General features: G+C 39.6%; 1 long non-coding RNA gene across 1 annotated transcript; it reads right to left on the reverse strand.

The window, feature by feature from the left end:
- Positions 1 to 30,482: 30,482 nt before the first annotated feature.
- Positions 30,483 to 94,420, reverse strand: LOC138990210 (uncharacterized). The gene is made up of 3 exons (XR_011466329.1): positions 94,220 to 94,420; positions 31,343 to 31,475; positions 30,483 to 30,715 (listed from the first exon to the last, which is right to left on the reverse strand). It is a non-coding gene; the product is annotated as an uncharacterized lncRNA (long non-coding RNA).
- Positions 94,421 to 144,179: the final 49,759 nt, after the last annotated feature.

Raw genomic sequence — 144,179 nt, forward strand, 5'->3', positions numbered from 1 at the left:
AGTGGTTATCTTCTACTAAACATCTTGTCATTTTTTTCCTGTAGATCTCTAGCTCAACAATCATTTGGCCATAATTTAACTAAGTATTAGAACTAAAATCCTCTTAGAAATAATCCTCCTCCATACTCATCTTTTTGCCTTTCAGTAATTACTGTACTAGTGGGCAGGTGGTATAAAGGCTACGAAGTATTTTAATACATTTTTTGATTTCATGATTAACTGATACAAACCTGAAGTGTTACCACTCTTAAATGTAATCAAGTAAAGATTACGGTTTTGATTAGCCATTCAATAGGTCCAGTAACATAATCAGATACTTGCCTATTTTGTCAACCTATGATTTAGAGTCTTTATTGCAATTGAATGGCCTTAATCTACTAACAAATAAGATATCTGATTTAAGCAGACAAGGAAGAAAATGGCTTTGCTATGAAAAATTTCCTTCTCTCTTGTAAAGAGATTGGCTAAAATCCTCATAATAGTCTATTAAAAGAATATAAGGATTTGATATGAAAGGTAAGATGACTTTCAGTATTCTGATATAAGTTAGAATCTTTATTTTATTATCTCTTTTCTCAAATCAATCAAAAATACTTATTGGACTGTTACAATATAAAGCACCAGGGGAAGAAGAATCATAATCTCTACCCAGAAATGTTCACCTTATTAGACAAATAAGATACAACTAGGTAAGAAAGAGTAGAAAATTAAACTTTCTATTGAAGTATATGATTGCACCATACAGATAATAAATCTTCATTTTCTTTCTATTTTTGTCACTCACAAATTAAAAAAAAATAGTTCCTCTACTTTCTAATACTGGAATATCTTTGGCTCATTTTTCCACCTACCAGATCACCTGACCTGCCTCCTGAGAAATCTGTATGCAGGTCAGGAAGCAACAGTTAGAACTGGACATGGAACAAAAGACTGGTTCCAAATAGGAAAAGGAGTATGTCAAGGCTGTCACCCTGCTTATTTAACTTATGTGCAGAGTACATCATGAGAAATGCTGGGCTGGATAAAGTACAAGCTGGAATCAAGATTGCCAGGAGAAATATCATTAACCTCAGATATGCAGATGACACCACCCTTATGGCAGAAAGTGAAGAGGAACTAAAAAGCCTCTTGATGAAAGTGAAAGAGGGGAGTGAAAAAGTTGGCTTAAAACTCAACATTCAGAAAACGAAGATCATGGCATCAGGTCCCATCACTTCATGGCAAATAGATGGGGAAACAGTGGAAACAGTGTCAGACTTTATTTTTGGGGGCTCCAAAATCACTGCAGATGGTGACTGCAGCCATGAAATTAAAAGATGCTTACTCCTTGAAAGGAAAGTTATGACCAACCTAGACAGCATATTAAAGAGTGAGACATTACTTAGTCAACAAAGGTCTGTCTAGTCAAGGCTATGGTTTTTCCAGTAGTCATGTATGGATGTGAGAGTTGGACTACAAAGAAGGCTGAGCGCTGAAGAATTGATGCTTTTGAACTGTGGTATTGGAGAAGACGCTTGAGAGTCCCTTGGACTGCAAGGAGATCCAACCAGTCCATCCTAAAGGAAATCAGTCCTGAATATTCATTGGAAGGACTGATGTTGAAGCTAAAACTCCAATACTTTGGCCACCTGATGCAAAGAACTGACTCATTTGAAAAGACCCTGATACTGGGAAAGGTTGAAGGCAGGAGGAAAAGGGGATGACAGAGGATGAGATGGTTTGATGGCATCACCGACTCAATGGACATGAGCTTAGTAAACTGGGAGTTGGTGATGGACAGGGAGGCCTGGAGTGCTGCAGTCCATGGAGTTGCAAAGAGTCAGACACAACTGAGTGACTGAACTGAACTGAACTTTCTAATATTGGATTATCTTTAGGCTTTTTCCACCTACTTCCCTTATATGCACCTTCTCACATCTTTTCTCTTGGCTTTGAAACCATATATACAATTCTGGTGCTTCCTGAATGTATATGTTCAGTACAGACTTCAGACACGATAGTATATTGCCTTTTCTATATGCGTGCTTAAATATCTCAAATGTTCCTAAAATTCAATAGCTCCAAACCTGAACTCTTGATCACCTTCCTCCCACACCAAATCTGCTTCATCACTAGACTTTCCAACCTCAATTGCTATAGCCAGAAATCTAAGAGCTATCCTTAGTATTTTACCACCCATCCTTAACTCTTGTATCTAATCCATTATGAAACGTGATCAATCCAGCCTCCAAAATATTACTTGAATTCACTACATCTCTCTTTTCATTCAAATTACTTACCTGGCCTCCCTGCTTTTGCCTGATTTTGCCCTCCTCCCTCCATCCATCTTCTACACAGTAGCCAAAATGATCAATTCAAAGTGAAAATTACATGACACTCTTTTTCTTAAAAGCCTTCGAAGAATTGCCATTGTACTTGAGATAAAATAGGAAAACAATTAGAATTATATCCCTTGCCACCTTTCCATATCAAATCAAATCATTATTTTTTCAACAAACCATTGTAATGTGTTGATATATTTTAAATGTGTGGCTTTCATTTCTGCTTTAGTTTTGTTGGTTTGCTGTATATCCACCTCCACTAGACTCAGAGCTGTATAAAGCAGGAACCATGTCTTCTTATATACCTGATCTTGTTTAATACTCAAAGTATCAACTTACTATCCCCATTTTACAGATGAAGAAAATATGACTTAGAGAAGATGAATCTTTCCTGAGGATACAAACCTGATATGATAAAAAACTAGATTTAAACCAAGATCTATTAATATTAGAAGCAGATGGCTATATAGTCATTTATGATGCTGTATCATCCCCTCAACAAACATTCCCCACTGGAGATGCCCAAAATCATAGCCATACAAGAGAAATTCCTCTTAATAATTATTAATGAGTTAAAATCAACATGAAATAAACTCTCAAAAGTGTCAAATGCCAAGCAAATTTTTAATTGCATGATTATGAGGGGGGTAGACTGCACAGAGTCGGACACGACTGAAGTGACTTAGCAGCAGTAGCAGCAGAGTAAGAAACGGTTTCCCTATTTTTCAGGGGGTTGCACAGGGTATTTATATATATAGAAATCTCAAGTGCTAAGGGCCTTCAAGAAAGACCCAAATCTCAGTTCTTGTATTTCAGTTTCCTAATGGTTTTGTGTGTGTGTGTGCTCAGTCGTATACAACTCTATGCAACCCCATGGACTGTAGCTCACCGGGCTCCTCTAACCAGGGATTTTCCAGGCAGGAATACTGGAGTGGGTTGCCATTTCCTACTCCAGGGTATCTTCCCAACCCAGGGATCGAACCCATGTCTCCTACATTGCAGGCAGATACTTTACCACTAATGCCACCTGGGAAGCTCTCAAACAATTTTAGGATTTAAGAATTAAATGAAAAACACACCAATACAGTATACTAACGCATATATATGGAATTTAGAAAGATGGTAACAATAACCCTGTATACGAGACAGCAAAAGAGACACTGATGTATAGAACAGTCTTTTGGACTCTGTGGGAGAGGGAGAGGGTGGGATGATTTGGGAGAATGGCATTGAAATACGTATAATATCATATATGGAACGAGTCACCAGTCCAGGTTCGATGCACGATACTGGATGCTTGGGGCTGGTGCACTGGGACGACCCAGAGGGATGGTATGGGGAGGGAGGAGGGAGGTGGGTTCAGGATGGGGAATACATGTATACCTGTGGTGGATTCATTTCGATATTTGGCAAAACCAATACAATAGTGTAAAGTTTAAAAATAAAATAACAAAAAAAGAATTAAATGAGGCAATATATCTTAAACATTTAGCATAGTCTTGCATTCAAATATTATTATACTAATTCATCTTTTTTTTTTTCATTACAGCTGCACAATCATGTAGTGAGAGAAGAGACACAAAGGTGTGTGTTCTCTGTCTTCAGTCTGAAGGTACCAAGTAGTCAAGTAGCAGTGACTGCAGTCCTGCAAAGTGGAATTCCCCAAGGCTTAGGATTTGGAATGCACTCTAGTTTCCCTGTACTTGATGGTGAGTCCTCTAAAATTGATGGAGAGCTTTACAGATGAGTTGAGTTCATGGTTCTTTCAAGCCCTGACCTTATCATTCAGTTGTAACTATCAAGATTCTTTTCACTTTATGTTATGCACTGAATCTCTCCTTTGGTATCCTTCAAGGCCTGGCTCATGCCTTGCTCTTAGCAGCCATTCTCAGGGACTGTGGTTCTGATGTTTGTATCCCTAGTTCCCTTCTTAGAGCCAGCTCTTCCCTTCTCCACCTGCCTGGACCAAGACATACCATGTAAGAAAATATTGGATTCCCTGTTGCTGTGCCCTGCAGACCTGATGAGAAACTCTCCCGTGAGTGGTAGTGATCTTAACAGTTGTTTGCAGTTATGTTTTGGGGCACCTTGTTCTGCTAATACTCTATTCCTCCTCCCTTCTCCCTGTCCACAACACAAATGGGTAGGTTCCGAAGTCCACTCTTTTACCAAGTGTGGATGTAGTAACGAAATCAGATTCAATCCCTTTATTCCAGAATCTGATGTAATTAATTTCTTTGCTAATCAACCCCTAGCAAAAAATTAAAATTCTAAAGACCCAAGACAAACACAATGTACACTTACAGACGAAAATACTTGGGTGTGGGATAAATTTCTAACATCCCTTCAGAATTCAGTTAATATATTCAAACATAGCTGATTAATAGCATAGTTTTTTTTAAAAACCACAGGGAAACTGCCATTTCTTTAAAACTTATTTTTAAATGTAGCTAATTATGAATTATAATCATTAAAACTACTTAAGGAAATAGTTTCAAAATGTTCATATATTATTACTGACCTTGGGGAAAACCAGGAAGGAAATCACTGAGGAGCCCTCCTAGTTTTCCTATCAGTCTTATCCTCTTATTTCAGGTGATCCTTCGTGCATTCGTGAATGCTGTCCACTTCTCTTACGATGGATAATCACCACCCAGCAGAGATACTTCTCCAGTCTGTTGTCTGTATCCATCACATCTCATCATCCTGGTCACAGACCCTTCCTTCCCAGGCCACACCACTTCCTGCTGACTGTTCTTTCCAAGTCCCTTGCTCTCTTCTCTTTCTACCTCTAGTGTCATAGGGCACAGACCACACTCCAGGCTCAGACTCCACTCACCCATGAAGCTTTATCATCCCCTTCCCAATAGACTCACAAGCATTCACTTCATAGTTGGGTGCTGCCAGGTTAGCAACTTGCCACGTTCTTTGTAACAATTTGTTGAAAACAAATGAATAAAGAACAAGTAAGGCTTATGAGAAAAGGGGGGCTGAATCCATGAGTCCATGACTCCTTTCCATTGACAATCAAAGATATTCAAGTAAGCCACTGAGCTAAGGGCAGGGTCCAAGTCAGGCTCTCTGTGTGTTTGTGCTCAGTCGCGTCCACCTCTTTGCCATCCCATGGACTGTAGCCTGCCAGGCTTCTCTGTCCATGGGATTTTCCAGGCAAGAATAGTGGATTGGATTGCCATTTCCTACGCCAAGGGATCTTCCCAACCAGGGATCAACCTTGCGTCTCTTGCACTGGAAGGCAGATTCTGTACCACTGCACCAACTGCAGATTCTAACTAAGAGCAACAGGAAGCCTAGCAGGGAACTTAACAGAGAAGACAGAAGGAGTTTGGAAGCACGAGTATGTTTGTTTATCAAAGCTATGGGTGAGGTGAGAGTACTAGTTCTCCCCACATATACCATTGAAAATTCAATTACTACTAGCACAGTTAATTTTGGTCATATGAGTGTATTTCATGGGCCATGGCAGAGTGAGGGGCTCTGAGCTGAAAGAGACTTTACCACCTGTGAAGCTATTGCTTCTGGAATAAATTAACTGGCATCCATGGAAGGAATGAATACAGAGCTTCAGTGGAAGGTGTCTGGATCCACTGACGGTAGCAGTGGAGGACCAGAAAGAGTGGTCATTATGGTGTTCATCCTCAAGGAGAGCATCAGTTTCTGCTTCCCTAGTAGGAAAATCATGAGAGAGTAAGAAATGGTTCATGAACATACTCCTGGGGACCCTCAGAGATATTTAGGGAAAACTCCTGGGAATATTAGGAAGCTTTACAGCAAAGTGGATAGGGAACACAAATTCTTAAAATTTGGGATAATATAACTGTACTTTTTTGTCTTTTATTTATAAAATGCTAAAATTTCTTTATACCCTTACTCTTTTCTACAAATGCTTGAACTTCAGTGAAATCCTGATTTCCCCAATATCATTTTCTGGATATGAGAGAGACCACCGCCTATCTTTAATAGCAATTTAACTTTTTACTGGATACATGGTTTCTCTGAGTACATATTACATTTCTCAATCTCTGTTCTCACCTAACCTCCCGAGACTGTTGAGTGACCAAGAGCTGCCTCAAATGACATTAAAGACTTTGGCAACATGCCTTCAAGACTGTCACTCTCCACACCTTGAAAACTCCCACCTTTTACCCAGGCTTTTTTCCCACCACTCAAATAACCTCCTTTTAATCAAGTGCAATAATGTGTGCCTAGGATCAAGACCATCAGCCACAATAAATATTAGTTTCAAAACAGAAACAAAATTCATATGTCATTTTCTTCTGAGATCACAGGCAATATCCCTAGGAAGAACTAACCATTGCATCTTCCCTGCTTCCCCAGAAGTTCATCTTATTATGCTTACATTTACTATAACACATACCACATTTTATCGAAGTTGTCTGCTTGACCATTCAGCCCATGCCCCTCTGTCAAAGGTTGCAAATGGGATAAAAAATCATGTCACTGACTGGTTGGTTTGGCCAGCACATTATTGGTGAACAAACGAATTTGAAGGGTTGGCAAGCATCCTTCACTTTCTCAAGTGCCAACTCTCCCTGGGGTCTTATTCCTGCTTTACACACATTACAGATGATTTTCTGCACCTCCCTTCCTTGGAAGATTAGAGATCAAGTCTTAGTAATCTCAGTTCCTAACATATCACACTACACCCTATTCATTACAGATACTCAACACATGCTAATAAGAAGTGAGAGAAAACCTTCTTTGTTATTTTGGCCCTACCCAGAGTCTAGGATAAAAAAAAAAGACTTATAAAGTGTTCCTGAATGTTTGCATGGTCACAGGAGATTTCAACACTATAAACCCTTCAGTGTTTCCTCTAAAGTTATCTTTAAGGGCAGGTTATAAGGCTGTTGCTGTTGTTCAGTCTCTAAGCCACACCCAACTCTTTGTGATCCTATGGACTGCAGCATGCCAGGTCTCCCTATCCTTCACTATCCCCCAAAGTTTGCTCAAACACATGTCCACTGAGTTAGTGATGCCATCCACGATCTTGTCCTCTGTTGCCCCCTTTTCCTCCTGCCCTAATCTTTCTCAGCATCAGGGTCTTTTCCAATGAGTCAGTTCTTCACATCAGGTGGCCAAAGTATTAGAGCTTCAGCTTCAGCATCAGTCCTTCCAATGAGTATTCAGGGTTGTTTCCTTTAGGACTGACCTATTTGATCTTGCCATCCAAGGTACAGGATACTGGATACTGAGATAGTTCAAGTGCTTTCCTGAGTTCCGCATTCCACCCTGGGAATGAGCAGGTCAGGGAACAATGAACAGGATGTCTGACAAAGGAGTAATGGTTGTGTCTGCTTCCCCAGCAAGCTAGGGCAAGCACCAGTCAAATCATTGCCTTCATCCTCCTCCTCTTCTTTAAACCGGTCACAGCGGTGCCGAGAGCTTTCTCAAAATACAGAATTGTTTTTACTTGCTTTTTTAACATTAACATAGAAGATGAGCTTCCTTCTCGCATACATTTGAAAGTGGAGAGTCTTACTTAACCCAAATAAACTCAGTGCATCTCATTATAGAGAGGGAAAAAAAAAGGAGAAAGAAAGAAAAATGCACCACCTAGGAATATGAATACATTTTTACAATTGCTTCGAGATTCAGGGCGTGAATTTTTTAATACTTAATATCCTAAGTTGTTTTCTTCATTTCCACAGAAATAACTCTGCAAGTTCAGAGTTTATTTTTTTAAGTTACCTTTTTTTTTCCAAATCAGTGGGAAAAAAATTACCATATCTTTCAGCTATATAAAATAGTTTTACAGTTTAGCACTTGAAGAACAACCCCCATCAATCACCTGCAGTAACTGAGGCACTTTATGTATCAAACAACTTAAGCTGAAATTGAAACAGCACTGATTGGCAAAACAATTTTGCCTTTCTAGTTTGTGGCCCGTCTTCTCATCAGTAGGTGTTATGTCTAAAGGCAAGTCCATCTTGTGGGCTTCCTTAAAAGATTTCTAGTCTTGGGAGTGGGAGAAGGAAAATTCTATCCCATTATTAAAAAGTATGATGCAACTACATGTGTTTTCCTGCAAATACTTACTGCCTGAGGAAAATTCCTTAAGGACATTATTATCTTTCGAATGCCTTATAAGAAATATTTAATGATCTGATTAAATATATATTGAATTTGCCAAGTAATGAAAGCACATTTTGGAAGGAAATAAAGTTGTTTATTCTTCACGAATTGTACTATATTAATATCTAAACCAGCTACCCTCTATGCCCTCCCCTTCCCCCACAAAGAAAAAAGTCTTGCTTTTCTCTTGTGTACCGTTTTCTGCCAGAAAGTTTCATTTCTGCCCAGTAGTTAGGGGGAAAGTTATTTTTGTGGGAAGGCATGCTAGAATAGCATTCTAGAACTTTACTGTGAACACATGAGCAGTCTGCAGTGTACTAAAAGATTAACTCTACATTAAGAAGTTTAATTTTCAATCTAAGTTACAGTATGCATATTACGTATTTATTAACACACATTTTAGATCTTCCCATATGATAAAAGGAATTATATTTAAGGTACTTTTCTAAAGTCTCCCACTTTTCCTTATGGGAGGGCAGCCAATTTCATAGCCAACAACACTGGAGAAATAACAGGATAGAGAAATAAGAGGGTTAGGTAGTAGATCTGCAATCTGTTTATTTGTTCATTCACCACCTATTTGTTACTCGTCTCTTCTGGGCCAGGCAGTGTGTTAGCTACTGACGCACTGTGCTGTAGAAAACTTACAGTCTAAGGAATAGCTTGTGACTTTTAGAAGCTAAGTGGTAACTAAGGAAGACTGTCCCCACCCCCAACTCTTCCTAGATCTGAAGAGAAAGATTCTCCAACATGTGAAATAAGTTCTACTTCCACTCTCTCTGTGATTTGTTCAATATAATATACTTACCAGTCCCTTTGCAGCAAAAGTGAACTAGGGATATAGACTACAATTAACCACGATCCAAGGGTGGAGTTTCTTGTAAGTAGCATTTTTTTCATTAGATTCTGTAATAAATTATAGAGATGGTATTTAAAAAATGAATACTTTATAAATGTGAGTCCTCATTAGAATGTATTAAATATTATTTATTAGAACATTAATGATTTATTAGTTTTTTTTAATTAATCATCAAACTGCTTTACACAATTAAGTCTAATTAATGCAGAGGGATTTCAGAGGGAGGGTGTTCTAAAATCTCTCTTTATTTTTATTAAGGAAACAGCACAATTTGAAGTTGCTACACAACCCTTAGCCACAGCTCAATTACTGGACAAGGAGGGAGTTTTGCAAAACAGCATACTTTATGGTTTGGGCACTAGGATCAGTTGGGGCTGAGAAAATGAAGTACTTTTGGGGGGTTATAAATTGTAGAGTGAGAAATTTAAGGGTTCCTAGAGTGGCTATCTGTTCGTTTGGGAGAAGCTCCACAGGTAACTCTGATAGTTCTTTCTTCTTTCTTCCACCTGCTGCACTAGGCCCTAAGTTCTTAAGGACAGGATGATGTCTAATTCATCTCTGCATGCCATTATCTATCACAGTACCTGACGCCTAGTATTATAAACTCGATGTTTGCGTTGCCTCCAAAACTCACATGTGGAAGCTCTATTCCCCAGTGTTGCTGTATTTGAAGTAAAGAAGTAACTGAAGTAAAGAAGTTAAATAAGATTTTAAAGGTGGGGACCTGATGCAACAGTAGTAGTGTCCTTATAAGAAGAGATACCTTGTTCTTTCTCCATGCGGGCACCCAGGAAAGGCCATAGGAGGACATGGAGAGAAGCCAAGAAGAGAGCTCTCGCCAGAAACTGAACTAACCAGCACTTTGACCTTGGACTTCCAGTTTCCAGACTAGAAGTAAGGGCATCTCTTGCTATTTAAGTCGCCCAGTCTATGGTTTTGTTATAGCAGCCCGAGTGGACAAGCACACAAACTAACTATTCTGACTAACAAATGATCTCTTCAAAAGAATCCAGGCCTTCTGAGGGCTCATGCCAAGGGGCACCTCCCAGGATGCTGCTGCCAGTGTCCCGTCCCTTCAGTGAGCCAAGCCTCCACAGGAGACCCTCCAACACCAGCCAGCCTTGACTACCGACATCTCTGAAGGCTCATCATTGCACCTGGAAAAGCTTTTGGCATCACTCTGACTTTGAAGTGAACTTTAACTCCTAAAAGAAATCTGTGATGACACAAAAGGCCTCAACTGGAAATCAGGAGGGAATATGTACATGAGTTTCAGCAACAAGTCACTCTGAGTTATGAGTGTGTGGATGAAGTTACAACAGAAGAACTCATCACCTGCTGTGTACTCAGGAAGTCCTGTGTTACACTGTCATGGAGAAAATTTAAAATATGCCCAAGAAAAAAAAAAATTCCAGGCTTTCTGGTTCAAACATTTGTTGAACATCTGCTGTGGCAGGAACCATGGCAGTCAAAGTGTCATGAGATGGAAGAGGATTGCAGTTATCTGTTTCTGGCATCTATAGAATGGGAACAACATTAATACTTGCTTAGATGTATGAGGAATGAATGAGATAAAGAGATCTTAACTCAGTCAGTGCTGAGGAACTACTTCACCATTTGTTATATTGTGTCTCAGGGTACAGTGCCACAGAAGAAAACTATAGGTGTTTTTTTCTCTTTCTGTTGACAGAGATGCCAGGAATGTTGCTCATCTCATCCGCCATTTTCATGGGTACAGTCCTTGTATTGTCTTGGGCACAGGGCTGAAACTTGGGTGAGGGAAGAAGAGAGACAGATACCCAAAATTTAAGGAGGCACCTGCTCTCAGGGTCATATAAGTAAAACCCTGTACTAGAAAGACACAGAGAATGAACACCGCCTACATTTTGCACTCTGGTTACCTTTCTACCTCCCAGCTCTGTTGGGGAATCTTTTTTATGAGAATGAGTCACCTAATAACTATTAGCAGTATCCTTCTTAGGAGTGTTGGAAGCTATCCCCATTGTGTGAGGGAAGAGATAGCCTAAGATTGTCTGGATTTTGAACATTTAAGAAAAAACTGCTTTTACTGAGTTGAGTAGTGTTCCCCCAGATTCACGTCCACTAAGAACCTGCAAATGTGACCTTATGTGGAAATAAGGTTATTGCAGATGTAATCAAGTTAAGATGAGGTCATAATGGATTAAGATATGCCCTAAAATCCAGATGACTAGCATCTTCATAAGAAGAAGGAAATTTGGACACAGACACACAGGGCAGAAAGCAATGTGTAGATGGAGACAGGGATGAATAAAGCATCCATAAGCCAAGGAATGCTGAGGATTGCTAGCAACAACCAGAAGCTACCAAAGGCAAGGAAGGATTCTTCTCCAGAGCCCTAACAGAGTTTCAGACTTCCATCTTTCACAACTGTGCAACATTTCTCTTTTAAAAGCCATTCATTTTGTGCTTATTTATTTTAGCAGCCTTGGGAAACTAATATATAGCTCAACTGTTAGATATGAATCTCTGGAAAAGAAGAGAAAGGGTGGCCTGGATCTGTGGGGTGCAGGACAGAATCAGTCAGGACCCAGTGTTTGTGCGGCCTCCTGTTTCTTTGGGAGGAAACTATCCATGCGAACTGAAAGGCTGAGCACTAAGATCTGAAACCCTGGGAGCCGAGAATAGGGCTTAGCTGTGACTAAGCTTAGCACTGGTGCTGGTGGTGTCATCTTCTTCAAAGACACATGGAAGTCCCTGGAGGAATCTCACCATCATTGTCAGGAGAGTAGAAGAGCATCTTCTCACATCCCTTGAGGGCCAGTGCTCATCAGAGACAAGTACCAGCAAGAGCCAATGGGAACAGCATTTGCCTTTCTATGTGAGTATGGAAGTTTCACTGGCCATCTTCTCTTCTTTGGGCTCCCTATACTCTCAGAAATCCTGGGCAGTTTGAATATGGGTAGGCTTAAGACAAACTGAAACGCGAGAAGGAGGAACCCTTGCAGAGGTGACACACACAGTGAAGGACAAAGGGGAGTCAGTAGAGATGAGAATGAAGGGGCAGTTTTAAGAAGAGAGGCTAGCAAAAATCAGGGCTTTGACTTGATAGAAAGATGGCACACTGAACCTGTGAAAGAACTGAGAAAGACTAAATGAAGGAGTTCTGAGGCATGAGATGGAGAAGTAAATGTCTCTATGTGGTAAGCTGAAAGTGATGGAGGTGGTGGGGTGGAGGAAAAAATATTAGACACTAAAACCAGGGCCACAGTAGAGGTAACTGAAACCCCAAACACATTTCCAAATGGGTATTGGTTTCATCAGTCCAATTATATCACACAGTTGCATTGTAAGTTCAATAGATATTAGTGGGCTAGCCTAGGAATTATATTAGTATTCTTAATAATGCTTTGTATAGATTATGATCTTCCTGAATTTCAAACAACCAACCTACAAAGAAGCCCAATTCATTTCTAAAAGGCAAATTAGCTATGCTAGTGAATTACATACAGTTACAGTTGCAACAGTTAGAACTGGACATGGAACAACAGACTGGTTCCAAATAGGAAAAGGAGTATGTCAAGGCTGTATAATGTCACCCTGCTAATTTAACTTCTATGCAGAGTACATCATGAGAAACGCTGCGCTGGAAGAAGCACAAGCTGGAATCAAGATTGCCGGGAGAAACATAACCTCAGATATGCAGATGACACCACCCTTATGGCAGAAAGTGAAGAACTAAACAGCCTCTTGATGAAAGTGAAAGAAGAGAGTGAAAAAGTTGGCTTAAAACTCAACATTCAGAAAACTAAGATCATGGCATCCAGTCCCATCACTTCATGGTAGATAGATGGGGAAACAGTGGAAACAGTGGCTGACTTTATTTTTCTGGGCTCCAAAATCACTGCAGAGGTGATTTCAGCCATGAAATTAAAAGACCCTTACTCCTTGGAAGGAAAATTATGACCAACCTAGACAGCATATTAAAAAGCAAAGACATTACTTTGCCAATAAAGGTCCATCTAGTCAAGGCTATGGTTTTTCCTGTGGTCATGTATGGATGTGAGAGTTGGACTGTGAAGAAGGCTGAGCACTGAAGAATTGATGCTTTTGAACTGTGGTGTTGGAGAAGACACTTGAGAGTCCCTTGGACTGCAAGGAGATCCAACCAGTCCATCCTAAAGGAGATCAGTCCTGGGTGTTCTGGAAGGACTGATGTTGAAGCTGAAACTCCAATACTTTGGCCACATGATGCAAAGAGCTGACTCATTGGAAAAGACCCTGATTCTGGGAAAGATTGAGGGCAGGAGGAGAAGGGGACGACAGAGGATGAGATGGTTGGATGGCATCACCGACTCAATGGACATGGGTTTGGGTGGACTCTGGGAGTTGGTGATGGACAGGGAGGCCTGGTGTGCTGTGGTTCATGGGGTCACAAAGAGTTGGACATGACTGAGTGACTGAACTGAACTGAACTGAACTGAGTGACTTACCACACCCTGAAAAGGCCTTGAAACTTGGGAGCAGATACAATTCAGCATAAATTATCCTCTGCTACCAATATGCTCCAAATTGTTGATAAGCAAAATCATCACTTCTCTTCAATATTCACATGCTCTTTTTAGAAAAACTGAAATAGCCAGAAGTGCCACAATAGATCCGGATAAAACTAAGCCAAAAAAACAGAACCAAAGTACAGTTTGAAACATACCATTCCCTTCATGCTTACCACTGAGCCATTAGTAGCGTTGCCCGGGAACTACCCAGAGAGCCTGTTCTACCTGCCCTGATCTCAATCCAGCCATCCTTGAATGAACTCCAGAGACAGCTGTATTTTCATAGGAAAACCTACTCTTTTGATTTTAGTGCAAGAGAAGCTGTAAGTCCAAACTCCTAGACTTACATAAAATACAATGGAGATTAAATAAGGGTGACAGTGGCTTCCTTGAATCCCCTTCCTGTCCAAGAATTAAATCCTCTTAGAGGTGAGACTCGCATCACCACAGAGCCTGGGGAAAGGACATGACTGATTGAGTTCATATTGTAATACCTGGTACCTCTCCTGCCTTGGGGAAGGAAACATAAAAGAAAGATGCCTATACCATGAAATACTCAAATATGTTCTTCAGAATTCAAGGACTTAAATTATTCATTGACTGGGGCATTTCTTTTTTATTTTATTTTTTTGAAGGAGAATAAAAGAGGTAAAAAATACTCTAATCTTTCTGTCACAAAATAAAATATCACTCCTAATATACAAATTCACCCTCAGAACACAGCATAATCTCACATTATAACCAATTTTGTAAAAAAAGTGAAAGTGTATGCAAAATAAGATAAACAAAAGGAAAAGAAAGCAACTGAGTACAAGAAAATAGCTCACAGCAAATGACATTTGGAATGAAAGATAGAAAACCCACACTATTTTGTTCTTTACCTAAATAGACAGAGAGCAGAAATGCACTGGAGACATTTGATAATCAATAAAACATTACCCTGAGGGTGCTATATACAGCTATAATCTTTAAAACAAAACTCAAGGAAATGGAACATTTAAATTAGAAGGACTTTTAACAACAACATGGCAAAAAAGAAAAAAAGGCTTAATGTCCTTTTCTATCAGGGAATTCTTAACGGTTATTTTTCACAGCCAGTTTTTAATCAAGCTATATGAGGAGAGAAAAAAAACCTTATGTCTTTCCTGTCACTGTAGCCTTCATAATCACCACAATTCAACATGACACCATGGCTTGTAAGAAATTCTCCCCGGCATCCATTTAAGTGGACACTAATTGGAAAGTTCAGTGAACAGAAAAAGGCTGTGAACAATATATATTTCACAAGCTGTATCCAATCCTGACCTTAAATGACAAGGAGGAAAAAAAATGGATCAACACAACCTCTGCACTCAGCACTGTATTGTGAAACCTGTATGTGAGGTAGCCCTGGGATAAACCACAGGCTTGTGCTAAGGCTGCAATCAAACCTGGAGACTCCAGGAGCGTCAATCTGCTCCAGACAGCTGGCTCTGTAAGGGAGCATCTGGGTGCCCAGCGCTGAAGGCGGGAACTCCACAGGCAAGCAAGTAACCATAAGATGTCACTGAAAACGGGAGCTCTCAACAGATGAACAAGGATTCCAACCTTTGATCCATCGTATTCTAGATGTATGTATCACCTTGGGCAGAGAGCTCCACCTCTCACATATGTCATCTATAAAATACTCCAGTGTTCTTGCCTGGAGAATCCCATGGACAGAGGAGCCTGGTGGGCTACAGTACAAGGGGATGAAAAAGAGTCAGACATGATTCAGCAATTAAACAACAATTCAGATGATGTAAATATAATATGTATGGACGTGAGAGTTGGACTGTGAAGAAAGCTGAGTGCCGGAGAATTGATGCTTTTGAACTGTGGTGTTGGAGAAGACTCTTGAAAGTCCCTTGGACTGCAAGGAGATCCAACCAGTCCATTCTGAAGGAGATCAGCCCTGGGATTTCTTTGGAAGGAATGATACTAAAGCTGAAACTCCAGTACTTTGGCCACCTCATGTGAAGAGTTGACTCATTGGAAAAGACTCTGATGCTGGGAGGGATTGGGGGCAGGAGGAGAAGGGGACGACAGAGGATGAGATGGCTGGATGGCATCACTGACTCGATGGACGTGAGTCTGAGTGAACTCCAGGAGTTGGTAATGGAACAGGGAGGCCTGGCATGCTGCGATTCATGGGGTCGCAAGGAGTCAGACACGACTGAGTGACTGAACTGAACTGAACTGAAATATAGCATAGCACCTGTCACATCATAAGTGCTGCTGTGTTAATAGCTATTAATAGTATCCATCCAGGGCTTACTACACACTATTAAAAAAACTTTTGTCTCTTGAAATAACCCTGTGAACTAGATATTATAATTCTTCCCATTTTATAGAGGAAAAAATTAAGGCACAGAAAGAATAAGTAACTTGCCTTGGTCACACAGGTGTTTAGCAGTAAACTAACACTTAACTCTGGAATTCTGGTTCCAGTCTACACATGCTGTTTCTAATTTAGTTTCATTAAATGAATGGTAATTATATTTTTATTCTTGAAGACTTGTAATCGTATTGAAAAGTGATAGCAACACTGTAATCATAAAATAAGATCCTATATAATCAATAGTTCTCTTTAAACCTCCAGAGAACCAAGTCCTACAAACAAGAAATGGGGACAGAAAGGGTTTAAGAATCATTATGAGAGTTTCTTCAGTGTCAGGGAAGGAACTACCTGACTGCCTACAGAAGATCCTAGGCAACCTAGGGTTTAGGGAAGCTGCCCCCATCCTGACTTTTGGTAGTTTCTTTTTTTTTTATTGTTTGTTTTTTTGTTTTTAATTTTATTATTATTATTATTATTATTTACTTTACAATATTGTATTGGTTTTGCCAAACATCAACATGCATCTGCCACGGGTGTACATGTGTTCCCCATCCTAAACCCCCTTTCCACCTCCCTCCCCATACCATCCCTCTGGGTCATCCCAGTGCACCAGGCCCAAGCTTCCTGTATCCTGCATCGAACCTGGACTAACAATTCATTTCTTATATGATATTGTACATGTTCTAATGCCATTCTCCCAAATCATCCCCTCCGACACAGAGTCCAAAAGACACTGTTCTATACATCTGTGTCTCTTTTGCTGTCTCGCATACAGGGTTGTCGTTACCATCTTTCTAAATTCCATATATATATGTTAGTATACTGTATTGATGTTTTTCTTTCTGGCTTACTTCACTCTGTATAATAGGCTCCAATTTCATCCACCTCATTAGAACTGATTAAAATGTATTCTTTTTAATGGCTGAGTAATACTCCATTGTGTATATGTACCACAGCTTTCTTATCCATTCTTCTGCTGATGGACATCTAGGTTGCTTCCATGTCCTGGCTATTATAAACAGTGCTGTGATGAACATTGGGGTACACGTGTCTTTTTCCCTTCTGGTTTCCTCAGTGTGTATGCCCAGCACTGGGATTGCTGGGTCGTTGCTCTGCTAATCCATCTCTTTCCCGGCAGCAATGAGGGAACTCACCTTTATTTTACACTCTGGATCCCAAGATTCCCAACTAACCAGTTTTCTGTGTCTAGATCTACACTTAGCATCTAAACTTAACCTTGGGAGTTGCAGTTCCATGATCCTAGAGACACTGAAAGGCTATGCCTCAGAACGGTTAAGCCTTGGTGATTGGGGACCAAGGGTAAAAACTTCATATATTATATTTGCATGATCTTTTTTTATAACTCACATTTCTTGATCCATGCAAAAATCCTTCACAACTGAAAGGGCTCAGGTCCAAAGATATAAAAAACTTGCACAAGGTCACAGAGTATAAAACACCGATCTAAACCTGGGTCTTTCTAGCTCTGCTCAGCATCCTCTTTGTCCTGATCCTTTACAACTACATAACGTGCAAATTCATCCCCAAGTTGCAATTATGCCTTAAGGTTAATTCTAAGAATTCCTAGAATTTTAGAAGGCCATTGATAAGATAACTGCTTGGTCTTCTGTCCTATTAATACTCTGGTTGCTAGATATTCTGACCCAGCAAAGAGGACTCTGGGAGACTATGAAATCTATGGTTTGATTACCTTTTGTGAGTCCTGCCTTCTGTTAACAGATTCTACCTCATAGTCCTTGGGTCCAGTCTATGGTCCAGATGGATCAATTACAAAATCCATTTCCCACAACACAGTGATTAACTCAGAGATGAGCACATAACCCAAGGGAAGCTGATCAGAATCCTTTCCTGGATTTGCTGCACACACACTAAGAGAAAGAAGTTCTCTATCACGTGATGAGAAGATGTGAATCTGGCATCTTTGATCAGTCTTCCAGGTTTTCAGCATCTACATTTCATGCCATGGGTCAAAGCCTGTTTTCACAATGCTGAGACTCTCTACCTCGCCTTGTATACAACCCCTGTACCAGAACATGGTGAACAATCCTCCTTTCTCCCCAAACCTACAAGTGCTTCACAAATCATGCAGACTTTACTGACGGTTTCTGAGAAGGGAGAGCTTCCCTCAGACAGCAGAGGCCTCCAAAACCCACTCTAAACATACTTCTCTTTCCTCAGAAAACAAAACAAAACAATTTCTCTCTAGAACAAGCATATCTCCTCTCCATTTTTCCAATGACCACCTTGAGCTCTGGTTTCCTGCCACACATACCTCTTAATATCCCCTCACCTAAATCAAACCCTGCTGGCTGACTGAGGAGTATCACTGGGAAAAAATAAATAAGTAACAAAGCCAAAATCAACCAGGGAATAAGAGTTTCCAATCACCCTTCCAAAAGCAAGTAATACATTTAAGCATGTACTATGTGACAGGCATTGTTCTTGGACCTGGGGATACAACCATGAAAAAGATAGCTTAGAGCTTATGTTCTAGAGAGAAGATCCAGACATTCAACAGCAAATACATATGTCAGTCTGGTGCTATGGTAACGATGACCAAGACTGGTGGGAGAAAGCTACTTTATATTTCACAATAAGCAAATGCTTCTCAGAGGAAGTCTGAGATCTGAATCCTAAAAGAAAGGGAATGGCCATGAAAAGATGTGCTTTCTAGAAGAGAAATCACCAAATATAAAAGTCACGAATCAATCCTAAGAGGGTCAGGAAAGCTGGGGCTAAATGAGGGAGGAGGAGAGAGAGAAGACAGAGAAGTATGTGGGAAGGCATTTATGAAGTCTGGAATTCATCCTCCATAGAGTGGGAAACCTGTGCAGGAACTGAGACAGTGATGGACATTTTGTAAAGTATGATCTGACTGCTGCTTGGAGAATGACTGTGGAGGCTCAGGGAGGAAGAGTGAATGGAAGCTCCCCACCCGCTGCACCCCAGGCTGTTTGGCGCTGGCTTTCTCTGGGCTCACGGTATCGTGTGGGTTCTAAAATGTTAGCCATCCTGGTGGATGTGTAGTGGTATGTCACTGAGGGTTCAGTTTTCTGTTCTTAGTGTCTAGTAAGATTTAGCATCTCCTCATGTGTTTACTGGCCATTTATAGATCCTCTTTTATCAAGTACTAGTTAAAGTCCTTTGCTCACTTTTCTATTAGGTTACTTGCTTTTTCCTATTATTTTGTAGAAGTTTCTTAATTATTTTATACCTCTCCTGAGTCAGTAAGTTGTTGTTCAGTCACTCAGTTGTGTCCGACACTTTGAGACCCGATGGACTGATGCACTGCAAAAATCTTTCACTCTGTGGCAAGCACTTCCACTTTTTATATTTCTTAATTTTAACGCAGTCTGGCTAACTAGTACTTTTCTTTTTAGTTAATGATTCTGTGTATGTGTCCCTTAGCTTGTTTTAGCTTCCACATTTAGCTCCATGCACCAGTTTTTTTTTTTTTTTTTACATATATGAGAGAAAGGTTAACATTTCATTTTTTCTATATGAATATCCAATTAACTCAGCAACATTTATTGAAAAGATCATCCTTTCCCACTGCACAGCAGCATTATCTTTCTCATTAATCAAGGGACTATAAACGTGTGAGTTCATTTCTGGAATCTCTCTTATATTTACACTTATTAAAAAGGTTTCTGTCATATCAGAATCTCATTGCTTTGAAGTTTTTCTCATCTATTCCAAGTCTATTTGTCTATTCTTGCTCACGTATCACATTGTCTGAATTAGATTTGATATCTTGTAGTATAAATCACTTCTAGATCCCACATGCCACGGAGCTACTAGGCACCACAACTACTGAGCCTGCATGTTCTAGAGCCTTCGGGCCACAACTAGAGAGAGGCCCACGTGGGGAAGTGAAGAGCCCTCAGGCTGCAACTAAGACCTGATGAAGCCAAAAATAGATACATTAGTAAACAGAAAAAAATCACTTCTCTTAGTGACAGCTTGTATTATATGTAGTCACCTTTGTTTTCATCTCTCTGATTGGCTTACTATACCAGAAGCAGAAGATATTAAGAAGAGGTGGCAAGAATACAGAGAAGAACTATATAAAAAAGATCTTAATGACCCAGATAACCAATATGGTATGATCACGCACCTAGAGCCAGACATCTTGGAGTGTGAAGTCAAGTGGGCCTTAGGAAGCATCACTACAAACAAAGCTAGTGGAGGTGATGGAATGCCAATTGGGCTATTTCAAATCCTAAAAGATGATGCTATTAAAGTGTTGTACTCAGTAGGCTGGCAAATTTGGAAAACTCAGCAGTGGCCACAGGTCACTTTTCATTCCAGGAAAATGTCAGTTTTCATTCCAATCCCAAAGAAGGGCAATGCCAAAGAATGTTCAAGCTACCACACAGTTGCAGTACATGCTAGCAGGGTAATGCTTAAAATCCTTCAAGCCAAGCTTCAACAGTATATGAACTGGGAACCTTCCAGAGTTACAAGTGGGATTTAGAAAATTCACAGGAACCACAGATCAAATTGTCAACATCCACCGGATCATAGAAAGAGCAAGGGAATTCCAGAACAACATCTACTTCCATTTCATTGACAACATTAAAGCCTTTGACTCTGTGGGTGAAAAATTCTTAAAGAGATGGGAATACCTTACCTGCCTCCTGAGAAACCTGTATTCAGGTCAAGAAGCAACAGTTAGAACAAGACACAGAACAATGGACTGGCTCAAAATTTGTAAAGGAGTACATCAACGTTGTACATTGTAACCCTGCTTACTTAACTTGTATGCAGAGTAGATCATGTGAAATGCTGGACTGGATGAAGCACAAGCCAGAATCAAGATTGCCAGCAGAAATATCAATAACCTGAAATATGCAAATGACACCACCCTTATGGCAGAAATCAAAGAGGAACTAGAGACTTGATGAAAGAGAAAGACAGTGAAAAAGTTGGCTTAAGATGCAACATTCAAAAAACAAAGATCATGGCATCTAGTCGCATCACTTCATGGCAAATAGATGGGGAAACAATGGAAACAGTGACAGACTTTATTTTCTTGGGCTCCAAATTCACTCCAAATGGTGACTGCAGCCACAAAATTAAGATGCTTGCTTGCTGGGAGCCAGCGTGAGGAACTCTGCCCATGGGAAAGGTCATGAGGAAGGAGGCTCGGCATACGCAAAGCGGGATCGAGCCTCAGGAGTCCCCCTGGAAATTCTTGAGCATCTACCCCCAAAACCAGAGTCTGCCTACTTTCTGCTTTGTGCTCTCACCTACACCTCTGACTCTAGTGGGGGCTGTCCCCCACCACCATCTCTCTCCTGAACAGGTTCTTCCGGCCACATGTGATTGTTCAGAGCCTTCCAACCGTGAGAGGCATGAGATGTTCTAAACTGTCTGAATACAGATTCCTTTGAGCAGTTAAAAGATTGATTAGAAATTGTATTGGTGAAGGGTTTTTCCCTTTTTGGGCCAATGTTTGCTGCTAAGTTTTCATATCCCTTACCTGCTGTGTCCCTGGCAGTGTATTGATTAATATGATTGGTGTAAGTAGTAGCTTTAATGTTTGTAACCTTGGACCCTTGAGTTAATTCTTTTTCTTGTTATAGCCCACCACACCTTTGCCCTATAGGAATTTAACTTTATCTAATGCTTTTGGAGGGTGGTGCCTGACTAATCACCTTTAGAGAAAAATAAGTTTTCTGAAGAAAGGGTCTTAAAATGTTAACAGGCCTCCAGGCCAGAAGATGATGCAAATCACCTAAACTTTTGCATATGATAAGTTTGCAGGAAGAAAGCCTGGCTTACTGCATGACTCTACCCCTTCCCCCATTATCTTCTATGCATAATTTAAGGTATAAAAACTACTTTGGAAAACAAAGTGTGGGCCTTGTTCACCGAAGCTTGGTCTCCCCATGTGGTTCTTTCTCTCACCTTCTGGCTGAATTATTCAGCCTCTTTTCTCTACTGAATTTTCTCACTGAGCTATCCTTATTTAACCACTCTTTATATCCTTAATTAACGTTTAATTAAGCAATTGTTTCCTGATCCTTGCCGACACCGTCCCTGCTTCGAATTCCCTGGATCCACCAGGGCTGGACCCCAGCATTTGCTCCTTGGAAGAAAAGCCATGACAAACCTAGATAGCATATTAAAAAGCAGAGACATTACTTTGTCGACAAAGGCCATACAGTCAAAGCTATGGTTTCTCTAGTAGTCATGTATTGATGTGAGAGTTGGACCACACAGAAGGCTGAGCACTGAAGAAGTGATGCGTTTGAACTACGATGTTGGAGAAGACTCTTAAGAGTCCCCTGGACTGCAAGGAGATCAAACCAGTCAATCCTAAGGGAAATCAACCATGAATATTCATTGGAAGGACTGATGCTGAAGCTGAAGCTCCAATACTTTGGCCACCTGATGTGAAGAACTGACTCACTGGAAAAGACCCTGATGCTGGGAAGGATTGAAGGCTGGGAGGAGAAGGGAACAACAGAGGATGAGATGGTTGGATGGCATCACCAACCCAGTGGACATGAGTTTGGGCAAACTCCAGGAGATGGTGAAGGACAGGGAAGCTTGGTGTGCTGCAGTCCATGGGATCCCAGAGTTGGACATGACTGAGACTGAACAATAACAACACCAGGTTGTCATTTAAGGTTTTTGATGAGAAGATGAAATGCTCATTGTAGTATGTTAGGAATCTTGTGATACCATGGGTATCTTGACATGGTGTGAAGGATGATCAGTAAGGACAAGAGAAAGGAAGTGAAAATGAATTTAGATAAATTATGATAGGGGTCTACACTTAATATTAGAAAGAGAAATGAAAAGACAGATTTAAGGATGTAACAAAAGTAGTCAGGAGGGTTCATGCTTGACCGGATGGCTGTAGGAAGAAAAGGCAAGGGAGTCATCAAAGATTATAGAAAGGATTGAGGCATAGATATCTGAAAGACTGGTGAGACTACTCACTGAAATAAGAAAGAAAGGATCAAGAGCTGGTTTGAGGAATGAGGGGAAGATGAGTTCAACAGACAAGAAATGGAATCCACAGGATTTAAAGAACCATATAGCTAAAAGTGTCCTGCAGGCAGCAGTGAACAGTGGATTGGATGTGAAAAGAGATCAGGGATGGAGAAGGAGAACTGGGATGATATATACACAGTGTGCTCTCAAAGGGAGAGTGCACGGAGAGAGGACAAGGGAAGAGGGATAGTAGAGGACCCAGACAGAAAAGGAGACCAAAATCAGAAAGAGACAGATGAGGAATGAACAGAAGAAGGAGAGAAAGAGGAAGAAGGGGAAAAGTGAGGAGGGAGGAAAAGAAAAAGATTTTTTTTGTCAGTTAATAGAAAAGCAAACTGGAAGTGTCCAACTCTTTGCAACCCATGGACAGGAGCCCACCAGGCTCCTCTGTCCATGGAATTCTCCAGGCAAGAATATGGAATTGGTAGCCATTCCCTTCTCCAGGAGATCTTCCTGACCCAGGGATCGAACCCAATTCTCCTATACTGCAGGCAGATTTTTTACTGTCTAAGCCACCAGAGAAGTTAATAGACAGAGCTAATGTCAAATCCATGTATTGCTCAAGCATTCTACTAGAAAATTACCTTGGTGGGACATCACCACAGAGCTTTTAAGACTCCATCTCCCTTCCTGATGTGCTCTTCTGTGTCCACAGCTTTCTCCTTGCCAGCAGAAGACCTGTGGGCTGATGGGGGAATATTTGGGAGCCCCTGGATTTCCTATTGTTGGGTATGCATTTGAAGTGATGGTAGGTGGGTGGGTACTGATTCCTTATATTATTAGAGTGGTCTTCCAAAGAGGAATTAATGCAGAAATTCATTGACTTGGGGATCAGGGGAAATTATGTTGCATATTATAATAAAATCATAAAAATAATGCCTTGTTTCCTAATTGCATTCAAGAATTTTTATTGCATTGCTTATCTTTTATTACACTTAGTCAAATTTTGGAATGTTGATGATTCACAAATAAAAGATCATTAAGTATTCCTAATGGCCTGTATACAAGGTTAATTTATACCTGGAAGCCATATGAGGTGTTAACTATATTCAGGTTGCACTTGAGTGGTTTGAAAGGTAATTGTTTTATATTCTCAGAGCTTAAAAGGACTTCCTAAAACAGAGTTGACTATCAAACACAAAGAGACAGTAAAACACTTGAATTGTTTTCTTAAAATTCTCTTCCATTCTCTGATCTATCTAACACCAAAGTATTTCATAACACATATTTAATAGTGAGACATTTTGGAGAAAGTTCTACCATCATTGATTAGAGTTTTGGGCCTTGAACAATTTTTTTGCTTAAACAAAATACTGAAAAATTAGAAAATGAAAAAAAAAAATCTTTTGCCTTAATCAATCTGATAAATTCAAAGAACTAAAGCATACTCAGCAGTCATGTCCATTCCTCTTTCACCTATCTGACCCCTTGGGGAAAACAAGCTGAACGTGAAAAGTGGAAAATTCATCTTATGTATGATGTCACTTAAAAAAAAAGCACTCCTTACTTGGACATGGAGAAGTAAATTTAAGCCAGCAAAGAGGTCTCACAGCAGCATTTTTCTCCCCTCTCCCCCACTTTTTTAAAGGATAATTTTGTTAAAAATATTAATAAGTGAACACACCAAGTTAACCTGCAGTCACACACATGAAAGCCCACGTGTCCAGAGGCACAGTACCGTGATTGGGAACTTGACTACTTGACTGCTAGAGCAACTATCTCATGACACAGTTATTATGATACTCAATAACCAAAATATTTCTGGATGGTTTTCAGAGCCAAAAAAGAAACTGGAGTGTAGCAATCAAAATTATGATGCAAAAAGAAGACAAAATAATTTGGCCATGTGAATAAACCCAGAATTATTTTTGAACTGAATTTCAATAATTCCCCTGGCCATCTGAGAGATTCTCACTCCTAAGACCTCAAATATCATGTGTTATCATCTTTACATTTTTGAAATAATAAAAGTTGTAAAGATCAAGTACATATAATCTTTGCTTGTCTTTCAAAAAAGTAACTTAAAAATGTGAGAGAGAGAAGGTTGGTGTATATGTACTTAATCCATTTTTCTATATTTAGTTATCTTGATTAATAAAAGTCAAATAAATAAAATAGATATTTCAGACTTCAGAAGTTAATCTGTTTTAAAAAATAAGCATTAACTTTTAATAAAGACTCCTGAACACAATCTAAGAGACATTTGGAAAAAAGTCCCTCAAAATGTTGATTTCTAACCAGGAAGTGGATCTGAAAAAAAATCATAGCCCAATTAGCGTCACTCATGACTTTATAGTCTTCCTTTTATGTTTTGAAGAATGCAAGAATTTGAATCAGATGAAAATTACAATTCAGAGGTTGAATTCAGTTGTGTACTTGAACATTGTGTAAATTCACTGAGCTGAGGCCCACATTTGTTTACCTGAGAACATTTCAATAAAGTCTTTATAATGTGCTTGCAGCTCCAAAGTGCTGCTAAACTCAAAAATTCTAAAGCTATGAATAATTTTTGTGTGAAATGGTACACTGAAATTAACACTACACTTTTTGAATAAAAAACCAAGGTGGTACATAGAAATGTCTTCAATTTTCTTGGCTCGGGAAACACAGCTGAAGCCGTGTCTATCAGGAGGCTAGGTAGCAATTTCTTAAGGTAGTACTGGAGCAACCTCCAGTCAAAGACAAAAAAAAAAAAAAAAAAAAAAAAAAACATCCCACATTGGACATGCTGTGAAGTCTTCTGCTTCACTCATCCCCTGACTTGTGAAGCACCTGGCAGGATTCCTAACATCGCCTATTAAACTTTCCCCTCCAGCTCTCCTGGAGATCACAAAACCACATTTTATTTTCAAATGGAATGTATCCCACTTAAATTGTTTTCAATCCCCATTAATCTCCAACAGAACAGTATGAAAATGGGAGACCTTTGTCATTTGATGATGCTAATAAAATGGCCAATGTGTATTATACACTTATTGTGCATTAATCACAGCAATAACCCTTTACCTATGTTATTTCACTGAGTTCTCACACAGTCTATGAGATAGATTCTGTATTTCATCATCTCATGGAGACCATCAGCACATTATGCTTTTTTAAATATACAAATAAAAAAGAGGGAAAACATTGCCAAGTAAACTATGACATAATGTTTTCTGTTACTTCGAATTTATATTTTACATTTGTTGAAAGCACTCTTGTACCATACCACCAAAAACTCCTTTGCAATTTTTTCCTCAATATATGAAGGGATTTGGAATTTTTCCTGTGTGCAGTTCAGTTGCATGACTTGGTGTATGATAAGTAATCCTTTTGGTATACCTCAGCAACAAAATAAACACAGTTTCAGCTACATGTGGGTATCTTCCTCTTTGGGATATCATTAAGCACTTGATTTTCCTTTGCAAGAAAGTCTGTCAAGATGATCATTCTTCTAATGATGAATGTTTGCTTCACAAATATCAAATTTAAGCCCCCTGTTCTGTTTCTGTGTATACAGTAACTTTTTGTCTTAAAGCCAGTGCGTTGTGTGATCTTTCTGAAAACAACTTAAATGAAAATTAACTTAGCATGTGCAGTAACATCAGTGCCCATAAACTCCGGTAAAGTGATAAGAGGAACAGCAATGACCAAGTATGGTTCTGTGCACTGACAATGCCAGCTGTGTCTCAGCTGCCACGAGGCCAATAGTGACCGTAAAATACTGTTCTTTGTATGAGTCATCTCAATTTCTGAGATATGAAAACGTATAAATAAAATACGTTTATTTTATATCTATAAAATATAGTGAGTTCAAAACAGTATATAATTGTTAAGATGTCAATCCAGAAACTGTTACCCAGGAAATCGGACTCTGGACCACATTCTCTTAATTGCTACAATATACTAGTCATAGGAAAATTAAGGAAATAAGTCCATATCCTTATCTTAACTTTGCCATAATGAACTAAAGTTGGAACTCAATATAACTTTCACCTTAGGTCTGTGGATTTAATTTTAAAACTTTGCTGCTGCTTCTTGGGTTTTTATTAAATAGTGACACCAGCCTTAGTACTCTGTACAAAGAGGTGATGGTTTTTGACTGGAGAGTTTATGATCTAAATTAGACTGGACAAAACCTGGGAAATGAGATGACAAAAGATCATGAAAAGTTGGTGTTGGTTTCGATTTGCTTAATTTTCATGGCGCCGATTTTCTTAGTGCTTCCTCAATTTACACTTTCTGTCTCTTTTCTCCCATTATTTTTGAGGTATGTCAAGCAGCTAGTATGTTCCCTTTGTTGAAAGTGAAGAATCTGTGTGTACCAGTATTCACACAGCCAGTAAGTAGATAAGATGGTTCTAGCCTCATACTATCCCTGTATTAAGAGCACATCTATGTTCAAAAAATTATAATCTTGTTGCTGTGTTTAACAAATGGCTGAATACAATGATCCTATATGATGACACAAAAACGCTCCTTCAAGAGGAGAATTTGACGATGCACCAGATGTAAACATTTACCTTGAATTTAGTGAAAACAGCAAAGTGGAACGGTGAACAGCATGTGCTCTGGAGCCAGCCTGTCTTGGTCCATATTCTGGCTCAACCACTAAGGAGCTTTGCAAGCTTGGTCAAGTTACTTAAACTTTCTGTGAATTGGCTTCCTTATGTTGTATATGGCAGGGATCATATTAGCAACAAAAATTCTGGATGTAAAGAAAATGAAAGACTAAAACTCTATCAATAAATAAGATTGCATATATACTAGAAAGAATGGTCTTTAAAATAGACAGGAACCTAGAAAGGATGAGTAAAGAAATTTGAGGGAAAAAAGGAGGCACTCTGTTGTTATATTAAACTTGAATTGACTGTCAGTTCACCTCACCTTTGGTTTTTATATATGTTATTATTCATCCATACACATCTAATCTTTGTAGTGACCCTCAAAGGGTTATCAACTCCCAGTGCAACTCTTTTGCTCACTGAATAATACTTCCTGTTTAAATTTCCAGAAACATATCCACATATCATATCATAGTCCCAGTTCTATTTGTTTATACGTCTGGGCAAGAACATCTGATAAACACATGCTGTTGTCCCGAAGCCACTCTGACTTCTTGGTATTCGTGAGCACACTCAAGAGACTTACTAAGTGAATGAACGCCTGCGGAATCCATACTTTCACCTACTGCCCTTATAGTACCAGAGATAGTTACCAGCTCTTCTCAGGACTGTTAAGAAGCATGTTTACACGAAGATAGTATGGAAAATAATTTCTCATTCACAGCGGTATTAAAGTGCTCCAAAAGGGTCATGGTGAAGAAGCATAGTACAGCTGTGGTGAAATTTCTTAATTCATCAAGAAGTCTGTTTTCCCAATACGAAAATCTAGGCTTAATATGTGTCCCATAGGCATATAACTACTACTTCTGCTTAACACACTCTTCATATTATTGCAGGATGGAAGGGTGGGGAATAACCTCAAACATCAGGAAATCATAATGCTTTTGTTCATGGTAGACAGTGGTAACTCTAGCTGGCCTTTCATATTTCTCTTCTTTGAGCCTTCAATCACCAACATTCCCTCCACACATCCCACCCGCCCCTGCCCCCCATGCATACTTAGGAGAGGACCACATGACCCCGGCTCTCCTATAGTCACAAGACTCCATCCTCAAGGCCTCAGTGGCTCAGGAATAGGCACGTGACCAAGACCAGGTCAATCAAGAGTCCTTCTTGGGAAACTTTTCACTTAAACTGAAAGGAAAGATTTTGTTTTCTTTCTGTTACAGTGTTGGAAGAGTAGCAGGTTCCCAGCCTGTGGTGTTGGAGAAGACTCTTGAGAGTCCCTTGGACTGCAAGGAGATCCAACCAGTCCATCCTAAAGGAGATCAGCCCTGGGTATTCTTTGGAAGGAATGATGCTAAAGCTGAACCTCCAGTACTTTGGCCATCTCATGTAAAGAGTTAACTCATTGGAAAAGACTCTGATGCTGGGAGGGATTGGGGGCAGGAGGAGAAGGGGACGACAGAGGATGAGATGGCTGGATGGCATCACCGACTCGATGGACGTGAGTTTGAGTGAACTCCAGGAGTTGGTGGTGGACAGGGAGCCCTGGTGTGCTGAGGTTCATGGGGTTGCAAAGAGTCGGACACGACTGAGTGACTGAACTGAACTAAAACACTTTTAAGGTAGGTGTTACAGTTGTCCTTACTTTATGCATCAAGAAACAGAGGCAGAGAGAGATGACAGGTTACATAACTTTCCTGGGTCACAACACTAATACAGATTCAAATGGAGGAAATGGCACTCCAGCATCTGTCTTTGCCCAGAGTCAATACACGGTGCTCGGATGCTCTGCCCCAGACCCTAGAGTACATTTTTTAATAGCCTGTGCACCTGGGTGCCTGCCCTTTTTAATTTCCACTCTCATATCTTGAGTCTGTGTTTCCTGTTGCATGAGCTCCACAACCTATGTGCCTATGGGGCCTGACTGCCCCTCCTGTTCTGTCTACCTTGGCTCTATCTTCGTACATGTGACCCATGTGACCAAAGGTAAACTAATGCTCACTGAAACTGCCCAGATAATATTTGCAGTACTTGATCCCATACGCTGACAACAGAAGGATGGCCAAACATGAGGCAGCCCTGAATGAACTAACATTACCAGCAGGGAAGACCCAGAGGACCCACAAGTAACAAAAACTGCCTCTAATATTTACCTCCTTTTTTTTTTTAACCTGTTGACATTTGATAATATGAAATATTGCCTAAGATAAATTATTCTCTTCCTGAGAATTCTGGGGCTAGTTATCTGGTTTTACTCACTGTGTTTACTAAAAGAATTTGCACTATATTTGCAGAGAGTTCAAATATCAAAGATTAATTTTTATAAAAATATAAGTTACTAAAGGGATACTAGGTGTTGAAACTGGAAAAGGCTTTGAGGTTGATAAAAGGGTACAAACTAAGTTATAAGATGAATAAGTTCTCAGGATCTATTATATAGCATGATGACTGTAGGTGATTACAGCTAATACTACTGTATAGTATACTTGAAATTTTCTGAGAGTATTTGCTATGCATATTCACCAAAAAAAAAAAAGTAACTATGTGAGATGATGGATGTGCTAATTAACTCAATTGCAGGAATCATTTAACAATGCATATGTACATCAAACTACTTTGTATACTTAAATATGCTGCTGTTTTATTTGAAAAGAAAGGAAGGAAGAAAGGAGTAGGGATAGAGGGAGGAAGGAAAGGAAACTAGCCTTCAAAACAGAACAGGGAAAATCACAAACCAAGACAGCTTAGTGATTCGACTGACTCTTGGGTCCAAAGTCCAAACGCTGGAATGAATGAGCTTCAAACAATCTTTTTCTTGATGCAGTCAGCCAAAGGTTCCAAGTAAAAGCAAGCATCTAGACTAGCTTTCAGTTAGGACAAGGCAGGACACATGACTAACATATTCATTCATGGAGTTTCCCTTTTGGCTCAGACGGTAAAGAATCCACCTGCAATGCAAGAGTCATGAGTTCAATCCCTGGGTCAGGAAGATCCCCTGGAGAAGGGAATGGCTATCCACTCCAGGGGAGGACACATGACTGACATACTCACATTGCCCACAAATAGATGAAATTCACCCAAAAGTCACAGGAAAATTAAGAATGGTTGATGGTTGCTAGGCAGCAAAATAACACACCAAGGTCTCCTCTATAGTACTGACTTTAGCGCTACATCCTTGACCATGAGTATTGGGTAAGTTATTCCCAGTTTCAGTATCTACATCTAATGGTACCAAGGGGTGCTCCTATTCAGAACTTCATGAAGATGACAAAAATATTTACTGAGATCAAATAACTCCATACTTGGTAACGTTGCCTAGATACATGTTAAAATACAATGAACTAGAAAGGATACATACAAGGTTCTGACAACCTATCTGTCACACAAAGAACTTATGATTAACCTGGAACCAGGAGGCTAAGGGAATGGCCTGGCCCAGAACAGTATCTCTCTCTGCGTTCCATATTTTCTGTGCTGGGGCATGGACTTCAGTCTGAAGGGTTCCACAACTTTGCTCCTGCACCTATTTAAAGTCACCACCATTATCAGTGAATAGTTGTTAAGGTTTGCCTTACCTTAAGTATTCTGTTACACTTGGCTTTGTAATAAATACAGCGGTTCTCTGCCTCTCAGACCAGCACTCTCCAAGTCTGTGGCTGTATTTTCTTTGATGACTACCTTCTCATCAGAGGATCAGTCATCTTCAGGCTGCAAGTATGACATAATATATCTTTTAAAAAGGGGATCACTCCTTCGACATAACAATTGAACACTGATTCTCCTTTTCAAGGAAACATGGGCACCATGATAACTGCTGGATAAGACCATATAAAATCATTAATCTTTGCTCACTCCAGTCCTTGCAGTGAGTCCTCAGGATTAGGTACAAATATTATTTTTAAATATCTAATAAGATAAACTTTCTTCCTAGAAGTTATTCCACTAACAGGATCAATGAAGTAAATCAAAATCCCACCTTCCTTCTTGATAGTAAACATTTACTATCCTGATGAGAACAGAATTTAGTTCTCATACATAATTGTTGTCAGATTTTAAAACTTGACTTTTTCCTTTTTTTTTTCTTTTTCTAATTTTATTTTATTTTTAAACTTTACATAAATGTATTAGTTTTGCCAAATATCAAAATGAATCCGCCACAGGTATACATGTGTTCTCCATCCCGAACCCTCCTCCCTCCTCCCTCCCCATACCATCCCTCTGGGCCGTCCCAGTGCACCAGCCCCAAGCATCCAGCATCGTGCATCGAACCTGGACTGGCAACTCGTTTCCTACATGATATTTTACATGTTTCAATGCCACTCTCCCAAATCTTCCCACCCTCTCCCTCTCCCACAGAGTCCATAAGACTGTTCTATACATCAGTGTCTCTTTTGCTGTCTCGTACACCGAGTTATTGTTACCATCTTTCTAAATTGCATATATATGCGTTAGTATACTGTATTTATGTTTTTCCTTCTGGCTTACTTCACTCTGTATAATAGGCTCCAGTTTCATCCACCTCATTAGAACTGATTCAAATGTATTCTTTTTAATGGCTGAGTAATACTCCATTGTGTATATGTACCACAGCTTTCTTATCCATTCATCTACTGATGGACATCTAGGTTGCTTCCATGTCTTGGCTATTATAAACAGTGCTGCGATGAACATTGGGGTACACGTGTCTCTTTCAATTCTGGTTTCCTCAGTGTGTATGCCCAGCAGTGGGATTGCTGGATCATAAGGCAGTTCTATTTCCAGTTTTTTAAGGAATCTCCACACTGTTCTCCATAGTGGCTGTACTAGTTTGCATTCCCACCAACAGTGTAAGAGGGTTCCCTTTTCTCCACACCCTCTCCAGCATTTATTATTTGTAGACTTTTGGGTCACAGCCATTCTGACTGGTGTGAAATGGTACCTCATAGTGGTTTTGATTTGCATTTCTCTGATAATGAGTGATGTTGAGCATCTTTTCATGTGTTTGTTAGCCATCTGTATGTCTTCTTTGGAGAAATGTCTATTTAGTTCTTTGGCCCATTTTTTGATTGGGTCGTTTATTTTTCTGGAGTTGAGCTGTAGGAGTTGCTGGTATATTTTTGAGATTAGTTGTTTGTCAGTTGCTTCATTTGCTATTATTTTCTCCCATTCTGAAGGCTGTCTTTTCACCTTGCTAATAGTTTCCTTTGATGTGCAGAAGCTTTTAAGGTTAATTAGGTCCCATTTGTTTATTTTTGCTTTTATTTCCAATATTCTGGGAGGTGGGTCATAGAGGATCCTGCTGTGATGTATGTCAGAGAGTGTTTTGCCTATGTTCTCCTCTAGGAGTTTTATAGTTTCTGGTCTTACGTAAAACTTGACTTTTTCATTTGAGCAAGTGTTCTTCACAACTGACAACCAAAGAATTATACAAATTCATTCAACAGGTAAATCCATTTTTACATCTGGGGTTATATTTTACTATTAACTCAATTGACACATGCATCAGAATTAATCAAATAACATCCCATATAAATGCTATTAAGGCTTTTTTTTTTTTTTTTACCAGTGAGAATAGGATAGCTGGGGCTATGCCACTGACTCCCAAATCTCACTGAATTTACACAACAGAAGTTGATCTCTCACAAAGATGGCTGATGACCTCCAGGGCAACTGCTCTCCCTATAAAACTCAGCTTCTTTTAATCTCCAGGAATTAAAGCTTTATGACGTCTTTGTGCTACACATACTTGTTCCTTCCGAAACTGTAGACTTTCTCTCTCTCTGACAACTATCTTTAGCCCTTAGACATGCAGCTGCCTCCCCTCATTAGTTCTCTTTTCCTCTCCAAGGCTCTTCCCTCGCACACTCACATGTGTCATTTCCTCCTCCACATTTCGGAAACTCCCAACTAAGATGTCATCAGCTGCTTAGTTACCCTGACTACTGCCATTTTCCTCTCTGCCAGTGCTCCTTTGTCACCTATCCAATCTATTTAAAATCCCTCTGCCAAGATATTCTATTCACATAAGCTAAGACCAAGACAGCTGTGTTTCTTCCCACCCACCTCTAACTTCCCTTCCTTCTCTGACTTCTGGCTACTTTCAATCCAACAGTCCACAAAATTTACTAATTTGTTTGCAGGATACTATAAACTGCACTAGGAACTCTATTCAGGAGAAAAGGATAACATAGCTTCCATCATCAAGTATATTTCAGTGTTTCAGGAATTTTTATTTGATAATCCAAATAAAACTGAAATGTAATACATTATACTTTTAGGTGTATGACCATCAGAGGGAGTTCAATAGAAGGAGATGGATGCTTGGACTTGACAAATTAGAAAGCCTCTAATTCAGTGGTTTCCAATCATGACTGATCATTAGAATCATCTAGACATGGTAAACAAAAAATACCTCAGATGAATGATTCAGCAACTCCAGGGATAGCAAGACTGGGATCTACAATTTATGTGTGTGTGTGTGTATGTGTGTAGATATTTTAAGTGCATAAATGTATACACAGGCATCTATGTATATGAGTAAAAATGCCTGGTGGCTCAGATGGTAAAGAATCCGTCTGCAATGCAGAAGACCCAGGTTTGATCCCTGGGTCAGAAAAATCCCCTGGAGAAGGTAATGGCTATCCACTCCAATATTCTTGCCTAAAGAATTCCATGGACAGAGGAGCCTGGCAGGCAACAGTCCATGGGGTCACAAACAGTTGGACATGACTGAACGACTAACACACACATGCATTTATATACAAGCACATATGTATAAAGCATGTATGTATACATAAATACATACATTCACACATTATAAGTAAAAATAAACACCTCTCCAAGTGATTTTTATGATTTCTATGATCTTTATGATCAAAGTCAACTTCATTCCTATATCTTGTTAACCAAATTGAAAAGTGAATTGCAGACAGGTTTAACCATTTTAGATAAATCACACAGCTAAATACTGACAAAACTGGGATGTCAGAAGAGCTTTCTTGACTCACTGTCCCCAAACTCCTCCAATGTTTTGTACTCCAAGAAGATGGTGGGAATATTTGGAGCTTCAGTTGGAACATGAATCGTGGCTAGGTTTCATAAACATGAGGAACAGATAGAGTATTCAAGAGAAGTTTCTTCTCATCTCTGTTCCTATCCTACTAGTTTAAATTCAAGGCATATTTTGCATATTTATTGAGAGGCTAAAATATATAAGGCATCAACCTGGACACAATCAGGGAAGGTTTACCTTTGAGAGGATATTGCCCTTTAAAGTCTTTGTTAGCAATGGGGAACCCCTGAGGAGCATTTTCAACATTCAAGTTCTTTTTGTCTACCTCAGACTACCGAACTAAAATTTCTAGAGATGGGACACAGAAATATGCATTATTAATGTGTTTCTCAATTGATTCTTATGCACAGTAAATTCTAAGATACGTGGTAAAGGGGAATAAAGACAAGACAATGGCACAGATAACGATTAAAATCAAGATAAGGGTTTTCAACTCAGAGAGGGAAAGAGTGTTGTTTCAACTTTGTAGCAAGGTCAAAGCTGTACAAACTTTTCTTCACCCATTAAAGAACTGAGGTTGCAGGGCCACCAAGTAACCTGAAGTCTGGGGAGATAAGGGTGCTTTGGGGGAGAAACAGAACCAAGTATTTGTTTACCTGGAGCGGACAACACTAGACACCACCTTAGCTGGAAAGAAGGATGCAGCTAATTTTTTAAACAAATTGCTAGAGGATAAGGGTGAGCTAACATGAAAGTGCCAAGTACCTAAGGATGTCAGCTACAGGGGCCTTCATACCCTCTTGCAGGATTTGACTCCAGGAACCCCACCCTGGCTCAACCCTTCACCTCTATTTTCCTACAAAACAAAAGCTTTAATCTGCAGGAGGAAGAGCATGAAAACTTCCATGTTAAGGCCTGAGTGAAAACCCACTGCAGCTAGAGGATAGGACAGAAAAAGAAAGCAAGAATCACATTACCCCTCGGAGAGGGGCAGAAGCATATGAGAAGGCCATAAGCCAGAGACCCAGGAATTACTGAACATGAGCTTATATGATTATACACATACACGTTATAACCCATACCAATTTAGAAAATCTAACTGTCTGAAGTACAATTAAGAATTAGTAGGGTCTGGAAATGTAAATGAGTGTAGCCTCTATGGAAGAGAGTATGCTGCTGCTGCTGCTGCTAAGTTGCTTCAGTTGTGTCCAACTCTGTGCGACCCCATAGACCGCAGCCCACCAGGCTCCCCCGTCCCTGGGATTCTCCAGGTAAGAACGCTGGAGTGGGTTGCCACTTCCTTTTCCAATGCATGAAAGTGAAAAGTGAAAGTGAAGTCGCTCAGTTATGTCTGACTCTTCTCGACCCCATGGACTGCAGCCTACCAGTCTCCTCCATCCATGGGATCTTCCAGGCAAGAGTACTGGAGTGGGTTGCCACTGCCTTCTCTGAGAAGAGAGTATGGGGATTCCTCAAAAATTAAAAATAGAATTACCATATCATCCAGCAATTCCACTTCTAAGCATATATTGAAGGGAAATGAAATTCATTGTTCAAAGAGATATCTGTGTACCCATGTTCACTGCAGCATTATTGACAATAGCTCAGACATAGACACAACATAAGCATCCATTGATAGATGGATGGACAAAGATGTGACGTGTATACATATATACACACACACACACACACATATATATATATATATATAATTTAGCCATAAAAAGGAAGTCCTGCCATTTATCAATGAGATCGGTAGACCTTGATGGCATTATACTAGTGAAATAAGTCAGACAGTAAAGACAAATACTGTTAAATCTCATAAGGCAAAATCTAAAAAGACCACATTCATAGAAACAGAACAGATTGGTAGGTACCTAGTACTCTTGTCTGGAAAATCCCAAGGGCGGAGGACCCTGGTAGGACTCGACTAAGTAGGACACGACTAAGCGACTTCACTTCCACTTTCCACTTTCATGTATTGGAGAAGGAAATGGCAACCCACTCCAGTGTTCTTGCCTGGAGAATCCCAGGGACGGGGGGGCCTGGTGGGCTGCCGTCTATGGGATCGCACAGAGTTGGACATGACTGAAGTGACAGCAGCAGCAGCAGCAGCGGTGGCGGAAGTGGGGGTTGGGATAAATAGGTGAAGATGTTAAGAAAATAAAAGGAAACCTTGAGTAAGAACCTCTCAGTTGAGCCAGGCAGTCAACAGAACTGAAAGAAATAACAAAATGGTTGTTTTACACCAAAGAAATATTGGTCTACGTCCTGTCTTGAGCAAAACTGAAGTAACTTGTATCTAACATAAAGTTGGGTCAACCATAGACTTTCTAGTCCCACATCAAATTTCTCAAAACCTCATGTTTCCTTTGCATTTGATTCATCTTGAGTTCCTGTCCATCCTTCATAAGAGTAATTCTGTTTGCTGAAAGATCTGGTTGCCTATCATATCTTCAAAAGGTTCATAATATCCATTCATTTTATTTATTTAATATCCAAAAACTTGCAATTTAATGAATTCAAAGTAAACTATTTAGGTAACTTTCTTCTGGCCCAGAATTTAGGTCTGTACATTAGCTAAACTGCCTAATCTAACCAGGTTTTAAAATTTTGAACTCAGATATACATGGAACGTTACCCCAGATACACTATCGCTGGGAAGATAACTTCTGAAAGAGATCACTATCTAATACCAAAGCAATACCTTCATTTTCTAAGAATGCATTTGTGAAGAGATTCCTTACTTTTAAAAGACAGATTGTAAATACCTTATATAGTAAGCATATGGAGAAAGCAATGGTACCCCACTCCAGTACTCTTGCCTGGAAAATCCCATGGATGGAGGACCCTGGTGGGCCACAGTCCATGGGGTCGATAAGAGTCAGACACGACTGGGCAACTTCACTTTCACTTTTCACTTTCATGCATTGGAGAAGGAAATGGCAACCCACTCCAGTGTTCTTGCCTGGAGAATCCCAGGGATGGGGAAGCCTGGTGGGCTGTGCGGTCTATGGGGACATGACTGAAGCGACTTAGCAGCAGCAGTAAGCATAACGAAAGAGTAAAGGTCTAGGATTTGCACTCAGAGACCTAGCTTGCAGTTTACTATCCATATAAATTTAAACCTCTCCTAATTCTAATTAAATAAGTAGTGCATGTGTAAGCACCATGTCTCTAAAGTACCATGTAAAAATGTTTAATTTTGTATTATTAACATACACACTATTGTCTTTCTTTCATTCATTCAATAAACTTCTATTTAAACCTCTTTAGAAATTAGACAATATTTTCTTCAAGTGACTTTTCCCAACCTTCTCTTCCCTATCTGGGCTCTTCAGACTGAATCTGATTCATCTAAGTAGCTATGTAATTTAGTTCATGATCTGACACATAGCAAGTACTCAATAAATATTTATTAAATAATTTCAGTCACTGTCAGCTTCCTCTTCCTCTCTACTTCCAGCAACTAATATATTCTAAATTATGTGTGGTAAAGTTATTCAACAGCACCCAGATTCACTCCATGACAATGTGTAGTTTTTAAAAGAACATTTCCACTTTGAATCTGTCTAAACTTGCCAGAATTAAGATAATTAATGGACATTCATACTTTGAATTTTACATCTTTATTCAAACTTCATCTTTATAAAAAAAAATTAATCACGAAAGGCCCACCATATGTTCAAAAGCTATTATGATTGTTTAGATAGAGAGAGACGGGTGCTCCCTCTTCTGGTTCTACAGAGAAAGATGATGACAGAAAACCCTCTGCCGAGTCAGACTCACATCCTGGGTAGGGAGGCCTGCCTACGCAAAGCATTATTTCAGAATTCTGGGGTGTGGGAGGCTACATAATGACTAAGTTTGCTATACATCCTTAACTGACTTAAAATACCGCATTGATACAAATGCTTGCCAGATGGGAAAAATATTATGAAAAAAGAGATCTTACTAATCTTACTCAAGGTTTGAAAAGCTATTATTTAAAAAGAAAGAAAGAAAGAAACCCAAGATAATAAAACAGTAAAATATATATATATATGAAATAAAACTCAACAGTTTCTCTTAAAATGACAAGTATAAAAAAAAAACAAAGACAGTTTCTTTCTTGGTGTGAATGGCTGTTAACTTTGCAACCCCCAAATAATATATGTGTAAGGTATTTTAAAGTTGCAACACAGAACGATGAACATTATTGCAGTTGGTCCTCACAATAGATGCTATAAGTCAATAAGCCAGGGAATGAATATTATCATTGTTGTTTCCTCCAATTTCAATGGAAGTACCTATACAATGATGCATAGCTTTTTCACAGGGCTTGCAAAACAAGCCCAAGACCACTTCTATGTTTCAGATGTTAATAATGGCTAAATTCTAAGTGCAGGCTTTCTATGGTCAGGCACTGAAACAATCAGTTTACAAGTTATGCCTCATTTAATTTTCATAATAATTCTATGAACTAGACACCATTATCACTCCCATTTTACAGATGAGGAAATTAAGCACTTTTACAGATGAGGAAATTGATCACTTTTCAGGGCCAAATTCAAGATTATGCCCTATCGTCTAAAGTAAATCGTGTGAAAACTCCCTAAAGTCAACTCAAATACACATGAGGAATTGCTTGGAAATCACAGCACTCTTCACAGAATGCCACAAAATATTGATATATTTAGTCCCATTTTATAAACTAGAAACACATTTTCTAGCAGAAAATGTTACTACAATATATATATATGTATATATATATATATGTGTGTGTGTGTGTACCAACCAAGTTATACTTCTATCATCTATGTTTAAACATAAAAGTAAGACATAAATCAACTCCAGATTTAAATAGGGATCTTATGTCTCAGAATACCTTTAACTCTAACACATACAGACTACCCCATGTCTTGCAGAATTATGTATTTTACTCACCGGATTTTACAAAAGTTGAAAATTCTCCTGGATATGTTTCAGCTGTTTTCAAACCAGTCTAGAAGTCTTCCCATACCCCTCTCCAAGATAAAAGTCAGCATGAATTAAAATTTCTTGACACCTTAGGGCCCAGGGCTTCCGTGATAGCTCAGCTGGTAAAGACTCCATGTGCAATGCAGGAGACCCCAGTTCAAAATCTAGGTGGGGAAGATCCACTGTCGAAGGGATAGGCTACCCACTCTAATATTCTTGGGCTTTGCTTGTGGCTCAGCTGGTAAAGAACCTGCCTGGGATATGGGAGAACTGAGTTTGATCCCTGTGTTGGGAAGATCCCCTGGAGAAGGAAAGGCTACCCACTCCAGTATTATGGTCTGGAGAATTCCATGGACTGTATAGTCAATGGGGTCGCAAAGAGTCAGACATGACTGAACGACCTTCACTTTCCAGCCCCCATGATTAGGTATAAGGTTTGTTTTTTTCTTAAGATCAGCATGTCCTCCCTATAGATCTTTAAATAAATTTGACTGAAATCTTGGCTTTTCAAATGACTTGAAATAATCTGCAGTAAAAATGTATGGCAAAAATTTGCACAGAAACAGAAATAACATGCGACTGAAATCAAAGATCTTTTGCTGACCCTAATTTTTTATAACTACATCTTCCTCTTTGCTTTGCAATATTTCTCCACAAGACTACTCTGAGTTTCTGCAGGCAATGCAAAATTTTTTAATCTCTAAAATGATACAGGTCTCCACATTCCCAAAACACACAAAAATTTTCAAGAAAACATTTTATCAAGTTAAAACCATGTAAGATGAACCCAATTACTTTATGAAGTGATGAAAAAGCTTGATTGGCTGCCCAATTTGCCATTTTCATGCTCATTGTTTACCCAGCTGCATGAGCCACTGAGCAAACAGTCAGCAGCAGTTGCCAAGGTTTTACCATAATAACAAATTATGAGGGAAAAACTTGGAATTCAGAAAATTCTGCACAGAAACTTAACTACTTTCTGAGTACTGGGGAACATACCAGTTTAGTGAAATGTGGCAGCAAAACCCCACTGTTCTACGGGTGTGTGGGAGAGTAGTTTGAGAAGCACATTTCCTTGGATTCAGACTTTGCTCCTCTTCGACCATCTAACTTCCCTTCCATGGATGCCCTAATAGGAAATCCACAGTAATTATCATACAAGAAATTAAACTGTGTGAAATTGCTCTTAATTAAATTTTATATTTGAAAGAAATTGAATTAAATCAAGCACCAGTGGACGAGCTCAGAGGTAACAGAACATGGGAGAAAATGCACAGGCTGCCATGAAGTTGAGTAAGAAAAAATCAACTGACCCTTTAAAGAATCGGTAATGGGTCCAATTCCTGAGTTGGGAAGATACCCTGGAGGGGGAAATGATGACCCACTCCAGTATTCTTGCCTGGAGAATCCCATGAACAGAGGAGTCTGGTGGGCTACAGTCCAAGGGCAGCAAAGAGTCGGACATGACTGAAGCAACTTAGCACAGCACAAAGGGCTGTGGGTAATACAACAGGATAGGCTCCCTGGCTGCCCCAGACACAAGTGCAGTTGGTGCTAACTCCAGGTTCTTTTCCAGAGACGTCAGCAAAGGTGCTCATGACAAAAACAGGGGCATGGTGGATACCCTGAGAGAGTCCCCCTTGGAAGTAGAGGCCGGCAAGAGGGAAACAGCTGCTTCTGTGCGCAAAGCATGAAATTCAGGCACCTGGCTCAGACCATTCTCTCACAAACAGCAAAAGCCTGTAGCTTCCATGAGAGGAGCAGAGGTGAAGACCCATTGCTGATGGGAGAATGCAGAAGAAAAATTGTCTACCCTGGAGTAGGGCCAGTCCAGAATCCTGGGTTAATGCCATTAGAGGTGTGCTGTTCCTGCTGGGAAGGGCCAGGAGACTCTCTCTTCTGCACCAGGATAGCAGAGAACCTATCCTGTCCTCTTCCTTCACCACCCTTAATCCCCACCAGCAACATACAATTACCAGAACAGTCAGCAATTTCATTCGAGGTATGTGCCCAAGAGAAATAAAAGCTTACATCCTCACAAAACCTGTAGAGAAATGTTTAGAGCAACTTTATTCATAATTGCAAAGGAAATAACCTAAATGTCCATCAACTGGTGAGTGGATGACAAACTATATTATAGCCGTTCAGTGGAATACTACTCACCAATAAATAGAAATAAACTACTATTAAATATAACAACATGAAGGAATCACAAATGCAGTAAGTGAAAGAAGGCAGACACAAAAAGCTATATACTATTAATATATACTTCTATTCATACAACATTCTAGAAGAGCAAAATTCTAGTGACAAAGAGAGTTCACTGGTTTCCTGGAGGTGGAAAGTGAAGGTGTGAGTTGCTCATTTGTGTCTGAGTCTTTGCAAGACTCAGTAGTCTTTGTAAGACCCATGGACAGTAGCCTGCCAGGCTCCTCTTTCGATGGAATTCTCCAGGCAAGAATACTGGAGCAGGTGGCCATTTCCTTCACCAGGGGATCTTCCCAACCTAGGGATCAAACCCAGGTCTCCGGCGTTGCAGGCAGATTCTTAACCACCTGAACCACCAAGGAAGCCCAGAGGTGGAAGAAGGCACAAAGGAATTTTGGGGGAATGTAATCTTCTAAATGTTAATTGGAGTAGTGGTTACATGTCTGTACAAACCCATCAAGTTCATAAACAGTGAATTTTAAAGTATATAATAAACCTGACTTAAAAAGTCAAAATACATATTTTAGCTTCATTTTTGTCAGAGTTTGAATGATTTTGAAAAAATTTTAAATTTACTTGATAGATCAGCTTTTATGGAATACATACTAATATGCTATGCCATGTTCTATCTAACATGAATTAGTTACGACCCTTTGAGATTTTACAGTGTCATACACTACTTCTTAAAATATCTTCAGCAGTTTATGGATTAAATATGAAATCCCAATGTGAAAATTAACATATATAGAATTATATATGAGACATACGGCTCAGCAGGTAAAGAATCCACCTGCAACGCAGGAGATCTAAGAGACGTGGGTTGGATCCTTGAGTTGGGAAGTTTCCCTGGAAGAAGGAATGACAATCCACTCCAGTATTCTCATTGGGAAAATCCCATGAACAGAGGAGCCTGGAGGGTTATAGTCCACGGGGTAACAAAGAATTTGAATCAACTGAAGTGACTGAGCACACACATATACATGAGATAAGAGGGGGACAGGGCACAATCTTTAAATGAATGACACAGCTGTCATTCATGTTGTGGAGGACACAACATGAACTAGGTAGAGCAAACTAGGTCCAAGATGGTGGATTTGCCAACTTCCACTAAACCCTGAGCCTCATTATGCACTCACTGTAATACATCAGCAAGCTAGATGACACTTCGACCAGCGCCATGACATTTCTGAGGCCAACCATAAAAGGCCAAGAGTGAGCAGCGCCCCAATTCCTGGAAATCCACCCCTTATCCAAATAGTTGCAATAATCTTCCCACTTATTAGCCTATGAAATTACCCAGCCCATAAAAACTAACCACCTCATATTTCAGGACTGCTCTCACTTTCTGAAATGGACTGCATTTTGTTTAGGGAGTGTGTGTGTGTGTGTGTGTGTGTATTCGTGCACAAAGACACTAAGTCGCTTCAGTTGTACCTGACTTTTTGCAATCCTATGGATTGCAGAGCCCACCAGGCTCCTCTGTCAATTCTCCAGGCAAGAATCCTGGAATGGGTTGCCATGCCCTTCTCCAGGGGAATCTTCTCAACCCAGGGATAGAACCCAGGTTTGCCCCTTTATAGGCAGATTCTTGACTCTCTGAGCCAGGTACAGAGGAGGGAAGATAAAAAACCAATGTGAGAGATCTGCAGTTAAGTTACAGAGAGTAACAAAGAGTAAACAGTGAAATAAGCACTTTAAAAAAAATATCTATATTAAAAGTTTCTACAAACAAAAAAGAAAAAGACAATTGACTAGAAAGGTGGGGAAAGGAAATGATTTGGTAATTCACAGGAAATAAACATCATTGCATTTTTTTAAAGAAGCAGTGAAAACAACAATGCTGAAAAAGTAATGTTCTAAAACTTCCTCATCATTTTTGACTGAATAGTTATTTAACTTATACAAACATGTAGGACAGAATACTTTTTTCTCCATGCACATTCTTTCCAGGCTTCTCAGCAATGCTAATGGACTCCAGATCACTCCAACCACAAACATTTATCAGGGAGAACAAGATGGCAGAGGAGTAGGTGGATGTGGAGTACATCTCTCTCAATGGATACATCAGGAATACACCCTCAGACACAGAAGAGCCTGCAGAACATCAGCTGAGAGCAGGCATGAGTACCTGACCGTGGGAAAAGAATATATAGAACCACGTAAAACTCAAAACCAACAAAATTTGGTAAAGCAATTATCCTTCAAATAAAAAAAAATATCAGGTATCTGAGAAGAAGTACATTCTCAAATAGGATGAATTTAGTCTGCTTCCTTAATCAGAACCTTCCCAACTTGTGAATTAAAATGGATGTCATTACTTCTCAATAATAACAGCCAAGTTACCACTACTATTTTTAAAATTTCAACTTGCTTTTTCTCACACCCTTGTTAGCAAGACCCCAGGTAAGTTGAGTAGTGCCATTTTAGCTAGACTGGCTCCACTTATTTAGAAAATTGATTTAAGAAACAATTTTTTAACCTGATGGTATTTGAAACACTGAATAAGTGCTGTTGCTTCTTAAGAAAAAATAATTGGGAACTAGGTGATAGAGACTTATTTATTTTAATGTAATCCTGACATGTACAAAACAGAAAAACAATATAGAAAACCTACTCACTCTCTAATGGAAATGGCTTCATAAAACTAAAAAGATTTGGTAATACTGAGCATCAGTCCATCGGACAATGGTTATTATCAACACTCAGTGCCTAGCTTGCTAGTTAATGAGGTGAGAAGAAACCAAGAATGGTTAATAATCCCACAAACTGATCATAATCAAATCATCACAGTGTTAATAAGAGAATTAAGGGGGTTATAACCTGAAAAGAAATATAAATATAAAATCATTATTTTGACTATATGTATTATGGCAAAGCTATTTTCTAAACCTACATGGAAGTCAAAAAAGATTAAACTTTCTTCCACAAAAACTTTTTTCAAAAAAAAAAAAAATCAGGTCAAGCAGATTTTATTGATAGCACTTAAAAAATATTTATTCTTGCTTTGTCATTTAAGTCTACAAAGGAAACTCTCAATCAATTTGCAGAGATATTTAATTTCCTAGACATCATATACACTAAGACAAACTGTTTTCTGATTATGCTATAAACTTAACTCTGTTAAATTTAAGTTACAAATCTAGTTTCTCAATCTCTTACCTATATTTTCAAAGCTAAGTTAACTGTTTTCATTCTACAATATTGATATAGATATTCTTGTTTATATACATGACACTAACAAATATTTTCTCATTACACATTTTAACAATAATCTAACCTCAGGACAATTGCCTCTTTTCATTGGATTTGTCAACCTTTATAACAAACATTTAACCTAATGAAGACAATACATTCCCAGTTATGTACTGAGAACATAAACCTTTTTTTCTGAGTATAAAATAATTGATTCTCATTGCAAATATTTGAAAAGCCCTGAAAAGCTGAGAAAAAATGGACCAGTATAATCTCACAAATCAAAGGCAGCTACTATTAATTTGTATTCCTTCCTTGTTTTTATCTTTTTAAATAGTTAAAATCTCAGAAAGATATAAATTTGTTTTACACTATTTTCACTTGAAATGATTAAGAAAAAGCACTTTCTACCTACAAGGAAAAATAAGCTGGAAAAGAATATATATAATGGGATTATATATGAAACATACACAAATTATACATGAAACGTACATGATCAGTATCAGTTCAGTTGCTCAGTCGTGTCCTACGGCAACCCCATGGACTGCAGCACGCCAGACTTCCCTGTCCATCGCCATCTCCTGGAGTTTGCTGAAATTCATGTCCATGGTCAGTGACGCCATCCAAACATCTCATCCTCTGTCGTCCCCTTCTTCTCCTGCCTTTGATCTTTCCCAGCATCTTTTCTAATGAGTCAGCTCTTCATATCAGGTAGCCAAAGAATTGGAGCTTCAGCTTCAGCATCAGTCCTTCTAATGAATATACAGGATTGATTCCTTTAGTATTGACTGGTTTGATCTCCTTGCTGTCCAAGGGACTCTCAAGAGTCTTCTCCAACACCACACTTCAAAGGCATCAATTCTTCAGCACTCAGCTTTCTTTATGGTCTAACTCTCACATCCATACATGACTACTGAAAAAACCATAGCTTTGACTATACGGACCTTTGTCAGTAATGTCTCTGCTTTTTAATATGCTGTCTAGGTTTGTGATAGATACCAATATATGTAATGAAGGTTATTAATAATTTGTCATATACATAGAGGATGAGATGGTTGGATGGCATCACCAACTCAATGGACATGAGTTTGAGCAAGCTCTGGGAGTTGGTGATGGACAGGGAAGCCTGATGTGTGGCAGTCCATGGGGTTGCAAAGAGTCAGACACGACTGAGTGACTGAACTGATATACATAATCAAATAACTTGTCAGTTTCTCTACCTTTAAACTTATTCATAACACTCCTGATTTTGAGAAATTTTACATTTTTCTATAGTCAAAACTTGGAGAAGGAAATGGCAACCCCACTCCAGTTTTCTTGCCTGAGAAATGCCCTGGAAAGAGGAGCCTGGTGGGCTACAGTCCACAGGGTCACAAAGAGTCAGATGTAACTTAGTGACTAAACAACATAGGCAAAACTATTACTCCTTTCTTTTGTGAATTCCCTTATCTAGAAATTGGGAAAAAATCACCTTTTATTTCTACTATAGATCTATTAAGTTTGATATTGTTCAGTTACCATTTTAATTCTAATGTTTTGGTTTATGCTGTTAAATGAGAATCCAAGTTGAATTTTTCTCCAATTAGCTAAACAATTTCCCAAATAAGATTTATAAAATAATCCTTCTCTTTCTCATTAACTCATAATGTTCCCTTTATGATATATAAAACTTTTATACATAATACTGTTCAATCTTACAAGGCACCAAAATTAATCAAAGACATTATCCATTGTACCTGATCTGCTTTTGAAAGAGCTGCAATTAAAGATTCCTCTGCAACTCTCCACGAATTGTCTCCCTTACCTGCTGGGCTGAGGAAATTTCCCAAGACAAGAAGGAAGGATGCACAAAGGAGGATACAGAGTAACAGAAAAACATTTTCCACATTTTCATTCATGGTCAGTCCTTTCCTCTCGCATTGCCCACAAACCTACACCATTAATGAAACGAGGTAGAATAGAGGCAATATTTACCAAGCGTTTATGGTGTTCCAGATCCTTTCATCCCCTCAAAACCTATGATACAGACATTCTTCCCTAATTTTGCAATTATGGAACTACATTCAGTAATTTTACCTAAACTGCCCATTCCCATACAATCAATAAGTAGCCAAAATTGATAGGATTTGAGCCTCAGTTGCTTTGAATCAAAAATCATGTGTTGAAAAATACCCTTAGTTGGAAAGAATCAGCCTCTTTCTCTCTCATGTGATCATTCCTTTCCTGGAATAATATTTTCATATTAGCAGGCCCGTGCAACACAGACCATAAGTTGGAGCTTTTATACATTTCAAGAGTAAGTCTGAATGTGAAGTTGAAGGGATGAGAAGGGAGGACTCTCATGACTGGGATGAGGGAACCCAGCAACAAAGGGAGTTACTGTCCAACAGAAGGTTAGAAGAGGATGTGACATCTCAATAAGTCACCAAGGTTAATAAGGACAACATCAGGACCAGATAATACCTGTTATAAATTAAAGGATGCAAGTTCAGTGTGAAAGAGAACACTAACAATGGACACTCCCTCTTTACTAATGCCACCAGTGATTAAAGCTTAAGGTCCTCAGAGTCTCAATCCAGGTGAAAAGAGGGAAAAGAAGGTAAAACAATCCTAATTAGGACAGTTTCCAACCTAAAGTAACTGAATAAATTTGACTCTATTTTTAGATTTCATTTTGTGTGTCATGAAGAATGGGGGTTAAGGTTCAAAAATTTAAATAAGCTATAAGAAACAATTGCTAAATTTATAACAGATGTTCATGGAATTGAGCCCCACTCAAACTAGTAAAAGAGGAGATGACTGTGAAGAATAGACACAACCAGCCTGCAAGTACATTAGAAGGGAAAACAAGATAATGGAAAATGAGGCTTCTCTCTGTGTTTCCCAGAGACACAGACCCTCCTTCTCCTTGGGCAGCTAAGTGCTGCTCCCTCTCCTGGCCTCATCCTGGCTGCCTGGAAAGGCCTGGTGTCAATCAAGAAGTCTCTTGCTCATAATACCAGTGGCTCCTGCCATTTCAAATTCTATTTCCTCCTTCCTTGCTTGACATTTCTGACTTAATGCACTCCTACTGATTTTTTACTCATTTCAGTCTTCCCTTCTCTTTGCCAGCACTTTTTCCTCTATTTTATAACCCAATGCAAATATCATTTGCATTGTCATTTGATGCAGATAAAACTCATGGATTCCGTGTGTGTGTGTGTGTGTGTGTGTGGTATGTGGGTGAGGGGGGATACACATGTATTAATAATATGGTAGATGTAACACTGGACTTATGGATTACATGAGGTGGATTCCAAAACTTATGTTTTATAAGTGTAACATATGTCTTTTTCTGTAAGTCAGCTTACTTACTATTTTGAGTCTATCCTGCTATGGTGGTGGAAACTTAACATTAACCACTTTGTGCCCAGTCTCCTCCCTTTCCCCAGGATTATGGTAAAGTTGTAGAGTCTCACGTAGTGCCAAGAAATTGGAGTCAGACCCCCCAAAATCTTCCATGTGTCCCCTCCAGATTCATTCTTGACCCATCTCCATTCTACTCTGCTCTGGAGCCTAAACTGAATGGAGCACAGGGACATGATTCACTTCTCTCTGGCTTCCACAAGGAAGCAGCCTTCTCCTTGTGCTGTTTTGCTTCTAGCTTCTAGAATCCTGCCCTCTCTTCATCTGGTTGGCCCAGCAGTGATGACAGTTCTGTTACTACAAGCCCCTCGGTTCCTACACTCTACACTGTGCCCGCACCTTTGGGATCACTCCTCCTGCAGATAATGCCTCCTCAAATTATCTTATTGTGGCAGTGCCAACTGTCTCCTGCTGTGATATAATTCTAGAAGTCCACTGTTCACATAGTGATTCTGAAAGACCTTTCATTCTATCTGGCTCCTGGTAGTCAGACCACAAGGTTTCTGCAGCGACATCACTCATGTTTGTACACTTCACCCTGAAGGTCTTAACTCTCTGCTGCTGTCTCCATGTTACACTGGGGACAGAAATATCCGTGAGGTTGTTAAGGTGCTGTCTGCCTAGATCTTGTGTGTACTCACTCGCTCTCTCTGTCTATGACTGCAAAATGCAGGAAGACCCTATCTGTGTCTATACATGTCCCACTCCTACCCTGTGAACCTTGTGCAGCCCACATCAGGGGACAGGTTTGACTGGAGAAAGATGGAAAAAAGGAGGTGTGTAAAATACTAAGGAAAAAAAAAATAAATGTCATAATATATAGAAGTGTGTTAATATAGATATTTAAACATCACTGCCCTGCAACAAATCCATGAAACTGAACATTTACATGGCCACTAGAACCATGCAGCTTGTGAGCTCTAAAAATAAGGATTTAAACATTCCTAGTGCCAAATGTCTGGAGAAGGAAATGGCAACTCACTCCAGTGTTCTTGCCTGGAAAATCCCAGGGACACAGGAGCCTGGTAGGAGGCCGTCTATGGGGTCGCACAGAGTCGGACATGACTGAAGCGACTTAGCAGCAGCAGCAGTACCAAATGTCAGGTTCTTAATTTATTCAGAAAAGTATATTCTGAAAACCATATAAAAACTCACTGGATCTTCAACTCTTAGGTTATAAAATATACTCTATGTTATAGGCTGGACTGTGTGACTCCAAATTGTATATGCTGAAGTCCATGCAAGGTAATTCTATTTAGTTGTAAGGTCTTTAAAGTGGTAAGTAAGTTAAAATGAGGTCTTTAGAATGGTTCCAAATCTAATATGGCTGGTGTCCCTATAGGAAGAGGAAATTTGGACAGACATGCACACAGAAAAAATTATGTTCAGGCAAAGGGAAAAGATGGCATCTGTAAGCTAAAGAGAGAGATCTCAGAAGAAGAAACCAACCCTACAGACACACTGATCTTGGACTTCCAGCTTCCAGAACAGTGAGAAAATAAATGGCTGCTGTTTAACTCACCCAGTCTGTAGTAGTTTTTTATGGCAGCTCAAAGAAACAAATACACTCCATTTTATAGATTAAAAAAGTGAACTTTACAGAAGTTAAATAGTCTGTCAAAACACTACTATTATTTTACAATAAATTATTTACAGTAAATCATTACATTAGTAATCCTAACACTTAAATCCAGGCTACCTCGCATCCTATATTCTGTCTCTCATGAGATGATTCCCAAGGGTTCTACAACTTGTATAATATGATTTTGATACGAGAATGTTCATGAGCATACGTGTATAAACTTCAAAGTCAAGGAGTGCATCTGCAGGCTTAGGCCACCAGGCTGTGGCTGCCACCAGCCCGTTTCAGGACTCCCTGCTCCCCTCCTGCCTCCATCCATTGACTGAATTTCCACTCCTTCCACACTCCCTGTCAGTTCCTGAATTACAGGTCCATTCAGAGACTGTACAAAGAGGGTAAGAAGTGAGGGAGTAAGCCTAGAGCAGCAGGCAAACCGCACTGAAATACCATGTGTGTGTGTGTTATGAGGCACATAAAGGAGAGGACACTATCACAAGGGTTACATTCCCCTACTGTGGAGAAGGAGCAAACAATGAACACCATGCGGATTTTCAATTTCATTCGGAATCCAAGCATAAGCAATGATACTGTGTGTGTACTAAGGTTAAAGGACAAGATAGAAATGAGAAAACCTGGGTTATGGTCTCAGATTTATGGATTCCATATCAGGAACTTAGGGCAAATTAATTATTGGGCTTCTGTTTGCTTACCACCAAAATGACTACATTATATTCAAGGTTTATTCTTTTTAACATTTGGTGAGATGTTTATCTGACACTGTAATGTTCTGTTTTTTTGTGGAAATATAGAATCACACCACGTGGTTCAGCTGCCATTTGAACATCAATGCCAAGTTTTGATAATCATGGGGAGCAATGTTTTGAAATACTAATCTCACTGCAATAGTGTTATTTTGAAATCAACCAATCAATTAATCCACTATCAGTAAACTAGGGGAAATTTTGATTTATTAATTTATTTAATATAATTATTAATCATAACCATAGAAAATGCTCCATTCATCTATTCATTCACTTAACCAAAATTGAAGGAATAACTACTGTGGCCTGAGTACTTACTATATATTCCCTTAGACGTTCATAGTTTCTCTAGTGGAAAACAGACAATATGGTGTGGGAAGTGCTGAGGTTAGAATATGTGTAGAATATGGGTTAGAATATGGGTAATCTCAGAGCAGCATGACAGCTTATGAAAGCGCAAAAGGGATTTCTAGCTCCATGCTTGCAAAGAGGATGAATCAAACCCCATTAAGACAAATGGGTTAATTTGCATAACATCCCAGACAGGGTTTGTTGCAGTTTAGGAATTATAAGAAAATAGAAACTCAGTCTATCAAAAGGGCTGAGTACTTTAAGATTGAATCATAAAAGACTCATACACTGCTTATAAATGAACCCAATCACAGAAAGCCAAATTTCTTTGCTCTTTGTCACCATTAGAAATGTTTCCAAAAGCTGTGAATTCTATATGTCAATCCCTAGTACTTATGTCTTTCCTTGCTTTATGAAGCAAGTATGTCTGAAGTCACAAAAATTAAATATATAAAGGACCTGATAAATCAGTTGGTTCAACTCACTCAGAGATAGACTGACGACACCCAGGTCTCAGGTCTCACAGCAGCAGAGCAAAATCTAAATCCCAATTATCTGAACACCCATGTCAATGTTTTGGGGGGGGTTTCCTACTGAACTTCCTTCTGGTTCCCACCAGCTATTATACAAAAACTCCCAGAAATGAAGTCAAACATTCTCTGTCATTCAGTTAACCAAGCAGTCTATCATTTAGGAAGCATGGCACATCTATATGTGCCTTGGAATCAACCATGATTATGTGTCAGTTGTGTTATTTATATATAGCTATCTGCTGATAGCTATAGCTGTTGTCTTGGCTGGAAATATCCATGAATGCGAACAGTGAAAGGAGATTGCAGTAATTTCCCCAGAGTCAACTGAGGAAGTGGACAGTGGCAAATGACAATGAACATTGATTCACAGTTCTTTCAGCAAACATTTTGTGAGCACCTAATATGTGTCAGGCACTGTCCTAATCAGCATCAGTGAAAAATAAAATAAGTGTAATAAGACAGCAGGGTTCCCCAGGTAACTCAGTGGTAAGGAATCTGCCTGCCCATGCAGGAGATGTGAGTTTGATTCCTGGGTTGGAAGATCCCCTGGAGAAGGAAATGGCAACCCACTCCGGTATTCTTGCCTTGGAAAATTCCATGGACAGAGGAGCCTGGCAGGCTACAGTCCTTGAGGTTGCAAAAGAGTCGGACATGGCTTATCAACCAAATAACAACAACAATTAAAGCAGCATCTATCCCAATGGCACCCCACTCCAGTACTCTTGCCTGGAAAATCCCATGGATGGAGGAGCCTGGTAGGCTCCAGTCCATGGGGTCGCTAAGAGTCAGGCACGACTGAGCGACTTCCCTTTCACTTTTCACTTTCATCCATTGGACAAGGAAATGGCAACCCACTCCAGTGTTCTTGCCTGGAGAATCCCAGGGACAGGGGAGCCTGGTGGGCTGCTGTCTATGGGGTCGCACAGAGTCGGACACGACTGAAGCGACCTAGCAGCAGCAGGCCACACGGTGCTTGTCTGCTGAGCAAAACAGCAATAAGAAAGAAACAAATACACAGTAACATCAAACAACAGTAAGTATATGGAAAAGGTTCAAACTGCAGAAAGTGAAAAGAAGTTTTAAATTCTGAAGGAACAGAAAGTGCAATGAGAAGAAACTGTAATGACGCACTTTTAGAAAAGAAAGATGTTTGGATACATTGAAACCTTTCACATTCACCTTCCTCTGCCTTGGAGTCATTCTTAGAAACCTAGTGGGAAGAAGTAGGAGGCACTCTTGAATTTCTTCTGGAGTGTCAAGAACCACCCTCTTAACTCTCACTGGACTGGTTTTTAGAGAGACATCACTTTGTTCCCAAGCACCCAACACTGTCGTCTCCCAACACTCAGTGTTCTGTGTGTTTTTACACTATTGGGCAGTAGTTCTTTTAACATTCCTAGAAGAGTTCACAGTCCCCTCTGAATAGATCTGATTTTAAATAGAGATCTTCCCTCTCCAAAACACTCACAAGTACCTACATAGAAAATATTGCATTAAATACTGGAGAGTTGATTGAAAGCCATCAAAGATCACCTTCCTGGAAATTCTCAAAAGAAAAAAAAAAAATCATCTGTCTCTGCATTATGAGGAATGGGTTCTAACTGGCTTCAGCTTAGGGGTCTGCAGTCCAAGAGTTTCCCAGTTTAAACACTGTGCATGTGCAGAGACCTCTCAGCCAAAGAGTTTTAGGTTGTCAGGCTGCAGTGCTCAGGGAGTGAAATACACATGTATATTGTTGATTGCTGTTTTTTAAAGAACAAATACGATTTCAATGCTGTTCATTTAAAAAAGAATTTGAAATGCATATGTGAAATTAGTTGCTCCTGAACTGCACAGAATGAACACAATGAAATTTCAATCCTACCCACATATTAAAATCACCTGGGAAGCTTTCTAAAAAGATTGATGCACAGGCCCCTATCAGATCAATTAAATCAGAATCTCTCAGGATGGAGTCCAGGAATTGGTGATGTTTCAACTCTCAGATAGGACCTTCCTGGTGGTCAAGTGGTTAAGACTCTGTGCTCCCAATGCAGGGGCCACGGGTTTGATCTCTGGTCAGGGAACTAAGATCCTGCATGCTGCATGGTGTGGCCAGAAAAAAATTAAACTCTCAGATAATTTCAGTAGGAGCCTGATCTTCACACACTGTGGATCTGACTTTACTTAAGAAGAGAAATATTTTAAACTAAACCCAATTGATCATAGAATTGTTTATTCAGTTTATCTGAATAAATATAGCTCAGTATAGTTCTGAATAGTCCTAACATTTCACAAAACATATGAGGAACAGAAAACTTATCAAAAAATAGGTAATTTGTTTCCATACATGGGTCCAAAGACCTGTGAAGCAAAGATTCTTCTTACTTCTTCCTAGAATTCCAGTACCTAGTATACAGCTTGCCATATATGAAGGCTTAATTAATGTTTGCTAAGTTAACCACACCATTTTGGTCCTTCTTTCCTCTCAAAAACTATAGGGAAGAAAATGTCATGATCATTGTAAGTTGTCTACTGAGGCATTCAACTACACCCTTGAGAAACAATATTATTGAAAACATCCTTTCATTAAAACATTGATTATCTACCATGTGCCAAATGATATAATTGGTGCTGGCAATGATAATGATAATCCTTTTAAAATCATTCTTGACATTTTCTTTTAATCCAGTATTAGAATTCTGTTTCAAGAAGATTAAGAGATACTCAAGACCACAGAGTTAGTGTGTGAAACAGGATAAACTGAAAGTCCTGTCTTCTAGTTCCAAAGTGGTGCTATTTTGGGGACAGCAAAATAAGTCAGTTTTATCATGTACACATTTAAAGTAATGAGACTAATTTTAACAGCAGATGATCATGAAATAAAGACAAGGAGAATCAATCTACATAGAGGAACTTTCTGGTTGTATCAGTTTTGTGTAAGCAACTATGGGATTAGAAGCAGACTCCTTTCATGTGTGGGTTAAAATGTATTTTGTACTTAGAACAAATAGCATCCAGTTCTGTGTAAAGGTACAGAAAATTGTCTCTGAGACTCCAGGAGAATAAGTGAGGTAAGCAAGGCAAAGAGTAGCTGAGACTGGCACACAAGTTTAAGGAGAAATAAAATATTTTGATTTCAAAATCAGTTTCTAATCTCAAAAAAAATATGCAATTGTTCAGCAATTCCAGCTATTCATATAGATTACTGTAAGAATGTATAAAATTTAGGGGAAACCCCCTGAATAATTACAGATACTAATTGCTGGGAGAAATATCAACAATTTCAGATATGTAGATGATAGCACTCTAATGGCAGAAAGCAAAGAACTAAAGAGCCTTTTGACGAGGGTGAAAGAGAAGAGTGAAAAAGCTGGCACAAAACTCAACACTCAGTAAACTAAGATCATGGTATCTGGCCCCATCATTTCATGGCAAATAGATGAGGAAAAAGTGGAAACAGTGACAGATTTTATTTTCTTGGGCTCCAAAGTCACATGTGGATGGTTACTGCAGCCATGAGATTAAAAGACACTTGCTCCTTGGAAGAAAAACTAAGACAAGTCTAAACAGTGTATTAAAAAGCAGAGACATCACTTTGCCAACAAATGTCTGTATAGTCAAAGCTATGGTTTTCCAGTAATCATGAATGGATTTGAGAGTTGGACCATAAAGATGGCTGAGTGCCAAAGAACTAATGCTTTCGAATTGTGAGAAGACTCCTAAGAGTTCCTTGGACAACAAGGAGGTCAAATCAGTGAATCCTAAAGGAAATCAACCCTGAATACTCACTGGAAGGACTGATGATGAAGCTGAAGCTCCAATACTTTGACCACCTGATGTGAAGAGCTGACTCACTGGAAAAAGACCTTGATGCTGGGAAAGACTGAGGGATGAGATGGTTGGATGGCATAATCAACACAATGGATGTGAGACTGAGCAAACTCCAGAAGATAGTGAAGAACAGGGAAGTCTTGCTGTTCGGCAGTCCATGGGGTTGCGAAGAGTTGGACAAGACTTAGCAACTGAACAATAACAATCACCCTTCTCACCCCATCTCCCACCACTCTTTCTCTCCTCTATTCTCAAGCAGCTTCCACCTTCTAACAGTATCTCAGGAAAGCCAAGGTTGACCCCCTTGGGTGTTTCCATAAGGACTTTCCTTTCCCCAACACTTTCTAAGGGCATTGCTTCCCTCTTTCAGTTCAGTTCAGTTCAGTCGCTCAGTCGTGTCCAACTCTTTGTGACCCCATGAATCACAGCACGCCAGGCCTCCCTGTCTATCACCATCTCCCAGAGTTCAATCAAACTCAGGTCCATCAAGTCGGTGATACCATCCAACCATCTTATCCTCTGTCATCCCCTTCTCCTCCTGCCCCCAATCCCTCCCAGCATCAGAGTCTTTTCCAATGAGTCAACTCTTCACATGAGGTGGCCAAAGTACTGGAGTTTCAGCTTTAGCATCAGTCCTTCCAAAGAAATCCCAGGGCTGATCTCCTTCAGAATGGACTGGTTGGATCTCCTTGCAGTCCAAGGGACTCTCAAGAGTCTTCTCCAACACCACAGTTCAAAAGCATCAATTCTTTGGCACTCAGCTTTCTTCCCAGTCCAACTCTCACATCCATACATGACCACAGGAAAAACCATAGCCTTGACTAGACAGACCTTTGTTGGCAAAGTAATGTCTCTGCTTTTCAATATGCTATCTAGGTTGGTCATAAACTTTCTTCCAAAGAGTAAGCGTCTTTTAATTTCATGGCTGCAGTCACCATCTGCAGTGATTTCTCTCTCCCAGACAGGAATTTTCTGAACACCCTACCCAAAACTGAGTTGTCAGACCTCATCATGTCCCCTATGCCACTACACTGCTGTATAATTTTCCTCTGAGCACTTACCACTCTCCAAAATTATTTTTATTTCCTTGTTTACAAGGTGGTTCCCTCCATTTATGCATATGCCTAATGAAGGCAGATTCTGGCTCTTTCTGTCATTGTTGTGTTCCTTGCAAATAATTCTAAAATTGATATGGAAACACAAAAGACCCTGAACAGCTAAAGGAATCTTGAGAAAAAAGAACAGAGTGGAGGCATCATGTTTCCTGACTTCAGACTCTACTACAAAGCTATAGCAATCAAAGTGGTATGGAACACAGGCATGATATCTATGTGGCTTTTGACCCAGAACCTGGTATCTTAGTGAATATTCCACTTGAGCTGCTACCCTGTTTTGAACCATGTTCATCAGAGATATTTGCTTGTAATTTTCTTTTTTTGCAGGTCCTTGTCTGCTTTTAGTATTAGCGTAATGGTAACCTTGTAGAATTAATTTGGGAGTGCTCCCTCCTCATCAGCTTTTTGGAATAGTTTGAGGAAGCTAAGTATTAGGTCTTCTTTATATGTTTGTTAGAATTTCCCTGTGAAGCTTTTGGGTTCTAAACTTTTGTTTGCTGAAATTTTCTTGATGATTAATTCAATTTCAGGCTTCCCTGATGGCTCAGTGGTAAAGAATCTGCCTACCAATGCAGTAGACGTGGGTTCAGTCTCTGGGTCAGGAAGATTCCTCTGGAGAAGGAAATGGCAACCCACTCTAGTATTCTTGCCTGGGAAATCCCATGGGTAGAGGAGCCTGGCAGGCTACCGTTCATTGGGTTACAAAAGAGCTGGAAACAACTTAGCAACTAAACAACACAATCCATTTTCACTAGTGATCAGTCTGTTCTATTTCTTTTTGATTCAGGCATAGAAGATTGAATATTTTTAGAAATTTCTCTATTTCTTCTAGGTTGTTTGATTTGTTGGCATATAGTAGTAGTTTTCTCATGATTTTTTGTATCTCTGTAATAATGGTCGTAATTTCTTCTTTCATTTATTTTACTTACTAGGTTCTCTCACCTTTTTCTTAATGAGCCTAGTTAATGGCTTATCAGTTTTATCTTTTCAAAAAAAATCTTAGGGAGTGTGGAGAAAAGGGAGGCTTTCTACATTGTTGGTGGAAATGTAAATTGGTGTACCCATTATAGAAAACAGTATGAAGGTTCCCTCCCAAAATAAAAATGAGCTGCCATATGACCCAGCAATTCCACTCCTGGGCATCTATCTGGGCAAAAGTATAATTCAAAAAGACACATGCAGTACTATGTTCATAGCAGCACTAGTCACAATAGCCAAGATATGGAAACAATCTAAATATCCATTAACAGATGAACAGATAGAGAAGATGTGGTACAATGGAATATAGAATGGAATAGTTTTCATCCATAAAAAGGAAAGAAATGATGCCATTTGCAGCAACATGGATGGACCCAGAGATTATCACACTAAGTGAATAAGTCAGAAAGAGAAAGACAGATACCCAAACTAATATGTGGAATCTAAAATATGATGCAAATGAACTTATCTACAATACAAAAAGAGACTCACAGACACAGAGACTAGACTTGTGATTGCCAAGGGGGAGGGAGGGGTGGATTGGGAATTTGGGATTAGCAGATGCAAACTATAATACATAGAATGGATAAACAAGGTCCTACTCTATAGCACAGGTCACTATATCTAATATCCTGTGATAATGGAAAAGAATATGAAAAAGAATATATATACATACACACACACACACACATATATATGTATGCACGTATAACCGAATCACTTTGATGTAGAACAAAAATCAACTCCAAAATTAATTTTTTTAAAAAGCCTTGGTTTCATTGATCTTTTTATACTGCATTTGTTGTTGTTGTTCTCTTTTATTTCCTCTTGATCTTTATTATTTCTTTTCTTCTGCTGACTTTGGGCTTTGATTGTTCTTTTTCTAATTCCTTTCAGTGGTACGTTAAGTTGCTTATTTGAGATTTTTTCTGTTTTTGGAGGGAGGCCTATATCACTATGAATGTTCCTTTGGGACTGTTTTTGCTGCATTCCATAAATTTTGGAAAGTTGTGTTTTTATTTCCATTTGTCTCAAGGTACTTTCTGATCTCTCTTTTACTTCTTCATTGATCCACTGGTTTTTTAGTAGAATGTTGTTTACATTTGTTGTCTCCATGTGTCTGTGTTTCTCCCATTATTCTTCCTGTAATTGATTTCTGGTTTCATACACTTGTGGTCCAAAAAATGCTTCATATAATTTCTATCTTCTTAAATTTGTTAAGACTTGTTTTGTGGCCTAGAATGTGATCTATCCTGGAGAATTTTCCATGTACATTTGAAAAGAATGTATATTCTAATCTTTCTGGATGTCCTATAAATATCTATTAAGTCCAACTGGTATATGTCATTTAAGGCCTGTTTCTGTATTGATTTTCTGTCTGGATGATGACTTCATTGATGTATGTGGGGTGTTAAAGTCCCCTACTATTATTGCATTATTTTCAATTTCTCCCCTTACATTTGCCAATATTTGCTTCATATATTTCAATGCTCTCTGGTAGCTTTAATTTTAATTGATAAAACTTGAAAGCAACCAGAATGTTTTTCAGTAAGTGACTGGTAAATCAGATGTGGAATATTATTCAGCACTAAAAAATAATAAGCTATCAGGCCATGAAATATATGGGAAAACTCAAATGCATACTACCAAATGAAAGAAGCCAATCTGAAAAGGCTTCATGTTATGTGATTCCAACTATAAGACATTCTGGAAAGGATTAATGAAACAGTAAAAAGATCGGTGGTGACAACAGCTGGGAGAATGAGAGGTGAATAGGAAAAGCACAGAGGATGTTTAGGGCAATAAAACTATTCTGTATGATACTATAATGGTGGATGCTATGCTTTGCTTAGTTGCTCAGTCATGTCTGACTCTTTGAAACTCCATGGAGTATAGCCCACCAGGTTCCTCTGTCCATGGGCATTCTCCAGGCAAGAATACTGGGGTGGATTGCCATGCCCTCCTCCAGGGGCTCTTCCTAACCCAGGGATCAAACACAGGTCTCCTGCATTGCAGCCAGATTCCTTACCAGCTGAGCTATTAGGGAAGCCCATAATGGTGGATACATATCATTATATATCTGTCCAAACCTGTAAAATACTACAGACTTTGAGTGATAGTGATGTGTAGGTTCACAAATTATAGCAAATGTTCTACTTGGATGTACATGTTGATGGTGACAGAAGCTGTGTGTGTTTTGGACTAGGAGGTGGTATATGAGAATTCCCTGTACTTTCTATTCAACTTTTTTGTGAACCTACAAGTGCTCTAAAAATATAAATTACATTTTAAAAGACAAAATAATTATTGCCACTTGCTGCAACATGTATGCATCTTGAAAACATTATGCTACATTAAAAAATAACAATCACAAAAGACCACATACTGTATGATTTCACTTATTTCAAATATTCAGAAATGGTAAATCTATATATAGAAGCATAAAATAGATTAGTGTGTGCCATGGCCTGAAGGTTAAGGAGTAATGGGCAGTTAGTGCTACTGGCTATAGATTTTTTTGGAAGGAAAAGTGATGAAAATGTTCTAAAATTAGATAGTGTTGATGATAGCACAATTCTGTGAATATACTGAAAAGAATGAATTATACAGTTTAAATGTGTGAATTTTATAGGATGTGAATTATATCTCAATAAACCTATTATATTTATTAAAAGACTAACTTTAAAAATATTTTATACAAAGATTCAATTCAGTTCAGTTCAGTCACTCAGTCATGTCTGATTTTTTGTGATCCCATGGACTGCAGCATGCCAGGCCTCCCTATCCATCACCAACTCCTGGAGTTTACTCAAACTCGTGTCCGTTGAGTCGGTGATGCCATCCAACCATCTCATCCTCTGTACGAGGATAGTTGTATCATATTAAGTGTGTAGCTTTAACCATAAGTCAATGCATAAACATGACATTTAAATAACTTTGAATCCACTGGCTCCATCATTTGCTTTCTTTGTGCCTGCAGACAATCACTTAAGCTTATTAAAGTTTAAGTGTTTTCCTATCAGTAAAACTGAGATAACTCTCATAGCATAGCTGAGCAATTTAATACAATATCACAGGAAAAAGCATCTGGCAGGAGTTTCCTCACTGCTGGAGAATGAAATTACAAATATGTAAGACAGGAAGGCAAAAACTAATCCTGTGTTACTATATTGGAGTTAGAGATATCAGTATGAAGTCATGTTTATTTTAATATATTTAGAGATAGATAATGAGAATAATTATGTCCATGGTGATGTTGATGTTGATCACTGATGCCATGAACTTGGGCAACCTTCGGGAGATGGTGAGGGACAGAGAGGCCCAGCATGCTGCAGTCCATGGGCTTCAAAAAGAGGTGTACATGACTGGGTGACTGAACAACAACAACAATGAAAATAACTACAGTTATGTATATACATGGTTTAACAAACATACAGATATTTCCTAGCTCTGTTACGAGAGAGGGCCTCAGCAGGGATATTCCAGTTAGCAATCGGCACACCTAAAGTCCGGATCTGAGTTTCTAAATACCATTTTCCAATAAAAGGAGATATTTTTCAAGATTCCCTGAAGAAATAGAAGATACTAGAACAGGAACAGGGAAAATATAGATAAATCGAACCATCTAAAAGTTATTTTAGAAAAAAAAACAAACAATAAAGGATGATTACAAAACAAAAGGACAGGAAAGCCAACCTGAAAGAGCTCTCAACAGTCAGAGCTAGAACAACATAATAAAGATAATATTGGATTATGAACCCCCCAAAATAAAGTAAATATCCATAAGTCCAAAATTATTTATAGAAATGACTGAATCCATAAATAAAATGAGGAGAAGATACGTTCCCTTGAAAAGAATTCCAAAGGATAAACAGAGAAAAAATGAGGGGAAATAATATCACCATTAGACACAGCAACACCTGCTGCAGCCAAGACCCATGGATGTTTGCTTAAATTGACTTTGGGTGAAACTTTATGGAGTAAGAGGATATTTCCTTAGCCCCAAAGTATTACTGCCCCAAATTTTTATCAATTACTAGGTTGATTTACAGAGAAGGCAATGGCACCCCACTCCAGTACTATTGCCTGGAAAATCCCATGGATGGACGAGCCTGGTGGGCTGCAGTCCATGGGGTCGTGAAGAGTCGGACACGACTGAGCATCTTCACTTTCACTTTTCACTTTCATTCATTGGAGAAGGAAATGGCAACCCACTCCGGTGTTCTTGCCTGGAGAATCCCAGGGACAGCGGAGCCTGGTGGGCTGCCATCTATGGGGTCGCACACAGTCGGACACGACTGAAGCGACTTAGCAGCAGCAGCAGGGTGATTTAACATTTGTTTACAAATTTATAGTAACTTTTCAGTGAAGGAACCTGCCAGAAACCACCCTAACCAAAATGATTAAGGTTTACACCCCAGTTGGAAGTTATGTTGGTATCATGTACTCCTGATAACATGACATGATGTGAAAAAAAGGGCATATCAGTTTCATAGTATTCTTCCCACCCTTAACCACAGTCTAATCATGTGAAAACATAAAATTAAACCAAATTGAGGGACATCCTATAAATACCTGACCAGTATTCTTTTAAAGTGTCAAGATAACAAAAAATAAGAGAAAACTAAGAATCTGTCATCAGTTGGAAAAGACTTGACGACATGATGACTATGTGCAATGTGTAGTATCTGAATTGGACCCTAAACAGAAAAAGGATATTAGTTGAACACTGGTGAAATCTGAATTAAAGTCTACAGTTTAAACAACAGTACACAATGTTCATTCTTAGTTTTAGTAAATGTGCCATGATTATGTAAGATATTAATATTAGGAGAAGTTGGATGAATAGTATTTCAGGAGTTCTGGATATTATCTGTACAACTGCTCTGTAAATCTATAATAACTTCAAAATAAAAAAGTTAAGAAACACAAGGACCTGGCTTGCTATACATGCTCAATGAATAATCCTCAATATTACATCACTTTGCTAGTTCAGAGAAGGCAATGGCACCCCACTCCAGTACTCTTGCCTGGAAAACCCCATGGACGGAGGAGCCTGGTAGGCTGCAGTCCATGGGGTCGCTAAGAGTCGGACACGACTGAGCGACTTCACTTTCACTTTTCACCTTCATGCATTGGAAAAGGAAATGGCAACCCACTCCAGTGTTCTTGCCTGGAGAATCCCAAGGACAGGGGAACCTGGTAGGCTGCCGTCTATGGGGTCACACAGAGTCGGACACGACTGAAGTGACTTAGCATAGCATAGCATTGCTAGTTATTACCACAGCCTTCTAGAGTGACACCTCTTGGACTGATTAAATAATCTACTTTCCACTTTCTGTAAACTCCCTCCCCAGGCTCAAATATCATTTTAGTTTTAATGCAAAGACTCCAAGGAATCACAATAGCCAATATAATGCTTCCTATCACATACCTCCTATGCCATGCTCTGTGATAAGTCATTAGACCAAGAATGGGTACTTGACCCAAACTAAGTCAATAAGCCAATGAGCCTTTCTTAAGGGAATTTAAGATTTCAGGTACTTCTGTCTGAATTCCTGAATGGAGAAGATCTACTTCAGAGTTCTTAGAGGCTATTTTCTAACACCTGGCCTGGGAATTAGGATTAATAAATCAATCCATTTATTATGGATAGAATGCTTTCCCCCCAAACTCACATGTTGAAATCCTAACCCAATATGTGATGATATATGGTGGTGGAGACTTTAGGAGGTAATTAGATCATAAGGAACCTTACGGCTATATGGGTATAGCCCTCATGAATGAGACAAGTGTCCTTATTTTTTTAAAAAAAGAGAGACAGAGAGAGAGAGAGAGCTTTCTCATTCTCTTCCTGTCAAATGAGGACACAATAAATCAGCAATATAAAACCAGAAGAGGGTCCTCATCAGAACTCAACCATGCCCCACCCTTATCTTGCAATTCCAGCATCCAGAACAGTGGGATATAAACTTCTGTTGTTTATAAGCCACCCAGTCTATGGTATATTTGTTGCAGCAGTCCAAGCAAACCAAGACACCATTATACAGCAAGAGGACAAAATGAAACAGATAGGCTCTGAGAGGCAGAACTGATAAATGAAGAAAAAATTACCTAGGTTACTACGGTGCTCTAACCTTTAGTTCCTACTGGTTCCCAAAGCCTAGCTGCTCCACTACCCCTAGATTCCATGAAATGCCCACTTATTTCTATTTCTCCTTGGGCTTAAACTGGCTGGATTTGGTTTCTGTTAATATAACTTTAATGCACTAATTAATACAACTACTTTGTAAGACATGATATGCATTTACATGTATGGTTTCCATTGAATTTGCTTTTTAATAGTCAAGGTCAGTAATTTTTTTTTAGTCACAGTTTATATAAACTATCTGGTCAAACTACCGCTGCTTTTTCACATATATAGGCATAAACCACATCTTTTCAATTCAAGTATTTCTCTGAAATACTTTTACTATATCTCATCATGTCCAAATTCCATCCACACTACCAGGTTTGGTTTAAATGCCGTCTCTTTCATACAACCTTCCATGCCACCCACCTAAAAAAATAATATCAATCCATGCCATGTTTTCTTATATGTATCTTTTATTCCTTTTATCCCTTCCTATCTTTGCATAGTCATTTACTTACGCTTATTGTCTCCCTCTTATACATGAAGCTACTTGAGATCAACTTATCTGTTCTCATGCAGGTAGCACTTCAAGAAACATTTAGGGAAACACTGCATTGCATAACAATACAAATACATCAATAAATTCCAACTGCTTAAGAAGGACAGAAATGAAAGACAGCAATGACAGTCATTTGTATTCTTTTACTATACTTAGTATGAAAATTATTTTTAAGAAATAAAGCTGGGACTTCCCTGGTGGTCCAGTGGCTTCCACTTCAAGGAGCACAGGTTCAATCCCTGGCCTGGGAACTAAGATCCTGCATGCCATGAAGTGCAGCCAAAAATTTAAAAAAAAAAAAAGAAGAAGAAGAAGAACTAAAGCTATCTCACGCATCTAAAAGAAAATAATAGAGAATATCTTCATCAAATTGGGTCAGGGAAAGATGTCTTAAACAGGAAATTGGGTCAGGCAAAGATGTCTTAAACAGGAAACAACAATAACAAAAAAAATTAGCAAAAGAAAAGTAGACACAATAACTATATTAAAATTAAGAATTTCTGTTCATCAAAAAGGATTAAAAGAGAAGAGATAAGCCACAGAGTCAGAGAAAATATTTGTAAGATATATAAAAGACTCAAACCTAGACACACACACACAATCCCCTATAAATTAATTTTTTAAGAAGCAAAAAACATCCTGGAACTTCCCTGGCAGTCAGTGGTTAGGACTCCATGCTTCCACTGCAGGGGGCAAGGGTTTGATCTCTGGTCAGGGAACTAAGATCCTGTATGCTGTGCAGTGCAGCCAAAGAGGGGAAAAAAGAGACAAACATCCTAATAGAAAAACTATGACAAATACTTGACCAAATGCTATACAAAAAGGGACATCAAGGTGGCCCAAAAACTCATGAAAATGTGTACATCATTAGTTACCACATTACACATTAAAACCACAATGAGGTACCACTATTTGCCCACCAGAATGGGTAAACCATGGCAAAAAAACACGTTTACAAAGTTCTTAAGGTAACAAACAAGAATGCTACTAGGAGTATAAACTGATAACGACTTTAGAAAAGTTTGGCTGTATCAGCTAAAGCTGGACATGGGCACACTCTGACCCAGCAGCAATTCACAGTTATGAAAGCATGCATGTTCATCAAAAGTCACACCTAGGAATTTCCATAACCCCACTACTCATAATAGCTCAAACCTGTTCATCAACAGAAAATGTGATATTCATACAAAGGCATATTACAAAGCAATCAAAAAACTATTACTAAATGCAAAAATGTAGATGAATTACTGAAACATGATGTTGAAGGTTTTCTTGTACATTTGTTAAAAGCAAGCACAAAAAGTTTCTGGTTGTAGGATTCAACTTATGTAAAGTTCATTCTCAGGCCAAATTAATTGATGGTACTAGAAAACAGGTTGTGGTTATCTTTTTCAGGGGATACTGACTGGGAGGGGGGAGCTTCCAGGGGACAGATACATTCTATTATGTTTTAATCCAGAGACTGTACAGGTGTGCTCATTTTGTACAAATCCATACAGTTGTAAATTTCTAATTTGTGTGTACTTTCTGTATGACTGTTACACTTCAATAAAAGACTTCTAAAAGAAAAGTTTTCACATATTGCTCATAGCCACAGTATCAATGCCTTAGGCATCGTGCTAAAGGGTTTGAATGCATAAATTACATATTCTTTTAGTAGCACAAAAGCCTATTAAAATCAATATTTTTATATTACACCTTTGAGAATTAAGAGGTAAAATTACACAGTGATTTATTCAGAGGTACAAATAAGGACAATAATAAATGTTTATTGATTCTGAAGTTATGGAGGCTTGAGAGTTTAAATCAGAGCTTTGGTATGCAAAAGCAATCAATTTGTTCAGATGACCTTGGTATTTATGATTGGCTGGGAATTTGATTAAGCAGGGGTTCATGTCATTACCCTGCAATGTGGAAGTGTTCCTTTTACTTTTTTTTTTTTATCCTTCGGTGTTTGTAACCTGAGGTGTTCTGGAAATATCATTAATGTTAGAAGCTATGTTGGAAAAGTAGGTGATGCTTAAAATCCAGCTAAGTGGGTTATGGTTGAATCAAAAGAATGAACTCAAGGTAATTCCTAGGACTTAAGGCTAGAACAAACCTTTTGTGTTAGGTCTTTGGGGTTTCAACATTTTTACTCAGTAATTAGGTTTAAATTTGGATAGACATTGGTCACAACCTTGAAAGATAAAAGAAGCCACAACAAGGCAAAGAGCAGTGTGAAGGGGAGGTAGGAGGGCTTAGAGGAGGAACGGCTACTAGGTCAGGAAAGAGGCTTGATGCTTTTGAGCTGTGGTGTTGGAGAAGACTCTTGAGGGTTCCTTGGACAGCAAGGAGATCAAACTAATCAATACTAAAGGAAATCAATTCTGTATATTCATTAGAAGGACGGATGCTGAAGCTGAAGCTCCAGTATTTTGTCCACCTGATGTGAAGGGCCGACTCGTTAGAAAAGACCTTGATGCTGGAAAAGATCGAAGGCAGGAGGAGAAGGGGATGACAGAGGTTGAGATGGTTGGATAGCATTACCAACTCAATGGACATGACTTTGAGCAAACTCTGGGAGAGAGTGAAGGACAGGGGAAGCCTAGCGTGCTGCAGTCCATGGGGTTGCAAAGACTCGGACACAACTGAGCGACTGTACAATAAGGAAAGAGGATTCCTTACACTTGCCATCTCAATCCATTCAGGCTGCTGTAACAAAAGAACCACAGACTGGGTGGCTTATAAGCAACAGACATTTATTTCTCGTAATTCTGGAGGCTGAGAAGTCCAAGATCAAGGCACATCCAGTGTCTGGTGAGAACCTGCTTCCTGGTTAATAGATGGCCCTTGTGCTCACATGAAGAACAGGTGAGGGAGTTCTGTAGGGCTCCTTCATAAGGACACTAATCATATTCACAAGGGCTCCACTTTCATGATCTAATCACCTCCGAAAATCTCCACCTCCAAACACCCTGACGTTAGGGATTAGGTTTCAACAAATCAATTTGGGAGACACACAAACATTTAGTCTACAGCATTTGCCATACTTCAAGTGCCAAGTAAATTGGTACTTACTTGGCAAAAGCATTTTGCCAGAGACTGAACAACAACAAGGGCATTTGCCATTTGCCTCTGCAGAAACTGAATCTTGTGCTGCTGCAGCTGCTGGCCTTCAGTATCCCAAGGGGAAGGCAGGCTGGAGAGTGAGGCACTCTGTGCTCTAGGGAAATGGTGGAACAAGTCTTTAGATAGTTAAATATTTTCAGGAACTGATTTCATGATCCCAACACTTTCATCTTTTCATATCTAGAAAAGCACTAAATCCCTTCATGGTGACATCAGCTCCTCATGACTAACAGAAAGCCTTCTGTAAAGTAAGTGCTTGATTGCATTGAACTCCCCCTTCACCAAAATCTTGCATATTAACGTCCCCCTACTGCCTCTTGAGCCTTTGACTGTGTGGATCACAACAAACTGTGGAAAATTCTTAAAAGAGGTGGGAATACCAGACCACCTTGCCTGCCTCCTGAGAAACCTGAATGCATGTCAAGAAGCAGCAGTTAGAACTGGACATGCAACAACAGACTGGTTCCAAATCAGGAAAGGAGTACGTCAAGGCTGTATACTGTCACCCTGCTTATTTAACTTCTATACAGAGTACATCATGTGAAATGCAGGGTTGGATGAAGCACAAGCTGGAATCAAGATTTCTGGGAGAACTATCAATAACCTCAGATTCACAGATGACACCACCTTTATGGCAGAAAGTGAAGAGGAACTAAAGAGCCTCTTGATGAAAATGAAAGAGGAGAGTGAAAAATTTGGCTTAAAACTCAACATTCAGAAAACTAAGATCATGGCATCCGGTCCCATCACTTCATGGGAAATAGATGGGGAAACAATGAAAACAGTGACAGACTTTATTTTTTTGGGCTCCAAAATCACTGCAGATGGTGACTGCAGCCATGAAATTAAAAGACACCTGCTTCTTGGAAGAAAAGCTATGACAAAGCTAGACAGCATATTAAAAAGCAGAGACAATATTTCGCCAACAAAGGTCAATATAGTCAAAGCTATGGTTTTTCTGTGGTCATGTATGGATGTAAGAGTTGAAACATAAAGGCTGAGTGGCAAAGAATTGATGCTTTTGAACTATGGTGTTAGAGAAGACTCTTGAGAGTCCCTTGGACTACTAAAGGAAACCAACCCTGACTATTCACTGAAAGGACTGATGCTGAAGCTCCAATACTTTGGCCACCAGATGCAAAGAGCTGATTCATTGGGGAAGACCGTGATGCTGGGAAACATTGAAGGCAGGAGGAGAAGGGGATGACAGAGGATGAGATGGTAGGATGGCATCACCAACTCAATGGACATGAGTTTGACTAAGCTCTAGGAGATGGTGAAGGACAGGGAAGCCTGGCATATTGCAGCCCATGGGGTCACAAAGAGAAGGACATGACTGAGTGACTGAACAACCACCACCACTGCCTGTTTGGAGCAGTCTCTCAGAGATATCTGAGGTACTGGCTCCCGGCCTGAAGTCCTCAATTTGCCCCAAATAATACTTAACTCACAATGCTCACATTATGTATCTTTTTAGTCAGTACTTCCTTTGCAATTTAAAGATGTCAGTGATGGTTCTGGACAATTACTCCTAAAATCCCACAGAGTCACATCTAAAAAGCCCACCATCCAATGCCTTCAAAATGGGTAATAATGTTACAAATGACCTTACTACTTCACACTCTCCTCCCCAAGAAGTCCAGGCCTCTCCTTATGTCTGACAGTTTACTACATCCTACATATTCCCAACTCACATACACAAGCATGGAATGCATACGAAGACTACAAATAGAAGTGATGGAGTATTATCTGATTTACTGCAGACTAGACTTTTACATCTGCAAATCCAAGATAAGACAAGCAAACAAAATAAAACAAAATTGGGACTTCCCTGATGGTCCAGTGATTAAGACTCCTCGCATTCAATGCAAGAGGCTCCAGGTTTGATCCCTGGTCATGGAACTAAGATCCCACATGCCTCTCAGTGTGGTCAAACAAATAAATAAAACCAAATAAATAAACCAAAAAATAACAAACCGGTAGAGATAGAGAACAGAGTCGTGCTTACCAGAAGGGAGGGAGAGGGAGGACAGCAAAACAGGTAAAGAGGATCAATCGTATGATGACAAATGGAAATAGACTTTTGGTGGTGAGAACACTGTAAGGTGTACAGAAGTCAAAATATAATGTTGCACACATGAAACATATTATAAATCCATGTTACCTCATTTTAAAACTTCAGAGTCAGTTAAGAGAGCAAACAAAAATCCTTTTTGTTGAACATAAGGCAGAGAGAGAACAGGCTTAAGGTATGGCTTGCTGATAAAAATCTGATTCGTTTCAAGTGTCCAGAGTTAACTTTAAGAAAAGAAGCATGTATCAAAAGAATTGTTGGTACAGATATGGGTACAAGGAGCTATATGAAATCAACTAGACCAGAAGCCATGTATGTTTTTGAGGGAGTTGTCCTCCAAAAGATTATCCATTTCATACTAAAAATGAATTTGAGACATAAAATGACTCTTGCCCTCAACTTTCCATGGGTAGCCATCATTTGAAGTTAAGGGCTTCCCTGGTGGCTCAGACAGTAAAGAATCTGCCTGCAAAGCAGGGGACCAGGGTTCAATCCCTAGGTCAGGAAGACCTCCTGCAGAAGGGAATGGCAACCCACTCCAGTTTTCTTGCCTGGAGAATCCCATGAATAGAGGAGCCTGGCGGGCTACAGTCCACAGGATTGCAAAGAGTGGGACATGACTGAGCAACTAACACTTTGACTTCACTTCACAGGAAAACCGAGCCACTGTAAGTATTACAAGGAATAAGAGATTTACTATGGGAATTTGAGTTTACCCACCTGCGTACTGAACTAGGTTAGTGAAAGTCTCAGAAGTAGGAGTTGAAGGATTGGAGAAGTAGTCACTGGTGACTTTATCCTGACACACTGGTACAAGGGGACAAGCTGGAGCCTGCAGGAAAACACAAGAAACCTGTGCATCTCACTGCCAGAGAGGAGCTGGAAGGCCAAGCAAAGGAGGAGCTTTGTGGAAAGCTCTGTGCAAGCGTCTGTGGGCCTCAGTCAAGCTTACAAGGGCGTGAGGTCAGTGCCGCCAGCAATCAAGATTAGCTGGAGCAGGAGGAGGGAACAGGACACCCACCAGGCACCTCTACATATTGTGTCTGATTGTCATAACCTTCCAAGAGAAGTATCTTCTGCTTCTGTCTGCCTTCTCATCTCATCTAAGTTCCACTAACTGGCCAACTCTATCCCACACTATCTAAAGAAGGGGATTCTGAGAAATGTTAGTTCCCAACCTTAGAAAGGAGTCCAGGTGCTAAGCCAACAATAAATAATCCAGCCCAGGAAGCAGACTGAGGGGCTGCTCAGCTCCAGGGAGAGTATTTTCAGCTAGGGCCAACAATGATAACTGAAAACGCTAGAACTCCCAGAAGGCAGAGCTAACTAACGTCAGAGGATACAATGATCTGAAAATCTACTTACAGGAACCAAGACAATGGGTATAAACTTGGAACAGTCCCCACTCCACAGGAGCACGCTGTTCAATAGGATTCCAGTATTTTAGTGGACCAGTAACTGCTCTGTTCCTCTCATTGCTCCCCTTTCCAAGTAGAAGGGCTCATTCACTCTTGTCTCAATTCTTCTATCCAATCAGTATTCAATTTGTCTCATTAATTTCTTTCAAAAGTCTGTCAGGTGTCTGCAACTGTAGCCAGTAGGCTGAATCTGGCCATTGCTCATCTTTGAAAGCAAAGTTTTATTAGAAAGCATTTACATCTAGCCCATTTGTATACATGTTGCCAATGCCTTCTTTTGCATCACAAGAGTAGAGTTTAATAGTTGTGACAGAGACGCTGTGAGACCACAGAGACTAAATGTTTAGTAATCTAGCTTTTACAGAAAGTTTGCCAATTCATGAGTAAGCTCTATATGCTGCAGCCAGTGGTCACCTCTCTTGAGTCTATTTTAATCTTTTCATTCCAGTGATGAGTTCATAGTGTATATGTATATGATCTTTCTCACTTCTCTTTATCCTTGCACAGTATCTCATTGAGTGGATGTAACATAGCATTCAACCAGTCCCCTAATGATGGGCATTTGGGTTTTTTCCCAGTCTTCTGTTGCAATGAATAGCTGTGTGCAAATATCTTCCTATTTTCCCCTGGTGGTTTATTCAAAATAGGTTCCTAAAAGTAAGAATTTGGTGCCAACTAAGTGATACTGCCAACTCACCCTCCACTAGAAGTTTTACCATTCTGAAGTCCTACCAGTATGAAATTGCCTCATCAAGCCATTAGTGGGTGCTATCAGGCTTTTGGGTTTTGGCCAATTCTGTTAATGGGAAATAGGATCTCTGTGTACTTTTCAAATTGTGTTTCTGCTACTATCAGCAATGTTGAACACCTTGCAAATGATTAAGGTCATCTGTATTTCTTTTTCTATTAATCTATTTAAATTTTTGCTTATTTTTCTATAGGACCTATAAGTTGTTTTTCTCCTCTGTTACGTATAAGCTTTTTACATATTAGAATTATGAACCTTTGTCTTTGATACAAAACGCAAATGTTCTTCCCATTTTGTTATTTTTGCTTTGCCCTTCGTGGTTTTTATTTACTTGTTTTTTCCTATGCAAAAATTTGTTGTTTCTAAGTCTTCAGTTCAGTTCAGTCTCTCAGTCGTGTCCAACTCTTTGTGACCCCCCGTGGATTGCAGTATGCCAGGCCTCCCTGTCCATTACCAACTACCAGAGCTTGCTCAAACTCATGTCCGTTGAATTGGTGATGTCGTCCAACCATCTCATCATCTGTCATGGAACAACAGACTGGTTCCAAGTAGGAAAAGGAGTACGTCAAGGCTCTACATTGTCACTCTGCTTATTTAACTTATATGCAGAGTACATCATGAGAAGCACTGGGCTGGAAGAAGCTGGAATTAAGATTGCTGGGAGAAATATCAATAACCTTAGATATGCAGATGACACCACCCTTATGGCAGAAAGTGAAGAGGAACTAAAAAGCTTGTTGATGAAAGTGAAAGAGGAGAGTGAAAAAGTTGGCTTAAAGCTCAACATTCAGAAAACGAAGATCATGGCATCTAGTCCCATCACTTCATGGCAAATAGATGCGGAAACAGTGGAAACAGTGTCAGACTTTATCTTTTTGGGCTCCAAAATCACTGCAGATGGTGACTGCAGCCATGAAATTAAAAGACGCTTACTCCTTGGAAGGAAAGTTATGACCAACCTAGATAGCATATTCAAAAGCAGAGATATTACTTTGCCAACAAAGGTCCAGACATCTAGTCAAGGCTATGGTTTTTCCAGTGGTCCTGTATGAATGTCAGAGTTGGACTATAAGGAAAGCTGAACGCCAAAGAATTGATGCTTTTGAACTGTGGTGTTGGGTGAACACTCTTGAGAGTCCCTTGGACTGCAAGGAGATCCCACCAGTCCGTTCTAAAGGAGATCAGTCCTGGGTGTTCATTGGAAGGACTGATGCTGAAGCTGAAACTCCAATACTTTGGCCACCGCATGTGAAGAGCTGACTCATTGGAAAAGACTATGATGCTGGGAGGGATTGGGGGCAGGAGGAGAAGGGGATGACAGAGGATGAGATGGCTGGATGGCATCACCGACTTGATGGACATGAGTTTGAATGAACTCTGGGAGTTGGTGATGGACAGGGAGGCCTGGCGCTCTGCAATTCATAGGGTCACAAAGAGTCGGACACAACTGAGCGACTGAACTGAACTGGATTATATTTTGAAAACAATATGTAACCTCAAGTTTAAGAGTGTTATCTATTACACAATTGGTTAGTTACAAAGAACAGGAACAGCCCCAGGCAGAATTGTCAAATGGTGGGTCTGAATTCTTTTTACAATTGGCAATCTTTTCTTAACGCTCCTGTTCCCCCATAAGCCTTCATTTATCATACTGACCCATTATGCTCAGTGTGAAACTTGCTCAGTCTATGTGCTATACAGTCCATGTCCATAGTCTTGTACTATACAGTCCATGGAATTCTCCAGGCCAGAATACTGGAGTGGATAGCCTTTCCCTTCTTCAGGGGATCTTCCGAACCCAGGGATCGAACCCAGGTCTCCTGCACTGCAGGCAGATTCTTTACCAGCTGAGCCACAAGGGAAGCTCTAGCTTCCTAAATGAACCAACAGAACAAAACAAAGAAAAAGCTAGTGTGAATGAAGCAATGATGATTAAACAAACTCAAAAGGACTTTTAAGACCTTTATCAAAAATGATATTCCCTCATTAGCTAGTAATCTTTTAACCAGCTATAAGGGGTCATAGAGTTTCAGGTCCAGAATATAATTTAGCTTCACTCAACTCTTCCCCTACTGTTTTCTCTTGAATTCAAACTTGAATGGTTTGACTATTCTAACAACAACAAAAAATGCCTGACAGAAGCTCTATGACTACATTTGTATTTATCATAGATAAAAAATATCTAGATATATAACATAAATCATAAACACAAATATAAAGTAGTATAATATATGCAAATGATTATATATTATTGACAAAAAACAAATGCATACCTTGAAGATTGAGAATTATATTTTATTCAGGGCATTATTGAGAACTATCGGCCAGAACAGCAGCCTGTCAGATAATTCTGAGGGACTATTCCAAAGAGGTAATGGAGAAGCCAGTATATAGAGGAGTTTTTGCTGAAAAAACAAACAGATGTAGTCTAAATTCAAATACTACTGCTAATCACAAAAACAAACATCTTAAATCAACAAATTAATGATTTTAGTGCTTTTCCATGTATGAGAAGATGCAAGAGTCTGGGTTTATAATCATTCCTTTGTTATGTACCTTAACTATCTAGGGGCAATACCCTGTTTTTCTTCTTCCTGAATTTCCCTCAGGGTGCAGCACTAGAGGAGGCTCCAGGGATATAGGCTTTATGATTAAAACATCCTTTGTTTACTGAAACAGCAGGAAACATTCTTTGTTCACAACATAAATGTTATGTTGTTGTTGTTCAGTCATTAAGTCACTTAGGACTTTTTGCGACCGCATGGACTGCAGCACCTGAGGCTCCCCCATCTTTCTCTGTCTCCCAGTTTGCTCAAACTCATATCCATTGAGTCCATGATGCTATCCAACCATCTCACCCTCTGCTGCCCCCTTCTCCTTCAGTCCTCAACCTTTCCCCACTTCAGGGTCTACTCCAATGAGTTTGCCCTTTGCATAATGTGACCAAAATTTTGGAGCTTCAGCATCAGCATCAGTTCTTTCAATGAATATTCAGGGTTGATTTCCTTTAGGATTGACTGGTTTGATCTCCTTGCAGTCCAAGGGACTCTCAAGAATCTTCTCCACCACCCCAACTCGAAAGCATTAATTTTTCAGTGCTAAGACTTCTTCATGATCCAACTCTCACATCTATGCATGACCACTGGAAAAACCATAGCCTTGACTAGACGAACCTTTGTTGGCAAAGTAATGTCTCTGCTTTTGAATATGCTATCTAGTTTGGTCATAACTTTCCTTCCAAGGAGCAAGCATCTTTTAATTTCATGGCTGCAGTCACCATCTGCAGTGATTTTGGAGCCCAGAAAAATAAAGTCTGACACTGTTTCCACTGTTTCCCCATCTATTTCCCATGAAGTGATGGGACCGGATGCCATGATCTTCATTTTCTGAATGTTGAGCTTTAAGCCAACTTTTTCACTCTCCACTTTCACTTTCATCAAGAGCCATTTTAGTTCCTATTCACTTTCTGCCATAAGGGTGGTGTCATCTGCATATCTGAGGTTATTGATATTTCTCCCGGCAATCTTGATTCCAGCTTGTGTTTCTTCCAGTCCAGCGTTTCTCATGATGTACTCTGCATAGAAGTTAAATAAACAGGGTGACAATATACAGCCTTGACATACTCCTTTTCCTATTTGCAACCAGTCTGTTGTTCCATGTCCAGTTCTAACTGTTGCTTCCTGACCTGCATACAGATTTCTCAAGAGGCAGGTCAGGTGGTCTGGTATTCCCATCTCTTTCAGAATTTCCCACAGTTTGTTGTGATCCACATAGTCAAAGGCTTTGGCATAGTCAATAAAGCAGAAATAGATGTTTTTCTGGAACTCTCTTGCTTTTTCCATGACCCAGCGGATGTTGGCAATTTGATCTCTGGTTCCTCTGCCTTTTCTAAAACCAGCTTGAACATCAGTAAGTTCACGGTTCACATATTGCTGAAGCCTGGCTTGGAGAATTTTGAGCATTACTTTACTAGCGTGTGAGATGAGTGCAATTGTGCGGTAGTTTGAGCATTCTTTGGCATTGCCTTTCTTTGGGATTGGAATGAAGACTGACCTTTTCCAGTCCTGTGGCCACTGCTGAGTTTTCCAAATTTGTTGGCATATTGAGTGCAGCACTTTCACAGCATCATCTTTCAGGATTTGGAATAGCTCAACTGGAATTCTATCACCTCCACTAGCTTTGTTCATAGTGATGCTTTCTAAGGCCCACTTGACTTCACATTCCAGGATGTCTGGCTCTAGGTGAGTGATCACACCATTGTGATTATCTGGGTCGTAAAGCTCTTTTTTGTACAGTTCTTCTGTGTATTCTTGCCACCTCCTCTTAATATCTTCTGCTTCTGTTAGGTCCATACCATTTCTGTCCTTTATCGAGCCCATCTTTGCATGAAATGTTCCTTTGGTATCTCTGATTTTCTTGAAGAGATCTCTAGTCTTTCCCATTCTGTTGTTTTCCTCTCTTTGCATTAATCACTGAAGAAGGCTTTCTTATCTCTTCTTGCTATTCTTTGGAACTCTGCATTCAGATGCTTATATCTTTCCTTTTCTCCTTTGCTTTTCACTTCTCTTCTTTTCACAGCTATTTGTAAGGCCTCCCCAGACAGCTATTTTGCTTTTTTGCATTTCTTTTCCATGGGGTGGTCTTGATCCCTGTCTCCTGTACAATGTCACAAACCTCATTCCATAGTTCATCATGCACTCTGTCTATCAGATCTAGGCCCTTAAATCTTTTTCTTACTTCCACTGTATAATCATAAGGGATTTGATTTAGGTCATACCTGAATGGTCTGGTGGTTTTCCCCACTTTCTTCAATTTCAATCTGAATTTGGCAATAAGGAGTTCATGATCTGAGCCACAGTCAGCTCCCGGTCTTGTTTTTGCTGACTGTATAGAGGTTCTCCATCTTTGGCTGCAAAGAATATAATCAATCTGATTTCGGTGTTGACCATCTGGTGATGTCCATGTATAGAGTGTTCTCTTGTGTTGTTGGAAGAGGGTGTTTGTTATGACCAGTGCATTTTCTTGGCAAAACTCTATTAGTCTTTGCCCTGCTTCATTCCGTATTCCAAGGCCAAATTTGCCTGTTACTCCAGGTGTTTCTTGACTTCCTACTTTTGCGTTCTAGTCCCCTATAATGAAAAGGACATCTTTTTTGGGTGTTAGTTCTAAAAGGTCTTGTAGGTCTTCATAGAACCATTCAACTTCAGCTTCTTCAGCGTTACTGGTTGGGGCATAGACTTGGATTACTGTGATATAGAATGGTTTGCCTTGGAAACGAACAGAGATCATTCTGTTGTTTTTGAGATTGCATCCACGATACATAAATATAATTCATACATATTTCTATAATTAACTATAATGTATATTTATTATATAAGATTCAGTTTTATTTACGATAGATCTGTTTTGTGTCTTTTGCTTGTCTTTTAAATTGAAAATTTTTAAATGTGAGCCTTTTGTTTCTAGTGGGATTAAACTAGAATATGTGCAAAAATCAGTACAAAACCATTTCTATGACTGTTGAAACATAACAGATGTTAAGTACCCATCTACTGAATGAATACATTTATGATACGTTTAAGTCAGCAACAGTACAATTACCTATGAAGGATGCTACATTTTATTAAATAGCCAGAGATGTACTGAGAGGATTTTATGACCAAACTTAAACTGCACAAAAAGCTTTGCACATTCTTTCTCTCTTATGTGCAGAGCTAGTTACAAGTGAAGACTTTCTTGGAATTTCCCTGGAGTCCAGTGATTAAGACTCCATGCTTCCAATGCAGTGGACACAGGTTTAATCCCTGGTCTGGGAAACAAAATCCCACATGCTGAATGGAATGGCCAAAAAAATTTTTTTTTCTCCAACTTTCGGTGGAGTCACTTTCAAAATCAGAGCCAAGAAACAAACTTAGAGAGTCTCAGGTGTATGGTCAGTAAATGTCTTGATGAATTGGAATTTCCAGAACCCCAAAAATAAGAGTAGAAATGCAAAATAATACTCATAGGGGAAAAAAATAAACATATCTCTTTGCCATATACTTAGCAATTTTTAGATTTCAGTTAGACTCCAAGTTTGGACTGAGGTTAAAAATCATAGTTTTAATGACTCAATCTTAAATCTCTGAATTGTAGTGGGGAGGGGGCCCATCACATGTTGGAAGCACTTTCAGTCACAAGGTAATCAATCTTTCTTAGGCTTCCCTCTTTAACCATTCATTAATTTCTAATTAATATATTCAGTTTAGAACTGGCAGTGTGTAATATTTAAATATACGTTGGTTAATAAGCTCTCAGTTCTTTGAGCTCAGAGATCCTTAACGTACTTTCTTCATACCATCCACAAAACCTAATGAAGGACAGACAACAAAGTGCTGTTCAGTATATGTGCACGGCTGATTGATTTAGTTAGATCTGTAAAATAATAAATATACTAAAATTATGACTGATGACCCAGGAGTTAGCCGGAACCAAAGATTCAAAGGGCTTTTAAAGTTTCTTGAGGCCTGGAATACTATCTTTCTTCTTTTTATTTTAGGAATCCAGCACAGCAACAAAGCAATGCACAGTCAATGAGCATTGAGTAATTAGTAAGTCATTAGACCAAACTGAACAACAAGAGAGACGTTCCCCAATGGTACACAAAGGGGAGGCAGGCTTGTTCCAGAGCTTTTGCCCTACCCGGAATAAGCACCCATTGCTGGTTCTGTTCTCCTCCTCCTCAGATGCTTCTAATTTTTGCAAGTGAACTCCACAAATCTGTTACCTGAAACATTTTACAAAGTGATCCTATTCAGAGACCTTAAATTATCAGCACCCTCTTAACAATCCAAATAGAATTAAGTGATGGATTTAACAAATTGCACTAAAAAAAAACCTGGTGGTCATAGTGTCAAGTGTACACACACAGGTAAGACAGTCAGCTTAAGGTTTTGTCTCCAAACCCTACAACAGTCTAGTGAGGGAGGCACTACTGTCCCCACTTTAAAGATGAGAACACTTGAAGGATTTCCCTGGCATTCCAGTGGTTAAGACTCTGCCCTTCCACTGCAGGGGGCATGAGTCTGATCCCTGGTCAGGGAGCTAAGATCCGCATGCCACATGGCACAGCCAAAAAGCAATTAACAATAATTATTACTATAATTATTTTTAAAAAGATGAGAGAACTGACAATTGCTGTGGCATTTCTCAAAATATGCTCCTGGACTGTGTTAGTATCACATGGGCCAATTTGCGGCCACACTCTGGACATATTAAATCTGAGACTCTGGTGAGGGGTCCAGCACACTTAAGTTTTAACAAGTGTGCTAGAGTTTGAAATCACTGTGTTAGAGAATATAAACGACTTGATTTGCTCAGGTCACACACAGATTGGAAAGGCAGAACTGGGAACTGATTGGCATCAGCATCCAATGCCACTCTGCCCACTGCAGCCCATTTCCTCATGCTAGGGAGTCAAGTCACTTGCAGTTCAGTTCAGTTCCATTACTCAGTTGTGTCCGACTCTGCAACTCCATGGACTGCAGCATGCCAGGATTCCCTGTCCATCACTGACTCCTGGAGCTTGCTCAAACTCATGTTCATCGAGGCAATGATGTTATTCAACCATCTCATCCTCTGTCATCCCTTCTCCTCCTGCCTTCATCTTTCCCAGCATCAGGGTCTTTTCAAATGAATCAGCTCTTCGCATCAAGTGGCCAAAGCATTGGAGCTTCAGCATCAGTCCTTCCAATGAATATTCAGGAATGATTTCCTCTGGATTGACTGGTTTGATCTCCTTGCAGTCCAGGGGACTCTCAAGAGTCTTCTCCAACATGACAGCTCAAAAGCATTAATTTTTTTGTGCTCAGCTTTCTTTATGGTCCAACTCTCACATCAATACATGACCACTGGAAAAACCACAGTTTTAACTAGCAGACCTTGGTTGTCAAAGTAATGTCTCTGCTTTTTAACATGCTGTCTGGGTTGGTCATAGCTTTTCTTCCAAGGAGCAAGCGTCTTTTAATTTCATGGCTGCAGTCACTGCCTACAGTAATTTCGGAGCCCAAGAAAATAAAGTTTGACACTGTTTCCACTGTTTCCCCATCTATTTGCCACGAAGTGATCGGACCAGATGCCAAGATTTTAGTTTTTTGAGTTTTAAGCCAACTTTTTCACTCTCCTCTTTCACTTTCATCAAGAGGCTCTTTAGTACTTCTCAGATTCTGCCATGAGGGTGGTGTCATCTGCATATCTGAGGTTGCTGATATTTCTCCTGGCAATCTTGATTCCAGCTTGTGCTTCATTCAGCCCAGCATTTCGCATGATGTACTCTGCATGTAAGTTAAATAAGCAGGGTGACAATATAAGCCTTGGCATACTCCTTTTCCTATTTGGAACCAGTCTGTTGTTCCATGTCCGGTTCTAACTCTTGGCTTCTTTACCTGCATACAAATTTCTCAGGAGGCAGGCAAGGTGGTCTGGTAGTCCCATCTCTTTAAGAATTTTCCACAGTATGTGGTGATCCACACAGTCAAAGGCTTTGGCATAGTCAATAAAGCAGAAGTTGATGTCTTTCTGGAACTCTCTTGCTTTTTCAATGATCCAACAGATGTTGGCAATTTGATCTCTGGTGCCTCTGCCTTTTCTAAATCCAGCTTGAACATCTGGAAGTTCATGGTTCATGTACTGTTGAAGAATTTTGAGCATTACTTTGCTAGCTTGTGAGATGAGTGCAATTGTGCAGTAGTTTGACCATTCTTTGGCATTGCCTTTGAGATTGGATTGAAAACTGACCTTTTCCAGTCCTGTGGCGACTGCTGCATTTTCCAGATTTGCTGGCATATTGAGTGCAGCACTTTCACACCATCATCTTTTAGGATTTGAAATAACTCAACTGGAATTCCATTGTCTCCACTAGCTTTGTTCATAGTGATGCTTCCTAAGGCCTACTTGACTTCTCATTCCAGGATGTGGCTCTAGGTGAGAGATCACATCATCATGGTTATCTGGGTAATGAAGATCTTTTTTGTATAGTTCTTCTGTGTATTCTTGCCACCTCTTCTTAACATCTTCTACTTCTATGAGGTCCATACCGTTTCTGTCCTTTATTGTGCTCATCTTTGCATGAAATGTTCCCTTGGTATTTCTGATTTTCTTGAAGAGATCTCTAGTCTTTCCCATTCTATTGTTTTCCTCCATTTCTTTGCATTGATCATTGAGGAAGGCTTTCTTATCTCTCCTTGCTATTCTTTGGAACTCTGCATTCAAATGGGTGTATCTTTCCTTTTCTGTTTTATCTTTTATCTTTTGCTTCTGTTCTTTTCTTAGCTATTTGGAAGACCTCTTCAGACAACCATTTTGCATTTTTCCATTTCTTTTTCTTGGGGATGGTCTTGATCACTGCCTCTTGTACAATGTCAGGAACCTCCATCCATAGTTCTTCAGGCACTTCATCTATCAGATCTAATCCCTTGAATCTGTTTCTCACTTCCACTGTATAATCATAAGGGATTTGATTTAGGCCATACCTGAATGGTCTAGAGGTTCCCCTACTTTTTTCAACTTACGTCTGAATTTGGCAATAAGGAGTTCATGATCTGAGTCACAGTCAGCTCCCGGTCTTCTTTTTGCTTACTATAGAGCTTTTCCATCTTTGGCTGCAAAGAATATAATCCATTTGATTTCAGTGTTGACCATCTGGTGATGTCCACATGTAGAGTCTTCTCTTGTGTTGTTGGAAGAGAGTGTTTGCTATGACCCCAGTGTGTTCTCTTGGCAAAACTCTGTTAGCCTTTGCCCTGCTTCATTTTGAACTCCAAGGCCAAATTTGCTTGTTACTCCAGGTATCTCTTGACTTCCTACTTTTGCATTCCAGTCCCATATGACGAAAAGAACATCTTTTGGGGTATTAGTTCTAGAACGTCTTGCAGGTCTTCATAGAACCATTCAACTTCAGCTTCTTCAGCATTACTGGTTGTGGCAGAGACTTGGATTACTGTGATACTGAATGGTTTGCCTTGGAAATGAACAGAGATCATTCTGTCGTTTTTGAGATTTTTTTTGCAGTACCCAAGCACTGCATTTCAGACTCTTTTGTTGACTATGATGGCTACTCCATTTCTTCTAAGGGATTTTTGCCCACAGTAGTAGATATAATTGTCATCTGAATTAAATTCACCCATTCCAGTCCATTTTAGCTCACTGATTCCTAAAAAAATCACTCTCCCACTCCCTCAAAAGGCCAGGTGTGTGCAAGACTGATTCAATAAGGGAAAAGAATCCAGTTCCTAGAAGAGCTTCATAATCTCAGAGTCTTAAAGACCCTTAAGAATAAACTCACATACAAAGTCCAAAGAAGTAAATATATAATTTTCCTGACTAAAGTTAAATACATGTAATGATTTTTGCTCTGAAAATGAAGAGATCAGCAAGGACTTTAAAGTAGAGTGCTATACTCATTTTATTCAGTGCTTTTTTAAAAAAACTTTTTTACGGTATTGAAAACAACCTTTTCCTCTTTGTATCACCTGGTACTGACTATGAAATGATGCTTTAGAGGTATAGTAGTTCACAGAGTTCATAATTTAAGTACATGTAATTTGTGTCCTAATTAGCCATTTTTCCTTCCTTGACTTAAAAAGACCTATAAAACTTTCTGAGAGGAGAATAAAAACTAAAGAACACTCTGAACCGGTCTTGTTGAAAGTAGCACAATATCACTCAGGCCTTGGTATCAAAATCAGCTGGATTAGACACAACTTGAAAAACTTACTAGTCAAACAATTCATGTGGGCTCCCCATGCCTTAGTTCACCATCTAAATGTAAATAAGAACTGTAACTATTTCATTGAGTGGCTTCAAGAACCTCTGTAAATAACTCAGTGAAGCACTTAAGACAGCTCCTGCACTTAATAAAAGCTTAGTAGATGCTCATCCTCATTTTTATTATTGCTATTATTAGCCACGTGAGAATACTACCCCTGAGCTCCAGGTCTGCCACTGGCACATTCATCCATTCAGTGCTGTTTCCTTTATGTCATCCCTCACAATGTTTTATAGAGCTGTTTTAATTTTCAGTAGCTATTTCTTCTGCATGTGTTTTGTTTCCCCTAGTATACAAACCATATACACTCATAAACCCACTCATTCTCATGACTCAGACTTTATAATCATGGTCCAGAGTAGGGGCCCCTGTCCCAAAGCTAATTAGAGGAGTGATGCTTATTATGAAGGGTCCTTTCTCTGAAAGTATCCTTGCCACCAATCACTGGAAGTCTGTCATGCTTAGTGACTCATTCTGTTGTGTCATCATCAGCTCTTCCCTCTCCAGACTCCCTCTTTCAAACAAAATGCTACTGAAAATGGGTAACCTATTCAACCAACAGTATCAATAGTCAGACTGAATGAGACATGTGTGGATCTTGAGTATATTGGATTCTGCTGGGAAACAGAGTGAAAGAATTGAACATTCCCCAATAGTTGACTCTAGGAGCCAAAGGCAATGCTGTTCTGTGCCTTAGACATTCCTTTGTAAAAGTTGGTAAAGGTGTTTGCCTTGGAAATCAATACAAAGTTTCAGAAGTGTCTTTCCATAAACACAGTTTCAATTGGAAAATGTTAGCTCCATGAACTACCCAAAATCAGGATAAAAATACTGAGCATGAATATCAGCAAGCATATGCATAGCAGTGTCATCTGGCAAAAAGAAAGGAAAGAAGGAAGAAATGTGTGTGACCGGGGTTGGGGCGGGGGGGCGGTGGAGGGAAGGAAGATCCATAATTTCTCATACATGCTACTCCATGAAATCTTTAACCAGAACCAAACACATGGAGTATGAAGATTAAAATTAAAAACCCAACGTCAATCTTTCTATCTACACACATTAACCTAACAACTTTGATCTGCTGTTCAGTCACTCAGTCATGTCCAACTCTTTGAGACTTCATGGACTGCAGCTCTCCAGGCTTCCCGTCCTTCACCATCTCCTGGAGCTTGCTCAAACTCACGTCCATGGAGTCCATGATGCCATCCAACCATCTTATCCTCTCTTGTCCCCCTCTCCTCCTGCCATCAATCTTTCCCAGAATTAGGGTCTTTTCCAATGAGTTGTCTCTTCAAAGTAGGTGGTCAAAGTATTAGAGTTTCAGTATCAGTCCTTCCAGCGAATATTCAGGATTGATTTCCTTTAGGATGGACTGGTTGGATCTCCTTGCAGTCCAAGGGACTTTCAAGAGTCTTCTCCAACACCACAGTTCAAAAACATCAATTCTTCAGTGCTCAGCTTTCTTTATGGTCCAACTGTCACATGTATACATGACTACTGGAAAAAACTTTGATCTAATTAGCACCATAGACAAAAGTTCAGTGCTAACAATGAGGTAAACAATGGTGATTGTCAACATCATCTTGATATTAAGAAGTCTGGGTCCTCATTAAATTAGCTAATTTGATATCCCAAATTTGCAATATTAGCATCTCCACCCTCCCAAAGCCACCACTATGTAGCATGGCCAATTACACTCAACAAGCATCAGCATGCCTGGGCTTTTAGACGCTACAGTCAGTTACTACAGATGAGTTAAGCATGTTTCCAAGCCACCCTAAGTATGAAAACAAACATATATTCAAATGAGGATACACAATGACCTAATGGGAAGCATTTAGTCAAGCGTCTACGGACCAGTTCAGACTGGCACCTTTATCCCTTTTGGTTTCATCTGTCCCTCCCAGTCAGGGCACCAGTACAGAGCTGAGGTGGGGAGGGGAGTGGTGGTCCTTGCAGAAGCCCAGGTGTTTGCCTAAACTCTGATTATAACAACACATCCAACAGCGGCAGGCATCCTAGCTGCACAGGCCTGATAACTCTATCAGACCCTACTCATTCAAAGGACTCCAGAGACCCCCCTTTCCACCCTCAGCTTGAGGCAGATCTCAATGGACTGACGAGTATGAGAAACTGAGATAAGTGCTAGCTACAATTACGGAGATAACGTTTGTGGTGCTGCAATTAGGCTTGTGTGAGCGCTTCTATTAACCTTTGCATTGCCAGCATTTTCCCACTTGGCATTCTAAGTGAGTCACAGCATGTAAATTAGGAAGGAACACAAGCTGCTGAGTTACAGGGCCAGTGAGAAGCAGCCAGTGGGAGATCATGACAGCCTCTACTGAGCTGCTCAACAAGCACAGCAGGAAACGAGGAGCTTTACAAGAAGCTCCCACACCACTGTTCTTGCATTCTCTGATGCTGAAATGATTTCTGGTGATGATGTGAATTTATAACTGTATCACCTGAGAGAATGTGGGCATTAGAAGGATCTTGAAAATTTATCAGGGCCTTTCCTTTGGCTGACTTAGGTTTCCTGACCAAATAGTCCTTTTAAACAGTGCTGCTGCTGCTGTCACTTCAGTCGTGTCCAACTCTGTGCAACCCCACAGACGGCAGCCCACCAGGCTCCCCTGTCCCTGGGATTCTCCAGGCAAGAACACTGGAGTGGGCTGCCATTTCCTTCTCCAATGCATGAAAGTGAAAAGTGAAAGTGAAGTCACTCAGTCGTGTCCAACTCTTCGAGACCTCATAGACTGTAGCCTACCAGGCTCCTCCGTCCATGGGGTTTTCCAGGCAAGAGTACTGGAGTGGGTTGCCATTGCCTTCTCCATTTAAACAGTGCAGAGTAATGCTTTTTCAGGCCATTTGAGACAAAGTACATAGGTTTTATGGTTATCAGTGGAGTTTAGTAACTCTCTGTATTAACACCCATTATCTCATTTAACATTCACAATAATTGAACAAGATTTATAGAATATGTCTTGTTACCTTTCTTTGACAGAGATTAAATGAAAAGCAGAGCAGTTAAGTAGCTTCCTCAAAATCACTCAGTAAGTTAAGTCCAGGACCAACACAAACCTAAGCATATAGATTAATATCCAGAACAGATCACATTAGTCTTTACCACTAAGGACTGAAATGCTAAAATACCTTTTCTTCCCTGTACCACAAGCCAGCCCTGAGTTGCCTAATCAAAAAAGAAAAAGAAACAAAAAAAAGAAAAGCTCAGGGTTTGAGAAATCTTATCATAATCACCATTAAGAAATATTTGCTAGGCATTTTATATATAAACAGATTTTTTTTTCTTTACTAATCCTCCTCTAGGATTCAAAAACTTTGTCACTAAAATTCTTGGTCACCCCTTGCTATTCAGCCTTGAATTCTATTAAACTGAAAAGAAAACAATAATCTTTTCCTAAAAACTAGATTGGGCTTCCCTGGTGTCTCAGTGGTAAAGAATCTGCATGCCAAAGTAGAAGCAGGTTTGATCCTTGGGTCAGAAAGATGCCCTGGAGAAGGAGATGGCAACCCACTCCAGTATTCTTGTCTGGGAAATCCCATGGACAGAGGAGCCTGGCAGGCTACAGTTCATGGAGTCACAAAAGAGTCAGACACAACAGAGCAACTAAACAACAACAATAACAGCAACAAAAACAGAATTCCATCTTTCTTATTTGATTTGCTTCAAATATTCATGTATAAACCTACAATGAATGATACCACCACCATCTTTTTACCTGCACCATATGATTCTCTTCCCTCAAAAGTTTAATGTTAGGAATTTTTAAATGACACTGATATGGTTTTTCTTCCCTTTATTAATAGGTTAAAAATTAATAACCTCAAATTTTGTTCACCTAACTCTGGTTTGGAATGCTTTTTTCCCATCAAAACTTAAGGCCGATTTCAAGTACATTGGGCCCATTGATCTGACTGACATTTGCAGCTGTGTGCCCAACCAACTTGGACGGTGTAAGTCTGAGCTGATTATCATGAAATCAAAGGCTAGATTTCAGTGGCTTTGGGCTAAATTAGTGATTTCCAAATTTGCTGATGATAAAAAATAAACTGGGGCCATTGTTAAAAATATAGATTTTCAGATTTGGGGGGAATCTCTAAGTTCAAGAAGTACCCCAAGGGATTACTTTTTTCAATTACATTTGGGAAACATGGTGCTAAATGTTTGTTTTAAATGAAAACCTAATATAAAGCAAGAATCTTGGTTGACTTGGTTGATCTTAGAGGTTCTCTTAATTCAAGAAACTGAAATTAAAAAAAAAAAGAAACTGAAATTAGTTTATGTCAGTTGAACTTGGGAAGATAAAAAGTATGAAAGATGACTTTTGTGCCCTATATAACATATTTTACAAATTTTGGTTATAATTTTATCTGTAAGCATCAATCTTTTTTAAAATTTGTCACAAACAACTAAACCAGATATAGCACTGTGCTTGGCATAAAGTCCCTAATAAATATTTCATTGAGGAATGAATGGAGAAAATGACTCAAGTCTCCACCTCTCCATAAAGTCCTCACCCATCTTTCCAACAGTCTGTAATACCTTTTCCTTTTTTCATATCTTATAAATACAGCCAACTCCATCCCACAGTGCACTAGATCCAATTCCATTCTGTTGTTCCTGTATGGGAGCACAATGTAGTGAAGAGAAATATGGCTTTAGATTCAAACACACGTAGACAAATTTCTTCTGATCTGTAAAATGAGGATATGCTAAGTATCTCACAGGGTTGTTGAGGGCAGTAAATGAATGATGGCTGCCAAATACCAGACTATACACCATATGAAGGCATGAATCTTTGTCTTCTCGGCACTTAATACAATATGAGGTCACTGTAAGACCTACGCTTATGGTATTTTCTTTTTTCCTTCTTTCCTTATATACTCTAAAATACCTCAAAATGAGGGACCAAGTCTTATACTTATTCCCTTGCCCCCATTCTTCATCACTTACCTGAGCATATAATAGATACTCAAATAATTACTTGTTTAGAAAGAGAAAAAAGGAAGGGCAAAGAGAAGAAGCAGAGGAAGGAGGATGGAGCACTGAAGGGGAGAAAAAGACACACTTAAAAAAAGGGTTTTTTAGGAAGGGTTGTCTTACTCTCAATACTCCCAGGCACCACAGAACCAGCCCTCAGAGTCAACATCCTAAGATCGACAAGCAGGAGCTCTTTCTTACAATAATTGTTTGCAATTTTGTTCACTTCTAATAACTTAGGTTTCAGTACAAAGAATAAGTGATTTTGCCTACACTGCATGTTATTCTCTCTGAAATACAGTTTTTATTTACTGAGCCATCTCTACTTGCTTGCAAAACAAAGTTTCTTTCAAATATAATTCATATAATGGAAAAGAAAAGTAAGAATCATAGAATTATATATTATGCATATACCAGAATTCTCCACATTCCTAGCTCCAAGAAAAACAAACACTGAAAACAAGTGGGAAAAATTTCTCAGGTGGTTTTCATTTACTAGTGTTTATAGAGCTAAAAATTTATTAGAGGTAATTGTCAGTGGGCTCATCTTTTTACAGATGAGATCCAAAACTAACACCCAAAGAGGTTAAGTAGCTCACCTAAGAACACATGAGTCAAAATTCCAAGCAGGACGAATCATTTATACTTATAGAAATTGTATAGAATTCTTACATTTTAGATCCATAAGTGATCTTGGGTGCTGTGCCTGTGTGCTCAGTCGCTCAGTGGTGTCCAGCTCTTTGCGGCCCTTTGTACTGTAGCCTTCCAGGCTACTCTGTCCACAGGATTTTTCAAGCAAGAATACTGGAGTGGGTTGCCATTTCCTGCTCCCCACTGGAGTGGGTTGTCATTTCCTTCCCAACCTAGGGATCCTACCCAAGTCTCCTGCATTGGCAGAGGGATTCTTTACTGCTGAGCCATCAGGGAAGCCCCATAAGAGATCTTAGAAACTCCCAAGACTTTCATATCATTGCCAAGTCAAAATACCTAATACAACATTCCTTATGTTGCTGCCTGAATAGCACCTGTGAGAGCTCATTCCCTCACAGCCATTCTATTTATGAGTTTCGTTTTTATATCAAACCGTAATATCCCTTCTTCCACCTTGTATTCCTAGTTCTCATCTTCAAAAAATAGATTCATTCTGTGCTTTTTCTCTTTATATTTTCACTGTTCTCTCCAACATTTATTATATTCCACATTTCTGAGTATTTCCAGACATTACTTGGCCTGTATTGATGTTGATGAGAATGATGATGATGATAACAATGAAAATAACAGTGAGAAGAACCTATGTTTACTGAATGCTTTTTATATGTCAGTCATTGTGAAAAAGCACAAGCGTTGATTATCTGTTTTGTTCAGTGCTTATACACAGCACCTAGAAGAATGCCTGCGATGTATCAGACATTAAATAAACACCAGTAGACTGAAGGCATCCTCATCAAAACTCTCTGAAGTTGAGAGCTGGAGGGTTTCCCCTGTGCCTTAGCAGTAAAACATCGCCTGCAATGCAGGAGATGCAGGAGATATGGATTCGATTCCTGAGTCAGGAAGATCCTCGGAAGGAGGGTGTGGCAACCTGCTCCAGCATTCTTGCCAGGAAAATCCCAAGCACAAAGGAGCCTGGCAGGCCACAGTCCATGGGGTCACAAAGGGTCGGACACGACTAAAGCAACTGAGCACATATGTTGGAATTGTGAAGCGAGACAAAACTTCGCATATGCACTTAATCATTGTGCTTTATGCTTACAAATGTTTTTCTCTTGTAAACACAGTAACACAGCTGTGACCATAGATTTCATTTATTAGCTATTATATGTAAAGATTCTACATCTAGAACTAGCCTATAACATTTTAGAGTTCTGTCCACCAAGACTGATTCCCATCACATAGAGATAAGCCATTGTTTCTCTCTTCTAAAAAAAAAAAATAATAATCAGCTCTTGTCTCCAACATCTGCAAGCTACCACCCCATCAATTTTCAGAAAAATTCATTTAGACTTATCTACCTTGCTACCTCCAATTCCGCTCCTTCTGTTGTTATTTAAAACCACTTCATTTACTTTTGCCCAAATCCCCATGAGAATTACTCTTGTCATCATCAATGAATTTCACTGTTTGAATCCAATAATCAATTCATAGTTCTAATCTTATTTATCAGCCACATTGAACATTAATCCTCACTTCTCCTCTAACCACTGTCTTCATTTGCTTTCTAGGACACCCACTACTTTAGACTCCTCACACTTCACTGAGCAACCCTTTTCATCTCCAGTTCTCTCCCTCACTCTGAGCTCTTGGTAGAGTGCCCCAAGGCTCAGTCCCTGGTATTCTGTTTATACTCACCACATTGTTCATCTAATCCCTTCTCATGGCATTAAACATAGTCTCTATACAAAAACTCTCACATTTACAATTCATGTCCACAACTCTCTTCCCAACACTTTATCTAGTTGTCCAACAGAAAATCAAAATGCAACTCCCTTTACACCAAACCAAATCCCACTTGATGGAAACTCCATCACTGCTAAAGCTAAAATCCCTCCAATCAATATTAACTCTTCCCTTACAATCTGTCATTTAATCTTCCAGAAAATTCTAATGGTAAAAACTTCTATTTTTAAAAAATATAAATCTGATCATTTTACTCCTCTACTCAAAACCTTTCAATAGCTCTCCATATCACTCAGAGTAAAAACCAGGTCATTACAGTGATCTATTGTGTCCTGCCTAATCCAGCCCTCTGTTGCCTTTTTAACCTTAACCTAATTAATTCACTTGATCCCATAAAAATTGTGATCGCTTGCCATCCCTTTTTTATAGATGAGACTGAGACTCAAAGTTGAGTGAGTGATCTAAGATTAAAAGGCCAGCATATGGTATACAAGATGGGAACTCAAGTGACTGCTCTTCAGCATTATTCCATCTCTCTAACCAGGAAGCAACTTGACTTTCACTGCAGAATCCTGAGGAGCCTCAGAAACCTGTGGTGCTATGTACTCCTCAACATGGGAGATGAATGTGGGGCTGAAAACAGGAGAATTCATTGAATGTCTGATTAAGATTCCACACACCATCCTGCACAGATAGGCAACCCTGGAGCAGGAATAAAGATCTACCTGATGGCAACCATGAGCCAGAAAGATACTAGACTGAAGGATAGGCAGCCCTGGAGCAGGAATAAAGGTTTACTTGGTGGCAATCATGAACCAGAAAGATACTGGACTGAAGGACACTAGACACTAGAGAGGGTGTGGGGAGGCACACCATTCCCAGTCTGAAATTAGAAATATTCTTCCTATACGTCTCATCACTATTCCTACGAATATTTCAAAAACAGTTTTTAGAGTATTAACACGGAGCAGTATAGACCTGGCTAAACAGCTTAGTCAAAAAATTAATGAAAATGACAAGTCTGCATTCAAAGACAAACTATTTAATGACTAATTTTTTTAATTGGTTCTAGGCTGAAACCTTGTATAACAAGTTTCAGCACCGAGAAGAAATTTTATGCTACAGTTATGAACCTCTGATAATAAAAGATTTAATGGAATTTCAAATAGGCCATTAATTATAACATGCCAATATAACAAGAAGATTAAAATATGTCCAAACTAAACAAGTTCAATACAGTTTAAGTACTTTGTTTGAAATTAAATTTTCCCAAGTATATATTTTGATATCAAATCTTGAAAAGTTAAATACGGAAACAGATAGCAAAAGCTTTTTTTGTGGAAAATTTCCATAAAATATGCCCACATGGCTTACTTCAAATATTAACAATTTTTAACCAAATGAATTAGACATTAGATCAAGCATACAGAAAGTGGGGATAAGACGGTTGTAGGATGTGTATATTTATAATTTCTTATATTTTTGAAAGAAATTTTTCATGGTAAATTTTGAGATGTTTGTGACAATATATTTCCCACAAAATAAGCTTCCAAAACAAGAAAAAGGATTGGGTAGTGTTGCTATTGAATGTTTTGAAGTGTAAACTTCTGAAGAAACAGATGGTATATAGAGGGCGCTCATTCTGCAGAGATAAAGGAAAAGATAGGAGGCAGTAATAGCTACTCGGTTGTTTTTCCTAAGAGGGTTGTGTGGTGTTGAGGGAATTATATAGATTCCAGCTGTATCTGGGGTTGGTATCAAAAAGATTTGTTTGTGGGTTGGATGTGGGAGGTGAGGAGAGAGAGGAATTAAAGATGACAAACAAGTTTCTGGCTTGAGCAACTGACAAAAGATGATGCCATTTACTGAAAACAGAAGCGGGTAGGGCAAACAGGTCTGTGGGGTGTGGAATCTCAAGGTCTTTGGGGGACTGCCTAAGTTCAAGAAGCTTGTTTGAGTCATCTAACTGGTAAAGTCAAGTGGGATGTAGAATATCTGAGTTTGGAATCATCTCCACTAAATCAGCAGCAGTGATCGTGGTGCTGACCAGAGTCAGCATCACATGTGTACAGAGTAAGCTGCCACCCTGAGAGTGGTGTGGTGGCATAGGAAAAGTCCAGCAGCAAAGCAAGGAAGTCAAGGCTCTTGTTCTCCCCTTCCAGTATTTAGACGTGGGATTCATTCCAACTTTCTACGTTTCACAATGATGCACAAACACTTCACAATCATTTATAATATATACTCTGAATTCAGAATACTGGGGTCAAATTCCAGCTGTACCTCTTACTAGCTATGCAACTTCAGAAAAGGTATTTGTTAGGGCCTCAATCTCCTCATCTATAAAAGAGGGATATCATAATGATTTCACCAGTTTGTTTTGAAAAATAAAGTAGTATGTGTTCCCTTGTGGCTCAGCTGTAAAGAATTTGTCTGCAATTCGGGAGACCTGGGCTCAATCCCTAGGTTGGGAAGATCCCCGGGAGAGGGGAAAGGCTACCTGCTCCAGTATTCCTGCTTGGAGAATTCCATGGACTGTATAACCCATGGGGTTGCAAAGAGTCGGACACGACTGAGCGACTTTGACCTCATTCACTTCACCAGTGTTTGACACACACATTACTTAGTGTACCTGACGTATAAAGTGCTAGTTAAGTATTTGTCCTCACTATTTTTATAAGAAGATTAGTCTACAGTAGCATTTCCCAAGATCTGTCTGTTGACAAGATCTTTCTTGAAAATAGCATTATGCAAAAACCCAATACGTAAAGAAAGTATAGACAAATACTTGTGGCTAAAAGGTAGCATCCCTCAGCCACCACCCGAACTTAGCACTTTTCCTTGCCTTACATCATGTATCCACTGAAGGTGGTCTGTGAAGTTTCTGAAAAAGCCATCAAGCTAGATAATCATTCAAAAGCAAGAGAAAAAATAAAGATGTTTTCAGACATACAAGCAATAAAGACTCCAACATCCATAAATCTTCACTTAAAAAAAAAACAACAACTCTGTGCATTGGCAATAAGAAAAGTGAAGCCGGAAAGTCAGTTTGTCTAACTGCAGTGATGCTTCTCCATTTATTATGCTTCACATTCCCTGGAGGGTCCTTCATGTGTATTATAAGGCCTTCCTCATCCCACCTCACCTTGACCTCACTCAGTCCTCCTCCGAGGAAGAATGAGTTAACAAGATTGGAAAATTTGAAGAGAGAGACTGGGTGTAAGAAGGCCAGTCCTGGGACCTAGGTTACCTGCAGGGAAGTACCTTGTGGGGTACACAGGGACCAAGTGGGGGGAGCTTGCCCTCGTCCTGAACTGCCTATGCCTTGGTTAGTATGACCATCTACTGGGATGGTAGCTCTGGGAACTGGTATTAGGAAGCCCACTTGTCCACCAATGTGAATTTTTCTAATATCCTGTCAGTGACAGAGGTCATATTTTGGTTCCCATATGCCTTTATACTTTTGCCTGATCTCTCAATTGGTTTTGAAAAATTAAATGAGGAAGAAGTGTGCTATTTAGAAGACCTTGATCTTCAATAATGTGGGATAACAGTGAACTCAGAAAGGGATCAAATTCACTGGCAGATTCCTAAGATAAGAAAGGCCCATATCACAAAACCAAAATTTATTTATCCTGCAGAGGAAGTTGGATTTTATTCTACCAGGAGGCAAAGGCCATTGAACCACTTTCAATCAAAGGTGACATGACCAGATTGGTATGTTGATTATTTTCTTAGATAGTGTGGGAAAGAAACAAAGAGAGCACTGAAAAGGGGGATCAGGTTAGAAAGAGAAGGCAGCATTTTCTGAAGGCTAAATTCACCTGTTTTATAACTTTGTCTAAGACTGTCACAAATGACGATGTCATGTTTTGCCAACCTGTTATCTAATTCTGAATAGCTGGTCTGCTGGCTCAGTAAGATTGCATTAAGCCAAGCAATCAGATAAGTAAAACTACAACTACATTTAGGATCTTTATCATGATGTTTCAAAATATGCTTTACAACTTTTCATTTAAGAAAAAGAATGAAGTAATGTTGCTCTCTTCTGACTTCCAAAGTTTAGTTTCCTAAAGTATCCATGATAAGTTTTTAGAATTTTAAAAGGCAAAATATTACTAGTCACAAAGTGATGGCTTGAAATTTTGTGGCTGTAAAATAGACCATTTTGTCATTCATAAAATCAGCACAATATTAAATTTTGATACAAAACAGATGTATACTACTTGCTGCAGCCTTGAAGATAATTTTTTAGCAATGTCAAAGTAGATCAGATGCTTAACGATACTTTTAAGCCATAAGCTGGTCCTTGGTCCGTTACCTTTCTGAGGTTTCTATTGTTGTGCCATTCCTTGGAGCAAGATACCTCCATTAGACCCAAGGCAACTGTTTTTGATTCCGAGTTAAAGTTTCTGGTTTCTGTCGCAAACATGTTCTATGCTCCATGATTGGTGTTGTCCAACATTGTACCAAACACTAGGTGTCTTGGCATAACAAGGTATGATATAATCCATGTTTCCAAAGAACTTGCAGTCTCTGGGAAAAAAACAGGAGTGATAAAACTTATAAAACAGCAAAATTTGTAAATAATTACAAATTTTTGTAAGAAATTACAAAAAATACAGTAATAATAACACCCCCATGTTCACTTCCTAATGCTTCCTTCCTCCATAAAGAAATCCCCTGACATTATCCAATACGTGGTAAGAAACAAACTTCTTTGGGAAAACAAAAAGAAAATATTCACCTAGCCAGGCAAATCAGATGTATTAAGTGGGGCTCTTGGGGATTTAAGTTCTTCCCCTGTTTTGTTATTATTGCTTGTTCTGTTATCTTTCGTTTGTTTGTTTGTTTTCCACACAGTTGCTCAGTGCTCTCTTTCTTCATTGACTACATTCATCCCCTTCAAAAGGGTCCTCTTTTCCAAAGTGCAGGCCTAGCTATTTCTGAAGTTTAACCACTCTTCTCCCTGCTGATCCGTAGGAAATATAATATATTAATAAGGAAACTCCCTTGTGGCTCAGCTGGTAAAGAATCCACCTGCAATGCAGGAGACCTGGATTTGATCCCTGGGTTGGGAGGATCCCCTGGAAAAGGGAAAGGGTACCCACTTCAGTATTCTGGCCTAGAGAATTCCATGGACTGGATAGTCCAGGGGGTCACAAAGAGTCGGCCATAACTGAGTGACTTTCGCTTGTACTTGTACTTCAGTAACAGAAATCTTACCCAATGTAGTTGAAACAAAGACTTGTCTAGCTTTCTAACTAACTAGGAAATTCAAACAATAAACTTGAGGTATGGCTAGATCATGGTGCTTCAATGATGTCTTCGAGGGCCTGACTTTTTCCCTCTGTCTCTGTTTTGCTCTGGACTGATTCTCCCCCTCAAAGTGGCAAAGATGGCCACCAGGAGCTCTAGGATTGCATCATTTTTATAGATAATAATTCTACCCGCTTCTTCCACTCCCTGCCCCACCCCTATTCTCCCCATTCCTTAAAACTAGAGCAAAACTTCCATGGACTCTTCACCAGAGAGATGCTATGAAGAAACAAATGCATATTCACTTTACACAGAACTCCTTTAATATTTTCTAAAGATTGTTTTACTTGTCATTGTTCAGACGACAAGTCATGTCCAACTCTTTGCCCCATGGACTTCAGCATGCCATTTTACTAACAGGGAATAAAACATAACCAAATTATAGTGGTAAGAAACTGCCACAGTCATCAAGACAGTATGGTACTGGCACAAAGACAGAAATATAGATCAATGGAACAAAATAGAAAGCCCAGAGAAAAATCCACACACATATGGACACCTTATCTTTGACAAAGGAGGCAAGAATATACAATGGATTAAAGACAATCTCTTTAACAAGTGGTGCTGGGAAAACTGGTCAACCACTTGTAAAAGAATGAAACTAGACCACTTTCCAACACCATACACAAAAATAAACTCAAAATGGATTAAAGATCTAAACATAAGACCAGAAACTATAAAACTCCTAGAGGAGAACATAGGCAAAACACTCTCCGACATACATCACAGCAGAATCCTCTATGACCCACCTCCCAGAATATTGGAAATAAAAGCAAAAATAAACAAATGGGACCTAATTAAACTTAAAAGCTTCTGCACAACAAAGGAAACTATAAGCAAGGTGAAAAGACAGCCTTCAGAATGGGAGAAAATAATAGCAAATGAAGCAACTGACAAACAACTAATCTCAAAAATATACCAGCAACTCCTACAGCTCAACTCCAGAAAAATAAATGACCCAATCAAAAAATGGGCCAAAGAACTAAATAGACATTTCTCCAAAGAAGACATACAGATGGCTAACAAACACATGAAAAGATGCTCAACATCACTCATTATCAGAGAAATGCAAATCAAAACCACTATGAGGTACCATTTCACGCCAGTCAGAATGACCACGATCCAAAAGTCTACAAGTAATAAATGCTGGAGAGGGTGTGGAGAAAAGGGAACCCTCTTACACTGTTGGTGGGAATGCAAACTACTACAGCCACTATGGAGAACAGTGTGGAGATTCCTTAAAAAACTGGAAATAGAACTGCCTTATAACCTAGCAGTCCCACTGCTGGGCATACACACTGAGGAAACCAGAATTGAAAGAGACACGTGTACCCCAATGTTCATCACAGCACTGTTTATAATAGCCAGGACATGGAAGCAACCTAGATGTCCGTCAGCAGATGAATGGATAAGAAAGCTGTGGTACATATACACAATGGAGTATTACTCAGCCATTAAAAAGAATACATTTGAATCAGTTCTAATGAGGTGGATGAAACTGGAGCCTATTATACAGAGTGAAGTAAGCCAGAAAGAAAAACACCAATACAGTATACTAATGCATATATATGGAATTTAGAAAGATGGTAACAATAACCCTGTGTATGAGACCGCAAAAGAGACACTGATGTATAGAACAGTCTTTTGGACTCTGTGGGAGAGGGAGAGGGTGAGATGATTTGGGAGAATGGCATTGAAATATGTATAATATCATATATGAAACGAGTCGCCAGTCCAGGTTCGATGCACGATACTGGATGCTTGGGGCTGGTGCACTGGGACGACCCAGAGGGATGGTATGGGGAGGGAGGAGGGAGGAGGGTTCAGGATGGGGAACATGTGTATGCCTGTGGTGGATTCATTTCGATATATGGCAGAACCAATACAATATTGTAAAGTTTAAAAATAAAAGAAAAAAAAAAAACTGTGTAGCTTAATACTTTCTGCGGTCTTCTGGAGTTTAAGGAAATGGAACTAAACCAGCTATTTCTTAGCTCTTTTCACTGACCCATTTCTCACTGTACTGTTTAGAAACATCTCTATCCAACTCCTTTATTTGGGTTTCTGTTTCTACAATGATGCTCGTGGGCTTTCCAACTTCTTGGTTAGTATCCTTTCTTTCTAATTCATAAAGCCAACATCAGAATGAAATTATGTGGCTGCTAGTTATCCATAATAACTTAAAGAGAGCCAAGTAAAATATCTCTTCTCAGAGAAATATGCTAGGCTGTCTGTCTAGATCTAACATCTTCTGACTTTACATAGGAAAGTCAACTTATTTAATTCTGCGATGCTCTCCTGTTTCTGGGCTTCCTTGGTGGCTCAGACAATTCTTCAGACCTGTTCTTATAGCAACACTCCTTTTTTTAAGATTTTTAAAAATAATTAATTATTTTATTAAAGTATAGTTAATTTACAATGTTGTGTTAGTTTCAAGTGTTCAGCAAAGTAATTCAGTAATACATATACATTGATATCTATTCTTTTTCAGATTCTTTTCTACTCTAAGTTATTATAAGATATTGAATATAATTCCCTGTCCTATACAGTAGGTCCTTGTTACCTATTTTATATATAGCAGTGTGTATATTAATCTCATACTCCTAACATATCTTCTCCCTCCTCCTACCACTATCCCCTTTGGTAACCATTAATTTGTTCTCTATGTCTGTAAGTCTACTTCTGCTTTATTAGTATGTACATTTGTATCATCTTTTTAAGATTCAACATATAAGTGATATCATATGATATTTGTCTTTGTCTGACCGACTTCAGTTAGTGTAATAAGGTTAAGGTCCATTCAATGTCAACATTCTTTAACAGTGGTTGCCAAACACAGCTGGATGGCTGTCTCCTTAGACTGGAACACAGCAAGTTGGTGCAAAGCTTTTAAGAAACTCTCAAGAGATAGGACAGAGTCCAAGCACTCAAAGAAAATGAAGATTGCATATGCTCCCCTCAGCTGAGCTGATCCTTTGACCCTACCATTCCCTCAGGCTATAGGAAAGTGGATAAAATGTAAATACTCAGCCCACCACCTGTATATGTGAGGAAAAGAAATAAATCTTCCTCAGATGGTAGGAAGAAGGCATCAACATTGTATCACTGGAGTATTACCTGAGCATGATCAAAATGAAAATAACAGCATAGCAAGAACAAACAAATATTTAACATGAAATAAAAGAGTCCCACTTAGAAGATATTCTAACTTAAAACAAGAAGGTAATATCTCCCAATTATTTCAGGCAATGGCTGGACTTAATAAGAATAAAAATTCAACTTTTTATGGCTCAAAAACAAATCAAAGCAAAAGTATGAGATAAAAAGAAATTTGCTAGTCTGAGAAACTCTGGCTATAAACTTTTGTGGCTCTTCTCTCTTTCTTTAAACAAAATAGAGCTGATGAATACAGAAAATGAAGTGGACTCATTATTTACAGAGATTTTCTAAGATACCATCTGTTTCTTGCTTTAAAGATTATACCTTCCCTCAAATTTGTTAAGATCAGGCTTCATGAAGATACTGGTGGAAACTCGGCAAATACACACATGTACATATGCACATATACATGTGTGTGTGTGTGTTTGTGCATGTGCAGACACACACTCTCCAGTGAACAGAAGTAAATATTTGAGACTTGTGGAAGGGTTAAAATCTGTGATTCTCTAAGACAGTAACATAAGTTGACAAGAAGACAAGAACGTGCTGGTTACTCTCATTGGCCAACCTCCACCCACCACTGTCACCACCATTCCCTGCCCCTCTCTGCCTTGCTCTGATCCAGGCGAAGCAGACCCCTGAGACTCACCACCTTTGTTCCCATGTCCTCAGGCTTCCAAGTGGGTTGGAAACTAGAGGGTGGGAGGAGGGAAAATCTTAGGTATTTCTTCCTTCTCTCTCCCTGCTCCCATGCATATGTGCATGCGCAATCATGCCTGACTCTTAGCGACCCCATGAACTGTAGCCCACCAGACTCCTCTCTCCATGGGATTTTCCCTCCAAGATTAATGGAGTGGGTTGCCATTTCCACAACTCTAGCTTACATGCGAGGGATCCCCTCTTCCATGTGTTCACTGTCAGTGGACTCTAGGAACACTCTTTCCTCCCCTTGTGCCATAGTCCTAGGGATGGTAGCATCTTCAAGCAATTGTTAGTCCCTGGGATCTTACTATATCTTGGGTTTTTTTTCTCTTAACCTCATCCCCATCCCAACAGTAATCCTTTTCATAATAGCTCTAAATCTTAAGCATGGTAGGGCAATTCTGTTTCTTGCCACGATTCTGAGTTGTAAAAACTGAAACTGATTTTGGCCAAATTAAGAGAAGATAAACAAATTAGAAAGAGCAAAGGGAAGAGAAAAGGCTCTGCTGACTATGGAATTGCTCTCACAAAGAAAAGGCTAGAAATAATAAATGCAAAAAGGTGAAGGAGAAAGAAGAGGAGGAAGAAAGATCTAAGAGATTAGAGAGAAGCTAAGAGTTAAGAAAGAAAGTTAAAGAGGCTCTAGCATAAAGATATTGGGATATAAGGAACCAAAAAATAAAGCAGGAAAAAAAAGAAAATATAGAACAAGAAAAGTTTCCCAGAAATGAAGAAAATAAATGCTACAGACTAAAGGCATATGCTGTGTTTGAAATAAACTTGATGCCTAGCAGTCAATACCAACTTACATTCTAGGTATACTATCCTTTATGTGCTAGCTAGGTCATTATCAAGGATAAAGAAAAACAAATCAAGCAAAATACAAAAAAAAAAACCAATCAGTGTCACAGGGGAAGAAACCATGCTGCCCTCAGATCCCTTTACAACAGAGCACAGTTCTACAAAGTTCTCAGGGAAAAAGAATCATTGTTATAGTACTTTATATATTTCTGTAAGTTAAAAAAGAACTCTTAATACCTAGAAGGTGGATAGAGTGAGATGAGAGGAGGTATCTCGTACATGCTAATGTCTCATCACACATAGCAGGGAATCACTCTTTCATATTTGTTATAGTGATCAGTGATCAACTGGGGCCATGTGTTTGGGGTCTTGGTTCTGACCCTCCTCTGGGCACCTCCCTTCTCCTTCACATGGCCGGTTTGGGTAGTCTCATAGTTCAAACAGGAAGAACTGCAAAGAAGACAAGCCCCCAAAGAAAAAGCCCTTATGAGCTTCTGCTTACATCATGCTTGCTAATATCTCATTGGCCAAAGCAAGTCACATGGTCAAGCCAGTCTCTGGGTGTAAGTGTATATACAGGGAATTTGAATCTCAGCTACCATTTTTGGCAAGTAATTTAATTTCTCTGCATCTCAGTTTCCTCTTCTGTAAAATAAAGACAGTAGTCAGTTCACTTTATTTGGGGGGCTGAGACAATAAAAATGTAGCTAGCAGAGAACTTAAGAAATAGTAATTGACTGGTAGACAATAATTCCCATTTGTCATACACTTGCAAAAGGGGGGTGCATGCATGTGTGCTCAGTCACTTTAGTTGTGTCCAACTCTTTGCGATCCCATGGACTGCAGCCCATGAGGCTCCTTTGTCCATAATATTCTCCAGGTAAGAATATTGGAGTGGGTTCCCATGACCTCCTCTGTAAAAGAAATAATCTATTAAAAGAAAACTGGGAGCTCCCCTCATAAAACCGACTTTCAAATAAGTCTCCCCTTTTTTTTTAAATCTTTATGAGATGGTTGGATGGCATCACCAACTCAATGGACATGAGTTTGGGTAAACTCCGGGAGTTGGTGATGGACAGGAAGGCCTGGCATGCTGCAGTCCATGGGGTTGCAAAGAGTCGGACACGACTGAGCGACTGAACCAAACTGAACTGTGGCATGTGGGATCCTAGTTCCTCAGCCAGGGGTCAAACCTGTCCTTCCATTGGTAGCATGGAATCTTAACCACTGGACTGCCTGGGAAGTCCATTTTTCTTAAAGCCTCACATTTTTGTAGAGTTGTGATTAGCATTGTTTAAATTTGCTTTTCAATGGTTTCATTTATTTTGGGTCCTCTATGCAAAGCATGTAATCCCTTGCATACAGTGACTTAATTATTTTCTATTCCTTTTATTTGTCATCTTATCTTTTACTTTTATGGGCTCCTAATTTAAAGAATACTTCCCTTGAACTACTTGAAGGGCACCTCATTTTTTTCCAGCTTTACTGAGATACAATTGATATACAGACATACCTCATTTTATTGTGACTCACTTTGTTTTGATTCACAGATATTGAGTTTTTTTTTTTTTTTTTTTTTTTTTAGAAACTGAAGGTTTGTGAGAACCCTATGTTGAGCAAGTCTATTGGCATAATAATTTCGACAGCATTTGCTCACATTCTGTCTCTGTGTCACACTCTGGTAATTTTTGCCACAACATTCCCTTAAGCCAAAGCCTAATTCAGAGCAAAGCCCCAACTCTCTCCAGTTCTATGAAGGCTGGGAGAGGTAAGGAGACTACAAAGAAAACATCTGAAGTCAGCAGAAGTTGGTCCCTGAAGTTTAAAGACGCTATCTCCATCCATAACATGAAAGTCCAAGGTGAAAAAGCAAGTTATGCAGAAGGTCTAGCTAAGAAAATTCACAAAGGCGACTACACTAAACAAACAACAGATTTTCAGTGTAGGTGAAACGGCCTTCTATTGGAAGAATATGCCATCTAGGATTTCCACAGCTAGAGAGAAAAAGTGCCTAGCTTCAGAACTTCCAAGGACAGGCTGACTCGTTAGGGACTAATGCTCACTTGCGTGAGTCCATGTTTAGTCGCTAAGTTGAGTCATATTCTTTGTGACCCCCTGTACTGTAGCCCACCAGGGTCCTCTGCCCATGGAATTTTCCAGGCAAGAATATTGGAGTGGGGTGCCATTTCCTCCTCCAGGGGATCATCCCGACTCAGGGGTTGAACCCGTCTTCATCATCTCCTGCATTGGCAGGCAGATTCTTTACCCTACTGCCATGTGGGAAGCCACTGCACACTTAACCATTCTTAAAATCCTTGGGCCCTTAAGAATTATGCTAAAGCTACTCTGCCTCTGCTCTATAAATGGAACAACAAAGCTCGGATGACAGCACATTTGTTTATAACATGGTTTACTGAATGCTTTAATCCCATTGTTGAGAACTACTGCCCAGAAAAAAAAAAAAAAAATCCTTTAAAAATGTTACTGCCTATTGACAATGCACCTGGTCACCCAAGAGCTCTGATGGAGATGTATGAAATTCATGTTGTTTTCATACCTGCTAACATAACATCCATTCTGCAGCCCATGGATCAAGGACTAATTTCAACTTTCAGGTTTATTACTTACAATACACATGTTGTAAGGCTATCGCTACCACAGACAGTGATTCCTCTGATGGATCTTGGCAAAGTAAACTGAAAAGCTCTGGAAAGGGTTCACCATTCTAGTTGCCATAAAGAAAATTCATGGTTCATGGGAAGATATCAAGATATCAACATTAATAGGAGTTTGGAAGAAGTTGATTCCAACTATCATGGATGACTTTAAAGAGTTCAAGATGTCAGTAGAGGAAGTCACTGCACATGTGGTGGAAATAGCAAGAGAACTAAAAGTAGAAATGGAACCTGAAGATGTAACTGAATTGCTTCAATCTCACAAGAATACTTCAGCAGATAGGGAGTTGCTTCTTATGGATGAGCAAAGAAAATAGTTTCTTAAGATGGAAACCAGTCCTGGTGAAGCTGTTGTGAAGACTGTTGAAATGACAACAAAGGATTTAGAATATTATGTAAATTTAGTTGTCTCCAATTTGAAAGAATGTCTACTCTGGGTAAAATGCTATCAAACATTTCTCTGATTACAGAGAAATTGTTCAGAAAAAGCAGAAGCAAACTTCATTTCTGTCTTATTTTAATAAACTGTCCCAGCCACCTCAACTTTCAGTAACCAGTATTCTGATCAGTCAGTAGCCATCAACATCAAGGCAAGACCCTCAATCAGCAAAGAGTACAGAAGTGCTGAAGGCTCAGATGATGGTTAGCACTTTTTAGCAATAGAGAATTTTTAATTAAATTATGCACATTGCTTTTTTAGACAACGCTATACCATACTTAATAAACTACAATATGGTGGAAATGTAACTTTTATAAGCAGTGAGGAACCAAAAAATTGGTGTGACTCATTTTATCGCAATATTCACTTTATTGTGGTGGCCTGTAATCAAACCCACAATATTTCTTCTGAGATATGCCTGTATAATATGATGTACTTTTAAGGTGTACAATGTGATCATCTGATACATGTATATACTGCAAAATGATTACTACAATATTAAAACATGCTTCACTCCACATAATTGCCATCTTGTTGTTGTGGTGAGAATACTAAAGCTCTGCTCTTAGAGAAACTTTCAATTATGTAATACAGCATTGATAATTTTATTCATCTTATAAGTGAAAGTTTGAAGCCTTTGATCAATATTACCAATCCCCCCGACCCCTCAACCTCTGGCAACTATCAATTTACTCCCTGTTTTTATGCTGCTGCTGCTGCTTAGTCGCTTCAGTCGTGTCTGACTCTATGCAACCCCACGGACTGTAGTCTGCCAGGCTCCTCTGTCCATGGGGTTCTCCAGGCAAGAATAGTGGAGTGGGTTGTCATCCTCCTCCAGGGGATCTTCCTGGCCCAAGGATCGAACCCAGGTCTCCTGTATTGCAGGCAGGTTCTTTACCATCTGAGCCACCAGGGAAGCCCTGTTTTTGTGAGTTCAGTGTTTTTAGATTCCACATATGAGTAGGTCATACAGTATTTGTCTTTCTCTCTCTGACTTCTTCCACTTAGCATGATGGGAGGGCTTCTTAGTTGATCTTCATATAATCTTGTGAGGTAGATAAATAAATTGTCATCTTCAGGACTTCCCTGACAGCCCAGTGGTTAAGACTCTGTGCTTCCACTGAAGCGAGCACAGGTTTGATCCCTGGTCAGGAACTAAGATCCCCCATATCACATGGCATGGCCAAAAAAAAAAAAGAAACAAATTGTTATCTTCCCTTCACTGTTGGGAAATTACAACCATGAAAGGTCAAATAAAAAATGAACATCAAAGGTCATCCAATAAAAGATTCAAGACTAAGTCCAAAATCTCAGACCTTCCAGGCCTCAGATCTTTAGACTAACATATTTTTCTAGATTCTTTTGAGCCCTTTAAGGAATTTGTGTTGACACTGCAGGACTGTTGTTATTGCTAAGCTTGTATAATCTTTTTCATATTCAATTCACAGTAGTTAATAGAATTTAATTAGTTAAGCTCTTTCTCTGGATATTAAGGACAAACCTGTTATGAGATTAGCATGTGTATAGCATTGTGTACCAACTTTAAAAAGAATGTTTCTCTTTTCATTTGACTAAAATAGGACTTATAAATTCACTAATGAATGGAGAGAGTGCTTAAAGGAGACTCCTTAGAATGCCTATGTTCTGCTTTGAGTCCAGCAATTGCCCTTAATTAGAAAAGACCAAGGTCTCATAAAAATGTTGATGAAATCTTGGTATCTGCACATGTGTCTCACATACCAACATGCATTCACACAAGCATGCACACCAACATACAATCCATGGAAAGAATATTCCATATATAGAATCCTTTAGAAAGATAACACAGATTGAGGAGTGCAAGTTCTTGTCCGTCAAACGAGGAAGCTTTGGAAGACCTGAATAACAAAAAGGACTTATTTGCAGGCTATGGAGTGACTCACAGACCAAAGGAGTTAAGTGCAGAAGGGTGATCGGGACGCAAGCAGTAAGAACCAGTATAGGGTTTTATCAGGGTCCCTCAGAGGATGAATGGGTTCTAGTTTTCCTCTTTCTATCACTCCTTTCAAGAGTCAAATCTTGGGGACTTCCTTAGTGGTCCAGTGGTTGGGAGTCCACCTACCAATGCAGGCATCACAGATATGATCCCTGATCCAAGAAGATCCCACGAGCCAGGGGGTAACTAAGCCCATGTGCCACAGCTACTGAAATCCGTGTGCCCTAGCGCCCATGCTCCACAACAAAAGAAGCCACAACAATGAGAATCCCACGCACTGCAACTAGAGTAAACCAGAAAATTCTACATGCAGCAACAAAGACCCAGCACAGCCGAGAAATAAACAAATAACTTTTAAAATTATATATACACATATACATACATATATATATATATACACACATATACACACACATATATATATAAAGGGCTTCCCTGGTGGCTCAGGCAGTAAAGAATCTGCCTGAAATGAAGGAGATCCAGCTTCAATCCCTGGGTCAGGAAGATCCCCTGAGGAAGGGTATGGCTACCTACTCCCGTATTCTTGCCTAGAGAATCCCATGGACAGAGGAGCCTGGCAGGCTATAGTCCATGGGGTCGCAAAGAGTCGGACATGACTGAAGCAACTAACATGTATTTAAAAAGAGTCGAATCTTGGGAAGGAATATATCTGATTGGGTCATGGGTTCAAACTTTTTTAAAAAAAAAATTTATTTTTAATTGGAGGATAACTTTTTTTACAGTGTTGTGTTTGCTTTTTGCCGTATAACAATGTGAATCAGTTATAAGTATACACATATCCCCTCCCTCTTAGCCTCCCTCCCAGCACACCCACCCCCACCCCTGTTTCACCCCTCTGGGTGGTCACAGAGCAACAGGCTGAGCTCCCTGTGTTGTACAGCAACTGTGGACTGCTCATACCTTAACCAGGTGAGGGCAGAGTTGACAATTAACAAGATTGCAAACAGTAAGAAGTAATTCCCAAAAGAAAACAATGGTGCTTAATCAAAAAAAAGAAAATAATGCTAGACTGCAAAAAATATAATGAATTTAAATAAAATATCCAATGTCTCATTTAGATTTACTGCTTTCTATAGGTGGAGAAGGCAATGGCTTCCCACTACAGTATTCTTGCCTGGAAAATCCCATGGATGGAGGAGCCTGGTGGGCTGCAGTCCATGGGTCTTGAAGAGTCGGACATGACTGAGCGACTTCACTTTCACTTTTCATTTTCATGCATTGGAGAAGGAAATGGCAACCCACTCCAGTGTTCTTGCCTGGAGAATCCCAGGGACGGGGGAGCCTGGTGGGCTGCCGTCTATGGGGTCGCACAGAGTCGGACATAACTGAAGCGACTTAGCAGCAGTAGCAGCAGCTTTCTATAGGGGAAAAATTTGCCTCAGGAAAAGATGATAAATTAGGGCTTCCAGGTGGCTCAGGAAGATCCCTGGAGATGGAAAGGCAACTCAATCCAGTACTCTTGCCTGAGAAATCCCATGGACAGAGGGGCCTGGCAGGCTATAGTCCATGGGGTCGCAAAGAGTCGGATATGACTTAGCAACTAAACAGAAAAACAAAAGACAATAAATTAAGCTGATTTAAGATTATCCTATTTAATCATTACAGAGACTTATTCTAGAAGTCTTCAGTACCTCCAGTTAGATGTAGTTGTATATTACTCTCTTAGTATGTTACTTATAGTTACCTATTTTACTGTATTGTTATTATACTGTCATTTAAAAACATAAGCAGCACAATATAGTTCATTCTAAACTCCACTTTCTCTCATCACATAATTACATTAGAAAACACTAAGCCTTCTGCTACAATGAGATAATACAATCCCTAGGTGTTCAAAGACACATGGCAAACAATGCCTAAAAGGGGAATGTTATCTTACAGTAAAATATGCCTACCTCTGAGGGCTTTGTTTTACCACTACTAATGTGCTTTTGGAATTCTGACAGAGATGTACCTATAGGAATGCCATTGACTGACAAATCATTACATACAGAAGAGCCAGAGGGGGAAAAATGACACTAAGAATTCAAAACAAGACAGTGAGTGCATTTTGAAATGAATTTTGAAAGGCATATTACATGCAAATTAAAACCTTTTTTTTTGAAAACTGCCATAACTGTTTTCCTTGATTGTAATGAGGCATTTGGTAGAATTAAGTATTTGTTATCTATAAATCATTTAAAAGATGGAAAAAAGAGATAGGGTTATGGCTGTGTGACATGTTGCCCCTGAGTTTACTCACGGAATGAGGTATAAAAATGTGATTCTGTGAGTTCTCCCAGAACAGGACACAGTTTTACACAAGGGTAGATATGAGTATATGTGAACTCGGGGTTTTAGAACTCAGAGATAGAGTTCAGAAATTATCCAATACAGATTCTTCTTGTAATAGGTTCTCCTGTCATTCATGTGGTTTATATGTCTTGTTCAAAGTTAGTAGCAATCCCTGTCATTTCAACTCTGTTTCACTCTTGTATTACCATGGTAAGAAGGAAACTTTCACCAGAATATCTGGTAAGGGTTTCAAATTGCTTTGTGCCACCAGGAAGTCCCTGGGGTGAAGAAAGTAGGGGAAAATCATGATGAAAATGTGGGCGGGTCCTCTGTGTTTCAAGTACATTGAAAACATTCAAAGAATATGAGAATTGTTAGGGACCTAAGAAGTTATCTCTGTATATATTTTCTGCTTTGTTTTTTTAAAATAAATGTATGATCAGTGGTTAGGACTCCATGCTTCCATTGAAGGGGGCCCAAGTTTGATTCCTGGTCAAGAAACTAGGATCCCACAAGCCCCAGGGCCTAAATAATAATAATTATGCATGACGGCTTTAGACAGCAACTAGCAGAATCTTCTTTCCCACAGAGTCTGTATCATCTCAAACTGATGTTTTGTTTTTATTTCAATGACAAGTCCCACATTTATCCACATGCTGCTTTCCTATGACTTAATAAAGCTAGTTATTAGAAAAACCTTCCTTGTATGTATTCTCTTTTCTATAACAGTTTGTTTGGCTTAACAAAATGCACTTTGAGGATTTCTTTCAAGATCATAATCGGTCCATAAACTTCCCACGAACACTACTAATTTTTCTTCCTGAATCAAAGACACAAATGAATCAAAAGCTCATTTATCCATGTCAAAATTAAGTGTCTCTCCTCATACTGAATCAGCGTCAGAATCACCTGCTGTGCAAATTCATAGGCTCCATTCCAAAGTGAATAAATCTAAATCTCTGAAGACCAGAGAATCTACATTTTTAAATAACTCCTACTGATTCTTGCTGTTGTTGCTGTTATTGAGTCCCTAAGTCCTGGCCAACTCTTTGCAACCCCATGGACTGCAGCATGCCAGGCTTCCCTGTCTTTCACTCCCCCAGAGTTTGCTTAAATACATGTTATTCTGATTCTTCAGTTCAGTTCAGTTCAGTCTCTCAGTCATGTCCGACTCTTTGCGACCCCATGAATCGCAGCACACTAGGCCTCCCTGTCCATCACCAACTCCCGGAGTTCACCCAATCTTATGTCTATTGAGTCCGTGATGCCATCCAACCATCTCATCCTCTGTCGTCCCCTTCTCCTCCTGCCCCCAATCCCTCCCAGCATCAGAGTCTTTTCCAATGAGTCAACTCTTCGCATGAGGTGGCCAAAGTACTGGAGTTTCAGCTTTAGCATCATTCCTTCCAAACAAATCCCAGGGCTGGAATCCTTCAGAATGGACTGGTTGGATCTCCTTGCAGTCCAAGGGACTCTCAAGAGTCTTCTCCAACACCACAATTCAAAAGCATCAATTCTTCGGTGCTCAGCTTTCTTCACAGTCCAACTCTCACATCCATACGTGACCACAGGAAAAACCATAGCCTTGACTAGACGGATCTTTGTTGGCAAAGTAATGTCTCTGCTTTTCAGTATGCTATCTAGGTTGGTCATAACTTTCCTTCCAAGGAATAAGCATCTTTTAATTTCATGGCTGCAGTCACCATCTGCAGTGATTTTGGAGCCCAGAAAAATAAAGTCTGACACTGTTTCCACTGTTTCTGCATCTATTTGCCATAAAGTGATGGGACCAGATGCCATGATCTTCATTTTCTGAATATTGAGTTTTAAGCCAACTTTTTCCTCCTCTTTCATCTTCATCAAGAGGCTTTTTAGTTCTCCTTCACTTTCTGCCATAAGGGTGGTGTCATCTGCATATCTGAGGTTATTGATATTTCTCCTGGCAATCTTGATTCCAGCTTGTGCTTCTTCCAGCCCACTGTTTCTCATGATGTACTCTGCATATAAGTTAAATAAGCAGGGTGACAATATACAGCCTTGACGTACTCCTTTTCCTATTTGGAACCAGTCTGTTGTTCCATGTCCAGTTCTAACTGTTGCTTCCTGACCTACATACAAATTTCTCAAGAGGCAGGTCAGGTAGTCTGGTATTCCCATCTCTTTCAGAATTTTCCACAGTTTATACTCTTTAAATCTGAGATCCAATGCCTAAAAGATAGGGATCAAATGCTGATGTGTATTCAACTACCTTTAAACTTACTCTCAGAAAATCTTTTCATTCCACAAGAAAAATAAATAAATAAAGTTACCTGAAAGCTCTTCAGCCCCACAGAGCACTAGATTTACACAGGTGTAGGAATCCAATACTTAGTACTTACCCAGTTTGTTGGGGGTTAATCCTTCAAAGGATCATTGCCTGTATGGAGAATGCACTGAAATAATGAGAGGCAACTAGCATCAAATCCCGGAAGTCAGGGGTGGGGGCAGCCCTGTAAAATGTTGCCCTCATCTCCCATGAATATGAAAAAGACCCCATATACCTGAAGTTTAATAAGGCAAGCTTGTTTTATAATAAATTCGGATCCTAGAGACTATACAGTCCATGGAATTCTCTAGGCCAGAATACTGGAGTGGGTAGCCTTTTTCTTCTTCAGGGGATCTTCCCAACCCAGGTATCCAACCCAGGTCTCCTGCATTCCAGGTGGATTCTTTACGATCTGAGCCACCAGGGAAGTCTGAAGGATTGGTGCTGTTAATTTTTTAAAAACCTACAGAGTTCTCCTAACTCCTTCTAACATATGAGGACACAATGAGAACATGTTGACTGTTGACTATGAACCAGAAAGAGGGCCTTCACTGCATGCATGCTCAGTCATGCCGACGGTCTGCGACCCCATGGACTGTAGCCCACCAGGCTCCTCTGTCCATGGAGTTTCCCTGGAAAGAATACTGGATAGGGTTGCCATTTCCTTCTCCAGGGGATCTTCCCAACCCAGGAATAGAACCCTCCTCTCTTGCAACTTCTCCACTGGCAGGCAGATTCTGTATCACTAGGCCACCTGAGAAGCCCAAGAGGGACTTCACCAGAATGTAACTATGCTGTAGCTTACTTAGACTTCCAGGCTCTAGAACTATAAAAAATAAATATGTTATTTTTAAGCTACCCAGTATGTGGTATTTTGCTGTAGCAATCTAAACAAAGACATCTGCTTATTTTTTTATGTGTTGCCATATTTAATATACTCTATAATTTTTTATTTATTATTTTCCTTTTTCCACTAGGATATAAACTTTATTGAAGCAGTGATTTTGGACTTTTTTTCCCCCACAACTGTATTTTCAGTACCTAGAATAATTCCTGGAACAAAATAGGGTTTCAAATAAATGTTTTCTAAGTGAATCAGTTAATGAATAAAGAAGCCTGCCCGGTTCCACTGCCTTGATAGAACAGGTCACTTAAGTTCACATCCTCTATCCTCATTTGTAAAGTGTGACTCATGCTCCTTATTAATATTTCTTCCATGTTCTAAAATTAACACCATGATCATAGATCCATAGATATGGCAGGAAGCCCAACGATGCTCTGGGACAGAGTCTCACTATTTGAACACTGTTGTAAAACCAAGCTGGAGTGGCTGTGAGAAAGGCACCCAGTGGTCCCCATGATAGACACAGTTTTCAACACAACTTAGTGTCAAGGTGGATCTGACATCGCATTCTCCTGTCTCAAAGAGTCTTCAAAAAAAATGTTCCTATTGGCTTTGTCCTTATATCTTTTAGTTAGTTTTGGCAACCCTGCCTCTGACCAGCATGGTTTTGTAAACACTAGACACTCTATAGAGTTTCAAGAGACAAAATATCTAATTAAAAGGAGATTTCTGGTTGGAATAGTTTTCAGAGAATGATGATGTGATGAGACAATATTTAACCAAAAATATCTGAGACTAGTAGTCAAGAGAACTTAATCCTAAATCTAGTACTGTCACCATCACTGTGACTTCAGCCTTTTATGCCTCAGTTTCCTCATTTGTCAAAGAGGGATTTGCCCTTCCTCACAGGGTAATTGTGGAAATTGCAGAAGATAATCAACGTAGAAGTACTTTTAAGTTTATAAACACTCTATACCTACTTAGTCAAAGCATTGTGTCATTCTTTTAAACCACTAACAATGTGTTAAGTGCTAAAAATGATGGAGAATTAAATGAAATCTTTGCTCATAAAACTATGAGAAGGAGTCCTACAGGATTAAAATCTACCTAACAGGATATGACATGCACACTGGGGGATACTCCAGGGAGGAGGCTGTTGACAAAGTGGAAAAGTCAGGCATGTGCAATTACAATGCTGAATCCAATCATCGTCATGAGTTCAGGGTAGATATTTAAAGATCATCATGGGGACTGGGAGACCTGACATTCTGGGTGCATAGTAGGAGACAATGTTCTTGAGGAAGGAGAAGTTATCAAAGTCACTTCCAAGTCAAGAACTGGACACTTTACAGATTGTACAACTCATCTATTTAACAGGCCCTCACATTTGCTGCATGCAGAAACTGAGTTCAGTTGCCATGTGACCACAGTAGATATTCTGAGTGCCACACTCAGTAGCAGCACAGCTGTAATCAGGACAGAATGCAATCAGGACCCTTTCCTCAGGCTCCATAGAGACTGACAAAATCTGTGTTTTCTTCTTCCAGGGCCCAGCTCAGAAATCAGTGCTGATCAAACAGAGCACACATCCCCTCTGGCACTGAATTTGACTTGGTAGAGTTTGCGTGGAGATGCTGGCAAGCAAGAGATTGATTTTTCTAAGCCATGGAGAGTCCCTGGAAGCAAATGTAATCCTAGTACAATGTTCCAAGAAGAAAAGTGAAATTTCTAGAGATGGGGAGAAGGGACGATATAAGAATTAACCATAACAAGATCCTTAGAGGGAGAGCCATATTGGGTTAAACTTTATATGCCCTTGGGGAAGGAAATGGCAACCCACTCCAGTACTCTTGCCTGGAAAATCCCATAGACTGAGAATCCTGGTGTAGGCTACAATCCATGGGGAAGCAAAGAGTCGGATACAACTGAGCGACTTCACTTTCACTTTATAGGCCCTATAACAGCTATATAGTTGCCCAAGTAAGTGCCTATAAAAAACTAACTCCATATGTTAATTAATGAGAGGATGAAAGCCTGGTAAGGACAGGGTAAGTATGCATGATTGCATTCATTTGGTTGCAGAATCAAAAAAACATTCAGACTTTAAAATCACCAGGACTGGCTCATTACTCTACAGATATACAAATGTTATTTCTGAATGCCATCCATGTGGCACAGCCACCAAATTGAGGCACCAGTCAGAAGAAGCAGCAAATGGGTGCTCTGTGCTCTGCCCCTAGTCAGATTTAGCCAAGGCCACACAGATAGGTTCTACAAAGGAAGCATTATTGCCATTGTGACTGAAACACAAATCTTTTAGGAGACAAATGCCTTATAAACACAACAATTAAAAACAAAGTGAATTTAAGCCTATATAAGCAAGAGAAGATTCTTTTTTTTTATTTAATTTTTGCTTTTTCTAAGATTTATTGAGATACAACTGACAAATAGCCTTGTCTAAATTCAAGGTGTGCAATGTGGTGATTTGATATACAGATAGATTTGGGGACACAATGGAAACAGTGACAGATTTTGTTTTACTGGGCTCCAAAATCACTGCAGATGGTGACTGCAGCCATGAAATTAAAAGACTCTTGCTCCTTGGAAGAAAAGCTATGACCAATCTAGACAGCATATTAAAAAACAGAGACATTATTTGCCAACAAAGGTCGCCTAGTTAAAGCTATGGTTTTCCAATAGTCATGTATGGATGTGACAGTTGGACTATAAAGAAAGCTGAGCACCAAAGAATAGATGCTTTTGAACTGTGATGTTGGAGAAGACTCTTGAGAGTCCCTTGGACTGCAAGGAGATCCAACCAGTCCATCCTAAAGGAAATCAGTCCTGAATATACTTTGGAAGGACTGATGCTGAAGCTGAAGTTCTGATACTCTGGCCACCTGATGTGAAGAACTAACTCACTGGAAAAGACCCTGATGCTGGGAAAGATTGAAGGCAGGAGGAGAAGGTGATGACAAAGGATGAGATGGTTGGATGGCATCACCAACTCGATAGATATGAGACTGAGCATGTTCCAGGAGTTGATGATGGACAAGGAAGCCTGGCGTGCTGCAGTACATGAGATTGCAAAGAGTTGGACACGACTAAGCAACTGAATTGAACTGATATCGTGAAAAGATTACCACAATAAGTTAGACACATCTTTCATATCACATAGTTACCATATTGTGTGTGTATGTGGTGATAACATATAAAATATATTCTTTTAGCAAATGTCAAGTATATAATACTTAACAAGATTAGTTTTACTTAGTTTTCTGGATCAAATAAGATCAGGTGTACTCTATTTAATATGTTCTAAAATACTTGCTTATGATTATATTAATTTGTGCTCCAAGTGCTTTTCCTTCTGCCTTTTTTTTTTCTCTCAGATTCTTTCCAAGCTCAAATATTTTATTTTCCATGGCAATTTCTTCCCCTGGATGTTTAACACTATGTACAACGAGTCCTTCAAAAAGTAGGCTCACTGACTGGTGCTTACTGGCTACATCTTATATAGAAAAAAAAAGCAATAGATTACTCAGCAAACAACCAAAATATTCTGGGAAATAATACAAATTTAAGGTTTTCCTAGCATGATCTGCATAGCTCTGGACTTCTACAGATGTGCCTTCCTGGCCATTATGCTATGAAGAGAAAGCTAAACTCACTTCTCTGTGTGCATCTCATACTCATCAACCTGAGTTATTCCTTCTTTATCTGTTTTATATATTGGAATTCCACATAAGGTTGTTTGTAAAATGGGTTTTATAGCACAAAAATAGTTTGACAATAAGCAATATTTCCCCAACTACTGATTGACTGTGAATATTTCATTTTGGTTGATCTATTGCTTGGTGATAAACCTACTATTGGAAAGTAACAGTGATGTTGAGAAGTCCTTTTGGTGTAGAAATATTTTTAAATCCTTATCAAAGGTTCACTACGACAAGGCTGCATATTGTCACCCTGCTTATTTAACTTATACACAGAGTACATCATGTGAAATGCCAGGCTGGATGAAGCATAAGCTGGAATCAAGGCTGCCAGGAAAAATATCAACAACCTTAGAAATGCAGATGATATTACTTTAATGGCAGAAAGTGAGGAGGAACTGAAGAGCCTCTTGATGAAGGTGAAAGAGGAAAGTGAAAAAACTGGCTTTAAACTCAACATTGAAAAACCTAAGATTATGGAATCCGGTCCCATGATTTCATGGCAAACAGAAGCAGGAAAAGTAGAAACAGTGACACATTTTATTTTCTTGGAGTCCCAAATCACTGCGGACGGTGACTGTAGCCATGAAATTAAAAGACACATGCTTCTTGGAAGGAAAGCCATGAAAAACCTCAGTTCAATTCAGCTCAGTCATTCAGTCATGTCCAATTCTTTGTGACCCCATGCAGCACGTCAGGCCTCCCTGTCCATCACCAACTCCCGGAGCCTACTCAAACTCATGTCCATTAAGTCGGTGATGCTATCCAATCATCTCATCCTTTGTCATCCCCTTCTCCTCCTGCCTTCAATCTTTCCCAGCATCAGGGTCTTTTCCAACGAGTCGGTTCTTCCCATCAGGTGGCCAAAGTATTGGAGTTTCAGCTTCAGCATCAGTCTTTCCAAAGAATATTCAGGATTGATTCCCTTTAGGATGAACTGGTTTGATCTCCTTGTAGTCTAAGAGACTCTGAAGAGTCCTCTCCAACACCACAGTTCAAAAGCATCAATTCTTCAGAACTCAGCCTTCTTTATAGTCCAACTCTCACATCCACATTGGTAAAGTAATGTCTCTGCTTTTTAATATGCTGTCTAGGTTGGTCATAGCTTTTCTTCCAAGGAGCAAGGGTCTTTTAATTTCATGGTTGCAGTCATCATCTGCATTGATTTTGGAGCCCCAAAAAATAAAATCTGGCACTGTTTCCATTGTTTCCTGATCTATTTACCATGAAGTGATGGGACCTGATGCCATGATCTTAGTTTTTTGAATGTAGTGTTTTAAGCCAACTTTTTCACTCTCCTCTTTCGCTTTCATCAAGAGGTTCTTTAGTTCTTCTTCGCTTTCTGTCATAAGGGTGGTGTCATCTGCATATATGAGGTTATTGATATTTCTCCCAGTGATCTTGATTCCAGCTTGTGCTTCATCCAGCCTGACATTTCACATGATGTATTCTGCATATAAGTTGAATAAGCAGAGTGACAAAATATAGCCTTGATGTATTCCTTTCTTGATTTGGAACCAGACTGTTGTTCCATGTCCGGTTTTAACTTTTGCATCTTGACTTGTGTATAGATTTCTCAGGAGGCAGGTAAGGTGGTCTGATATTCCCATCTCTTTAAGAATTTTCCACCGTTTGTTGTGATCCACACGGCCAAAGTCTTTGGTGTAGTCAATAAAGCAAAAGTAGATGTTTTTTGGAACTCTGGAAACTCTTTTTTCTGGACAGAGTTTCTGGAACTCTCGTGCTTTTTCAGTGGATGATCCAGTGGATGTTGGCAATTTGATCTCTGGTTCCTCTGCCTTTTCTAAATCCAGCTTGAACATCTGGAAATCCATGCTTCATATACTGTGGAAGCCTGGCTTGGAGAATTTTGAGCATTACTTTGCTAGCGTGTGAGATGAGTGCAATTGTGCAGTAGTTTGAACATTCTTTGGCATTATTTTTTTTTGGGATTGGAATGAAAACTGACCTTTTCCAGTCCTGTGGCCACTGCTGCATTTTCCAGATTTGCTGGCATATTGAGTGCAGCACTTTCACACCATCATCTTTTAGGATTTGAACTAGCTCAGCTGGAATTCCATCACCTCCTTTAGCTTTGTTTGTAGTGATGCTTCCTAAAGGCCCACTTGACTTTACATTCCAGGATGTCTGGCTCTAGGTGAGTGATCACACCATCATGGTTATCTAGGTCATGAAGATCTCTTTTGTATAGTTCTTCTGTGTATTCTTGCCCCCTCTTCTTAATATCTTCTGCTTCTGTTAGATCCATACCGTTTCTGTCCCTTATTGAGCCCATCTTTGTATGAAGTATTCCCTTGGTATCTCTAATTTTCTTGAAGAGATCTCTAGTCTTTCCCATTCTATTGTTTTCCTCTCTTCCTTTGCACTGATCACTGGGGAAGGCTTTCTTATCTCTCCTTGCTATTCTTTGGAACTCTGAATTCAAATGGGTATAGCTTGCCTTTTCTCTTAAACCTAAGAAGCATATTAAAAATCAGAGACATCACTTTGCTGAAAAAGTTCCATATAGTCAAAGCTAAGGCTTTTTCAGTAGTCATATACAGATGTGAGATTCAGATCATAAGGAAGGCTGAGCACCAAAGAATTGATGCTTTTGAATTGTGGTGCTGGAAAAGACTCTTGAGAATCTCTTGGACTGTAAGGAAATCAAACCAGTCAATCCCATAGGAAATCAGTCCTGAATATTCATTGGAAGGACTGATGCTGAAGCTGAAGCTCCAATACTTTAACCACCTGATGCTAAGAGCCGACTCATTGGAAAAGACCCTGATGCTGGGAAACATTGAGGGTAGCAGAAGGGGGCAATAGAGGACAAGATGGTGAATGGCATCATCAACACAATGGACATGAGTTTGAGCAAACTCAAGGAGACGGTGAAGGACAGAGAAGCCTGGTGTGCTGCAGTCCATGGGGTAACAAAGAGTCTGACACAACTTATCAACTGAACAACAACAAATGTTCACTGCCGAATAAAACCCATGTACTCCCCATACTTACTGTGCAAAGTATCATTATGCCCAACACTCAATTGAGCTTCTACCTTACCATTCTAAAATCTAAATAAACATGAGTTTGTTGCTTTGAATATATGAATTAGAAATTATTGGAGAAGTACATTCTCATGTAGTTTGACTCTTTGCATTGGAGTAATTACACATTGCAGCTGGACTCAAGGAATTTTGAATGTAGTAATGAATTGCTGCAAACCTTCCAAGAAATACAAAACCATATGTCTCAGGGACTTGGTTGTAGGCTGAAGCTATAGATAAGGACGTGGAAAGGGAATGGTAGTGCTTCTAAAGCCAACTGGTTATGAATTGAAATTCAGTGCTAATGTAAATGAAGCTGGAATGCTATTCAGGGTGGAATTTGTCACAGTAGCAGGAATTTGGATGCTAAACTTTATAATTTGCTTTCTAAAGAAGAGAATGTCCATATTCTTATAATCTTCATACTAGAAGTTCAAATTTATATATAGTTTATAATATATGGATGGCTACAATCAGAAACCCTTAGAAGCTTAGGCAAGATCAGAAAAAGGCCAAAATATGAGACTGAAAATAATGAGAATTAAAACACAGTAGATGAAGGTAGTAATCTGGAGAAGTTCCATATTTAAGACATCTTTTCTTCTTCCGGAGGAAATCCAAATCCAGGCAAGAAATAAAATGTAAATAAGAAAAGCAGTAACAATTAATTGTATCCATTTACCATCTCTAGAAAGGGTAGGACATGTTTATGGAACCACAGTATTTTAAAACTGAGGCTGGGAAGAGAGGAACCAAAAATAAAGATTCATAAGACTCTCTAAGAAAAGGTACTATATCTAAGTCACCTGGGGTAAACTCTCATTGAATGAGGATGGTTTGGCAAGTTTTTCTTATAGCCTTTAAGCAACTTTTAGGATTTCATAAAAGAATAGGGAAAATACCCATATATAATCAGTTGACTTTAAGTAAGAGATTATTCTCTATATACTCAGTGGGCCCAATTCAATCTACTCAAGGGCTTTAAGAGCAAATCTGAGGTCTTCTAGAAGGAGAAAAAAAATTCTTCTTGCAGACTGTAGCTCCAGCCTTTGTCTGAGACTTTAGGCCTGCCTTTCCTGACAGCCTGCCCTATGGATTCTGGACTTGTCTAACCAGCTTCCACAGTCACTTAAGCTAGTTTCTCAATATAAATCCCTTAGTGTATCTTTCCTATTGGTTCTGTCTTTCCTGGTTGAACCCTGACTGACATCCTCTCACACACCCTTTCTCAGGCAACTAACAGAGAACATACGTTGTCGAAAAGAAAGGCTCAATAAAGAAAGAGGAAGACAAGGATCAAGCAAACAGAGAATTCAATTTAAAATAGAGATAAAGGGAATCCCAGAATGATGGTGACTGAACATTTCCAGGATAACAGCTGTGGACCAGGTTGGATAGGATGTCTAACATCTCTCAGAAAAGCAGAAAAGGATACAGTAGTTGCCCCTTATCCACAGTTTCACTTTCCGTGGTTTCAGTACCCGGGATCAATTGAAAATATTAAATGAAAGATTTCAGAAATAAAGTTTTAATCAAGCTTCTTTCTGAGTAGTGTAATGAAATCTCAGCCATCCCTTCCAGGACTCAAATCATCCCAATGTCCAGCGCATCCTGCCCATTAATCACTTAGCAGCCACCTCAGTTTTCAGAATGACTGTCATGACATCACAGAGCTTGTGTTCAAGTCACCCTTATTTTACATAATGAAGGCCCCAAAGCACAAGAGTGGTGATCTGGATCTACCATAAGAATGCTTCCTTTAAGAGAAAAGGTAAAAGTTCTCAATAAAGAAAGGAAAAGAAAAATGTATGCTGAGGTTGCTAAGATTTATGGTAAGAATGAATCTTCTATCCATGAAATTGCAAAGAGGGAAAAAGAAATTTGAGTTAGTTTTGCAAACCCCAGAGTGACAGCCAATGTGTGATATGTGTTGAGAAAGAGGCTACATTCACAAACTTTTTACTACTATATAATGTAACAATTGTTTTATTTAATTATTATTGTTGTCAATCTCATTGTGCCTACTTTATAAATTAAAGTTTATCATAGGTACATAAGTATAGGAAAAAACATAGAGTATAGTTCATTCCTTCACAACACAGATTTGAACTGCGTGGTCCATTTACACACGAATATTTTTCAGTAGTAAATCATACAGAACTACACAGTCCAAGGTTGATTCAATCTACAGGTTCAGAACCTCTGATACAGAAGAACTAGAGATACCGGGAAACTTCAGATACAGAGGAACCAATGGCTATGGAGGGCAGAGTATAATATTCAGATTATTTACAGCAGCTCTAACCCTTGTGGTTCAAGGGTCAACTGGAAACAGGATTCAATACTATCCAAAGTTTCAGGCATCCACTGAGGGTCTTGGAATGTACCCCCTCAGATAATAGGGGACTACTTGCTATACACATAGGGTGAAAATCAGTAATACATATCAGATGAACAGATTAGTACCTGAGGGGAGGACAAAAGGCAACCTATTTTAAAACAATACCCACAGGAGTTCTGAGTGACCAAGACAAAAATGTACACATTGCCTTGTCTGGCCGTTTATCGGTGGAACCACAGAAGTCTGCTGCTCACTCGTGAGCACAGGACACAGGGACATCATGAAACCCTTCCAGTGACCTAGATGTGCCTTAATTGTGCTTTTGACTGAAATTATTATCAATTTGGTATTCTGAAGAAAAATCTAATCTACATTACAAAGGACAAGGTTGGGGGAAAAAAAGATCTGAGCAATGAATGCTTAAAATGAAGCTTTCTGAACAGGATTGAAGAAATGATCTGGGAAAGATGTCAGGAAGGAAAAGATTTCTAGGAGGAAAAGGAGAACTAAAAGCTGTGTTGATTAAAAAAAAAAAATTTGTTTTTAGCAGATGAGAAGAAACTAAGTACTACTCAAGTTGTACTGTGGGAAATAAAACCCAGTGCCAGAGTCCCAACTTTGATATTGTTCAGCTGTCACAGACTATAAAATAAAATCACAGTATTTAGATATTAGCGTCATGTTTTCTGCTAACTGGGGTCAAAAGCCGAATTTAAAGCAACTTTAGGTATAAACTGGATTGTTAGGAGAAGGAATGCCTTCTGAAGTTCAGGGGAGTTCAGTAATCTTAAGTAATGGAATTATAAGCAGTGATTTCTATTAGGCTCAGGTAGATACATGAAGTGTCATTCATGTAGGTAATAAGATCCAAAAGTGGATGGACAGGTTACAAATAGTAAGCACAATGATCTGGGTCAATTAAGTAGTGGCTTCAAGGGCTGCAAAGAGCTTTAAGAGTTATTTCTTCCACATCAGGATCTGAGGATTCTAGAGAAAGTTGGAAATATAATGCCTTAATCTTCAGAGCGTTTTTCTTAAAATAATGAAAATAAATGCACTCACATGTGCATATAGGGATAAACGCCACAGTGTCATAAATTAGGCAGACTGACTCTTCAGCAAGTCAGGTTGTGAAAGCTGGACAGCTACATGTAAATCAGTGAAGTCAGATCATACCCTTCAGATCATATCAGATCAGATCAGCCGCTCAGTCGTGTCCGACTCTTTGCGACCCCATGAATCACAGCACGCCAGGCCTCCCTGTCCATCACCAACTCCCGGACTTCACTCAGACTCACATCCATCGAGTCAGTGATGCCATCCAGCCATCTCATCCTCTGTCGTCCCCTTCTCCTCCTGCCCCCAATCCCTCCCAGCATCAGAGTCTTTTCCAATGAGTCAACTCTTCGCATGAGGTGGCCAAAGTACTGGAGTTTCAGCTTTAGCATCATTCCTTCCAAACAAATCCCAGGGCTGATCTCCTTCAGAATCGAATGGTTGGATCTCCTTGCAGTCCAAGGGACTCTCAAGAGTCTTCTCCAACACCACAGTTCAAAAGCATCAATTCTTTGGCGCTCAGCCTTCTCCACAGTCCAACTCTCACATCCATACATGACCACAGGAAAAACCATAGCCTTGACTAGACAAACCTTTGTTGGCAAAGTAATGTCTCTGCTTTTGAATATGCTATCTAGGTTGGTCATAACTTTCCTTCCAAGGAGTAAGCGTCTTTTAATTTCATGGCTGCAGTCACCATCTGCAGTGATTTTGGAGCCCAGAAAAATAAAGTCTGACACTGTTTCCACTGTTTCCCCATCTATTTCCCATGAAGTGGTGGGACCGGATGCCATGATCTTCATTTTCTGAATGTTGAGCTTTAAGCCAACTTTTTCACTCTCCACTTTCACTTTCATCAAGAGGCTTTTTAGTTCATCTTCACTTTCTGCCATAAGGGTGGTGTAATCTGCATATCTGAGGTTATTGATATTATACCCTTACAACCATACAAAAAAAAATAAACTCAAAATGGCTTAAAGACTTGAACATAAGACATGACACTATAAAGCTCCTAAAGAGAACATAGGAAAAATGTCCTTAGACATAAATTATACCAATGGTTTCTTAAGTCAGTCTACCTAGGAAATAGAAACAAAAACAAAAATAAACAAATTGGGTCTAATCAAACTTACATGTTTTTGCACAGCAAAGGAAGCCATCAACAAAATGAAACAACATACAGACTGGGAGAAAGTATTTGCAAATGGTGTTATCAACATCATTAATTTTGATGATATTTGATGATGTTTGTTAATTTCCAAAATATTAAGTAGCTGCTGCTATTGCTGCTAAGTCATTTTAGTCGTGGCCGACTCTGTGCAACCCCATAGACAGCAGCCCACCAGGCTCCTCCATCCCTGGGATTCTCCAGGCAAGAGTACTGGAGTGGGATGCCATTTTCTTCTCAGACTAAGTAGCTAATACAGGTCAATAACAATATCAACAACAAAAAACCCAATCAAAAAATGAGCAGAAGACCTAAATAGATATTTCTTCAAATAAGACACACAGATGGTCAATAGGCACATGAAAAGATGCTCAACATCACTAATTATTAGAGAAATGCAAATTTAAACTGTAATGAGGTACTACCTCACACTGGTCAATGTCCATCATTAAAAATTCTACAAATGCTGGAAAGGGTGTGGAAAAAAGGAACCCTGATATACTGTTGGTGGGAATGTGAACTGGTAAAGCCACTATGGCAAACAGTATGGAGGTTCCTTAAAAAACTAAAAATAGAGTTGCGATATGATTCGGCCATCCCACACATGTGCATCTGTTCAATTCAGTCACTCAGTCATGTCCGACTCTTTGTGACCCTATGGACTGCAGCACGCCAGGCTTCCCTGTCCATCACCAACTCCAGGAGTTTACCTAGACTCACGTCCATCGAGTCGGTGATGCCATCCAACCATTTCATCCTCTGTTACCCCCTTCTCCTTTTGCCTTCAATCTTTCCCAGCATCAGGGTTTTTTCAAATGAGTCAGTTCTTCACATCAGGTGGCCAAAGTATTGGAGCTTCAGCTTCACCATCAGTCCTTCCAAAGAATATTCAGGACTGATTTCCTTTAGGATGGACTAGTTTGATCTCCCTGCAGTCCAAGGGACCTTCAAGAGTCTTCTCCAACATCACAGTTCAAAAGCATCAACTCTTCAGTACTCAGTTTTTTTTTATAGTCCAACTTTCACATCCATACATGACTACTGGAAAAACCATAGCTTTGACTAGACGGACCTTTGTTGGCAAGGTAATGTCTCTGCTTTTTAATAAGCTGTCTAGGTTGGTCATAGCTTTTCTTCCAAGGAGCAAGTGTCTTTTAATTTCATGGCTGCAGTCACCATCTGCAGTGATTTTGGAACCCCCAAATATAAAGTCTCTCACTGTTTCCCCATCTATTTTCCTGGGCATATATCCAGACAAAACTATAATTTGAAAAGACACACGCACCCCTGTGTTCACAGCAGCACTGTTTACAATAGCCAAGACATGGAAGCAACCTTAATGAATGGGTAAAGATCATGTGGCAAATATATACAATGGAATATTACTCAGTCATAAAAAAGAATGAAATAATGTCATCTGCAGCAACATGGATGCAATTAGAGATTATCATACTAAGTAAAGTAACTTAGAAGAGAAAGACAAATGTGGTACATCACTTACATGTGGAATCTAAAATATGACAAGAATGAACTTATCTGTGAAACAGAAACAGACTCACAGACATAGAGAACAGTCTTGTGGGTGTCAAGGGGTTAGTGGGTAGGGGAGAGTTGGATTGGGAGTTGGGGATAAGCAGATGCATACTTTATATACAGAATGGATATACAAGGTCCTATTGTATAGCACAGGGAACTATATTCAATATCCTGTAATAAACCATCCTAAAGGAGATCAGTCCTGGGTGTTCATTGGAAGGACTGATGCTGAAGCTGCAACTCCAATATTTTGGCCACCTCATGCAAAGAGTTGACTCATTGGAAAAGACCCTGATGCTGGGAAGGATTGGGGGCAGGAGGAGAAGGGGATGACAAAGGATGAGATGGCTAGATGGCATCACCGACTTGATGGACATAAGATTGGGTGAACTCTGGGAGTTGGTGATGGACAGGGAGGCCTGGCGTGTTGCGATTCATGGGGTTGCAAAGAGTCGGACACAACTGAGCGACTGAACTGACTGACTGAACTGATACACACACACACACACACACACACACACACACACACACACACACATATATACGCTCAGTCACTTCAGTTGTCTCTAACTCTTTGTGACCCTACAGACTATAGTCTACCAGCTCCCTCTGTCCATGAGATTGTCCAGGCAGGAATACTGGAATGAATTGCCACGCCCTCCTCCAGGCAATCTTCCTGACCCAGGGATCGAACCCAAGTCTCCTGCATCTCCTACATTGCAGGTGGATTCTTTGCCACTGAACAACCAGGTAAGCATATATATAACTTAATCATTTTGCTGTACACCAGAGATACAACATTGTAAATCAACTATAATTCAATTAAAAAAAAAGGCAGACTGAGACTTAAGGTACGTTGGTACCTTAGCAACATATATAACAAGGAAAGGCAGAAAAGCTGAGACTGAAAAACAGGGCATAAGGATACCAACCAGTCTTGAGTAGCTAGCTTCTAGAATAGCCAGGAAGTCAAACACCAAAGGACATGGCAGCCTCAAAGCTGATAATTAAGGGTCTCCATCAGTCAGGCAAAGAATAGCATCCAGATTCCATCTGATGTTGATTATAACTCTCTTCACAGCAAGGCTCTTGCCAGGAACCAGAGTCCACAGGAAAGAGACTTGGTGCAAGCCAAATAGGGAGTTGGAGTCATAGCCAAGTGAACTCCAGCTCAGGGAGTATATCCAGTCCAACAAGGAAAGCAGAGCATATTCGTGATCTGAATTAATATAGGGGGGTAACAGTGGCAAAAAAATCCTGCAACAAAATGTACTCCAATCCAAGAGCTTCCTACAGCCATGCCAGTTACAAACTAGCAATAGTGATTCTAGGTTCTATCTACAGGTGGTGCTAACAAAACTGCTTTAACCTCCTGACTTGGTTAGGATCTTCTAGGAAACTGGGATCAGACTAGTCCAGCAAGTGAAGGACATTATTGTCTCCAGCTGGGAAGACCTGGAGATGATAAAAGTAGAAAAAATGAGATCATTAAGGATAACAGGAACATATCTGTAGCTACATAAAATGAAATGACACTTGAGTCTCATTTCAAAGCTGTTATCTCTGCTGAGAGTCCAAGGAACCCTTGTCAGTAACAAATCAGAGTTTTTAATGAATAGGGCTATAGGAGTTCTATGCTGTATATTTCTAAGAATTCTGCTCTGAGCAGGCCAATGAAAAGAAACTTCTGCACATTTACTCAGACAGATATCTGTTCAGAGTGGTAACAGGAATTGTTGTTTTGATCTCAGTAATAGTTTATGAAGCCGACTGTAGAGTCATGGAAAAAATGATCAAAGCAAGGACAAAAATAATCTATACTTTCTTTTTCCCATAGAGCCTGAAAAATCTTTTTTAACCACCTTTCATTATCTTTTGAAACAACTTGTAGGGAAATAAAAGCAGATGTCTGGAGAAGTCATCAAGAAAAAGCCACAAATCAAAGAGATTTCAAGCAGGTATGTTTTAAATGAACTCGCTGAAGTTTGGGGTTTTTTTTGTCCATTCCATTCCAGCTGAACCCAGAGTGTTGGTGGCTGAGTGTTCTAGCAATTAGCACTTTTCCAAACCTAAACATTCTGTCGTTTTACTTCTCTTTGGTAAGAAAAGACTTAAGAAAGTGGATGAAAGTATGACTTAAGAAACTCAAAAGAGCTTTCTTCTGTAATCCAACTCTTTAGTCCACAGTTAAAGCCACCTGGACCTGGGAAACTTGGAATAATTCCTTGTCTGTCTTTCTGTTATACTTGCAAGGGAAAAAGTAAGATATCACTTCTTATGAGAGCTGACTTGATTTATGGTATGTGCATTCATTCATTGGCTTTTTTCCTTTCTTTCCCAGAGTCATACTATTTAACAACAAAATTGAAAAGATCTTTTGGTAGTTTGGGTACTTTTTTATGTTTTCTGTTTAAAAGAACAGATAATTGTTTTCTACATAGCTAGAGGTTTTGGATAGACAGACATTATTTCTGGATAAATAGAACTCCACCCAAAAGAGGTAATTTCTACAACTTTTGATCCTTAATATCGCACTAATTCTAAGTCAGCCAGTGGTTTTAGGATCAGAAGAGGCCTGAAAAGATCATCTTGCCTTATCCCCTGTGTTCTAATCATCAAGATATAATTATGTCTCTGTCTTCATTTTATGGAGTAAAGTTCAATATCATGCTAGAATTTCTCTGCAACTCAGAAAGCAAAAGAATCCAGGACAACTGCCTCTTGTGGAGGGCCTTGATCTACCACTACCCCATGCTGTTTCTCTCCTGGAACAATGGCTGATTTAAACTATATTATTACAAACCAGGCCATAGACACTAACTTAGTAATTGAGTTCTGTGGAATTTCCAAGCTAGATGACAATGACTCAAGAGTATCTTCACAATAACAACATCATAATTAAAAGAAGGTATTGTAGAATACTGTAGGCAATAAAATACATTTTTTCTTTTTAATACAATGATAATAACAGGAGGCATTATTGGTAGTTATTCTGATCCTCATATGAACACATATAATTATAGAATTTTTACATATCATAGAGAATATATTCTGGTCTGGAATAAGATTCTAAAGTCAAGAATTGTAACCAGTGAAACAAACAAAAAGACTCCTATACAGAAAGATATGGTAGGACATGCTAGCACAATATGGTAAGAAATTTGCTGTGATCCCATGTGTCCTTTGGTAGATGGCTCTAGAAGGGGATAATTTGAGAGAATAGCACTGAAACATCTATATTATATGTGAAACAGATGACCAGTCCAAGTTCAATGCATGAAACAGGGCACTCAAAGCCAGTGCACTGGGACAAACCAGAGGGATGGAATGGGGAGGGAGGTGGGAGAGGGGTTTGGGACAGGGGGACACATGTATACCCATGGCTGATTCATGTCAATGTATGGCAAAAACCACCACAATATTGTAAAGTAATTAGCCTCCAATTATAATAAATAAATTAGTATTTTAAAAAAGGATATGGGAAACCTAGGATTAAACATTTCCAAATGGGAATGATGAGTTTACACTCTTCTACCCTTGCCCCAAAGAATGCCATCAAACACCACCAAGCATAGTTCACTCAAAATCCTGGTTTTCCAAGGAAGACGAGTACCACACAACGGACACCAAAATGAGGAAAGTGGAGTTTCCAGATAGTCTCAAGCTTGGGCACTTCCTTGGTGGCTCAGATGGTAAAGAATCCACCTGCCAATGCAGGAGACCCAGGTTCTATTCCTGGGTCGGGAAGATCTCCTGGTGATGGCTAACCACTCCAGTATTTTTGCCTGGAGAATTCCAGGGACAGAGGAGCCTGACAGGCTACAGTCCATGGGGTCATAACGAGTCAGACATGACTGAGGGACTAACACTTTCACTTTCAAGAAGCTTGTGTGTTGTCTCAAGCCAGTCTTTGGGAAATTCTCATATCCAGTGAAAAACGAGGATATAGAAAATACAGTTTATTGTTAAAAATGCATCATGTTTTAAAATGTTATTAAAGTAAACAGGTATTTCCATGATACAATTTTAACATATTTTATAAAACTGAAGATTTGATTCTTGACATTAACAGTGTGAACTAAGACTTCTATCTGGTAAATTAACACTCTTAACTCTAGTGCATGTGGCCATGTATATTTTTTCTTGTTTTAGAATAAAATCTTTTGGTATTGATATTTCTTATAAAAATTATGAGAAGAACCACAAATTTCTTTTTCTTTTTTTTAATTTATTTAATTGGAGGTTAATTACTTTACAATATTGTATTGGTTTTGCCATACATCAACATGAATCTGCCACGGGTGTACACGTGTTCCCCATCCTGAACCCCTCTCCCTCCTCCCTCCCCATACCATCCCTCTGGGTCATCCCAGTGCACCAGCCCCAAGCATCCAGTATCATGCATCGAACCTGGACTGGCAACTCGTTTCATATATGATATTATACATGTTTCAATGCCATTCTCCTTAATCATCCCACCCTCTCTCTCTCCCACAGAGTCCAAAAGACTGTTCTATACATCTGTGTCTCTTTGCGGTCTCGCTTACAGGGTTATCGTTACCTTCTTTCTAAATTCCATATATATGCATCAGAGAAGGCAATGGCACTCCAGTACTCTTGCCTGGAAAATCCATGGATGGAGGAGCCTGGTAGGCTGCAGTCCATGGGGTCACTAAGAGTCGGACACGACTGAGAAACTTCACCTTCACTTTTCTCTTTCATGCATTGGAGAAGGAAATGGCAACCCACTCCAGTGTTCTTGCCTGGAGAATCCCAGGGACAGCGGAGCCTGGTGGGCTGCCATCTATGGGGTTGCACAGAGTCGGACACGACTGAAGCGACTTAGCAGTAGCAGCAGCACACTGTATTGGTGTTTTTCTTTCTGGCTTACTTCACTCTGTATAATAGGCTCCAGTTTCATCCACCTCATTAGAACTAATTCAAATGTATTCTTTTTAATGGCTGAGTAGTACTCTATTGTGTATATGTACCACACTGTGGTTATGATACTTTTTTAAAAGTTAGGCTAAACTGGTATAAATTCTATATGATTGATGGAACTTTTTTATTTTTTAAAAGTAGTATTTTTAGAATTTCATACTTATAGGTGAGTATTTCTAGACAAGATGTTCAGATTTACTTGTTTATATAAGTATATTTTATACATTGCTCTGTTCCTAAAAGAATACAAGGGAGACTAAAAACATCAACTATTTGAATCTACCTTTGGATGATTAGATTAATTCAGGATTATATTGCAGAGAGATTCCCTGGTGGCTCAGACGGTAAAGCGTCTGCCCGCAATGTGAGAGACCCGGGTTTGATCCCTGGGTCGGGAAGATCCCCTGGAGAAGAAAATAACAACCCACTCCACTAATCTTGCCTAGAAAATTCCATGGATGGAGGAACCTGGTGGGCTACAGTCCATGGGGTTGCAAAGAGTTGGACACAACTGAGCAACTTCACTCACTCACTCCTAGATGATTAGATTAATTCAGGGTTATATTGTAGAGTAAACAGCTGTACTTGACAGCATAGGCTAGGATTGTGCTTTGATAAAAACAAAAACAGACATACACACACAACCCCAAGTCCTAGCAGCTTAATAAAATCAAAAATTTGTTTTCTTGTTTACTTTAAGTCTGTTTTGAGTCAGGGTAGCTCTTCAAGCAAATATCCTTCACAAAGAGACTCAAGAGATTGAGGCTGCTTCACCATCTTCTAATATCATTTTTACTTTTATCAAAATTATTTGAGTGAGGGAATTCTTTAAGTATAATACGATGCTATCAACTGTAACTTTTATTTTAAGCTGTATCTATCTATAAATTCTTTGTTAGGATAGGGTTTTTTGTTTTTTTTTTTCATCTATCTTCACAATACTTACACTTGCTACATTGCTTTTTAAGTGATACTTAAAAGCATGCTTACATGATTATCTTTGTAAAGGCATACATACCCTCATCACTCATCACCCCTGCCAAAAAACTAAACCTATTTACATTATTGTGCCTCCCTTTTTTTCTATCCCTTTGGAACAATTCAGTCAAGTGACTTATATAAGCATTTTAAATTAGCATTGATTTTGGCCATCTCAGTTTGATTGTTTTCTCCAAACAATACTATTTGTTTAAAATTATTTCAAAAATGCCCTAAAATGTGAAAGACTTAAAAGAATCTGAATGTAAGACGGTATCCTTTTATTCTGAGACATACTTTTGCATAAAATATTAAGAGTTTATTAAATTCTAGGCATTATGCTAAATCCTAAAACAAAGATAATGCACAGAGGCAGGGATAGACCCGAGAACTAGGGGTGTGGATATGCGTGCGTGTGCCATTTTGACTCTGGTAGGGAGGGTAGGATGCTCACAGAGGTGATACACTTGCTGAAGGCCAAGTGAGCTAGAGAGTGAACCATGAGAGGTTTAAGGGAAGGACATTCCTGCCAGGAGTATTAAGCACAGAGCACAAAAGCCATAAGGTATGAACAAGTTCAGTTTGTTTAAGAGTCTGAAAGAGGGTCATTCTCTGGATGGAGAGCTGTAGAAGATTAGTTGAGAGGAGCAGGTAAGATGTGACTCATACAGCCATACTAGCCATGGAGTGGAGCTTACATTTAAATATGCTGAAAAGTAGCAAATAGCCCAGGGGGGTGTTTTTAGGGGTGAGTATGATCTCATTCCTATTTAACAAAGCCCACTCTGTCTTGTACAGAGACTAGGGTCCAGGAGACAGCAGTGGAAGCAGAGACTTGGTAGGAGCTTAGGTCTCCAGTCCAGGTGGGAGCTGATGGAGGCTTGGACCAGCAATGGAGAAGGAGAAGCACAGACAGAATTCCATAAGGAAATTTCCAAGACACACATGAATTGGAGAAATATTTGTACTCATATCAAAAAGGGTTGTTTTTCTACAGATCAGTAAGAAGACTGATAACCTGAAAAATGAACAAAGAATATTAACATGCAGTTTGCATGTTAAAAAAGAAATAAAAAGGAATTCTAAATATATGTTAAGTTGCTCAACCTCACTCCTAATAAGATAAATGAAAATTAAAATTACACTGAAACACTTGTTTAACTAGAAGATTGGCAAAAAGCAGAATTTAATAGAACATGAATTTGGGGAAAATATGAAGAAATAGACACATACATTTCTGGTACGAATGTAAGTTAGTATACTTTGTGTAATGGACAATTTGGAGCTGTCTATCAAAATCACAAAGGAACTTGTTTGTAATGCCCAATAATTCTGCTTATTGTAATTTATCCTACAGATAAATCTCTATTCTATACCCTGGTAACAGATGTGGTCAGTGTTTTGTCCCTATTTCTCAGAGCTGCAGCCCTTAGTTAATGCCTCTTAGATGTTGGTATGTATTTACCTTTCTCTCCCCACTTCAGGATGGAGTTAATTGGAACGGATATGTTTTGCTCCTTTCTCAGATTTGCCCATTTTTAACTTCCTATTAGGTTAATCTCCACTTACCCGCTGAGGTACCAGCTTAACAGTATACCACTGGTTGCCTTATTTTCACTGCATCACTTTCCTCTTCCTTTACTGGTCTTCCTAGCACCTTTAAATAAACAACTTACAATAAATGTTACTACAAATGAACTGCCCCTGCCCCTATCTAGACCAACATATTCTCTAGTATCTTAACCCCATACATTTTTGCCTACTCAAGGACATCACTCCAGGAAATCGCATCTCTCTGCCTGAATCACCAATTTCTCCCTTTCCACTGTGTCACTACTTTTGGCATTCATGTACACTGCAGTTCTACCCATCAGAAAATGTTAATACACTCACCTGGTTTTTGTCCTACTTTACTGGCTGCTGTGTCATAGCTTTCCTTGTGGGTTCTGCCTTATTCGCCTGATTTCTAACCAATAGAGGGCCCCAGGGTTCAGTTTATGATTTTTTCTCTATGCTGCCTATATTAGTGATTTCATCCAGTTTCATGGCTTTTAATACCACATACACATGAACAACTCCATAATTTATTTCTCCAGCCCTCTCCTCTGAATTCCAGACTCACATATCCAAAATTCTACTTGATCTCTATCTGGATACCTGGATAAATGGTTTTAAATGGAAATGTTCAAGTCAAACTTCCTATCTCTTCTTATTGAAACATGCTCCTTCAGTGGTCTTCAACCACTTGGGAAACAGCATACCCATCCTTCCAGTTGTTCAGACCATACTCCTGGTATCATTATTTGATTTTTATTTTTCTCTCATGAGTTACATCTACTTTATTAGAATAGAATTCAACCACCACTTACTCCTCCATTATCAGTGAAGATGTCTATCAAAATTATAAACATACTTGTCCTTTGACCCAACAATTCTGCTTACTGTAATTTATCCTACAGATAAACCTTTATTTTATATCCTGCTATCAGTTTTTGTCAGCGTTTTGCCCCATTCCTCAGATCTGCAGGACTCAGACAATGCCTCCCAGATGTTGGTGTGTATTTACTTTCTCTCTCCCTGGAGAAGGAGTAATTGGAAGGGGTGTGTTTTTCTCCTTTCTCAGATTTCCCCATTTTTAACTGAGGAGGTTAAGCTCCAGTCACCCACTGAGGTACCAGCTTAACAGTGTACCACTGATAGTCCAAACTATCAATTTTTAAAAACTGCAATAGCCTTTTGAGTTTCCTATGTTTATTTCTGCCCTGTTCCCCAGTCTAATTTCAACAAAGAAATCAGAGCGATCTTTAAAGACTTAAGTTAGATCATGTTAGTACTTCAATCAAAATTCTGCAACTCACTGGAGTAAAGGCAAAAGGCCTCACAAAGGCCCATAAGACACATAGAATCTGATCCCCAGCATTACTCCACATGTTCCCTCTTTGACTAACTTGAAAAAAAAAAACTGGAGAGTGAGGCAAATGCAGATACATTTGGGAGTTGGAACTATTAAGACTTGCTAGTGGGTTGGATGTGGTAAGATTATGGAAAGAGAGTAATCAAAAATGGTAAATGAATCGTTAGTTTTTGGCCTGAACATGTGAACAAATAGTTGTGTTACCAACTTTCATAAGAAAGATATGGGAAGAGTAGAATGGGTCTGATTTGTGTTTAGGGGATGGGGTTACAATGAACAGATAAGAATTTTGTCATGTACGTGTTAGGTTTTAGGGACCTATCAGACATCAAAATGAAAATTATGCATATGCAGCTGGTTATACAGATTTGCTAAAAGAAAATTTGGCCTGGTTTCCTGGAACAAGAGAAAATAAAGTGCTGTGTTGAAAAGGATGCAGTGGTAAACTGTTTTTGATATTGCTAAGAGTGAATAAAATTGGGACAAAGGTTGACAATGAGTTAGACACTCAGGTCCCTGGTGACCTTGAAAGACTGTGTCAGTGGAGTTGTGGGATGAATGAAGGAGAGATGAGAGAAGTTAAATGGAGGACAGTTTATATAACCGATTTGAGAGTGGGAAGATAAGTTGGTTACCTTCTAATTATAATCATTCTTGAAACATCCTTAATATGATATGTGCTGTGCTTAGTCGCTCAGGAGTGTCCAACTCTTTGTGACCCCATGGACTGTTGCCCACCAGGCTCCTCTGTCCATGCGGATCCTCCAGGCAAGAATACTGGAGTGGGTTGCATGCCTTCCTCCAGGGGATCTTCCCAAGCCAGAGATCGAACCCAGGTCTCCCACATTGCAGGCAGATTCTTTACAGCCTGAGTCACCAGGATATAATTAACCACAATTTTCTCTCTTGGCCATACCACTTGTGGGATCTTAGTTCCCCAACCAGGGAGTAAACCTGGACCTTCAGCAGTGAAAGCACCAAGTCCTAACTACTGGACTGCCAGGGAATTCCCTAAATTGAATTATTCATATTATTTTTAAAAATAAATCAGTGATTTTATTTATATATTCTTGGCTGTGCTGGGTCTTCATTGAGGTGAGCAGGCTTCATTAGTTGTGGCTCACAGGCTTAGTTGCTCTGTGGCATGTGGGGTCTCAGTTCCCCAACCAGGGATCAAACCCACGTCCCCTACATTGGAAGTTGGATTCTTAACCACTGGACCAACAGGGAAGTCCCTATTCATCTTATTTTTGAGTTGTAAAACTTCTTTATACAATCTGTATTCAAGTCCCTTACCAGATATATAATTTGAAAATATTTTCTGCCTTTATTTTGGTTGTCTTTTCACGTTCTTGATAGTGTCCTCTAATAAATGAGTTTTTAATTTTAATGAAGTCAAATATATTTAGATTTTTTTTGGTTGTTTTGTGTCATCATATCTAAAAATTGCTGCCTAATTAAGCATTAATTAATTAGGTCATTAAGATTCACAATCATGTTTTCTTTCAACAATTTTATAATTATATTTACATTTTTGTTTTTGATCTATTTTGAGTTAATTTTTGTATATGTTACATGACTATCAATTTTATACTGTGGTGCATACAATTCTTTCCTTAATTTCATTCTTAATTTCTTTCTGCCTGAGGAATGGCTTGTAACTTTTCTTAGTGTCTGCTACCAATGAATTCTTTCAGCTTTTGTATGTCTGAAGATATATTTACTTCACCACTTTTGGTGAAAGACATTTTAGCAGGACATATAAGCCCAAACTGCCAAGTTTTTTCCTTTCATTACTTTAAAGATGTTCCTCCACTGTGTTTTCAATTGTAGGACACGACTGAGTGACTGAACTGAATTAAAAAAAAAACAAACTCATGTCACTCTCACCTTTATTGCTCTGTACATAACATATCTTTTATCTCTGGATAGTGAGATTCTTCCTCTTTATCACTATTTTTTTTTTTTTTTTTTTACAATTTTGTGATGATAGACCTACGTGTAATTTATTTACTTCATGTTTCTTGTGATGGAGTTTCATTAAGGCTCTTGAATTTGTGGGATTACAGGTTTTACTGTTTGGAAAGTTTGGGGACATATTTTCCCCAATATTTTTTTGTCCCTATCTTCTTTTATCCTATGGGGCCTCTAACTACTCATTTATTAGCCTGTTTGAAGTTGCTCCACAACTCAGTGATGCTCTTTAATTATTCTGGATTCTTTGTGTGTGTGTGGGGGGTTTCTTTTTGGATTGTTTCCATTGCTCTGCCATCAAACTCATTAATCTTGTTGCTGTTATTCAGTCACTCAGTCATGTCTGACTCTGCAACCCCATGGACTGCAGCATACCAGGTTTCCCTGTCCTTCACTATCTCCCGGAGTTTGCTCAGATTCATGTCCATTGAGTAGGTGATGCTATCTATCTAACCTTCTCATCCTCTGCCACTCCCTTCTCCTTTTGTCTTCAATCTTTCCCAGCATCAGGGTCTTTTCCAATGAGTCAGCTCTTCTCATCATGTGGCCAAAGTATTGGAGCTTCAGCTTCAGTATCAGTCCTTCCAATGAATATTCAGGGTTGATTTCCTTTAGGATTGACTGGTGGTTTGATCTTGTTGTCCAAGGGACTTTCAAGAGTCTTCTCCAGCACCACAATTCGAAAGCATTAATTCCTTGGTGCTCGGCTTCTTTATGGTTCAACTCTTACATCCATAGATGACTACTGGAAAAATGGAGTTCTCATGGCTAGAATACTGGAGTGGATTGCCATTCCCTCCTCCAGTGGACCAAGTTGTGTCAGAACTCTTCACTATGACCTGTCCATCTTGGGTTACCCTGGATGGTATGACTCATAGCTTCATTAAGTTATACAAGCCCCTTTGCCATGACAAGGCTGTGATCCATGAAAGGGTCAAATAGCACAGGCGGCTGCGATGGCACACATAGCGTGGCCTAGAGGAGCTACCCCACGTCCGAGGTCAGGGGCAGAAGCCGGGAGGACCCTATGCCCAAGGGGCGGTGGCCAAGAGGAGTTAACCCACGTCCGAGGTCAGGGGCAGTGGCCGAGAGTGCGAGACTGCGACGGGGCAGGAATGGCCGAGAGGAGCTACCCCACGTCTGAGGTCAGGGGCGGCAGCCAAGAGGAGCTACCCCGCATCTGACGTCAGGGGCGGTGGCCGAGACTGCCAGGCTGCGACAGCACAGGAGCAGCCAAGAGGAGCTACCCCATCTGCGAGGCCAGGGGTGGGGGCTGGGAGGAGCAACCCCACGTCCAAGGAGCAGTGGCTGCGCGGGGGCAGGAGGGCCTAGAGGAGCTATTCCATGTACAAGGTCAGGAAGGGCGGGGTGAGGAGATACCCCTCATCCAAGTAAAGGAGCAGTGGCTGCGCTTTGCTGGAGCATCTGTGAAGAGATACCCCATGTCCAAGGTAAGAGAAACCCAAGTAAGACGGTAGGTGTTGCAAGAGGGCATCAGAGGGCAGACACACTGAAACCATACTCACAGAAAACTAGTTAATCTAATCACACTAGGACCACAGCCTTGTCTAACTCAATGAAACTAAGCCATGCCCGTGGGGCCACCCAAGACTGGCGGGCCATGGTGGAGAGGTCTGACAGAATGTGGTCCACTGGAGAAGAGAATGGCAAACCACTTCAGTATTCTTGCCTTGAGAACCCCATGAACACTATGAAAAGGCAAAATGATAGGATACTGAAAGAGAAACTCCCCAGGTCAGTAGGTGCCCAATATGCTACTGGAGATCAGTGGAGAAATACCTCCAGAAAGAATGAAGGGATGGAGCCAAAGCAAAAACAATACCCAGTTGTGGATGTGACTGGTGATAGAGGCAAGGTCTGATGCTATAAAGAACAATATTGCATAGGAACCTGGAATGTTAGGTCCATGAATCAAGGCAAATTGGAAGTGGTCAAACAAGAGATGGCAAGAGTGAATGTCAACATTCTAGGAATCAGCGAACTAAAATGGCCTGGAATGGGTGAATTTAACTCAGATGACCATTATATCTACTACTGCGGGCAGGAATTCCTTAGAAGAAATGGAGTAGCCATCATGGTCAACAAAAGAGTCTGAAATGCAGTACTTGGATGCAATCTCAAAAACGACAGAATGGTCTCTGTTCATTTCCAAGGCAAACCATTCAATATCACAGTAATCCAAGTCTATGCCCCAACCCGTAACGCTGAAAAAGCTGAAGTTAAATGGTTCTATGAAGACCTACAAGACTTTTTAGAACTAACACCCAAAAAAGATGTCCTTTTCATTATAGGGGGCTGGAATGCAAAAGTAGGAAGTCAAAAAACAACTGGAATAACAGGCAAATTTGGCCTTGGAATACGGAATGAAGCAGGGTAAAGATTAATAGAGTTTTGCCAAGAAAATGCGCTGGTCATAGCAAACACCATTTTCCAACAACACAAAAGAAGACTCTATACATGGACATCACCAGATGGTCAACACTGAAATCAGATTGACTGTATTCTTTGCCGCCAAAGATGGAGAAACTCTATACAGTCAGCAAAACAAGACCAGGAGCTGACTGTGGCTCAGATCATGAACTCCTTATTGCCAAATTCAGACTGAAATTGAAGAAAGTAGGGAAAACCACTAGACCATTCAGGTCTGACCTAAATCAAATCCCTTATGATTATACAGTGGAAGTGAGAAATAGATTTAAGGGCCTAGATCTGATAGATAGAGTGCCTGATGAACTATGGACTGAGGTTCGTGACATTGTACAGGAGACAGGGATCAAGACCATCCCCATGGAAAAGAAATGCAAAAAGCAAAATGGCTGTCTGGGGAGGCCTTACAAATAGCTGTGAAAAGAAGAGAAGTGAAAAGCAAAGGAGAAAAGGAAAGATTTAAGCATCTGAATGCAGAGTTCCAAAGAATAGCCAGAAGAGAGAAGAAAGCCTTCCTACGTGATCAATGCAAAGAAATAGAGGAAAACAACAGAATGGGAAAGACTAGAGATCTCTTCAAGAAAATCAGAGATGCCAAGGGAACATTTCATGCAGAGATGGGCTCAATAAAGGACAGAAATGGTATGGACCTAACAGAAGCAGGAGATATTAAGAAGAGATGGCAAGAATACATAGAAGAACTGTACAAAAAAGATCTTCACAACCCAGATAATCACGATGGTGTGATCACTCACCTAGAGCCAGACATCCTGGAATGTGAAGTCAAATGGGCCTTAGAAAGCATCACTACGAACAAAGCTAGTGGAGGTGATGGAATTCCAGTGGATCTATTTCAAATCCTGAAAGATGATGCTGTGAAAGTGCTGCACTCAATATGCCAGCAAATTTGGAAAACTCAGCAGTGGCCACAGGACTGGCAAAAGTCAGTTTTCATTCCAATTCCTAAGAAAGGCAATGCCAAAGAATGCTCAAACTACTGCACAATTGCACTCATCTCACATGCTAGTAAAGTAATGCTCAAAATTCTCCAAGCCAGACTTCAGCAATACATGAACCATGAACTTCCTGATGTTCAAGCTGGTTTTAGAAAAGGCAGAGGAACCAGAGATCAAATTGCCAACATCTGCTGGATCATCGAAAAAGCAAGAGAGTTGCAGAAAAACATCTATTTCTGCTTTATTGACTATGCCAAAGCCTTTGGCTGTGTGCATCACAATAAACTGTGGAAAATTCTGAAAGAGATGGGAATACCAGACCACCTGACCTGCCTCTTGAGAAACCTATATGCAGGTCAGGAAGCAACAGTTAGAACTGGACTTGGAACAAAAGACTGGTTCCAAATAGGAAAAGGAGTACGTCAAGGCTGTATATTGTCACCCTGCTTATTTAACTTCTATGCAGCGTACATGATGAGAAATGCTGGGCTGGAAGAAGCACAGGCTGGAATCAAGATTGTCGGGAGAAATATCAATAACCTCAGATATGCAGATGACACCACCCTTATGGCAGAAAGTGAAGGAGAACTAAAAAGCCTCTTGATGAAAGTGAAAGAGGAGAGTGAAAAAGTTGGCTTAAAGCTCAACATTCAGAAAATGAAGATCATGGCATCTGGTCTCATCACTTCATGGGAAATAGATGGGGAAACAGTGGAAACAGTGTCAGACTTTATTCTTTCTGGGTTCCAATATCACTGCAGATGGTGACTGCAGCCATGAAATTAAAAGATGCTTACTCCTTGGAAGAAAAGTTATGACCAACCTAGATAGCATATTGAAAAGCAGAGACATTACTTTGCCAACAAAGGTCCGTCTAGTCAAGGCTATGGTTTTTCCAGTGGTCATGTATGGATGTGAGAGTTGGACTGTGAAGAAGGCTGAGCGCCGAAGAATTGATGCTTTTGAACTGTGGTGTTGGAGAAGACTCTTGAGAGTCCCTTGGACTGCAAGGAGATCCAACCAGTCCATTCTGAAGATCAGCCCTGGGATTTCTTTGGAAGGAATGATGCTAAAGCTGAAACTCCAGTACTTTGGCCACCTCATGCGAAGACTTGACTCATTGGAAAAGACTCTGATGCTGGGAGGGATTGGGGGCAGGAGGAGAAGAGGACGACAGAGGATGAGATGGCTGGATGGCATCACTGACTTGATGGATGTGAGTCTGAGTGAAGTCCGGGATTTGGTGATGGACAGGGAGGCCTGGCGTGCTGCGATTCATGGGGTCGCAAAGAGTCGGACAGGACTGAGCGACTGAACTGAACTGATATATATAATTTTCCGTTAATCCCATCTAGTTTATTTTTCATCTTGGATATTGTACTTTTCATCTCTAGAAATATGACTGAGATCTTTTTTTAAACCTCTGCATAACTTTTTGAATATGGAAGGTGATGGCACCCGACTCCAGTACTTTTTCCTGGAAAATCCCATGGACAGAGGAGCCTGGTAGGCTGCAGTCCATGGGGTCGTGAAGAGTCAGACATGACTGAGCAACTTCACTTTCACTTTTCACTTTCATGCATTGGAGAAGGAAATGGCAATCCACTCCAGAGTTCTTGCCTGGAGAATCCCAGGGACGGGGGAGCCTGGTGGGCTGCCGTCTATGCGGTAGCACAGAATCCAATACGACCGAAGTGACTTAGCAGCATGGTTACATTAATTGTATTAATGTTCTCTGCTAATAATATTATTTGTATCAATTTGCGTCACTTTTGACTTACTGATTATCCTCCTCATTATGGTTGTATTTTCCTATCTCTCTGCATGCCTGGTAGTCTTTGGCTGCATGCATACTTTGTGGGGGCTTTCTAGGTGACACTAGTGTAAAGAACCCACCTGCCAATGCAGGAGATGTAAGAGATATAGGTTCAATCCCTGGGTCAGGAAGATTCCCTGGAGGAGAGCATGGAAACCCACTCCAGTATTCTTGCCTGGAGAATCCCACAGACAGAGGAGCCTGGCAGGGTACAGTCCACAGGGTCACAAGAGTCAGACACAACTGAAGCAACTTGGCACACATGCACATACTTTCTGGACTTTATTTTGTTGGGTACTGGATGCTTTTGAATTCTCATAGATTTTCTTGAGCTTTGCTCGGGAATGATGATAAGTTATTTGGATACAGTTTGATCCCTTCAGTTTTTGCTTTTACAGCTTGACAGGTTGGGAGCAGTTCTCAGTATAAGGCTAATTATTTCCCACTAATGAGGCAGGACCTTCTTAAATAATCTACCCAGTGCCTTATGAATTATGAGTTTTTCCATCCGGCTCCTAAGAACTGACAATGGCATAGACTCTCATGCTTCCAGATGATTCTTTCCTGGGCCTCATGTAGTTTCCTCATTGGCATATGCTGATCAGGATTCTGCTGAATATTTGATAAGGGTCCCTCTGTAGACTGCCAGTGCTCTCCTGGTAGCTCTGTCCTCTTTGTCACTCATCTCAACTCTGTCTTGATCTCTCTAGACTCCAACCTCCATCTCTTCAATTTAGGGTCCTAATTAGGCTTTATCTCAGTTCTTCTTCCATATGCCATGGCCTGAAAACTTTCTCAAGTGAATACACTGGGGCAACAGTTGGTCTCATCTCTCATGGTTCTTTCTTTCAAGAATCACTGTCATTCATTGCCTGATAGCCAGTGTCTTGAAAACCACTGTTTTATGTATTTCGTCTGCTTTGGGTTTGTTTTCATTTTTGTGTGTGTGTTTTGTTTTGGTTACAGGTGGGAGGGTAAACCTAGTCCCTATAATTCCATCTTGGCCATACAGATTTTCTTAAGCAGAGGTAGCAAGGAGGAATCTGAAATAATCCATCATCAACATTTTTCCTCCAATATTTATGATGAGGATGGGAAATCTGGCTAGGCCATTTCTATATATGATAGTTTTTGCTTCTCAGATCTCAAAAAATGGATGAGGCAAACACTGATACTTCAAATGATTCCTTCTCCAGAAAGAAGAGACTTCCACTGGGGAATATATTGACTTATAGTATGGTATGCTAGCCAAAGTTTTGTTCTGGCAGAGTTTGCAGATCCAAATGTGTACACAGGGTAGACAGAAGATGTGAAGCGGTAAGCCAGAAGCAATACGTGATAAACTGGGGCAATGACAGCAAATGTAGAGGTAGGCCTGGCCCAAAGTCATTCAAGTTCAATAGTATGAGAGCAAATAAGAGGACCCAAACTTTCTGGCTCAGCTTAATGGCACTTTCTAGATCATAAACTCCTACTACTTACCTCAATTATAAGACAGTTCTTACTAAAATACTTTATGAAAAAAATCTGTAAGAGTAATATATAATATTTTTAGCAAATGCAAGTCTGTGTGCCTGATGTACAATGAGGCCAAACAACACCAAAACGTCTGACTTTGGATCAGAGAAAGATTTACTGCAGGGCCATAGCAAGACTGGTGGCTCATGCCTTGCTGTTGCTTAGCCGACTCTCTGTGACCCCATTGACTATAACCCACCAGGTTCCTCTGTCTATGGGATTTCCCAGGCAAGAATAGTGGAGTGGGTTGCCATTTCTTTCTCCAAGGAATCTTCCGGACCCAGGTATCCCTTGTGTCTCCTGCATTAGTAGGCAGATTCTTTACCACTACCACCTGGGGGGGAAGCCAGCTGGAAAGCTCATGCCTTAAAAACCCCAAACTCCCCAAAAGCACTTAGCAAAGCCCTTTTTATAGGAAAGGTGAGGGAGGGGCGTGGTTAGTTGTTGCACACTTCTTGGTGTCAGACCCTTTGTCCTTGAGGTCAGGTCATGGCCAAGTAATGAATGATGTTCCTCTAAACCTCCACCAAACAAAATATTATTACCTGGTCTGACAAGAGAGTGCAAGGTCCCAAGGCTCAGCTTCACCCTTTGAGGTCCAAATCCTGGCTACAAGGAGGCAGATCTCAGCTGGGGGCGCTTTCAGTACCAGACCCTGCTCAGGTGTCATCACTGAGCAAACCAGGCATCCAGGACTCAGGTTTTTCATTTAAACTGGAGAGGACTATGTGTACAGGATCAATAGGAATGCGTGTTGCAGCAAATGCCATTCACGTTCATTTCCAGCTCACAACAACTGTCCTTGTTTGAGAACAGCCCCAACTACAGAGGGGGACCTGAAGTAATGATGTGCAGCATTGTTGCAGCTTAACCCTGACCTCTGGCCACCTCCCAGGGGTAGACAATATATCTACACTGTACCAATTTTTGAAACTTGAACAGAGAGATTGAAGCTACCTGAAGCTGTTACCTTAATGGAGTGCACGTGTGCAAAGTCATTTCAGTCATATTTGACTCTGTGCGACCCTATGGACTGTAGCCCGCCAGGCTTCTCTGTCCCTGGGGTTCTCCAGGCAACAATACTGGAGTGGGTTGCCATACCCTCCTCCAGGGGATCTTCCCAACCCAGGGATCGAACCAGTGTCTCTTCACATCTCCTTCATTGGCAGGTGCTTTGCCACTAGTGCCACCTTAATAGCATTGTCCACATATTCCAGTTGCTGAGGCCTCCGTGGACTGGGACCCGTGGAGACAGCTGCCATCATTAGGCTGCAGAGGTGAGGATGAAGGAGAGGTTCGCTGTTGCCTCGAGGCCTGGGCCTGGCCAGTGGGAGGCCATGGGGAGGGGTCTGGAGCTCTGTGGTACATAGCCCTCAGCCTGACCCTGTGCCCTTAGCTTACTTGCCAGGTCCAGGCTTAGGGCTTACAGGGCCCAGAGGACCCTAGTGAGAAGGTCCTTTCACTGCAATGTATGCTGGGAGCAGCACTGGGAGGCTGACTATTGGCAGAGTAGGACCTCTAACCTCCCACTAAGGTCTCGCAATAACAGGCACTAACAGCTGTGTGCCCACCCCACCCCACTACAATATTAATTATAGTGATATTATTATTCATGTTGATAAGTCTTTTGAAGAGGGTCCATAGGTTCCCAAAGAAGATTAACCAGAACGCGGGGGCGGGGCAGAGGGAGGAAACAAACATAGATGAGGAAATGAATATAATTCTCCTGATGCGGCAACCTTTTTACCAATCTTGGAAACATAAAGCTTAGCAATATATTCATGTTAAGGATCATACATCTCTTCTATCTTCCCAGCAAAAATAGCCCTATTGCTACAACCTGTTTCTCCTGTTTTACAACCTGCTTTGATCAACATTTTCTTAAGCTAGTAAGAAAGCTAACTGTCAGAGTTGAGATGGGAAACTGGCTTTAGGAACTTGTTGACAACATAAGCTAGGAGAGACAGTTTCAGACATCTGGCATCAATATTTTTAAAATAATAATTTCTGGATTTTTCTTTTTTGGCTGTTCCTGGTAGCTTGGGAAGCTTATAGAATCTTAGTTCCCCAACCAGGAATTGAATCCTGGGCCATGGCTATGACAATACCAAGTCCTAACGACTGGACTATCAGGGAACTCCCAATAATTTCTGGATCTTAAACAGCTACAGTTTGTTTCCAGTGTCCTAGAAATCCAATGGTGAAGAAGAATATCATATTAGGAACCAATAATATGAAAAATTCGATTGATTATGATCTAGCAGTCATGCTCATAAAATTCTAACTTTGCTGCTACTCAAGGTAGTCTATATAAGTATGCTATGCTATGCTAAGTCACTTCAGTCGTGTCTGACTCTGTGCGACCCCATAGACAGCAGCCCACCAGGCTTCCCCGTCCCTGGGATTCTCCAGGCACGAACACTGGAATGGGTTGCCATTTCCCTCTCCAATGCATGAAAGTGAAAAGTGAAAGTGAAGTCGCTCAGTAGACCTAGAATATCTGAGTTATGATAGAGATATAGGTTCCTAGTAATATTAGAGGTCCCTTGCCTTAAAGGACATCAAAAGATATCAGCATATGAATAAAGTATTAGTGTGGTTTTTTAATATCTAATAAAAATAACAAAAGGTATTAATTGTATTAAGTAAGTCCACTTAGTTAGGCAGCCCAACCACAGTATTCAGCAGGAAGATGAGTCTCTCCAACATAAATACTTAGTAGAACACACATGACTGCTATGACAGTGATCAGTGACAGGGTTTATGGATCTCTAAAATGTTAGGGTACGTTCCATGACTGAAATGCATTTTTAAAGTCCTTTTCCAAAATCTCTTTGAAAGTTTATTTTTTAACAGCCTAAATTAAGAGGTGACTTTATAAAAAGAATAGCAAAATTTAAATTTTCCTAAAATAAAAATTTAAAAGAGTAAAAATACCTGTTTTCCAAGTAGATTGGGTTAGATCAGTGCTTCTCAACCTCAGGTTTTATGCTTTTTGCTCCACCTTTTCTCTCAGTGCAGTTTGGCAATGTTTAGAAATGTTATGGTTGGCAAAACTGAGGAGGAAGGTGTTACTGGCATCTAGCAGCTAGAGGCAGGAATTCCACCAAACGTTTTACAATGTACAGAGCAGCCTCCTACAACAAGAATTATCCAGTCCCAATCGTCAATAGAACCGAGATTGAGAAATCCAGTGTTACAAGAAGGCCGTGTGATGCTATTAAACTTCAGTATAAATTCCAACTGAGAAATACCTTTGTGCTAACTTTCAAAATTACATTTGTTTTGAGGGAAAAAAGTCTTATTCACCACTTTTAAGTAACTTCTTACATTTTATCATTCATAAAATCCTTTC

The sequence above is a fragment of the Bos mutus genome, chromosome 2 (genome assembly GCF_027580195.1).
Source record: "Bos mutus isolate GX-2022 chromosome 2, NWIPB_WYAK_1.1, whole genome shotgun sequence".
Lineage (NCBI taxonomy): Eukaryota > Metazoa > Chordata > Mammalia > Artiodactyla > Bovidae > Bos > Bos mutus.